Below are 144179 nucleotides of genomic sequence, written 5' to 3' on the forward strand. Positions count from 1 at the left end.
GTCACGGGCAGATGAGGGGCAGCATTAGTCGCACTGCTATTACCACCCAGTCACGGGCAGACGAGGGGCAGCATTAGTCGCACTGCTATTACCACCCAGTCACGGGCAGATGAGGGGCAGCATTAGTCGCACTGCTATTACCACCCAGTCACGGGCAGATGAGGGGCAGCATTAGTCGCACTGCTATTACACCCAGTCACGGGTAGATGAGGGGCAGCATTAGTCGCACTGCTATAACCACCCAGTCACGGGTAGATGAGGGGCAGCATTAGTCGCACTGCTATTACCACCCAGTCACGGGCAGATGAGGGGCAGCATTAGTCGCACTGCTATTACCACCCAGTCACGGGCAGACGAGGGGCAGCATTAGTCGCACTGCTATTACCACCCAGTCACGGGTAGATGAGGGGCAGCATTAGTCGCACTGCTATTACCACCCTGTCACGGGTAGATGAGGGGCAGCATTAGTCGCACTGCTATTACACCCAGTCACGGGTAGATGAGGGGCAGCATTAGTCGCACTGCTATTACACCCAGTCACGGGTAGATGAGGCGCAGCATTAGTCGCAGTGCTATTACACCCAGTCACGGGTAGATGAGGGGCAGCATTAGTCGCACTGCTATTACCACCCAGTCACGGGTAGATGAGGGGCAGCATTAGTCGCACTGCTATTACCACCCAGTCACGGGTAGATGAGGGGCAGCATTAGTCGCACTGCTATTACACCCAGTCACGGGCAGATGAGGGGCAGCATTAGTCGCACTGCTATTACACCCAGTCACGGGCAGATGAGGGGCAGCATTAGTCGCACTGCTATTACCACCCAGTCACGGGTAGATGAGGGGCAGCATTAGTCGCACTGCTATTACACCCAGTCACGGGCAGATGAGGGGCAGCATTAGTCGCACTGCTATTACACCCAGTCACGGGCAGATGAGGGGCAGCATTAGTCGCACTGCTATTACCACCCAGTCACGGGTAGATGAGGGGCAGCATTAGTCGCAGTGCTATTACCACCCAGTCACGGGCAGATGAGGCGCAGCATTAGTCGCACTGCTATTACACCCAGTCACGGGCAGATGAGGCGCAGCATTAGTCGCACTGCTATTACCACCCAGTCACGGGCAGATGAGGGGCAGCATTAGTCGCACTGCTATTACCACCCAGTCACGGGCAGACGAGGGGCAGCATTAGTCGCACTGCTATTACCACCCAGTCACGGGCAGATGAGGGGCAGCATTAGTCGCACTGCTATTACACCCAGTCACGGGCAGATGAGGGGCAGCATTAGTCGCACTGCTATTACACCCAGTCACGGGCAGATGAGGGGCAGCATTAGTCGCACTGCTATTACCACCCAGTCACGGGTAGATGAGGGGCAGCATTAGTCGCACTGCTATTACCACCCAGTCACGGGCAGACGAGGGGCAGCATTAGTCGCACTGCTATTACACCCAGTCACGGGTAGATGAGGGGCAGCATTAGTCGCACTGCTATTACACCCAGAAACGGGTAGATGAGGGGCAGCATTAGTCGCACTGCTATTACCACCCTGTCACGGGTAGATGAGGGGCAGCATTAGTCGCACTGCTATTACACCCAGTCACGGGTAGATGAGGGGTAGCATTAGTCGCACTGCTATTACACCCAGTCACGGGTAGATGAGGCGCAGCATTAGTCGCAGTGCTATTACACCCAGTCACGGGTAGATGAGGGGCAGCATTAGTCGCACTGCTATTACCACCCAGTCACGGGTAGATGAGGGGCAGCATTAGTCGCACTGCTATTACCACCCAGTCACGGGTAGATGAGGGGCAGCATTAGTCGCACTGCTATTACACCCAGTCACGGGCAGATGAGGGGCAGCATTAGTCGCACTGCTATTACACCCAGTCACGGGCAGATGAGGGGCAGCATTAGTCGCACTGCTATTACCACCCAGTCACGGGTAGATGAGGGGCAGCATTAGTCGCACTGCTATTACACCCAGTCACGGGCAGATGAGGGGCAGCATTAGTCGCACTGCTATTACACCCAGTCACGGGCAGATGAGGGGCAGCATTAGTCGCACTGCTATTACCACCCAGTCACGGGTAGATGAGGGGCAGCATTAGTCGCAGTGCTATTACCACCCAGTCACGGGCAGATGAGGCGCAGCATTAGTCGCACTGCTATTACACCCAGTCACGGGTAGATGAGGGGCAGCATTAGTCGCACTGCTATTACCACCCAGTCACGGGCAGATGAGGGGCAGCATTAGTCGCACTGCTATTACCACCCAGTCACGGGTAGATGAGGGGCAGCATTAGTCGCACTGCTATTACCACCCAGTCACGGGTAGATGAGGGGCAGCATTAGTCGCACTGCTATTACACCCAGTCATGGGCAGACGAGGGTCAGCATTAGTCGCACTGCTATTACCACCCAGTCACGGGCAGATGAGGGGCAGCATTAGTCGCACTGCTATTACACCCAGTCACGGGCAGACGAGGCGCAGCATTAGTCGCACTGCTATTACACCCAGTCACGGGCAGATGAGGGGCAGCATTAGTCGCACTGCTATTACACCCTGTGTAACTGGAAACTGTCCATTTACGGCCAGAAGGGCCCGCTGTCCACAGACTAGATGCTACATATATAAAGGTCAAAGATTCTGAACGTAAACTACAACTTCCATGACGCTTTGTGCGGGGCGTAACTGTGCAATGCTGATTTGTGAAGCCAACCTAACCTAACAGCTGATCCCCTTCACCTCGCCTATTGGTTAAGAGCGCTGTCAGTCTTACATCTAGGCCTGTTATTGGTTCACATGGCCTTGCCTTTTCCTCCTCACGTTGCCAGGTAGCCGTAGTATTAAGTTTGTAAGCCTAGGGGTATTCCTGAACAACAATGCGCGCCGTTTACGTAGCGTAGTCTTTGGACTGGATGATTCCAGTACGGTGATTACGTAGGTGGAGGGTGCTTTGCTCTGAGAGACACCCGGAGAGGTAAACACGGGTAACTGGGCTGTCAGCGGCCTGCTGGCTGGTGAATGCACGTACATGGCTAGGGCACTATGCACACACAGTGGGTGCGGTAAGCACTGAGCCAGGGTGCGAAGTGCATAGGCTGGGGGCTTTGGAAGTGAGCTTTACACGTAGTGGAAATGCGCTGCTGAAACTTCTGGCTGCGGCTCTGGCATAGGGCAGCTAGGGCAGCGTTTACTAATGGTCAGGCTCCTTCCCAAACTTAGGTGCTGGGCTGCCACATTCCTCTAGATGTTTAGCAATTACTGATAAGTAAGTACACCCCGCAGCAGTCTGCTGCTCCAGGCGCAGTCATCTATACGTATCATGTGTACATTAGTCGGGTTTACGACCAGAGGGCATCTGCGGACAGCTCCGCCATGGTCAGCCACGTATAGCTCTGGAATATTCTATTAAAGATGGCCTAGTGTCATTTGAAGACCTCCTCCACTTGGCATCATTCCTTCTGATCCTCGAACAGTCTTTCCTTCTGTGCCCCTCTGTCCCAAAGCTACGCCCTCCGGTAACGACTGGGCGGATACCGCGGAACTTTTCTGTGGGCGTGTGCTGTTTGTCCTCTGATGCTGGCCAATCAGAACAAGGCCGCACCCACAGAGCGGTACTGGTATCCATGCGCCTATTTAGTTGGCGGAAAAGTCTGCACTGGATGGCATCATTTGGGAATGGAGGGGTCAAGAACAAAAGGAAAACCTGGTGGAAGAGCACCAATTGGAGAAGGTACCCAGGTTAAATGGAACAACAGTGGCAGGTTACTGCTATATGTGAGCACGGTGATTGAGCCATACTTGGATGGTGTGTTATGGAATCCTTTTTAATGTAAATCTTTTTTTTCTATTTTGCAGGCATATGTAATGATAATGGCAGTGGTACAATTTCAGTCTTTGGAGTCGTGAGCGCTGGATGTGACCTTGATGATGGATAGAACCAACATTGCTCAGGATCTCATCCTCAGGCAGATTGGGGTATGTTGTGTATTGTTGGAAAATATAAAAGAGACTAGCTTTATTTTAATGGGCTTTATCTGGTTAGGGGTATGTTCACACTGAATTTTTTTTACGTGGAATTTGATCTGCTTCATAATTCACATTTGAAAAATGCTCAGTGATAACATATTCTAAGGCACTCACTCTTTACAGCTAAGCCTGAATAGAAGGTCTGCAGGCTGATTCCATGTATTTTTATATACCTAATGATTTCTCAACTAAAGAGTAAAGCCCGCCATTTAGACTCTTAGGCCGGCGTCACACTAGAGAGTTTTACGGACGTATGAGAGGTGCAAAATCTACGCATTGCACACGGACCAATGATTCTCTATGGGGCAGCTCCTATCTGCCGTAAATTTCACAGCCGTATTTTACGGGCGTAGAAAAATCGCAGCATGCTGCGTTTGTCAGCGTATTGCACAAAGTCTATGGGGGCGAGAAAAATACGGATTACACACAGACCAACAGTGTGACTTGCGGTGTTCTATAGAAAAGCCGGCAATTTAGCGCGGTGTACAGTAAAATCACACTGACAGGTTAGAATAGAATAAAAGTGTAAATATATATATATATATATTACAGAGCTAGATAGCAATTGAATTACTGGCTTTTAAGCTATCTCGTTCCCAAACCCGACAGGTTATTGCCCCTCCCCTGGCTAAAAACATCTGCCCCCAGCCACCCCAGAAAAGGCACATCTGTACGGATACCATACGGATGACACACGGATAATTTTTAGAGAAAAAGAGAAAGAAAAAAAACGCATCCTCGCGTTGAATACGGGTCACTGTTCAGGAACTTTTCTGCGTATTACACCTGTAAAAAATGGACCGTATTTCCCTACGCTAAGTGTGATGCCGGCCTTAAAGGGAATGTGTCAGCAGGATTCCCCCCTCCCCTTCAAACTGTTTATATGTGCATGTATGCCTTTTAAAAAGAGGTTTAGCAATACCTTTACATGGCCTCTCCTCAGTTACTGAGAAGTCAGCATTTTACTTGATGTGCAAAAGAGGTTGAATTGCTTTTGACATACGGAAGTTCTCCCAGAGCCTCTGTCACTCCAGCTCTATTTTATGCTCACAGCTTGTTACCTTCTGCTTTGTGATTTCAAGCAAATGAGCTGTCTCTCAAGCAGAAGGAGGCGACACTGGGCAGGGAATGCAGCCGGAGTGACAGGACCTGGAAAAGTCTATGGACATGCCGAAAGCACCACCGCTTCACTGGCATATCCATTCGAGCGCTGATTTCTCAGAAACAGACTGGTCAGGTACAGATATTACTGAACTTGTCTTTAAAAGATCTACATGAGCATAAATACATAAAAAAAATACATAAATGTTTAGTTACTCTTTAATGGGAACCTGGAAGCTGTAAAAATGCTACAGATTAATAATGTGCTGGTAAATCGCTTTTAAATCATGTTATGCTTGTATACTGGAGCAGTGGCTACAGGCAGAACATGCAGTTATATCTTTCCTATATAAACATACCAGAACTGGTGATATACAATGACCATATTCACAAGGAATACTCTTAAAGAGCAATGTAATATACATAAGAAAAGAAAAAACCCTACAATTCCCAAATGTAACTAATCATAATCAAAAATAACTTTTGCCATGGAAACCGTCTGAAAAATATATCTGTCACGATAATGTATAAAATGGAACCAGAAACTCATGGGCTACTTGCACAATGAACAAGTCTGTAGGAACCTGTTCACACACCACCAAGAAACTTGAAGACACAAAAAGAGCACAGCGAGGTCAAAAATACTCTGTTGTAAAAAAAAAATCACAGTAATAAGCAAGTGCTAGTCAAAAGATGGAAAAAACAGGGTATTTAGTTGATACTTTTTTTGCAAAAAAATTTATACTAAGCTTCTCCACCAATCGCCAAGGTATACCCTTATAGAGCAGTCCTATCTAATGTATATAATCCATATCTGATGTATTTAAAACCTGATCATATTACAGTCATGAATATGCGGCTCCACCAACCATATGGGTGGAGCCGCATATTCATTACTGTAATGGATGGCCCCACGTGACCGCTCATACAGGAGAAGTTGCGGCGAGGACAGGACACTGCGAGGGAGCCGGGTGAGTATTTTAATAACAGCGAGCGGGCGCACAGGGGGTGGGTACAGGGATCTTTATTTTAAACACGAGAAACAAACAAAAAAAAAGATTTTTCATATCTTCTCTACAGCAAACGTTGCTGCAGAGAAGATATGAATGGCAGCTTCAGCACCAGATTCAGGGGACAGCGCTTATCTCTAGCGCTGTCTCCTGCACGCTCCGTGTGGTACCCAGTCAGCACACGAGCGGCACACGTGTGCCACACTGATGTGCCACAGAAACGCACGGGCACACAGACACGGATAATTCCGGTACCGATTTTTCCGGTACCGGAATTATCTGGACGTGTGAGACTGCCCTAAGTGTTAACAATATAAAAAAGCCTAGACAAAACAAATAATCATCTCCCCTTCCCTCTTTCCTCCCCCCCTGACCTCTGCTGAGCTGCTTCTCAACCTCAAATCTGTCCAAATAAAACAAGAACAGCCACTCTCATTCTCCCACCTGCTCTGTCTCTCTCTGCTTCTCCTCACTGCTGGCTACAGATCTCCCAATCCTGGACCCCCACAGCTCATACCTCCCACTACTACCCCCTTCTCCAGCTCCCTATCTAATATGAACTACCGCAATCTTTCCAACATAAAACCCGTGCCCCTGACGTCCACCCACCTGCTCCCTCTCATGTTTATTTATATCCGTCTTTTTGATCGCATGTTATTCCACTTTTTCTTCGGCGGTATGATGATAAAGCATTGTTTTTTGCCTCGTTTCTTATTTTTTTTTTTTTATGCTGTTCACTCAAGAGGTTAACTAGTGGGACAGTTTTATAAATCAGGTCGTTACGGACTCGGCGATACCAAATATGTGTACTTTTATTGTTTGTTTGTTTTTTTATTTACATAAATTGATTTATTGGAAAAATATTTTTATTTTGTTTCTTTGAGGATTTTTTTAAATTTTTATTTACACTTTCTGCTTTTTTATTTTATTTTATTTTTTTACTTTATAACATTGTCCCAGGGTGGGACATCACTATATTACATCAGATTGCTGATCTGACACTTTGCACAGCACTGTGTCAGATCAGCGATCTGACAGGCAGTGAAGGAGGCTTGCTGGCGCCTGTTCTCATCAGGCGCTCGCAAGCCACCTCACTGCAGGACCCGGAAGGACCTCCATGGATATTTTGGATCCGGGGGTCTCCATGGAGACCATGAGAATAACGCGATCACATTGCGTTATTCTCATGGAAGCGCGCAGGGAGCCCCCGTCCCTGCGTAATGCCCCTCTGTCGCTGTCACTTCTGACAGCGGCATCAGAGGGGTTAAATGCCCACGATCAGTGCTAGAACCGATTGTGGGCGTTGCTGCGGGGTGTCAGCTGTCACATACAGCTGACACCAGCACCCGATCACCGCGGCGCTCAGCGTGAGACTGCGGTAATCGCGCCACCATACTAGTACTGCTCCGGGCAGAAATGCAGTTTCCGCAGAGCAGTACTAGTACAGTGGAGGTTGGGAAGGGGTTAAAAACATCAGTGAAATATTTTACCTCGCAAAATGAATCCACTGTGATCCCCTGCTGTAATGTCAGTATTGTCTTTTGCTTCCTCTCCTGCCCAGGAGATGTGGTATGCTCCGTACACGGTCAGACACAGTCAATTTTTAAAATTAACTTTCGTTCGTGGGAAAACCCCTTTAATGTGACTGGCTTCCTTTGCCTGTAGACATGTCGCGCATCTGCCGCCGGGATTAGCTGAATGATTCACTGCACTTGCGTGTAATTCATGCAGGCGCAGTATATCAGACCGACGCCATCTTTGTGCAGACAGAGAGCGGCGGTCACATTAAAACTGTACATGCGCTCCTCATGTACAAAGAAGGCGGCGGTCAGTGAATCATTAGGATGATCCCGTCGGCGGCGTGTTCGCGACGGTGTGCCGCTGGTGGTACCGCGCAAGAGGCTGTGTGTGTGTGTGTGGTGCAATGATGTTCCGCTGGTGGTACCGCACAATAGGTTGGTACCAGAAGCAGTTTCCATATCGAGACATCCATCACTTGGGTGTCCCAATATGGCGGTCGGTGAACTTCCTCTGCTTGGAATTCTGGGATACGGTGACATCTGGATAGAACAGGAAATGAAAACATTACAAGGCAATTATATAAATAGATATGGGTTGCATCCTAGTGCCAGATTCTGACCCAGTAGGTAACAGGTTCTGACACAATGTGTGCATTTGAAAATGTTTTTATTTGTTTTATCTAGGTTTTTGTATTTCCATTGCAATAACTATTCATATTGTTAAAATTTAGGAAGTACCACACTTTTCAAATTGGTTATGTAACAATATTCATAAACCTTCCAATATTGTTGCCCAACTAATGGCAATTTACTGTACATTTTTTATTTTTTTAACAACAGTGATAATTTTCCCTTTGGATTGGCTAAGGGTACAGAAGTTTGCCACCATAGGAAGATATTTGGCATGCTGGCTTTTCCCACAGGCAAACTTGGGCAATGTAATAAACCGAAAACAATCACTCACAATAAGGATACCAATTGGAATAATAACCACAGCAAATATAACCATGAATAGAGATCAGAAAAAAGCAAGGAAATAAAGATATATTGCAGTATCAAAAATAATAACTTTAATAAACCTTACAACATTCATAGTACATACACTGTGAAAAGTCAGCTTAAAGTATATATTAAAAACTGCGGGTCGCACTACTGTCGTAACCCTGGCACGGCATAGAGGATATCTCAAGGTAGGCATTAAATTTACCTGAAGGTAAGTATGTACACAAATCGAAAAAAGAAGTAAGCGTATATTTCCTCAGTTTGTCTATAATGTGTAAGATTGCTCTCACTAAGTGTATTGGGGGACACTCGCTTGGCACGGGATTGACGTAGTCAGGCACTATTTTTCATACAAAACAGTCCAAACGGTTTATTAAAGTGTCATAAACCGGGTTGTGCACAGTTCATATTATACATTTCATAGAACACAATAGGCACCAACTGGTGATCTTAACTTGCAGCTTTATCTTGTACACTTCTTATGCGGCTTTGTCTCACAAACACTAAACATGTTGGACCTCTCACTCCGGCCAGCTACCATGGGTGTCTGTACGCCGAACAGTTCAGCAACGTCCCTAGTCATATAGCGCATATGACGTTGGGTCGCAGTCTCTAAACACGCTGAACCTTACTCCGTTCAGTTGCCGTGGGAGACCACACAGTTCATTGACTAACACAACCACCAACAGTCAATGGTACCTTATGGGAGCTCCTGCTCCACCTGTTGACTCCTCGTCAGTCCTCTCACTTGGGAAAGCTGCCTCACAGGGATCACCAAATTGACTGGGCGGCATACCTAAGTCAGTCCAGACCCAACGAAGGACGCTAGCTTCCCCAACACAGACCATCCAGAAACACAGTTACTGTGCGCTATTCAGGGATCCGGTCCTACTCCCAGGACCTCCCAACACACCAGCATGTGCTCTTCAGGAAACCTACTCCCAGGAAATCCAACACAGGAACATGTGACCCACACCCTGGTCACATTATATACCCTTAACCACTCCTCTGGGTGGGAGTGTTAGTGTGTGGCTAGTTTGTCCCGCCCGTCTCACACAACTAGCCTAGTAAGTCTCCCTTACAACTACACAAACACTTGTGGGACTACAGGTCCCAGAACAACAACATTACATCAGACTTACCACGCAGACTCCCTTTGCGACACATATCGGCCATTCACAATACTGTCGGACTTTATCACATTACCACAGTCATGCCTGCGATTGCGATGCATTCTCATGGCCTCAATGCACCGCTGTGCGCATACTGGGGAGACCATGCAGCGCCCCCTACCTGTTACAGGGGTCACTGCATCACAAATGGTAAATAACTAAAACACCATGTGTCAGGTTACAGATCAGATTGTCGCAGCTATATAATAACTGGAACACCACATAACTATGGCCAATGTCTGTCCAAAGCTTGTATCAATAATAATAATGAGCACTCAATATTTCTAATGGGATATATCAATATAGACAGAAAGCTTTAAAGGGACACTGTACCCTGGATTTGGAGGGAACAATCTTCAGCCATGGAGGCGGGGTTTTGGGGTTTTTGATTCACCCTTTCCTTACCCGCTAGCTGCATGCTGGCTGCAATATTGGATTGAAGTTCATTCTCTGTCCTCCATAGTACATGCCTGCACAAGGCAAGATTGCACCTTGTGCAGGCATGTACTACGGAGGACAGAGAATGAACTTCAATCCATTATTGCAGCCAGCATGCAGCCAGCGGGTAAGGAAAGGGTGAATCAAAAACCCCAAAACCCCGCCTCCATGGCTGAAGATTGTTCCCTCCAAATCCAGGTGACAGTGTCCCTTTAACACTGTATGTAAATAACATCTACAACAATGAAGACAGATTAGCTACCTACAAACCCTGGGATTAAAGCAGTGCAATAATTAAAAAATATATCATAGGGACAGCGTGTCTGTCTAATTTAAAGCTTTCAAACCATGTAATTGCAGGAGCAGCACCATGGCTGCAAAATATCAAGATGCATGTAAAGAAGCTGCGGAGACACCATCACGTGTTTCTCGACGCAAGCAGTGAATAGCCAGGCCTTTCCCCGGGAAGGAACAACCACGGGAAGGGCAGCATCCTATGAAGGAAAGCCACCTATGCCAAGCATGGTATCCATCCACAGACAGCTGTTTCGGGGTTTTTGCCCCTCATCAGTGTGGAGTAGGAATCTGGCTATTAGGAGCAGTGCCTGGTAAAAAGGCTATAAAGGCACAGATGATTGGCCTCGGGGAGACCAAAACATCCAACACCGCGGAGGTGTCTCCGCGGTGTTGGATGTTTTGGTCTCCCCGAGGCCAATCATCTGTGCCTTTATAGCCTTTTTACCAGGCACTGCTCCTAATAGCCAGATTCCTACTCCACACTTATGAGGGGCAAAAACCCCGAAACAGCTGTCTGTGGATGGATACCATGCTTGGCATAGGTGGCTTTCCTTCATAGGATGCTGCCCTTCCCGTGGTTGTTCCTTCCCGGGGAAAGGCCTGGCTATTCACTGCTTTCGTCGAGAAACACGTGATGGTGTCTCCGCAGCTTCTTTACATGCATCTGCATATTTCCCATAAGGGATGGGGGCAGTGTTCTGGAATCACTGCGTTGAGAAACACGTGATGGTGTCTCCGCGGTGTTGGATGTTTTGGTCTCCCCGAGGCCAATCATCTGTGCCTTTATATGCAAAATATCAAGAGTCACAGTATGTCAGTATGAATAGAAAGAGCCATGGTTGCATATGACTATTCCCTATAGAAAGCTACCTGCACCTGCAGTCCCTCACAAGCAGATTGATATAGTCATGTATGTTTTAAGCTTCCTACACAAAGTATAATAAACATGAATGTAAAGAGCCAAACATAACACAGGAAGATAAAGTGCAAGTGGTGCTAATTCGGAGTGGTCAATACCTGAGGTCTTATTGTGAACTGATTCTGTACAGGGACCAACACAGCAAGGAATGTAGCACCTGAACTTGGGCAATGAGTCTATATCTTATAGTTGAATCTAGGAAAACCCAGGGCAATGAGAGGTCATTCAAGTTTTCTGGAAATATTGCATTTGTAGAGCTGCCACTTCTGCTTCTGTCCTATTTGTGTTGTTTTTTTTGTGTTTATGAAGATAATATGTTGATTTCAATCTTATTTTGTTAATATGCCTCAGAAGCAGTTGTGACTGCACATATGGTTTCCTTTTAGGAACGACAAGCTAGAAGTTTTCATAGACACCATCATGTAACTGATCCACTTATTCGTCGCTTAGGACTAGAAGCAGAGCTTCAGGTACAGTATATGCAGAAAAATGTTCAATATCAAACTTAATTAGGGAATAGGTTCAAGTAAATACTTTTTAACAACCGTGTTTTTTTTCATAGGGCCACTCTGGTTGTGTAAATTGTCTTGAATGGAACGAAAAGGGAGAGTGAGTATGGTTTTTGTGCTGGTATGTTTTCTACATACTGCGTTTTCCTGAAAATAAGACCTACCCCAAAAATAAGCCTTAGCGTGATTTTTCAGTCGGTTTTTTTTTTTTTTTTTTTTTTTTTTTTGGCTTATGCTTAAAATATAAGCCCTATTTACAGTGAGGGCTGGTGATAAGGTGAAATGGGCAATTTTCCATGGCCCATACTCTCTTAGGGGTACTCAGCGTTTCTACTCCAAGGTTAAGAATGCTTAAGGACCTTTGGTGACATCATGGGCATGTCACCAAATGTCTTTTAACTGCGGGAGTCTAGAGGAACTGCAAAGGAAATAAGTTGGTATGTACCGTATGTGCAGTGTGTGCGTATGTATATGCAGTGTGTGTTTATATACATGTGTGTGTATTTGTGTATATGCAGTGTGTGTTTGTATATGTGTTTGTGTAAATGCTGTATGTGCGTATGTATATGCAGTTTGTGTAAGTGCTGCATGTGTGTATGTACAGTACAGACCAAAAGTTTGAACACACCTCATTTAAAGATTTTTCTGTATTTTCATGACTATGAAAATTGTACATTCACACTGAAGGCATCAAAACTATGAATAAACACATGTGGAATTATATACTTAATAAAAAAGTGTTAAACAACTGAAAATATGTCTTATATTCTAGGTTCTTCAAAGTAGCCACCTTTTGCTTTGATGACTGCTTTGCACACTCTTGGCATTCTCTTGATGAGCTTCAAGAGGTAGTCACCGGGAATGGTTTTCACTTCACAGGTGTGCCCTGTCAGGTTTAATAAGTGTGATTTCTTGCCTTATAAATGGTGTTGGGACCTTCAGTTGTGTTGTGCAGAAGTCTGGTGGATACACAGCTGATAGTCCTACTGAATAGACTGTTAGAGTTTGTATTATGGCAAGAAAAAAGCAGCTAAGTAAAGAAAAACGAGTGGCCACCATTACTTTAAGAAATGAAGGTTAGTCAGTCCGAAAAATTGGGCAAACTTTGAAAGTGTCCCCAAGTGCAGTGGCAAAAACCATCAAGCTCTACAAAGAAACTGGCTCACATGAAGACCGCCCCAGGAAAGGAAGACCAAGAGTCCCCTCTGCTTCTGAGGATAAGTTTATCCGAGTCACCAGCATCAGAAATCGCAGGTTAACAGCAGCTCAGATTAGAGACCAGGTCAATGCCACACAGAGTTCTAGCAGCAGACACATCTCTACAACAACTGTTAAGAGGAGACTTTGTGCAGCAGGCCTTCATGGTAAAATAGCTGCTAGGAAACCACTGCTAAGGACAGGCAACAAGCAGAAGAGACTTGTTTGGGCTAAAGAACACAAGGAATGGACATTAGACCAGTGGAAATCTGTGCTTTGGTTTGATGAGTCCAAATTTGAGATCTTTGGTTCCAACCACCGGATGAACGGATGGACTCTACATGCCTGGTTCCCACCGTGTAGCTTGAATGAGGAAGTGTGATGGTGTGGGGGTGCTTTGCTTTTGACACTGTTGTGGATTTATTCAAAATTGAAGGCATACTGAACCAGCATGGCTACCACAGCATCTTGCAGCGGCATGCTATTCCATCCGGTTTGCGTTTAGTTGGACCATCATTTATGTTTCAACAGGACAATGACCCCAAACACACCTCCAGGCTGTGTAAGGGCTATTTGACCAAGAAGGAGAGTGATCGGGTGCTACGCCAGATGACCTGGCCGCCACAGTCACCAGACCTGAACCCAATCGAGATGGTTTGGGGTGAGCTGGACTGCAGAGAGAATGCAAAAGGGCCAACAAGTGCTAAGCATCTCAGGGAACTCCTTCAAGATTGTTGGAAGACCATTCCTGGTGACTACCTCTTGAAGCTCATCAAGAGAATGCCAAGAGTGTGCAGAGCAGTCATCAAAGCAAAGGGTGGCTGCTTTGAAGAACCTAGAGTATAAGACATAATATCAGTTGTTTCACACTTTTTTGTTACGTATATAATTACACACGTGTTAATTCATAGATTTAATGCCTTCAGTGTGAATGTACAATTTTCATAGTCCTGAAAATACAGAAAAATCTTTAAATGAGAAGGTGTGTCCAAACTTTTGGTCTGTACTGTATATGCAGTGTGTGTTTATATACGTGTGAATTTGTGTATGTGCAGCGTGTTTGTATATACAGCTCTGGCAAAAATTAAGAGACCACTGCACAGTTTTATAAAAATCCGCTTCTCTACATGTCTGAGAGCCATTCCATTTCAGTGTCAGTTGAATTCCAACCAGAGTACACCTCATTCTGCTAAATGTGCTTCTGATTAGGTGATCACCTGAACCAAATCTTATTTAATGAAGGAAAGTATAAATAACACTGCGGCGGTGTTCACAATCCTCTTGCAATAGGACAAGCTGGCAAAACAAGTGTAGTAATATCCCAAAAGTAATAGGAATGAAAAAATAACTTTGAACCATGCCAAAGGAGTTGAAAAGGAAAGTCTTGAGTGAGGAAAAGGGCTAAATTCTGGCTTTACTAGCAGAGGGACACAGTGAGTGTCATGTTGCCTCCATCCTTAAAATTTCTAAGACGGCAGTCCATTACAACAAGGTCAAGCAGCAGACATTGGGGACAACAAAGCTACAGACCGGCAGAGGGAGAAAATGACTCTCCACTGACCGGGATGACCGTCATCTTATTTGAATGTCACTCAGCAACCGCAGGATGACATCAGTGACCTACAAAAGGAATGGCAACTGGGGTGAAGTGCACGGCAAGAACAGTTCGTAACAGGCTCCTAGAGGCAGGGCTCAAGTCATGTAAAGCTAAAAAAAAGCCTTTCATCAGTGAGAAGCAAACGAGAGCCTGGCTCAAGTTTGCCCAAGACCATAAGGATTGGACCATAGAGGACTGGAGTAAGGTAATCTCTGATGAGTCTAATTTTCAGCTTTGCCCAACAACTGGTCATCTAATGGTTAGAAAGAGACATGGAGAGGCGTACAAGCCACACTGTCTTGCACCCACTCTGAAATTTGGTGGAGGATCGGTGATGATCTGGGGATGCTTCAGCAAGGCTGGAATTGGGCAGGTTAATCTTTGCGAAGAACGTATGAATCAAGCTGCATACAAGGTTATCCTGGAAAAACAGTTGAGGACTGGTTTTTCCAACTGGACAATGCACCATGCCACACAGCCAGGTCAATCAAGGTGTGGATAAAGGACCACATCAAATCCCTGTCATGGGCAGCCAAATCTCCAGACCTGAACCCTATTGAAAACTTCTGGAATGTAATCAAGAGGATGATAGATAGTCACAAGCCATCAAACAAAGAAGAACTGCCTACATTTTTGTACCAGGAGTGGCATAAAGTCACCCTAAAGCAGTGTGAAAGACTTATGGAAAGCATGCCAAGACGCATGAAAGCTGTGATTAAAAATCATGGTTATTCCACAAAATATTGATTTCGGAACTCTTCCTGAGTTAAAACATTAGTTTTGTTGTTTCTAAATGATTATGACCTTTTTTGTTTTCCATCATTTGTGGTCTGCAAGCAATGCATTTTTTTGTTATTTTGACCATTTCTCATTTTCAGAAAATAAATACAAAATTTATTGCTTGGAACTTCGGAGACATATTGTCAGTAGTTTATAGAATAAAAGAACAATTTACATTTTACTCAAAAATATACCTATAAAGAGAAAAATCAGGCAAACTGAAAATTTTGCAGTGGTCTCTTAATTTTTGCCAGAGCTGTATATGCAGTACAGCGTGTAAGTACAGTATATGAAGTGGGTGTTTATATATACATGTGTATGTGCAGCGTGTGTGTATGTATATGCAGTGTGCATTTGTGTATGTACAGCGTGTGTGCAAATATATCAGTGTGTGTGTGTGTGTGTGTGTATATATATATATATATATATATATATATATATATATATATTGTGTTTGTGTGTATATTTGTATGTGCAGCGTGTGTGTTTTATATACATTTGTGTATGTACAGCGTGTGTGTGTGTATATATGCAGTGTGTGTTTATATACTTGTGTATTTGTGTATGTACAACGTTGTGTATGTATATGCAGTGTGTGTTTATATACATTTGTGTGTATGTGCAGCGTGTGTGTGTGTATGTAGATCAGGGGTGGATTAAGGGTAGCCAGGGCCCTGGGCTGTTCAGACATTGTGGGTCCCCCCGGTCATGTGACAGGGGTCATGTGAAGGTGGTCATGATATACCTGAACCAGATTATTCAAGAAAAATGGCCGGGCTCTACTCTACTGTAACCTATTAAATATTTGTTAAAATATGCAATACAATTTAGGTATACTTTGATTTATTTTTCAATTTTTAAAATTACCAATATCACATACAGGGAACAAATACCACCGCACCATGACCAGACCACAAATTACAACCACAGTGATCGAATAATATCACATACAAGGAACAAATACCACCGCACCATGTCTAGACCACATATTACCACCACTTGGTGACCAAATAGCACATACAAGGGACAAATACCGCAACACCATTTCCAGACCACATATTACCACCACATAGTGACTGAATACTACAATACTGATCAGTAATAAAAAAACAAACAAAAAAAAACACAATACTATCACCATAAGTGCCAGTATTCACAGGAGATCTGTACTTAGTATGCAGTGTCTGTGTAGAGGTAATACAGAGATCGCTGGTGGTATTATACACAGGAGCTCTGTATATAATGTATAGGTAATACAGTGATCACTGGTGACATTGTACACAGGACCTCTGTATATAGTATACAGTGTATAGTGTCAGTGTATAGGTAACACTGACTCACCATTGACATTTCTAGGTGAAGTCCTTCATCTTTCATCCAGCACAGACCGCCATCATTTCTTCCAGCCAGGACTCTTTTCTGCAGGAAATAACACAGTTATCTTGAGCTCCGCTTGCAGAAAACATTACTTAATTTTTCACAACTTCTACATTACACCACATGAAGAAAAAGAGGCGACATAGTGTCATTCTACACAGTAGCAGGACCGCCCCCCCCATTTAAAACAGTATACTCAAAAAATAAAATAAATACATCACTGCAGTAATAATATCCCTTAATTAGCCCCTATGGTAATAATAATATCCCCCATCCTGGCCCCGTGTATCTCATTCCTGGCTCCAGCCATATGTTCTCCCATCCTGCCCTCATGAGTATCCATTCTACCCCATATGACCTCCCCATCCTGCCCCATCTGTCTCCATCGTATCCATCCTGCCCCATGATCCAATCCTGCCCCATGTCTTTCATTCTGCCCCGTGTCTCCAATCATGCCCCGTATCTACATTCTGCCCATGCCTCCAGTCCTGCCCCCAGTGTGTCCAGCAATCTGCCCCAGTGTGTCCAGCATATTACCCCCAGTGTGTCCAGCAATCTGACAAAGTATGTCCAGCATATTGCCCCAGTGTCCAGCAATCTGCCCCAGTGTGTCCAGCATTGCTCCCAGACAGTGTGTCTAGCAATCTGCCCCAGTGTCTGACTCCAGCATATTGCCCCCAGTGTGTCCAGCAATCTGCCCTAGTGTGTCCAGCATTGCTCCCAGACAGTGTGTCTAGCAATCTGCCCCAGTGTCTGACTCCAGCATATTGCCCCCAGTGTGTCCAGCAATCTGCCCCAGTGTGTCCAGCATTGCCCCCAGACAGTGTGTCCAGCAATCTACCCAAGTGTGTCCAGCAATCTGCCCCAGTGTGTCCAGCAATCTGCCCCAGTGTGTCCAGCAATCTGCCCCAGTGTGTCCAGCATTGCCCCAGTGTCTCCAGCATTGCCCCAGTGTGTCCAGCAATCATCTGCCCCAGTGTGTCCTCCAGCATTGCCCCCAGTAATCTGCCCCAGTGTCTCCAGCATTGCCCCAGTGTCTCCAGCAATCATCTGCCCCAGTGTGTCCTCCAGCATTGCCCCCAGTGTGTCCAGCAATCTGCCCCAGTGTGTCCAGCATTGCCCCAGTGTCACCAGCAATCATCTGCCCCAGTGTGTCCTCCAGCATTGCCCCCAGTGTGTCCAGCAATCTGCCCCAGTGTGTCCAGCAATCTGCCCCAGTGTGTCCAGCATTGCCCCAGTGTCTCCAGCATTGCCCCAGTGTGTCCAGCAATCATCTGCCCTAGTGTGTCCTCCAGCATTGCCCCCAGTGTGTCCAGCAATCTGCCCCAGTGTCTCCAGCATTGCCCCAGTCAGTGTGTCCAGCATTGCCCCAGTCAGTGTGTCCAGCAATCTGCCCCAGTGTGTCCACCGTTAGGTTATCAAAAAACAAAAAAAAGCAAACCGATTTCTCCTCACCTGACCAGCGCTCCAGGCGGCGAGCTCCCTACAGTAGCGCGCACTCGCCAGCGACTGACAATAACGTCAGACGCCGGCGACATGTGCGCTGTGCCTGCGGCCGATTTCAGCTGCCAGCCTCCAATTGGCTGGTGACTGTTGTTGTTAACTATTGACGTGCGGGCGCATGCCTGCACGTCAATAGGAAACCGCCGCAGCGCCGGTAGGGGGCCAGTGAGCAGATGAGACGGGGCCCGATGCTACCGCCCAGATTGGCCCTCTTATAATCTGCCCCTGATGTAGAAGCTGTGTATTTGTGTATGTACAGCGTGTGTCTAAGTATATCCGTGTATGCAGTGTGTGTATTTGTGTATGTATAACGTTGTGTATGTATATGCAGTGTGTATTTGTGTGTAGTGTGTGTTTATATACGTGTGTATTTGTGTGATGACATGATTACATTTGAATTAATGTTTTTTTTTTTTGTTAAAAAATAAATGTGGATTGTTGTTTATGGGGAAAAATAAGATATCCCCTGAAAATAAGCCTTAACCATCTTTCAGAGCAAAAAATAATATAAGACCCTGACATATTTTCGGGGAAACACGGTAGTGGGTGGTGTTTCATTAATATCCATTAACTGGAATACTTTTTCTTTAAATATAATTAGGCTGGGTTCAGACCATGTCTGAGTCTGTTCTTGACTCTGCAGGTGCTTCAGACAGAAACCTGTGCCGGAATCAGGAATGAGGTCTCAGACATGATCTAAATTCGTGTGTCTATATTTTTTAAGGTGTTGTTTTTTTTTTGGTAGGCAAAAGATTAACTGTAATTTTATAAAACCTATGCTATAGTGTCATGGCAAAAGTTTGATCTTTAGGGTTGCAAGGCTTCATGCAGTTTGGTGACCACTGTGTCCCGGCATTTGTCAGCGCTCCTTGGCTGTGTATAGAGTGCCTAATATACATCTCTTTGTACAAAACATATTCGTCTATCCCAGCAAGAGTTTTATAAAATAAGTGACCATCTAAATATGGATATTTCAACCTTGGACATATTTGTGCTGTGTGAATAAGTGAAAAATCAGGTCACCCCTGAAGTGTAATTCCAGTCCAGGATAGGAGCACAGGAATCCTGCTGCTGCACAGCACTCGGCCCCAGTGACCAGTGTTCAAGAAATTTATTGTTCGAAGCGCGTATGGTTCTTGTTATACATCACCCCCTATTTTATACTTGCAATATTGTCTGAGACGTCCTAATTGATGTTGTACCATTTTAAACAGAATTCTTCCAAATAAAGCCGAATGAAAGATTTTTATCAACACCCTGGTATGTGAGCTGGATCCATTTTCACGCTGTTCATATTTGTGCTGTACCTGTCTTTGGTGCCCACACAATGTGAGTTGGCTGCTTAATTCAGGTGAAGAGTATCTGGAGAACTGACTGTACACTTGTGGCCAAAAGTATTGACACCCCTGCAATTCTGTCAGATAATACTCAGTTTCTTCCTGAAAATGATTGCAATCACAAATTATTTGGTATTATTATCTTCATTTAATTTGTCTTAAATGAAAAAACACAAAAGAGAATGAAGCAAAAAGCAAAACATTGATCATTTCACACAAAACTCCCAAAATGGGCCAGACAAAAGTATTGGTACCCTCAGCCTAATACTTGGTTGCACAACCTGTAGCCAAAATAACTGCGACCAACCGCTTCCGGTAACCATCAATGAGTTTCTTACAATGCTCTGCTCGAATTTTAGACCATTCTTCTTTGGCAAACTGCTCCAGGTCCCTGATATTTGAAGGGCGCCTTCTCCAAACTGCCATTTTTAGATCTCTCCACAGGTGTTCTATGGGATTCAGGTCTGGACTCATTGCTGGCCACCTTAGAAGTCTCCAGTGCTTTCTCTCAAACCATTTTCTAGTGCCTTTTGAAGTGTGTTTTGGGTCATCGTCCTGCTGGAAGACCCATGACCTCTGAGGGAGATCCAGCTTTCTCACACTGGGCCTTACATTATGCTGCAAAATTTCTTGGTAGTCTTCAGACTTCATAATGCCATGCACACGGTCAAGCAGTCCAGTGCCAGAGGCAGCAAAGCAACCCCAAAACATCAGGGAACCTCCGCCATGTTTGACTGTAGGGACTGTGTTCTTTTCTTTGAATGCCTCTTTTTTTTCTCCTGTAAACTCTATGTGAATGCCTTTGCCCAAAAAGCTCTAATTTTGTCTCATCTGACCAGAGAACATTTTTCCAAAACGTTTTGGGCTTTTTCAGGTAAGTTTTGGCAAACTCCAGCCTGGCTTTTTTATGTCTTGGGGTAAGAAGTGCGGTCTCCCTGGGTCTCCTACCATACAGTCCCTTTTCATTCAGACACCGACGGATAGTACGGGTTGACACTGTTGTACCCTTGGACTGCAGGGCAGCTTGAACTTGTTTGGATTTTAGACACAAAAGAGAATAGTAAAACCAAAAACACTCAGTTTGAAAAAATGTTGCAGTAATCCGCAAGTGCTAGTAAAAGATGTAAAAAACAGGGTATTTGGTTGATACGTTTTTTGCAAAAAATGTATACTAAGCTGCTCTACCAATCTTCACGGTATACCCTTATCAGAGCAGTCCTAACTAATGTATGCAATCCCTATCTGATGTATTTAAAAACCTGATCATCTGTATATAACCTGTGTGAACAGGGTTCAGAGAGGAAAAATCCATGTGTGCATACAGGGTAGAACAGCTTTTGTGCAGATAGCCCAAGAGGAGTGGTGGAACTCCCCAGTCTTGTAGACACAAGAGAACAATTATGGAAACAGGAACACATGGGCTACTTGCACAGTGAACAAGTCTGTATGATCATGTTCACACACCACCAAGAAACCTGAAGACACAAAAGAGAATAGTAAAACTGTTTAACTCCATATCAGCATGGGTTTATGAGAAATCGCTCCTGTCAAACCAATCTAATCAGTTTTTATGAAGAGGTAAGCTATAGACTGGACCACGGTGAGTCATTGGACGTGGTATATCTCGATTTTTCCAAAGCGTTTGATACCGTGCCGCACAAGAGGTTGGTACACAAAATGAGAATGCTTGGTCTGGGGGAAAATGTGTGTAAATGGGTTAGTAACTGGCTTAGTGATAGAAAGCAGAGGGTGGTTATAAATGGTATAGTCTCTAACTGGGTCGCTGTGACCAGTGGGGTACCGCAGGGGTCAGTATTGGGACCTGTTCTCTTCAACATATTCATTAATGATCTGGTAGAAGGTTTACACAGTAAAATATCGATATTTGCAGATGATACAAAACTATGTAAAGCAGTTAATACAAGAGAAGATAGTATTCTGCTACAGATGGATCTGGATAAGTTGGAAACTTGGGCTGAAAGGTGGCAGATGAGGTTTAACAATGATAAATGTAAGGTTATACACATGGGAAGAGGGAATCAATATCACCATTACACACTGAACGGGAAACCACTGGGTAAATCTGACAGGGAGAAGGACTTGGGGATCCTAGTTAATGATAAACTTACCTGGAGCAGCCAGTGCCAGGCAGCAGCTGCCAAGGCAAACAGGATCATGGGGTGCATTAAAAGAGGTCTGGATACACATGATGAGAGCATTATACTGCCTCTGTACAAATCCCTAGTTAGACCGCACATGGAGTACTGTGTCCAGTTTTGGGCACCGGTGCTCAGGAAGGATATAATGGAACTAGAGAGAGTACAAAGGAGGGCAACAAAATTAATAAAGGGGATGGGAGAACTACAATACCCAGATAGATTAGCGAAATTAGGATTATTTAGTCTAGAAAAAAGATGACTGAGGGGCGATCTAATAACCATGTATAAGTATATAAGGGGACAATACAAATATCTCGCTGAGGATCTGTTTATACCAAGGAAGGTGACGGGCACAAGGGGGCATTCTTTGCGTCTGGAGGAGAGAAGGTTTTTCCACCAACATAGAAGAGGATTCTTTACTGTTAGGGCAGTGAGAATCTGGAATTGCTTGCCTGAGGAGGTGGTGATGGCGAACTCAGTCGAGGGGTTCAAGAGAGGCCTGGATGTCTTCCTGGAGCAGAACAATATTGTATCATACAATTATTAGGTTCTGTAGAAGGACGTAGATCTGGGTATTTATTATGATGGAATATAGGCTGAACTGGATGGACAAATGTCTTTTTTCGGCCTTACTAACTATGTTACTATGTTACTAAAACCAAAAACACTCAGTTTGAAAAAATGTTGCAGTAATCCGCAAGTGCTAGTAAAAGATGTAAAAAACGGTATTTGGTTGATACGTTTTTTGCAAAAAATGTATACCAAGCTGCTCTACCAATCTTCACGGTATACCCTTATCAGAGCAGTCCTAACTAATGTATGCAATCCCTATCTGATGTATTTAAAAACCTGATCATCTGTATATAACCTGTGTGAACAGGGTTCAGAGAGGAAAAATCCATGTGTGCATACAGGGTAGAACAGCTTTTGTGCAGATAGCCCAAGAGGAGTGGTGGAACTCCCCAGTCTTGTAGACACAAGAGAACAATTATGGAAACAGGAACACATGGGCTACTTGCACAGTGAACAAGTCTGTATGATCATGTTCACACACCACCAAGAAACCTGAAGACACAAAAGAGAATAGTAAAACCAAAAACACTCAGTTTGAAAAAATGTTGCAGTAATCCGCAAGTGCTAGTAAAAGATGTAAAAAACAGGGTATTTGGTTGATACGTTTTTTGCAAAAAATGTATACTAAGCTGCTCTACCAATCTTCACGGTATACCCTTATCAGAGCACAAAAGCTGTTCTACCCTGTATGCACACATGGATTTTTCCTCTCTGAACCCTGTTCACACAGGTTATATACAGATGATCAGGTTTTTAAATACATCAGATAGGGATTGCATACATTAGTTAGGACTGCTCTGATAAGGGTATACCGTGAAGATTGGTAGAGCAGCTTAGTATACATTTTTTGCAAAAAACGTATCAACCAAATACCCTGTTTTTTACATCTTTTACTAGCACATACAGACTTGTTCACTGTGCAAGTAGCCCATGTGTTCCTGTTTCCATAATTGTTTGGATTTTAGTTGAGGTTCTTTATCCCACATCAGCACAATCTTGCGTTGAAATCTCTTGTCAATTTTTCTTTTCCGTCCACATCTAGGGAGGTTAGCCACCGTGCCATGGGCTTTAAACTTCTTGATGACACTGCGCACGGTAGACACAGGAACATTCAGGTCTTTGGAGATGGACTTGTAGCCTTGAGATTGCTCATGCTTCCTCACAATTTGGTTTCTCAAGTCCTCAGACAGTTCTTTGGTCTTCTTTTCTCCATGCTCAATGTGGTACAGAGCTAACATAGAAAAAACTCAGAAAAAATACATACCATGATACGGCCTACCCAAAACCCTGTCTGATGACAAATGCACACATAGCAGGATGCAGCAAGCCTCCACTGATAAAGGCTAGGAGCGGCACAGGTGCAAACTACTTTTTGGAATAAGCAATGAAATAGGGCGCACTACCAAAATATAAACCTAATGTAAAAAATATATCCATAAATACGGGGTGCAAGCGAGTGAGAAAACGACTAAATTTAATCAGCAGAAAGAAAAGTATCACTCCAGTTATGCACACCACGTATAAAAAATGAAAACATAATGTAGGAGAAAACACAAGATTTTATTGACACACAACATAATAAAACATACTTTAAAAACAGAAAGGCAAGGCCCTGTCCATAACACTCAGTAAATACAGAGTACAATGATATATATAACCCATAATAAGCATAGTGATAACCAATGCTATAAGCCTGCCTGTACCCTAGGACTAGATGCAGACCATACGTGGCCAGCTCACAGGACAAACTAACCAACTAAGGCGGATGTATACAAAATCCTAAGTGGCCAGTAAACACCCAAATAGTGCATTTAGCCCGGACGGCTCATGGGACAAAAATATCTACCCTAAGCCAGTCAGGCAACAGGATCCCAAAATAACAGTGGGAAAAAAAAAGGAAAAAACCTCAGAGCACTAAAAGAAGGGGTTACCCAAGTGGTGACCAGAACGGAGTCCGTGGGCAGCCAGGCAAGCAAGCAGGACAGGGACCAGAGCAGCCCCACGTGTATCGCCCTTCAAGAGAGGGCTTCGTCTTCCCCTGACGATACTTTTCTTTCTGCTGGTTAAACAGGTGCAAACTACTTGATAAAAACATTCACCCCATCCAACCATTGCAGGGTTTGGCTGCCTAGTAGAAAAAATGTACATTGATATAACTCACATAGGATGCCAGTCACACTGATAGGTGTGGTGCACAGTGTCTGGTATGCAACCTATTAATGACGCCCCTTGTATTAACAGGCGGGCTGCCCAGCACTATAATATGCAGAACACAGTGACAGACGCCCCAGAAAAACCCAGCCAACATAAAGAGGCCTGGCCACATCCTGCAAAAAAGGATATGATATAGTGCAAAAAAATGCATGTGTATGATAAACACATACTCTATGAGGTATTGGTTTAATATTTTGGCCAAAATAAAGTAAGCCCGCAACCCAACGTCAAGGGTCCCCATAATATTGCGGGTCCTACCACTAATATCAAAAAACAGCTAACATAAAAAAACTCATGGCAAGAAATCCCACTTATTAAACCTGACAGGGCACACCAGTGAAGTGAAAACCATTCCCGGTGACTACCCCTTGAAACTCATCAAGAGAATGCCAATAGTGTGCAAAGCAGTCATCAAAGCAAAAGGTGACTACTTTGAAGTACCTAGAATATAAGACATAATTTCAGTTAACACTTTTTTGTTAAGTATATAATTCCACATGTGTTAATTCATAGTTTTGATGTCTTCAGTGTGAATGTACAATTTTCATAGTCATTAAAATACAGAAAAATCTTTAAATGAGAAGGTGTATTCAAACTTTAGGTCTGTACTGTATGTGTCCCATAGACCACCTGTTCTCTCTATATGGTGGTGACTTATACTCTGAGCTACATATACAGAAATAGCTTTTTGTAATGTCAGCGAGAGGCAATGTGCTCAGTACAGAATTGAGAATAAGAATAATTCAATTAATATTTAAGTGTGCACGTCTATATAATGCTGGATTGTAATAAATGTCGATCTGACCTCTTCCTCTATTTAATAAGCTTCTTCTCTTCTTCCCTGTCTTCTGCCCAGTTTGCTGGCATCTGGCTCAGATGACCAGCATATGATGCTGTGGGATCCTTTTCGACACAAGAAATTGTTGTCAATGCACACAGGTCACACGGCCAACATCTTTTCCGTGAAGGTGAGCAGCATGCAATGAATTCTTAGTGGCGGGTGTCTGTGTCTAAGTATGTATGGAAGTGGTTAATATGGCCACTTGCACGCACATCTACATCTAATCATAGTGAGATATCTGAGATATACAAGATCTGATAATTCAGCACTTCTTTCCGGCACAAAATTTTTTGTAATCTGGATTTTCACAAGCTGTGAAGCAGTACAGTAAATGTAGAAACGTTTCTGATTAATAAACACACCATTCTCTATGTCCACTCAATAACCAGGATTAAATGAATATCATTGCACAGAATTTGTCTATATTCTCTCTTTCTCTTCTCTATCAGTTCCTTCCACACACTGGAGATCGCATCTTGATTACTGGAGCAGCAGATGCCAAGGTTCATGTTCATGATGTTAACTCAAAGGAAACACTCCATGTTTTTTCTGAACATACTAACCGCGTGAAACGAGTTGCCACTGCCCCAATGTGGCCGAACACTTTCTGGAGTGCAGCAGAGGATGGCTTGATCCGGTAAGAAACCTCTGCTGGGATGGGAGATTATAACGATATTTATTGTGACTAGATGGTCATATGTGTGTTGTCTTTTTCAGGCAGTATGACTTAAGAGAGAGCAGCACCCACTCTGATGTCTTGGTAGATTTAACAGAATACTGTGGCCAATTGGTGGAAGCAAAATGTGTAAGCATCAGCCCCCAGGACAATAACTGCTTGGCGGTAGGAGCCAGTGGGCCTTTTGTGAGACTGTATGATATCCGCATGATCCATAGTCATCGGTGAGTGATTGCTGGTTAGGAATGGTAGTTTTTCAGAGTTTTGCTCCTGGCAGGGAAACATACATTACCTTTCCTGTATTCTTAACTACAGGAAGAATCTCCAGCAGACGCAATCTGGGCTTCACACTTTTTGTTCAAGACAGAGACCAATTCCAGAAGGAGCAGCACAGTATTATGTGGCAGGTGAGATTCTATTTCTCTGAGGTCTGCAAAAATGCTAAAACAGCCACTGATTGCCAAAATAAAGGGGCTTTAATCAGTTTCTGCCAACCTAACTGGGGAGTGACAGAAAACTAGCCTGTAATCACCCAAATGCACTCCTACTGATTTATTCCAAGATTACACCAGCAAAGAGAGCTGAAGAGCACATCAAAAGTTGTCCCAAAATAACAACAAAATGTATTTCATGATTTCAAAATATACATTTCATTAACAAAATGAGGCTTTTGGTGGCGGTCGAACTGCTAGCATCCTCACCATTGCCAACATGAGTTTCCACTATCTACCACTCCGTGTGAGTGGGATGAAGAAAAACAAAGAGCAGACCACATATGGGCATGTTATATCAGAGAAGTACAGTCATGGCCAAAATTTTTGAGAATGACACCAAAATTATATTTTCACATGATCTGCTGCCCTCTGGTTTTTATTAGTGTTTGTCTGATGTTTGTATCACATACAGAAATATAATTGCAATCATATTATGAGTTCCAATAGGTTATATTGACAGTTAGAGTGTGTTAATGCAGCAAGTCAATATTTGCAGTGTTGACCCTTCTTCTTCAAGACCTCTGCAATTCTCCCTGGCATGCTCTCAATCAACTTCTGGACCATTCTTGCATAATCAATGCTTGCATTTTGCCAGAATTTGTTGGTTTTTGTTTGTCCACCCGTCTCTTGATGATTGACCACAAGTTCTCAATGGGATTAAGATCTGGGGAGTTTCCAGGCCATGGACCCAAAATCTCTATGTTTTGTTCCATGAGCCATTTAGTTATCACCTTTGCTTTATGGCAAGGTGCTCCATCATGCTGGAAAAGGCATTGTTGGGCGCCAAACTGCTCTTGGACGGTTGGGAGAAGTTGCTCTTGGAGGACATTCTGGTACCATTCTTTATTCATGGCTGTGTTTTTAGGCAAGACTGTGAAAGAGCCGATTCCCTTGGCTGAGAAGCAACCCCACACATGAATGGTTTCAGGATGCTTTACAGTTGGCATGAGACAAGACTGGTGGTAGCACTCACCTCTTCTTCTCCGAATAAGCTGTTTTCCAGATGTCCCAAACAATCAAAAAGGGGATTCATCAGAGAAAATGACTTTGCCCCAGTCCTCAGCAGTCCACTCCCTGTACCTTTTGCAGAATATCAGTTGGTCCCTGATGTTTTTTCTGGAGAGAAGTGGCTTCTTTGCTGCCCTCCTTGAAACCAGGCCTTGCTCAAAGAGTCTCCGCCTCACAGTGCATGCAGAAGCACTCACACCAGCCTGCTGCCATTCCTGAGCATGCTCGGCACTGCTGGTAGTCCGATCCCGCAGCTGAAACAGTTTTAAGATTCGGTCCTGGCGCTTGCTGGTCTTTCTTGGGTGCCCTGGAGCCTTTTTGACAACAATGGAAGCTCTCTCCTTGAAGTTATTATTATTATTATTATACATTTTTATAGCGCCATTTATTCCATGGCGCTTTACATGTGAATACGGGGCAAATATAGACAAATACATTAAACATGAGCAGATAACAAGGCACACGAGTACATAAGGAGGGAGGACCCTGCCCGCGAGGGCTCACAGTCTGCAGGGGGTGGGTGAGGATACACTAGGAGAGGGAAGAGCTGGCTGTACGGCTGTTCAGTAGGTTGAGTTCTTGATGATGCGATAGATTGTTGACTGAGGTGCAATCTTTGTAGCTGCGATACTCTTCCCTGTTAGGCCATTTTTGTGCAGTGCAATGATGGCTGCACGTGTTTCTTTAGAGATAACCATGGTTAACTGAAGAGAAACAATGATACCAAACACCAGCCTCCTTTTAAAGTGTCCAGTGATGTCATTCTTACTTTATCATGACTGATTGATCGCCAGCCCTGTCCTCATCAACACCCACACCTGTGTTAATGGATCAATCACTAAAACGATGTTAGCTGCTCCTTTTAAGGCAGGACTGCAATGATGTTGAAATGTGTTTTGGGGGTTAATGTTCATTTTCTGGGCAAATATTGACTTTGCAAGTACAGTAATTGCTTTTAAGCTGATCACTCTGACATTCAGGAGTATATGCAAATTGCCATTAGAAAAAATGAAGCAGTAGACTTTGGAAAAATTAATATTTGTCTCATTCTCAAAATTTTTGTCCATGACTGTACAGTAATCGCTGTGGAAGCTTGACTGACTCTCCACTTCCTTCTATCTTTCTTGTCGGCTCACTTTTATGGAACATCTGACATGAGACCCACATTCTTGTAATTGGCGGTTAAAGGGAAGGTGCAGCGATTTTTATTTTTGTATTAATATTGATTATATCAGTTATTTTTTTTATACAAAATGAATTGTTGTCTTTTCACATGTATTTATTTTTTTGCAGCTGCTGGGGGCTGATATTGTCATTTGCTGCAGTGGAAGTGTCCAAGTACGACACTTGCATACAGCAAATATGTCAGCCGCCTACAATGTGTCTGCCTAAGCTGTGACCTGGGCTGTGAACATGATATCTATTAATATCATGTATGACACAGGCTGCTGAGTCATGTATCTAATCCAGTTTCACATGATATGATTAGATACAAAACTGTCACATGATAGGATTAGATACACAGGCTGTCACACGTAATAGAATTAAATACAAAGACTGTGTCGCACATGACAGGATTAGATACACAGACTGTATCACATATAAAAGTCTGCTGAGCCATGTATCTAATCCTATCATGTAATACAGTCCACATAGCCATGTGTCTAATTCTGACATGTGAAGAAGAAGGATTGGATCTTGGATTTCACCATGCCCGATCCTTTCTTCTCAGTGAAGATTGGCTACTGCCAGACTCTGTCCTCATTGAGCCCACATACTTGTAATGTGTGTGAGGCAGGGCTCAGCCGTCCTATAGTGCTCCGTCTTATTCTTTATGGTAGATGCTATTATCAGGGTGCAGCTTTTTATGTGGGCTGTAATAATTCCTGCTTGGACATATTGTAGGTGGAGCCACTATTTCTAAGTTTTGAGGTTTGGAGTCTGTGTCTTTAAAGACTAATTTTTTATCATTTCCCAAATGCACGATTTGCTGCTGTCCTTTGTCTTCACCGGTATGTCCTCACTGATGAGGTATCTGTGTGATTATGTCTGCAGGCCACCTTCCAGTCAAACTGCCTGATTACAATAACCGATTGCGTGTTTTGGTGGCAACATATGTAACTTTCAGTCCAGATGGCACTGAGCTGCTTGTCAACATGGGAGGAGAGCAGGTAAGTTTAGTCATGTTGGTTTTTTTATGCCATTTTCGGAATGTGTTTTCAACAAAGGTTTTTCACCTGTAAATAATGTTTGTTGGTTTGCACACTACTTCATTACTACAACCTACAAATGTCACATATCTTTTGCTTCCTCCCCTGCCAAGGAGATGTGGTTTGACCAGACCATGTACCTGAACGGTCAGACATACACTCTGCTGTCTCATTATAGTGAATGGATCCCTCGGGGGATTCATCTGTCACTTCACTCAGAGATTTAGATGGAAACCCCAAAGTAAGTGTTCCAACGTAGAGCGCTAGATAAATGTGATCCCAAACGTTATGTAACATGTTCCCAATAAAAGCTTCAACTCAATCCACAAAAAAAGTCCCCACTCAGGTCCGTCATCTGTTAACAGAAATATAGGGGGCTTCCACGTTACTGGTAGCACAAAGGCTCTGGAAAAGCGAAATGGCTCCTCTCCCCCCCAAAATATATTCAGCAAATTCTGCACTCCCAAATCCAAATGCCCCCCCCCTCCTAAATGCCTAAACCACATATAGCATCCACATATTTGACATTTCTGAAGTGATGAGCCCACCTAACTTACGGGTGCGTGTCTCCAGAAACATGAGCTGGGCATAATGTACTGGTGACTGCACCGTAGTGGTTACTACAATGGCAGTTTGCAATTTTCACTCTGCAGCATCCACTGCTGCCTGTTTCTGGAAATCGCACATGGAGTCAAAATCCTCACTACATCTGTAGATACATTCCCAAAGGGATAGAATTTGCAATATGGGGTCAGTAGAAGGGGAATTCTGCTCTTCTGGCAATTAGGGGCTCTGTATATGGAGTCTGCAAACTATTCTAGGAAAATCTGTGCTCCAAGAGGCAAATAGTGCTGTGTCCCTCCGGAGTATCTCCGCATGGCTAAGTAGTACTGTACAGCCATATATGGGTTATTGCCACGTTCAGTAGAAATTGTGGGACACCTGTTGGTACCATTTTTACCCACTTGTGTGAGAACGTAAAATTTGGGGCGAAAACAACATTTTGTTGGTAAAAATGTAGTTACTTTTTCCTCACTGTACAATGGTATACAATTCTGAGACACACTCATGGTGTCAATATAATCAATGCACCCCTAGATGAATTCGTTGAGAGGTGTAGTTTGTAACATGGGGTCACTTATGGGGGTTCTGCTGTTCTGGCAACTCAGGGACTCTCCTAGTGGGTCATGGCACCCGAAAACCATAACAGTAAAATAACAGTAAAATCTGCACAATACTATGGCATTCCTTCCCTTGTAAGCTTTGCACTGTGCCTGAAAAATATTTCCCGACTTCATGTAGGGTACTGGCACTTTCGGAAAAAAAATGTACCTCAGTTTGTTGTAAAACAATTTCTAATTAGCACTTAGAAAAATTTAAAATTTGGGGCTAAAACAACATTTTAGTGGTAAAGTTGTAATTTGTTCTTTCTTCACCGCTCAATGGTATAAAATTCAGTGAGGCACATGTGGTGTCAATATGATCACTACACCCCTAGATGAATTCATTGGGGAGTGTAGTTTGTAAAATAAGTTAATTTATGGGGGGGGGTTCTGTTGTTCTGGCATCTCAGGTGCTCTGCCAACGTGACATGGCACCCTCAAACCATTCCAGCCTCAAAGGTGTATTCCCCCACATATGGGGGATCAGCACACTCAGGAGAAAATGCACAACAAATTTTATGGTACAATTTCTCCCTTTACCCTTGTGAAAATAAAAAAATTGGGGCTAAAATAACAATTTTTGTGGGGAAAATGTGATTTATTTTTTATTTGTTTATTTATTACTGCTAAACAGTATAAACTTCTGTAAAGCAAAAGGGGTTCAAGGTGCTCACCACACATCTATATACATTCCTTGAGGGGTCTAGTTTCCAAAATGGGGTCACTTGTTGGGGATTTCCATTGTTTAGGAACATCTGGGGCTCTCCGAATGGGACATGGCGTCCGCTAATGATTCCAGCAAATTTTACATTTAAAAAATAATAATAATAATAATAATTTTTATTTATATAGCGCCAACATATTCCGTAGCACTTTACAATTAAGCGGGGACATGTACAGACAATAAATTCAGTACAAGTTAAGACAATTTAAACAGTGACATTAGGGGTGCGGTCCCTGCTCGCAAGCTTACAATCTACAAGGAAATGGGGGGAGACAATAGGTGAAAAGTGATTATTTCAGGTCTGGCAATTATAATAAATAGGGATTTTCATATAAAGCTGCATGATTCAGTCATCAGCCCGTGTGTTTAAGTGCAATAGTCAAGTATCAAGTGCAGTTATCATGTGTATGGAGGTTGTGGAGACAGATGAATAGTAGGGTGCAGATTCACATGCAGATAATATTTGGAAGGAGGGAACAGGACAAAGTTAGTTTACTGAGTAGTTGATGTGGTAGGCTTGTTTGAAGAGATGGGTTTTTAAAGCGCGCTTGAATAGTTTGGTGCTAGGTATCAGTCTGATCGTCTGGGGAAGTGCATTCCAGAGGGCTGGCGCAGCACGAGAGAAGTCTTGGAGACGGAGATGCGAGGTTCGGATTACGGGGGTTGTTAGTCTTAGGTCATTTGTACAACGGAGGGCACGTGTTTGGCGATAGACAAAGATGAGAGAGGAGATATAAGGCGGTGCAGAACTGTGGAGAGCTTTGTGGGTGAGAGATGTAATGACTGGCACAAGATGGAGGCATCGGTGAAACGGCTGGACAGAAATATGACCCTGGCTGCCACATTCAAGATGGATTGGAAAGGAGAAAATTTGGTAAGAGGGAGACCGAAGAGAGTTGCAGTAGTCCAGACGAGAATGAATTATAAGAGCGACAGTCAAAGTCAAATGATGCTCCTTTCTTTCCAAGCCCTTCATGCGCCCAAACATTAAAACCTACAAGAGAAAAAAATAAGCAAAAACCCTGATGTTACTAAGTAAAAAAGCAAAAGTGCATTTAAATAACAAAGTTTGTAGTAATACAGTTTTTTGATCAAAAAATAGCACAAAAGCCATCCCACTGCCTCAAGGTAACTCTGATAGGGACAGTCCTACACTGTCTAATATTAAAACCTTACCATGTGTCAATGTTGACCTCAGTGTGAATAAGGGCAGACAATAGGACTGGGCCCAACCAGTGAAATACCAGACTGGGGAAGCCTTATATAATGTCTCTAGATCAGAAACGGGGAGGCCACACCCTGGCCCAAACAGTAGTTTTCTCCCACATATGGGGTATCAACATGCTCAGGAGAAATTGCACTTCAAAGTTTGAGGTCCATTTTTTACTGTTACCCTTGTGAAAATAAAAAAAATTGGGTCTAAAGTAAAAAAAATTTTGGTGAATAAAGTTAAATGTTAATTTTTTTTTTCCTCACATTCCAAAAATTCCTGTGAAGCACCTGAAGGATTAATAAACTTCTTGAAAGTGATTTTGAGCAACTTGCAGTTTTTAGAATGGTGTCAATTTTGGGTATTTTCTATCATATAGAGCCCTCAAAGTCACTTCAAATGTGAGGTGGTCCCTAAAAAAAAATGGTTATGTAAATTTTGTTGGAAGAAGGAGAAATGGCTGGTCAACTCTCTGATTTAAGGGCATAAGAATTCAAAGTTTGAAAATTGCTAAATTTTCCAAATTTTCACCAAATTTTTGTTTTTTTAAAATAAACGCAAGTAATATCGAACAAATTTTACCACTATCATGTAGTACAATATGTTTTGAAAAAACATTCTCAGAATCGGTGGGATTCGTTGAAGCGTTCCAGAGTTATTACCTCATAAAGTGACAGTGGTCAGAATTGTAAACCTTGGCTCGGTCATTAATGTGCAAACCACCTTGGGGGGTAAAGAGATTAATGAGTTGATGAAGGAGGTGCTTGGTAAATACTCTGGATCTAATATTATACAAGGGAATACGTATGTGTCCAAAACTGCAAGGGAAGGCAGGTGAGTCTTGCAACATGAGTAATAAATGCCCCATTTGCACAGTTTGACTATGGCTGTTAAATTACCTCCCTCAGCTACATATAAGTCCATTCAGGGCTGTATTTGCCACTAGGCACATGAGGGCACGTGCCTCAGGCGCAAGGATGCAGGGATTGGCACCTGAGCAGGGTTGTTTTTTTTTTTTAAAGTCCGGTCAACCACCCACTCACCTTAGCTGTCGGAATCGCCTTTCTTCCACCCATAATGAGTGCCCACTGGTCCTTAGACGGAATAAGTTATGCCTTATGTACTGACCACATACAGTGGGTACTGAAAGTATTCAGACCCCTTTAAATTTTTCAGTCTTTGTTTCATTGCAGCCATTTGTTAAATTCAAAAAAGTTAATTTCCAGTTCACCACCTGACAGCACCATTGGAGGACGTCCTTCTTACCCTCAGTGGGACAAGAACAGCAAACGGTTAAAAGGATACTCCCCTTACCACCCACCAGTGTTTTTCCTGTCCCACTGTGGATAGGAAAGGCAAGCGTGTCCTCCGACGGTGCTGTGCAGATGGTGGTGATCAGGGGGCCCAGCCTTTCCCTTCCCCACTGCAAGACATCTGCTGCTGATGGGGGGTCCCTCAGTCTCCCAAGTGTAGCGCTGCTCCTGGGGTCAGGTCTGCTTCCTCTGCGCCGGGGGCTCTCGGTCCGGGCGCCAGTCTGCTGGGCTGTGTGCAGCGGCTGCTTCCAGCCGTGGCGGCCGCGTCACTTCCGGATCGGATGTCTGCCGGCGGGCAGATCCCAACGGCAGCGCCGGCCTCAGGAGAGGCCTTTCAGCACAGTCACGCCGCGTGGGACGCGTTGAGGAGGGCAGGATTAACCAGGTAAAGGCATATAAAAGGGGGGAATGGGGCTGTATATGCTGCCGGCCATCCTGATAGGGAGCACCCGGCTAATGTACTTTCCTTATGGAAGACACAGGCAGACCTGAGGGCCCAGAACAAACACAGGGGCACGTGAGTAGGCTACTCAAAGCCATACCACAATGCCACTTCCTAATCCCCTATTTATTCGGAGGTAATAATAGGATCTCTGTGTGTTATAGGGAGAGCCTCCAACCCCTGCAACTGAAAAGAAAAAATCTTGGAAAAATAAATGTCCCATTTGTGCAGCTAGATTACTAGAGAACTGGCGGAAGCCGCTTTGCAAGTCGTGCACGTCTAAAATCGTCGGCTAAGAGCAGACTTCATTATTAACCAACATGAGAGCAATGATACGTCAGGAGGTTCAGGCATCCATCTCGAGTCTGAATCTTCCCCAGACCAGCCAGACAGAACCGCAAACATCGCGGAAAAGACCGAGGGAGTCCAGCCCATCTTCTGATGAAGAAAATTCTGGAGACTCGGATCAGGAAGAAAGAGAAGACTCAATAGGAAGAGGAAAGAAATATCTCTTCTCGGCAGCAGATACGGATGAACTCCTGCATGCAGTACATTACACAAAGCAGTGACAGGACACTCCAGAGGAAATCTCGATTCAGGATAAGATGTTTGGCGGTCTGCATGCTCAGGTCAATAGAGTTTTTCCGGTTAATAATCACATCCATTCCATGATCTTGGAAGAATGGCAGGAAGCAGAGAAGAGGCTAGTGGTGCCTAGAGACTTTAGACTCCGTTTGCCTTTTAATCCAGAGGATATAAAGGTTTGGGATGAAGTTCCCAAGATAGATGTGCCATTGGCTAAAGTGGCGAAGAAGATGGCGATTCCATTTGAGGACTCCTCCGCGCTGAAGGAACCAATGGATCGCAAGGCAGATGGACTGCTTAGGAGAACTTAGGAATCCTCAGCAGCAATAATACGGGCCAATATATCAGCAACCTCTGTAGCCCGGTCCATGCATCTATGGATGGACGATTTGGAGGAACATCTCAAGGCTAAAACCTCCAGAGATGTCATCCTCAAATCCTTACCATTACTAAAGCTCACAACAGGATTCATGGCGGACGCTTCAGCGGAGTCTGTGATTCGCCGCCAGAAGCGAGTCTTTGTCCAATGCAGCCAGAAGAGCTATCTGGCTAAAAACTTAGGGGATATTCAATCAAAGAATAAACTTTATGGGATCCCGTTCTCAGGGGGTAAAGTGTTTGGGCCTATTCTAGACGACATATTAGAAAAAGCCTCAGACAAAAAGAAAGGTTTCCCTGAGGAAAATACGAAAAAATACCAGCCCTTTGGTAGGTCCCGACCTAGTCAGAAGACAGACTACAGGGGGAAGGGGAAAACTGGGAGATGGTCTTATCTCAAAGGTGTAAAAGGTAGAGACTCCATGTTCCCGGGTCCTAGTTTAGGGAAACCAAATAACTGACATCAGAGTGGGAGGTCAGTTACACAAATTTCTAGGGGGTTGGCAGAATATATCCAAAAATCCAAAAATTCTTCAGGTGATTAACCAGGGTTACAAGCTAGAGTTCACCAGCCTTCCTCCGGAAAGGTTCATAGTAACCAGATCCTATCCCCTCTTAAACTCCCCTATGTTGCCAGACTTCCAGGAGTTATTAAAAGTAGAGGCAATTGTCCCAGTACCCATCCTAGAGTGAGGCAAGGGCCATTATTCAAACCTCTTTTCAATAAAAAAAAACCATCGGGAGACTCCCGGACAATTATAAATCTCAAACCCCTGAACAGGTCGATAAGATACAGGAGATTGAGCATGGAGTCTATAAAGTCCACAATACCTCTGATAGACAAAGACATGGTGATGTTCACCTTAAATCTAAAGAGTGCATACTACCATGTCCCAATCCACGCTTCCTACTAGAAATTCCTGAGATTCGCTCTGATAAACAGAGGAGTAGTTTATCATTTTTAATTCAGGTGCCCCCCCTTTGGCCTAGCTTCAAACCCCAGGATATTTACCAAACTGATGTCAGAGGTAGTAGCCTACTTAAGAAATCAGGGTATTTCCATAGTACCATACCTGGACGACTTTTTAATAATGGCGAGAGCCGAGAAACTTCTCAGGATCTATTGCAGTTTCACATTCTCCATTCTACAAGAGCTGGAGTGGATTGTGAATTAGGAGAAATCAAACCTGGTTCCACATTCCAGAATACAATTTTTGGGGGGTCATATTAGATTCCCACACCAGAACATCTTTTCTGCCAGAAGAAAGGTGACGTTAATCGAGAGCGTACACCGGTTCAGAGGGAACCATTCCTCTATAAGAGAGGCAATGAGGATTCTAAGCTTAATGACGGCCTGTATTCCCCGTGTGAAGTGGAGTCAATTTCACTCACGGAGTTTACAGAAGGAGATTCTGAAAACTTGGAACATAAGGCAATGTTCTCTGGAAAAGAAGATGACTCTCCTTCAGGAATGAAATCACTAACCTGGTGGACCATCCCGAAGAACATGAAGGTGCGAGTTCCATGGATCCTTTATCCCTGTGTCACTGTTACCACGGACGCCAGTCAGTACGGATGGGGCGGACATATAGGAAAGAGATACTACCAGGGGAAGTGGAGTCCAGAGATGACAACCAAATCATCGAATTTCAGAGAACTTTATGCGATTTGGAAAGTGCTTTACCAGGCCCAGTCACAGGTCAGAGACAGACACGTAATCATACTGTCAGACAATGTGACAGCAGTGGTGTTTCTAAGGCATCAGGGAGGCCCGAGACATCCATCTCTACAGCAACTAGCAGACCAGATTTTCAGATGGGCAGAAAAATCCGTCAGATCCATCTCGGCGGTTCACCTGGAAGGTGCCAAAAATCAGGTGGCAGATTTTTTTAGCAGAACACCAATAGATCCCAGAGAGTGGGAGTTAACCCCTTCCCGACCTTTGACGCACCGTATGCGTCATGAAAACCTGTGCCATTCCGACCTGTGATGCAGCATATGCGTCATGGCCGGATTGGGCTCCTGCAGGCCGATTGAAAGGGTTAACTGTAATTTCACCCGGCCTGCAGGGACAGGGGGAGTGGTACTTTAGCCCAGTGGCTTCACCCCCCCGTGGCTACGATCGCTATGATTGGCTGTTGAAAGTGAAACTGCTAATCAGAGCGATTTGTAATATTTCACCTAAAAAACTGGTGAAATATTACAATCCAGCCATGGCCGATGCTGCAATATCATCGGCCATGGCTGGAAACACTGATGTGCACCCACCCCACCCCACCGATCGCCCCCCCCAGCCCTCCGATCTGTGGTCCGCTCCCCTCCGTCCTGTGCTCCGCTCCCCCGTCTTCCTGTCCGCTCCCCCTGTGCTCCAATCCCACCCCCCGTGCTCTAAACCAACCCCCCCTGCACTCCGATACACCCCCCCCCCCGCACTCCGATCCACCGCCCCCCATGTTCCGATCCACCCCCCCCCCATGCTCCGATCCACCCCCCGTGCTCCTCCCCCCACGCCATCATACTTACTGAGCCTCCCGGGGTCCGTCCGTCTTCTTTCCTGGGCGCCGCCATCTTCCAAAATGGGCGCATGCCCAGTGCGCCCGACGAATCGGCCGGCAGATTCGTTCCAATGTGAATTTTGATCACTGTGATAAAACCTCACAGTGATCAAAATAAAAAAAAAGACAGTAAATGAACCCCCCCCCCCCCCTTTGTCACCCTCATAGGTAGGGACAATAATAAAATAAAGATTTTTTTTTTTCCACTAAGGTTGGAGTTAGAACTAGGGTTAGGGTTAGGGTACGGTATGTGCACACGTATTCTGCTCCTCTGCGGATTTTTCCGCAGCGGATTTGATAAATCCGCAGTGCTAAACCGCTGTGGATTTATCACGGATTTACTGCGGTTTTTCTGCGCATTTCACTGCGGTTTTACAACTGCGATTTTCTATTGGAGCAGTTGTAAAACCGCTGCGGAATCCGCAGAAAGAAGTGACATGCTGCGGAATGTAAACCGCTGCGTTTCCGTGCAGTTTTTCCGCAGCATGTGTACAGCGATTTTTGTTTCCCATAGGTTTACATTGAACTGTAAACTCATGGGAAACTGCTGCGGATCCGCAGCGTTTTCCGCAGCGTGTGCACATACCTTTAGAATTAGGCCATGTGCACACGGTGCGGATTTGGCTGCGGATCCGCAGCAGTGTTCCATCAGGTTTACAGTACCATGTAAACATATGGAAAACCAAATCCGCTTTGCCCATGGTACGGAAAATACCACGCGGAAACGCTGCGTTGTATTTTCCGCAGCATGTCAATTCTTTGTGCGGATTCCGCAGCGTTTTACACCTGTTCCTCAATAGGAATCCGCAGGTGAAATCCGCACAAAAAACACTGGCAATCCGTGGTAAATCCACAGGTAAAACGCAGTGCCTTTTACCCGCGGATTTTTCAAAAATGGTGCTGAAAAATCTCACACGAATCCGCAACGTGGGCACATAGCCTTAGGGTTGGGTTGGAATTAGGGTTGTGGTTAGGGTTAGGGGTGTGTTGGGGTTAGGGTTGTGGTTAGGGGTGTGTTGGGGTTAGGGTTGTGATTAGGGTTATGGCTACAGTTGGGATAAGGGTTAGGGGTGTGTTGGAGGTAGAATTGAGGGGTTTCCACTGTTTAGGCACATCAGGGGGTCTCCAAACGCAACATGGCGCCACCATTGATTCCAGCCAATCTTGTATTCAAAAAGTCAAATAGTGCTCCCTCACTTCCGAGCCCCGACGTGTGCCCAAACAGTGGTTTACCCCCACATATAGGGTACCAGCATACTCAGGACAAACTGCGCAACAATTATTGGGGTCCAATTTCTCTTGTTACCCTTGAGAAAATAAAAAATTGCTTGCTAAAACATCATTTTTGAGGAAAGAAAAATGATTTTTTATTTTCACGGCTCTGCGTTGTAAACGTCTGTGAAGCACTTGGGGGTTCAAAGTGCTCACCACATATCTAGATAAGTTCCTTTCAGGGTCTAGTTTACAAAATGGGGTCAATTTTGGGGGGTTTCTACTGTTTAGGCACACCAGGGGCTCTGCAAACGCAACGTGACGTCCACAGACCATTCCATCAAAGTCTGCATTTCAAAACGTCACTACTTTATTTCCGAGCCCCGGCATGTGCCCAAACAGTAGTTTACCCCCACATATGGGGTATCAGCGTACTCAGGAGAAACTGGACAACTTTTGGGGTCAAATTTCTCCTGTTACCCTTGGGAAAATAAAAAATTGCCGGCTAAAAAATCGAAAAAAGAAATTTTTTTTTTTATTTTCATGGCTCTGCTTTATAAACTTCTGTGAAGCACTTGAGGGTTCAAAGTGCTCACCACACATCTAGATTAGTTCCTTTGGGGGTCTAGTTTCCAAAATGGGGTCATTTGTGGGGGATCTCCAATGCTTAGGCACACAGGGGCTCTCCAAACGCGACATGGTGTCCGCTAACAATTGGAGCTAATTTTCCATTCAAAAAATTCAAAAGGCGCGCCTTCCCTTCCGAGCCTTACCATGTGCCCAAACAGTGGTTTACCCCCACATGTGAGGTATCGGTGTACTCAGGAGAAATTGCCCAACAAATTTTAGGATCCATTTTATCCTGTTGCCCATGTGAAAATGAAAAAATTGAGGCTAAAAGAATTTTTTTGTGAAAAAAAAAAAAGTACTTTTTCATTTTTACAGATCAATTTGTGAAGCACCTGGGGGTTTAAAGTCCTCACTATGCATCTAGATAAGTTCCTTGGGGCGTCTAGTTTCCAAAATGGGGTCACTTGTGGGGGAGCTCCAATTTTTAGGCACACGGGGGCTCTCCAAACGTGACATGGTGTCCGCTAAAGAGTGCAGCCAATTTTTCATTCAAAAAGTCAAATGGCGCTCCTTCCCTTCCAAGCCCTGCCGTGCGCCCAAACAGTGGATTACCCCCACATATGAGGTATCAGTGTACTCAGGACAAATTGGACAACAACTTTCGTGGTTCAGTTTCTCCTTTTACCATTGGGAAAATAAAAAATTGTTGCTAAAAGATCATTTTTGTGACTAAAAAGTTAAATGTTCATTTTTTCCTTCCATGTTGCTTCTGCTGCTGTGAAGCACCTGAAGGGTTAATAAACTTCTTGAATGTGGTTTTGTGCACCTTGAGGGGTGCAGTTTTTAGAATGGTGTCACTTTTGGGTATTTTCAGCCATATAGACCCCTCAAACTGACTTCAAATGTGAGGTGGTCCCTAAAAAAATGGTTTTGTAAATTTCGTTGTAAAAATGAGAAATCGCTGGTCAAATTTTAACCCTTATAACTTCCTAGCAAAAAAAAATTTTGTTTCCAAAATTGTGCTGATGTAAAGTAGACATGTGGGAAATGTTATTTATTAACTATTTTGTGTCACATAACTCTCTGGTTTAACAGAATAAAAATTCAAAATGTGAAAATTGCGAAATTTTCAAAATTTTCGCCAAATTTCCATTTTTATCACAAATAAACACAGAATTTATTGACCTAAATTTACCACTAACATGAAGCCCAATATGTCACGAAAAAACAGTCTCAGAACCGCTAGGATCCATTGAAGCGTTCCTGAGTTATTACCTCATAAAGGGACACTGGTCAGAATTGCAAAAAACGGCCAGGTCATTAAGGTCAAAATAGGGTGGGTCATGATGAGGTTAAACCCAGAAGTGTTCAGCAGCCTATGCCAGCAGTGGGGAACGCCTCGAGTGGATCTCTTTGCCACCAGGTCAAATGCAAAGACCAGAACATTTTTCCCTCTCAATCCCCTAGAGGGAGCAGCGGGGTTCGACGCTCTATCTCAACCTCGGGGAGAAGGTTTTCTGTACGCTTTTCCACCTCTTCCACTGATCCCGAGAACACTCAGGAAGATACGGGATGAGGGAGCAACAGTAATCTTGGTGGTTCCCTTTTGGCCAAGAAGAAGCTGGTTCTCCCTAATTTCCAGAATGACGACAGAAAGACCTATGCTTCTACTGAAGAGACAGGACCTACTGTACCAAGGTTCGGTGTTCCACAGCAACCCAGACTCACTCCAGCTATCTGCTTGGATCCTGAAAGCCTGACCCTAAGATCTAGAGACCTGTCAGAGGATGTGATCACCACGCTCCAAGCAAGCAGGAAGCCGGTGATCTCAGCGATCTATAATCTGAAGATCTGAAAGCGATTTTGTTCCTTTTTAGGGGAACTCCCAGTAGATACTTCAAATCCGGACATTCCTAGGATACTTGACTTTCTACAACTAGGTTTTAAAAAAGGCCTCCGGCCTAGTACTTTGCGGCCCTTAGTGTCTTCTTTGACTCCTCTTTGGCCTCCCATCCTTGGATAGCAAGGTTCTCTAGAGCCACACAGAGAATGAGACCTCTTGTGAGGAAATCGTCTCCACCCTGGGACCTAAATTTAGTCCTCAATGCCTTGTGTAGATCCCCATACCTGTTACCAGAGAACATGGATATAGCCAATCTCTCTTTTAAAACAGTCTTTTTGGTGGCAATCACTTCAGCTAAGCGATTAGGGGAAATGCAGGCTTTATCCATACAGGACCCATACCTTCAGATTTTTGATGACAGAATAGTCTTAAGACTTAACCCGGCCTTTCTCCCCAAAGTGGTTTCATCTACAAACATGAACCAAGAAGTAATCCTTCCCTCTTTCTGCCAACATCCTAGAAACGCAAAAGAGGGGGTCTATCATAACTTGGACGTTAGAGAGATAGTTTTAAAATATCTAAGGGCGACTGAAGGTTGGAGACGAGACACGAACCTGTTCATACAGTACGGGGGACCAAATAAAGGTTGTAAATCGGCAAAGTCAGCCATTGGACGGTGGATTAAAACTACTGTAGACCTAGCGTATAAAGCCCAAGGGAAGGATCCCCCAGACATCCTTAGAGCCCATTCAACCCTAGCTATAGCTACGTCATGGGCAGAAAAGGGGGGAGCTTCAGCAGAGCAAATCTGTAGGGCTGCTACTTGGACCATTCTTTTTACTTTTGCCAGACACTATATGCTAGATGTCTCATCAGAGCACTTAGCTTTTGGTAGGAAAGTATTGCATGCAGTAATCCCACCCTAAGATTACCATTCTTTGGTATTCCTCCAATGGTGTTGTCTGGTGGTGAACTGGAAAACGGTAATTAGACCTACCGGTAATTGTATTTCCAGGAATCCATCCTGACAGCACTACTAGTTCCCTCCAACTGCAAGATTGTATTATATACTAATGTGATGTAACATTGGTATAGAAATTGTTAATAAACTCTCTTTTTTGCATGTATCTAACGCATCGCTAACGTATGCCATTTTTGGCATGCGTTAGCGATGTCCCGTTAATTTCTGACGGACCTCGAACGCTGCTTTCAGCGTCCGAGGTCCGTTTCTCGCTAGCGCAGATCGGGCGTCTGCGCTAGCGGGATCGCTAAACGCAATCCCTTTTTGTACATTGCGTTAGCGCATTCCGTTAGCGTATGCGCTAAACGGATTGCACTAACGCAATGTGAACCTAGCCTTAGAGGACGTCCTCCAATGGTACTGTCAGGATGGATTCCTGGAAATACAATTACCGGTAGGTCTAATTACCGGTTTTTTTTTTTTTCACATTAATGTACACTCTGCACTCCATCTTGTCTGAAAAAAAGCAGAAATGTAGAAATTTTTGCAAATTTATTAAAAAGGAAAGACTGAAATATCATTTGGTCAAAAGTATTCAGACCCTTTTGCTCAGTATTGAGTAGAAGCACCCTTTTGAGCTAGTACAGCCATGAGTCTTCTTGGGAATGATGCAACAAGTTATTCACACCTAGATTTGGGGATCCTCTGTCATTCTTCCTTGCAGATCCTCTCCAGTTCCGTCAGTTTGGATGAAGAACGTTGGTGGACAGCAATTTCAGGTCTCTCCAGAGATGCTCAATTGGGTTTAGGTCAGTGCTCCGGCTGGGCCAGTCAAGAATGGTCACAGAGTTGTTCTGAAGCCACTCCTTTGTTATTTTAGCTGTGTGATTAGGGTCATTGTCTTGTTGGAAGGTGAACCTTCAGCCAAGTCTAAGATTTTCATTCAGGATATCGCTGTACTTGGCTGCATTCACGTTTCCTTCAATGACTAGTCGTCCTGTCCCTGCAGCTGAAAAACACCCCCATAGCATGATGCTGCCACCACCAATGTTTCACTGTTAGGATTGTACTGGGCAGGTGATGAGCAGTAGATGAGCCAGTAGATAGAAAAATATTTAGAATTTAGAGTCCACTGAGAACACTCAATTCTAAATATTTTGGTTTTCTCCACAAATACCGCTTAGAATTATCACCCAAAAGGTCTATCTTCGTCTCATCAGACCAGAGAATTTTATTTCTCATAGTCTGGGAGTCCTTCATGTGTTTTTTTTTTTTTGTTTTTGTTTTTTTTAGCAAACTGTATAAAGGCTTTCATATGTCTTGCACTGAGAAGAGGCTTCCTTCGGGCCACTCTGCCATAAAGGCCCTACTGGTGGAGGGTTGCAGTGATAATCTAGTAACCTTGTAATAATCTAGTTGCCCGCCTTTGAACTGACTCTAATTTCTGAATGTCTTTTTTAAATGTGGAACCCAAAACAGGATCCCATATTCTCGATGTGGTCTCACAAGTGATTTATAGAGGGGTAACAATACGTTGGGATCGCGGAATTTTACCTCTCTTTTTATACACCCTAAAATCTTATTTGCTTTTGCGACTGCTGCTTGACATTGAGTACTGCTGCTCTGCTTACTTGTAACCAGAATACCCAGTCATTCCCCTGCTCTGTAGTCCCACGTATGCTCCCATTTAATGTATATGCAGCAATAAGATTACTTCGTCCCAGGTGCATTATTCTACATTTATCTACATTAAGCCTCATTTGCCAAGTGTTTGCCCATTCAGTCATCTTCTCAAGATCGTTTTGCAAAATTGTAATGTCAAGGTCAGATTTTAGTATCCTACATACAACTCCTGGCAAAAATTATGGAATCACCGGCCTTGGAGGATGTTCATTCAGTTGTTTAATTTTGTAGTAAAAAAGCAGATCACCGACATGGCATAAAACTAAAGTCATTTCAAATGGCAACTTTGTCTTTAAGAAACACTAAAAGAAATCAAGAACAAAAAATGTGGTAGTCAGTAATGGTTACTTTTTTTTAACCAAGTGTAGGGAAAAAATTATGGAATCACTTAATTCTGAGGAGAAAATTATGGAATCATGAAAAACAAACAAACAAAAAACACTCCAAAGCATCACTAGTATTTTGTTGCACCACGTCTCGCTTTTATAACAGCTTGCAGTCTCTGAGGCATGGACTTGAAGAGTACTGTTTGACACTCATTATCAATCTAGCTCTAAGGGTACCGTCGCACTATACGATTTACCTACGATCACGACCAGCGATATGACCTGGCCGTGATCGTAGGTAAATCGTAGTGTGGTCGCTGGGGAGCTGTCACACAGACAGCTCTCCAGCGACCAACGATGCCGAGCTCCCTGGGTAACCAGGGTAAACATCGGGTAACTAAGCGCAGGACCGCCCTTAGTTACCCGATGTTTACCCTGGTTACAAGCGTTAAACTAAAAAAAAAACAAACAGCACATACTTACATCTGGTGTCCGTCACGTCCCTTGCCGTCTCTGCTTTCCGCACTGTGACTGCCAGCCGTAAAGTGAAAGTGAAAGCACAGCCGCTGTGCTCTGCTTTCACTTTACGGCCGGCAGTCACAGTGCGGGAAGCAGACAGCAAGGGACCTGACGGACACCAGAATGTAAGTATGTGCTGTTTGTTTTTTTTTTAGTTTAACGCTTGTAACCAGGGTAAACATCGGGTAACTAAGCGCGGTCCTGCGCTTAGTTACCCGATGTTTACCCTGGTTACAAGCGAACGCATCGCTGGATCGCATCGCTAGATCGGTGTCACACACACCGATCTAGCGATGACAGCGGGAGATCCAGCGATGAAAGAATGTTCCAAACGATCTGCTACGACGTACGATTCTCAGCAGGATCCCTGATCGCTGCTGCGTGTCAGACACAGCGATATCGTAACGATATCGCTGGAACGTCACGAATCGTACCGTCGTAGCGATCGAAATGTTATAGTGTGACGGTACCCTAACTTTCTCTGATTGCTGTTGCCAGATAAGCTTTGCAGGATGGAGCCTTGTCATGGACCATTTTCTTCAACTTACACCAAAGATTTTCAGTTGGATTGAGACTATTTGCAGGCCACAACATTGACCTAATGTGTCTCTTTACAAGGAATATTTGCACAGTTTTTGCTCTATGGCAGGATGCATTATCATCTTGAAAAATGATTTCATCATACCCAAACATCCTTTCAATTGATGGGATAAGAAAAGTGTTCAAAATATCAACATAACCTTGTGCATTTATTGAAGACTAAGTGGTGGCCCGATTCTAACGCATAGGGTATTCTAGAATATGTATAGTAGTATATAGCACAGCCCACGTAGTATATAACTCAGGCCACGTAGTATATTGCCCAGCCACGTAGTATATAGCACAGCCACATAGTGGATTGCCCAGCCACGTAGTATATAGCACAGCCACGTAGTATATTGCCCAGCCACGTAGTATATAGCACAGCCACATAGTGTATTGCACAGCCACGTAGTATATAGCATAGCCACGTAGTATATAGCACAGCCACATAGTGTATTGCCCAGCCACGTAGTATATAGCACAGCCACATAGTGTATTGCCCAGCCACCTAGTATATAGCACAGCCACGCAGTATATAGCACAGCCACATAGTGTATATAGCACAGCCATGTAGTATATAGCACAGCCCACGTTGTATATAGCACAGCCCACGTTGTATATAGCACAGCCCACGTTGTATATAGCACAGCCCACGTTGTATATAGCACAGCCCACGTAGTATATCACACAGCCCACGTAGTATATAGGAATGTGGGCACCATATCCATGATTAAAAAAGAATTCAAATAAAAAATAGTTATATACTCCCCTTCCGGCGGCCCCCGGATCCAGCCCAGGCATTTAGTGATGCTCCTCGCGACGCTCCGGTCCCAAGAATGCATTGCGACAATAACACGTGGTGATACAGCGGTCTCGCCAGACCGCTACGTCATCATCTTGAGAGACCGCTACGCATTGTCCGATCATTGCGCAATGCATTCTTGGGACCGGAGCGTTGCGAGGAGCGGGAAAGGCGCCGGAACGTGAGAATGTAATGATTTTTTATTTTTTTAATTATTTCCAACATTAGATCTTTATAGGCACCAATAGTAAAAAGTTTGAGGGATTTCCGTTACAGACAAACAGGTGGAAGTACCCCTAAGACATGGAAAGAGAGAGAGATGTAATGACAGCCATCTCCCCAATGCATTTACCTGACATGCAGCCCCATATCAATGACTGTGGAAATTTGCATGTTCTCCTCAGGCAGTCATCTTTATAAATCTTATTGGAACGGCACCAAAGAAAAATTCCAGCATCATCACCTTGCCCAATGCAGATTCGCGATTTATCACTGACTATGACTTTCATCCAGTCATCCACAGTCCACGATTGCTTTTCCTTAGCCCATTGTAACCTTGTTTTTTTTCTGTTTAGGTGTTAATGATGGGTTTCGTTTAGCTTTTCTTTATGTACATCCCATTTCCTTTAGGCGGTTGCTTACAGTTCTGTCACAGGCGTTGACTCTAGTTTCCACCCATTTGTTCCTCATTTGTTTTTTTGTGCATTTCCTGTTTTTGAGACACTTTGCTTTAAGTTTTCAGTCTTGACGCTTTGATATCGTCCTTGGTCTACCAGTATGTTTGCCTTTAACAACCTTCCCATGTATTTGGTCCAGATTTTAGACACAGCCGATTGTGAACAACCAACAACTTTTGCAGTTTGATAATCCTCTCCTTTGTTTCAATTGACATCTCTCGTGTTGGAGCCATGATTCATATCAGTCCACTTGGTGCAACAGCCCTCCAAGGTGTGATAACTCCTTTTTAGATGCAGACTAACGAGCAGATCTAATTTGATGCAGGTGTTATTTTTGGGTATGAAAATTTACAGGGTGATTCCATAATTTTTTTCCTCAGAATTGAGTTATACCATAATTTTTCCCCTATGCTTGGTTAAAAAAAGTAACCATTACTGACTTCCACATTTTTGATTTCTTTTAGTGTTTCTTAAAGCCAGAAAGTTGCCATTTGAAATTACCTTAGTTTTGTGCCATTTCTGTGATCTGCTTTATTTCTACAAAATTAAACAACTGAATGAACAGCCTCCAAGGCCGATGATTCCATAACTTTTGCCAGGGGTTGTAGTTTGATGTCATTAGCAAAGACTGACACTTCACTCTCAATTCCATCCAAAAGGTCATTAACCCCTTTCTGACATCGGACGTACTATCCCGTCGAGGTGGGGTGGGCCCCCATAACCACGGACGGGATAGTACGTCCAGCGCGATCGGCGGCGCTCACGGGGGGAGCGCGGCCGATCGCGGCCGGGTGTCAGCTGCCTATCGCAGCTGACATCCGGCACTATGTGCCAGGAGCGGTCACGGACCGCTCCCGGCACATTAACCCCCGGCACACCGCGATCAAACATGATCGCGATGTGCCGGCGGTACAGGGAAGCATCGCGCAGGGAGGGGGCTCCCTGCGGGCTTCCCTGAGCCCCCCGCAGCAACGCGATGTGATCGCGTTGCTGCGAGGGTCTTACCTCCCTCCCTGCTTGTTCCAGGCCCGGATCCAAGATGGCCGCGGATCCGGGTCCTGCAGGGAGGGAGGTGGCTTCACAGAGCCTGCTCAGAGCAGGCACTGTGAAGCAGCCTGCACTGCTCTCAGATCGGTGATCTGACAGAGTGCTGTGCACACTGTCAGATCACCGATCTGTGATGTCCCCCCCTGGGACAATGTAAAAAAGTTACAAAAAAAAATTTCAAAATGTGTAAAAAAAAAAAAAAAAAAAAGAAAGAAATATTCCTAAATAATGAAAAAACAATATATATATTATTCCCCTAAATACATTTCTTTATCTAAATAAAAAAAAAACAATAAAAGTACACATATTTAGTATCGCCGCGTCCGTAACGGCCCGACCTATAAAACTGGCCCACTAGTTAACCCTTCAGTAAACACCGTAAGAAAAAAAAAAAAAAAACGAGGCAAAAAACAACGCTTTATTATCATACCGCTGAACAAAAAGTGGAATAACACGCGATCAAAAAGACAGATATCAATAACCATGATACCGCTGAAAGCGTCATCTTGTCCCGCAAAAAACGAGCCGCCATACAGCATCATCAGCAAAAAAATAAAAAAGTTATAGTCCTGAGAATAAAGCGATGTAAAAATAATTATTTTTTCTATAAAATAGTTTTTATCGTATAAAAGCGCCAAAACATAAAAAAATGATATAAATGAGGTGTCGCTGTAATCGTACTGACCCGAAGAATAAAACTGATTTATCAATTTTACCAAACGCGGAACGGTATAAACGCCTCCCCCAAAAGAAATTCATGAATAACTGGTTTTTGGTCATTCTGCCTCACAAAAATCGGAATAAAAAGCGATCAAAAAATGTAACGTGCCTGAAAATGATACCAATAAAAACGTCAACTCGTCCCGCAAAAAACAAGACCTCACATGACTCTGTGAACCAAAATATGGAAAAATTATAGCTCTCAAAATGTGGTAACGCAAAAAATATTTTTTGCAATAAAAAGCGTCTTTCAGTGTGTGGCGGCTGCCAATCATAAAAATCCGCTAAAAAACCCGCTATAAAAGTAAATCAAACCCCCCTTCATCACCCCCTTAGTTAGGGAAAAATTAAAAAAATGTATTTATTTCCATTAGGGCTAGGGTTAGGGCTAGGGTTAAGGTTAGGGCTAGGGTTAGGGTTAGGGCTAGGGTTAGGGCTACAGTTAGGGTGGGGCTAAAGTTACGGTTAGGGTTTAGATTACATTTACAGTTGGGGTTAGGGGTGTGTCAGGGTTAGAGGTGTGGTTAGGGTTACTGTTGGGATTAGGGTTAGGGGTGTGTTTGGATTAGGGTTTCAGTTATAATTGGGGGGTTTCCACTGTTTAGGCACATCAGGGGCTCTCCAAACGCGACATGGCGTCCGATCTCAATTCCAGCCAATTCTGCGTTGAAAAAGTAAAACAGTGCTTCTTCCCTTCCGAGCTCTTCCGTGTGCCCAAACAGGGGTTTACCCCAACATATGGGGTATCCGTGTACTCAGGACAAATAGGACAACAACTTTTGGGGTCCAATTTCTCCTGTTACCCTCGGGAAAATACAAAACTGGGGGCTAAAAAATAATTTTTGTGGGAAAAATTTTTGTTTTATTTTTACGGCTCTCCATTATAAACTTCTGTGAAGCCCTAGGTGGGTCAAAGTGCTCACGACACATGTAGATAAGTTCCTTAGGGGTCTACTTTCCAAAATGGTGTCACTTGTGGGGGGTTTCTACTGTTTAGGTACATTAGGGGCTCTGCAAACGCAATGTGACACCTGCAGACTATTCCATCTAAGTCTGCATTCAAATGTCACTCCTTCCCTTCCGAACCCTCCCATGCGCCCAAACAGTGGTTCCACCCACATATGGGGTATCAGCGCACTCAGGACAAATTGGACAACAAATTTTGGGGTCCAATTTCTCCTGTTATGCTTGGGAAAATACAAAACTGGGGGCAAAAATATAATTTTTGTGGGAAAAATTTTTTGTTTTATTTTTACGGCTCTGCATTATAAACTTCTGTGAAGCACTTGGTGGGTCAAAGTGCTCACCACACCTCTAGATAAGTTCCTTAGGGGGTCTACTTTCCAAAATGGTGTCACTTGTGGGGGTTTCAATGTTTAGGCACATCAGGGGCTCTCCAAACGCAACATGGCGTCCCATCTCAATTCCTGTCAATTTTGCATTGAAAAGTCAAATGGCGCTCCTTCCCTTCCGAGATCTCCCATCCGCCCAAACAGTGGTTTACCCCCACATATGGGGTATCAGCGTACTCAGGACAAATTATACAACAACTTTTGGGGTCCAATTTCTTCTCTTACCCTTGGGAAAATAAAAAATTGGGGGCGGAAAGTTAATTTTTGTGAAAAAATATGATTTTTATTTTTACGGTTCTACATTATAAACTTCTGTGAAGCACTTGGTGGGTCAAAGTGCTCACCACACCTCTAGATAAGTTCCTTAGGGGGTCTACTTTCCAAAATGGTGTCACTTGTGGGGGCTTCAATGTTTAGGCACATCAGGGGCTCTCCAAACGAAACATGGCGTCCCATCTCAATTCCAGTCAATTTTGCATTGAAAAGTCAAATGGCGCTCCTTCGCTTCCGAGCTCTGCCATGCGCCCAAACAGTGGTTTACCCCCACATGTGGGGTATTGTCGTACTCAGGACAAATTGTACAACAATGTTTGGGGTCCATTTTCTCCTGTTACCTTTGGTAAAATAAAACAAATTGGAGCTGACTTAAATTTTTTGTGAAAAAAAGTTAAATGTTCATTTTTATTTAAACATTCAAAAAATTCCTGTGAAGCACCAGAAGGGTTAATAAACTTCTTGAATATGGTTTTGAGCACCTTCAGGGGTGTAGTTTTTAGAATGGTGTCACACTTGGGTATTTTCTATCATATAGACCCCTCAAAATGACTTCAAATGAGATGTGGTCCCTAAAAAAAAAATGGTGTTGTAGAAATGAGAAATTGCTGGTCAACTTTTAACCCTTATAACTCCCTAACAAAAAAAAAATTTTGGTTCCAAAATTGTGCTGATGTAAAGTAGACATGTGGGAAATGTTACTTATTAAGTATTTTGTGTGACATATCTCTGTGATTTAATTGCATAAAAATTCAAAGTTGGAAAATTGCGAAATTTTCATAATTTTCGCCAAATTTCCGTTTTTTACACAAATAAACGCAGGTACTATCAAAGAATTTTTACCATTGTCATGAAGTACAATATGTCACGAGAAAACAATGTCAGAATCACTGGGATCCGTTGAAGCGTTCCAGAGTTATAACCTCACAAAGGGACAGTGGTCAGAATTGTAAAAATTGGCCCGGTCATTAACGTGCAAACCACCCTTGGGGGTAAAGGGGTTAATAAAGAGGTAAAAAAGAATCGGTCCTAGTACAGATCCCTGCAGTACCCCACTGCTGACTATATCCCATCTAGAGAACGTACCATTTATGACAACTCTGTTTCCTGTCATTTAGCCAATTCCTTACCCCCATCTACATATAGTTTCCCCAAGCCCCTGCTTCTGTAGCTTCAGTATAAGGCTGTTATGTGGTACACTAGCTATTGAATTGCCTATTCATATACTCCTGTATTAGGCGTCCTATTTTGCATTGTCATTTTTTATCAATTGTTATTATTTTGCTCTTTGACCGTTTTCCTGTATTTTTAATAATAAAGTATTGTTCTTGGACTATATGATCGGTTTCTTCCTTCTTCAGTTTTATGTAATCTTCCGATTGTCCACTTGATATCACTTCTGTCCGGCTTCTTGGTTGCAGGGTCTCTAATTTAGTTTATATTGTTATCCAATATTTATTTATGATACCCTCACCAATATTTTGCATTTCCCTTGTCCCCCTTCTTGCATATATACTCGAGTATGAGCCGAGGCACCTAATTTTGCCACAAAAACTGGGAAAAACGTAATGACTCGAGTATAAGCCTAGGGTGGGAAATGCAGCAGCTACTGATAAATTTAAAAAATAAAAATAGATACCAATAAAAGTAAAATTAATTGAGTGGGTTAAATGTTTTTGAATATCCCTATTGAATCAGGAGCCCCATAAAAGAACCTGAAGACTGACCTCTTCTGACAAGCCTACAACCTCCAGTGATCCTTAGTGGGCTGAACCGCCACACGAGCAGCTCTTACTCTCTCCTAGTGTATCCTCACCCATCCTCTGACTGTGAGCCCTCTCGGGCAGGGTCCTCTCTCCTTCTGTACTTGTTTGTGCCTTGTTGTGCTCATGTTTTTTGTGCTTGTCTATATTTGCCTCTTTCACTTGTAAAGCGCTATGGAATAAATGGCGCTATATAAATGTATAATAATAAGATGAACAAAATACAAAATACACTCCATATAATGCTCCATAAAGTTCACGATGGACCCCATAAGATGCTCCATACAAAAATATGCCACATAAAGGTTAATGACGGCCCCATAAGATGCTCCATTTTAAAATATACCCCATATAACTTTGCTCAAAGGTTAATAATGGCCCCATAAGATGCTCCATACAAAAATATGCCCCATATAATGCCCCATATAATGCTGCACAAAGGTAATGATGGCCCCATAAGATGCTCTATACAAAAATATGCCCCATATAATGCTGCACAGAGGTTAATGATGGCCCCATAAGATGCTCCATATTAAAATATGCCCCATATAATGCTGCACAAAGGTTAACCCCTTCATGACCCAGCCTATTTTGTGTTGTGAATTCTGTGGCTGAATTCACTCCTGTGGTCACAAGTGGTACTGCAGCTTCTGGGCTTCCTCCCTCAGGTGTTCTGGTGAGCTCGTTGGCTGCCTTGTTATTTAACTCCACCTGATTCTGTCTTCCTTGCTCCTTGTCAATGTTCCAGTGTTGGATCTGAGCTTCTGGATCTTTCCTGTGGCCTGCTGCTCTGCTTAGATAAGTGCTTCTTTGCTTTTGTTGCTGTTTTTTCTGTCCAGCTTGTCTATTCGTTTTAGCTGGAAGCTCTGAGACGCAAAGGGTGTACCGCCGTGCCGTTAGTTCGGCACGGTGGGTCTTTTTGCCCCCTTTGCGTGGTTTTTTGCTTTAGGGTTTTTTGTAGACTGCAAAGTTCTCTTTGCTATCCTCGCTCTATCTAGAATATCGGGCCTCACTTTGCTGAATCTATTTCATCCCTACGTTTGTCTTTTCATCTTGCTAACAGTCATTATATGTGGGGGGCTGCCTTTTCCTTTGGGGTATTTTTCTGAGGCAAGTCAGGCTTGTATTTCTATCTTCAGGCTAGTCAGTTCCTCAGGCTGTGCCGAGTTGCATAGGTAGTGTCAGGCGCAATCCACAGCTGCCTTTAGTTGTGTTTAGGATAGGTTCAGGTATTGCGGTCTACAGAGATTCCACGTCTCAGAGCTCGTTCTATTGTTTTTGGGTTATTGTCAGATCACTGTATGTGCTCTGATTGCTGGCACACTGTGTTACTGGATTGCCTTCATAACAATTTTGTCCCTTTATGTTAGGTAATAACTCAGGAACGCTTCAACGGATCCTAGCGGTTCTGAAATTGATTTTTCGTGACATATTGGGCTTCATGTTAGTGGTAAATTTAGGTCGATAATTTTTGCGTTTATTTGTGAAAAAAAAATTGAAATTTGGCTAAAATTTCGCTATTTTCAAATTTTGAAATTTTATTCTGTTAAACGAGAGAGTTATGTGACACAAAATAGTTAATAAATAACATTACCCACATGTCTACTTTACATCAGCACAATCTTGGAAACAACGTTTTTTTTTTGTTAGGAAGTTATAAGGGTTAAAATTTTACCAGCGATTTCTCATTTTTACTACGAAATTTACAAAACCATTTTTTAGGCACCACATTTGAAGTCAGTTTGAGGGGTCCATATGGCTGAAAATACCCAAAAGTGACACCATTCTAAAAACTGTACCCCTCAAGGTACTCAAAACCACATTCAAAAAGTTTATTAACCCTTCAGGTGCTTCACAGCAGCAGAAGCAACAGGGAAGGAAAAAATGAACATTTAACTTTTTAGTCACAAAAATGATCTTTTAGTAACAATTTTTTTATTTTCCCAAGGGTAAAAACAGAAACTGGACCCCAAAAGTTATTTTACAATTTGTCCTGAGTATGCCGATACCCTACATGTGGGGGGGAACCACTGTTTGGGCGCACGACAGGGCTCGGAAGGGATGGAGCGCCGTTTGACTTTTTCAATGAAAATTTGGCTCCAATCGTTAGCGGACACCATGTCGCGTTTGGAGAGCCCCTGTGTGCCTAAACATTGGAGCTCCCCCACAAGTTACCCCATTTTGGAAACTAGACCCCCAAGGAACTTATGTAGATGCATAGTGAGCACTTTGAACCCCCAGGTGCTTCACAAATTGATCCGTAAAAATGAAAAAGTACTTTTTTTTCACAAAAAATTTCTTTTAGCCTCAATTTTTTCATTTTCACATGGGCAACAGGATAAAATGGATCCTAAAATGTGTTGGGCAATTTCTCCTGAGTACGTCGATACCTCATATGTGGTCACAAACCAGTGATTTTGCACACGGCAAGGATCGGAAGGGAAGGAGTGCCCTTTGACTTTTGAATGAAAAATTAGCTCCAATCGTTAGCGGACACCATGTCGCGTTTGGAGAGCCCATGTGTGCCTAAACATTGGAGCTCCCCCACATGTGACCCCATTTTGGAAACTTGACCTCCCATGGAACTAATCTAGATGTGCGGTTACCACTTTAAACCCCCAAATGCTTCACAGAAGTTTATAACGCAGAGCTAGGAAAATAAAAAATCATTTTTCTTTCCTCAAAAATTATTTTTTAGCCTGCAATTTTTTATTTTCACAAGAGTAACAGGAGAAATTGGACCCCAAAAGTTGTTGTCCAGTTTGTCCTGGGTACGCTGATACCCCATATGTGGGGCGGAACCACTGTTTGGGCACACGTCGGGGCTCAGAAGGGAAGTAGTGACGTTTTGAAATGCAGACTTTGATGGAATGGTCTGCGGGCATCATGTTACGTTTGCAGAGCCCCTGATGTGCCTAAACAGTAGAAACCCCCCCCCCACAAGTGACCCCTTTTTGGAAACTAGGCCACCAGGCATGCAACTATCTTTTTGGCTCCCCTTTCATTTTTTTAAGGTGGTCACACAGCTCTGTCTGCACCTTTTGGGCTGTGCTATTTTTCAGCCATGATTGCTGCTTCTTTATTTTGTGGCTGTGATCTTGTAGTCCTCTCTATGCCTCTGTGTTGATTTGGCCTATATATTGTTCTGGCCTTTTTGCTTCCCCTACTATGGACATTTAGCATTAGCCACAGGGTTTCTTTCACCTAGTGAATATTTTATTTGGCTGAACTTGGCTTATGCTTTGATAACTTTGGGGACGCCCATACGTTATCAGGATCTGTGTGGTTACTTCCTTATTTTCACAAGTGCTCGGCCATTATATATTTGATTGTATTTGTATTTATGCATATTAGTGTATGAGCATTTTTTCTACATCTTTGGCTGTGACTTGTAGGTATATCATCATTCAAGGTATATGGTGTGTTTGTTTTTTGATCCTTATGGGACATGTTTTTAACCCCTTCATGACCCAGCCTATTTTGACCTTAAAGACCTTGCCGTTTTTTGCAATTCTGACCAGTGTCCCTTTATGAGGTAATAACTCAGGAACGCTTCAACGGATCCTAGCGGTTCTGAGATTGTTTTTTCGTGACATATTGGGCTTCATGTTAGTGGTAAATTTAGGTCAATAAATTCTGCGTTTATTTGTGTTAAAATGGAAATTTGGCGAAAATTTTGAAAATTTTGCAATTTTCACATTTTGAATTTTTATTCTGTTAAACCAGAGAGATATGTGACACAAAATAGTTAATAAATAACATTTCCCACATGTTTACTTTACATCAGCACAATTTTGGAAACAAAATTTTTTTTTGTTAGGAAGTTATAAGGGTTAAAATTTGACCAGCGATTTGTCATTTTTACAACGAAATTTACAAAACCATTTTTTTTAGGGACCACCTCACATTTGAAGTCAGTTTGAGGGGTCTATATGGCTGAAAATACCCAAAAGTGACACCATTCTAAAAACTGCACCCCTCAAGGTACTCAAAACCACATTCAAGAAGTTTATTAACCCTTCAGGTGCTTCACAGCAGCAGAAGCAACATGGAAGGAAAAAATGAACATTTAACTTTTTAGTCACAAAAATTATCTTTTAGCAACAATTTTTTTATTTTCCCAATGGTAAAAGGAGAAACTGAACCACGAAAGTTGTTGTCCAATTTGTCCTGAGTACGCTGATACCTCATATGTGGGGGTAAACCACTGTTTGGGCGCACGGCAGGGCTTGGAAGGGAAGGAGCGCCATTTGACTTTTTGAATCAAAAATTGGCTCCACTCTTTAGCGGACACCATGTCACGTTTGGAAAGCCCCCGTGTGCCTAAAAATTGAAGCTCCCCCACAAGTGACCCCATTTTGGAAACTAGACATCCCAAGGAACTTATCTAGATGCATAGTGAACACTTTGAACCCCCAGGTGCTTCACAAATTGATCCGTAAAAATGAAAAAGTACTTTTTTTTCACAAAAAAATTCTTTTAGCCTCAATTTTTTCATTTTCACATGGGCAACAGGATAAAATGGATCCTAAAATGTGTTGGGCAATTTCTCCTGAGTACACCAATACCTCACATGTGGGGGTAAACCACTGTTTGGGCACATGGTAAGGCTCGGAAGGGAAGGAGCGCCATTTGACTTTTTGAATGGAAAATTAGCTCCAATTGTTAGCGGACACCATGTCGCATTTGGAGAGCCCCTGTGTGCCTAAACATTGGAGCTCCCCCACAAGTGACTCCATTTTGGAAACTAGACCCCCCAAGGAACTTATCTAGATGCATATTGAGCACTTTAAACCCCCAGGTGCTTCACAGAAGTTTATAACGCAGAGCCATGAAAATAAAAAATAATTTTTCTTTCCTCAAAAATGATTTTTTAGCCTGGAATTTCCTATTTTGCCAAGGATAATAGGAGAAATTGGACCCCAAATATTGTTGTCCAGTTTGTCCTGAGTATGCTGATACCCCATATGTGGGGGTAAACCACTGTTTGGGCGCACGGCAGGGCTCGGAAGGGATGGCACGCCATTTGGCTTTTTAAATGGAAAATTAGCTCCAATCATTAGCGGACACCATGTCACGTTTGGAGAGCCCCTGTGTGCCTAAACATTGGAGATCCCCCAGAAATGACACCATTTTGGAAACTAGACCCCCAAAGGAACTAATCTAGATGTGTGGTGAGGACTTTGAACCCCCAAGTGCTTCACAGAAGTTTATAACGCAGAGCCATGAAAAAAAAAAAAAAAATTATTTTCTCAAAAATGATCTTTTAGCCTGCAATTTTTTATTTTCCCAAGGGTAACAGGAGAAATTTGACCCCAAAAGTTGTTTTCCAGTTTCTCCTGAGTACGCTGATACCCCATATGTGGGGGTAAATCACTGTTTGGGCACATGCCGGGGCTCGGAAGTGAAGTAGTGACGTTTTGAAATGCAGACTTTGATGGAATGCTTTGTGGGCGTCACGTTGCGTTTGCAGAGCCCCTGATGTGGCTTAACAGTAGAAACCCCCCACAAGTGACCCCATTTTGGAAACTAGACCCCCAAAGGAACTTATCTAGATGTGTGGTGAGCACTTTGAACCCCCAAGTGCTTCATAGAAGTTTATAATGCAGAGCCGTAAAAATAATAAATACGTTTTCTTTCCTCAAAAATAATTATTTAGCCCAGAATTTTTTATTTTCCCAAGGGTTACAGAAGAAATTGGACCCCAAAAGTTGTTGTCCAGTTTCTCCTGAGTACGCTGATACCCCATATGAGGGGGTAAACCACTGTTTGGGCACATGCCGAGGCTCGGAAGTGAAGTAGTGACGTTTTGAAATGCAGACTTTGATGGAATGCTCTGTGGGCGTCACGTTGCGTTTGCAGAGCCCCTGATGTGGCTTAACAGTAGAAACCCCCCACAAGTGACCCCATTTTGGAAACTAGACCCCGAAAGGAACTTATCTAGATGTGTGGTGAGCACTTTGAACCCCCAAGCGCTTCATAGAAGTTTATAATGCAGAGCCGTGAAAATAATAAATACGTTTTCTTTCCTCAAAAATAATTATTTAGCCCAGAATTTTTTATTTTCCCAAGGGTTACAGGAGAAATTGGACCCCAAAAGTTGTTGTCCAGTTTCTCCTGAATACGCTGATACCCCATGAGTGGGGGTAAACCACTGTTTGGGCACACGTCGGGGCTCAGAAGGGAAGTAGTGACTTTTGAAATGCAGACTTTGATGGAATGGTCTACGGGTGTCACGTTGCGTTTGCAGAGCCCCTGGTGTGCCTAAACAGTAGAACCCCCCCACAAGTGACCCCATTTTAGAAACTAGACCCCCCAAGGAACTTATCTAGATATGCGGTGAGCACTTTGAACCCCCAAGTGCTTCACAGACGTTTACAACGCAGAGCCGTGAAAATAAAAAATCATTTTTCTTTCCTCAAAAATTATGTTTTAGCAAGCATTTTTTTAGATTCACAAGGGTAACAGGAGAAATTGGACCCCAGTAATTGTTGCGCAGTTTGTCCTGAGTATGCTGGTACTCCATATGTGGGGGTAAACCACTGTTTGGGCACACGTCGGGGCTCGGAAGTGAGGGAGCACCATTTGACTTTTTGAATACGAGATTGGCTGGAATCAATGGTGGCGCCATGTTGCGTTTGGAGACCCCTGATGTGCCTAAACAGTGGTAACCCCTCAATTCTACCTCCAACACTAACCCCAACACACCCCTAACCCTAATCCCAACTGTAGCCATAACCCTAATCACACCCCTAACCACAACCCTAACCCCAACACACCCCTAACCCTAACCACAACCCTAATTCCAACCCTAACCCTAAGGCTATGTGCCCACGTTGCGGATTCGTGTGAGATATTTCCGCACCATTTTTGAAAAATCCGCGGGTAAAAGGCACTGCGTTTTACCTGCGGATTTTCCGCGGATTTCCAGTGTTTTTTGTGCGGATTTCACCTGCGGATTCCTATTGAGGAACAGGTGTAAAACGCTGCGGAATCCGCACAAAGAATTGACATGCTGCGGAAAATACAACGCAGCGTTTCCGCGCGGTATTTTCCGCACCATGGGCACAGCGGATTTGGTTTTTCATATGTTTACATGGTACTGTAAACCTGATGGAACACTGCTGCGAATCCGCAGCCAAATCCGCACCGTGTGCACATAGCCTAATTCTAAAGGTATGTGCACACGCTGCGGAAAACGCTGCGGATCCGCAGCAGTTTCCCATGAGTTTACAGTTCAATGTAAACCTATGGGAAACAAAAATCGCTGTACACATGCTGCGGAAAAACTGCACGGAAACGCAGCGGTTTACATTCCGCAGCATGTCACTTCTTTTGTGCGGATTCCGCAGCGGTTTTACAACTGCTCCAATAGAAAATCGCAGTTGTAAAACCGCAGTGAAATGCGCAGAAAAAAACGCGGTAAATCCGCCATAAATCCGCAGCGGTTTAGCACTGCGGATTTATCAAATCCGCAGCGGAAAAATCCGCAGAGGACCAGAATACGTGTGCACATACCGAAACCCTAACCCTAGCCCTAACCCTACCCCTAGCCCTAACCCTAGCCCTACCCCTAACCCTACCCCTACCCCTAGCCCTAACCCTAACCCTAACCCTAACCCTAACCCTACCCCTAACCCTAACCCTATTCTAACATTAGTGGAAAAAAAAATTTCTTTATTTTTTTATTGTCCCTACCTATGGGGGTGACAAAGGGGAGGGTTCATTTATTATTTTTTTTATTTTGATCACTGAGATAGATTATATCTCAGTGATCAAAATGCACTTTGGAACGAATCTGCCGGCCGGCAGATTCGGCGGGCGCACTGCACATGCGCCCGCCATTTTGGAAGATGGCGGCGCCCAGGGAGAAGACGGACGGGACCCCGGCTGGATCGGTAAGTATGATGGGGTGGGGGGGGACCACGAGGGGGGGATCGGAGCACGGGGGGGGAATCGGAGCGCGGGAGGAGTGGAACGGAGCACGGGGGGGCTGGAATGGAGCACGGGGGGGCTGGAATGGAGCACGGGGGGGTGGAACGGAGTACGGGGGGGTGGATCGGAGTGCAGGGGGGGTGATTGGAGCACGGGGGGAGCGGACAAGAGCACGGGGGGGAGCGGAGCACTGGACGGAGGGGAGCCAGAGCAGTGTACCGGCCAGATCGGGGGGCTGCGGGGGCGATCGGTGGGGTGGGGTGGGGGCACATTAGTATTTCCAGCCATGGCCGATGATATTTCAGCATCGGCCATGGCTGGATTGTAATATTTCACCCGTTATAATAGGTGAAATATTACAAATCGCTCTGATTGGCAGTTTCACTTTCAACAGCCAATCAGAGCGATCGTAGCCACGAGGGGGTGAAGCCACCCCCCCTGGGCTAAACTACCACTCCCCCTGTCCCTGCAGATCGGGTGAAATGGGAGTTAACCCTTTCACCCGGCCTGCAGGGACGCGATCTTTCCATGACGCCGCATAGGCGTCATGGGTCGGATTGGCACCGACTTTCATGACGCCTACGTGGCGTCATGGGTCGGGAAGGGGTTAATGGTTTTATATTTTGTATTGCTGTGTGTCTTATAATAAAGTTGTTACTCTTTTGATACATAGGTGTGCACACATTTATGCAGTGTCTTTTTCTTCTTTGGTTCAGTACAACGCAGAGCCGTGAAAATAAAAAAAATCATTTTTCTTTCCTCAAAAATTATATTTTAGCCTGCAATTTTTTATTTTCACAAGAGTAACAGGAGAAATTGGACCCCAATAGTTGTTGCCCAGTTTGTCCTGAGTACGCTGGTACCCCATATGTGGGGGTAAACCACTGTTTGGGCGTACGTCAGGGCTCGGAAGGGAGGGAGCACTATTTGACTTTTTGAACGCAAGATTGGCTGGATTGGCTGGAATCAATAGTGGCGCCATGTTGTATTTGGAGACCCGTGATGTGCCTAAACAGTGGAAATCCCTCAATTCTAACTCCCAACTGTAGCCATAACCCTAATCACAACCCTTAACCCAACATAGCCCTAACCACAACCCCAATCCCAGCCCTAATCCTAACCCTAATCCCAATCCTAACCCTAATCCCAACCCTATCAACAACTTTAACACCAACACACCCCTAACCCTAACCACAAGCTTAATCTTAACCCTATTTCCAACCCTAGCCCGAATTCCAACCCTAACCCTAAGGCTATGTGCCCATGTTGTGGATTCATGTGAGATTTTTCCGCACGATTTTTGAAAAATCCGCAGGTAAAAGGCACTGCGTTTTACCTGCGGATTTACAGCGGATTTCCAGTGTTTTTTTGTGCGGATTTCACCTGCGGATTCCTATTGAGGAACAGGTGTAAAACGCTGCGGAATCCGCACAAAGAATTGACTTGCTGCGGAAAATACAACACAGCGTTTTCGCGCGGTATTTTCCGCACCATGGGCACAGCGGATCTGGTTTTCCATAGGTTTACATGGTACTGTAAACCTGATGGAAAACTGCAGCCAATTCGCTGCGGATCCGCGGCCAATCCGCTGCGGATCTGCAGCCAAATCCGCACCGTGTGCACATAGCCTAATTCTAACCCTAACCCTAGTTCTAATCCTAGCCCTAACCCTAGTTCTAACCCTAACCCTAGTGGAAAAAAGAAAAATATATATTTTCTTTATTTTATTATTGTCCCTACCTATGGGGGTGATAAAGGGGGGGTTTATTTACTATTTTTTATTTTGATCACTGTGTGTTTTATCACAGTGATCAAATTGTACCTGGAATGAATCGGCCGGCTGGCCGATTCGGCGGGAGCACTGTGCATGCGCCTGCTATTTTGGAAGATGGCGGCGCCCATGGAGAAGACGGACGGACACAGGGAGGCTCGGTAAGTATGGGGGAGATGGGATCGGAGCACGGGGGGAGCGGACAGGAGGACGGGGAGCAGACAGGACGACGGAGGGGAGCGGAGCACAGGACGGAGGACTGGAGAGATCGGTGGGGGGGGGGGGGCAGATCAGGGTTTACAGCCACATGGCCGATGATATTGCAGCATCGGACATGGCTGGATTGTAATATTTCACCAGTTTTCATAGGTGAAATATTACAAATCGCTCTGATTGGCTGTTGAAAGGGAAACTGCTAATCAGAGCCATCGTAGCCACGGGGGGGGGGGGGGGGGGGGGGGGAGGGGGTAGTTGTGAATCCAACCCCCCTGGGCTGAAGTACCACTCCCCCTGTCCCTGGAGATCGGGTAAAATTGGAGTTAACCCTTTCACCCGATCTGCAGGGACGCGATCCCTCCACATAGGCGTCACAGGTTGGATTGACAACGACTTTCATGACTCCTACGTGGCGTCACAGGTCGGCAAGGGGTTAATGATGGCCCCATAAGATGCACCATAAAAAAATATGCTCCATATAATGCTGTTGCTGTGATTAAAAAAAAAAAAAAGACATACTCACCTCTCGTCGCTGCCCGCTGATCCTCAGCGTCGACAGCTCTCTGCAGTGACTGTTCAGGCAGAGGGCACACACTAACCACATCATCGCGCCCTCTGACCTGAATGTCACAGCCAGTGGACATGCCAGGAATACACAGTGCGTTGGTGGAACGGGGGCAGGTGAATATCGCATGGCTCACCCTCCCCAGTCCTACTTACCCTCCTGGCGCTGCATATCAGTCCCTGCATTTCGGGCGCCGGCATCTCTCTTCCTGTCTTCCTTCCTGTGCGTTCAGTGATACCGCTCATTAAAGTAATGAATATGACCGCTCAGCACAGGAAGGAAGATAGGAAGAGAGATGTCGGGGCCCGAGATGCAGGGACTGATATGCAGCGATGGCACCAAGAGGGTGAGTATGATGTCTTCTGCTCCCCCAACCTCCCTCCCCTGCCGGCAATGACTTGTGTATAAGCTGAGAAGGGCGTTTTCAGCACAAAAAAATGTGTGAAAAATCTCAGCTTATACACTAGTATATACGGTAATTAACTCAGGTGGTGCACTTTGATTTTTGCCTTGTTGAATGATCCCTGGAACAGTTAGTTCATTGGTTAACATGGATGAAAAGTCCTGTTTAATATCTCAGCCTTATTTTTGTCCTCTATCATTAGCTTATTATTATCATCATCTTTTAATGGGTCTATGCCATGTGTCTGATATGTGAGTAGTATGTGTGCTACATGTGTCTGATATGTGAGTGGTTTTGTCATGATCCATTGTTGGATTCGTGGCAGCTCTAGTTCCACTATTATTTAAATGTAGCTTTTTTTCCCTTTCAGGCCAGCAGGGGTTAATGTCAGTTTTTCTTGCTAGCAGCTTGGTGCAGCTGCTGAGTTGCTAGGTCAGCTGATGTGGTTGTGACCACTCCCACCATCCTTTAAATGGTCACCTGATGCATCATCTGACTGTTGGTGATAGAGTTATTCTATGGAGACTAGCCTTGCTGTTGCAGCTCTCTGGTGTCAGCACTGTCTCAGCTACTTCTGGAGTTTGGTGACCTTTTTCCATGTCCTCTGTAGCGTGGAGCTTGGCAGCAGCACCTGGAGCTAAGTTTTGTGTTTCTACTTTGTCTCGTGCTTGTCACTACCCTCTGTGTTTGTACCATTTGCAGTGGTGAGGCTAGCGCCCTTGCCGGCCAGTTCACTAGCCAGGGCTGTGTGAGGTAACAGTGAGGGGCGAGGTTCGTGACAGTGGTGGGGGGAAGGACCCGCTTAGGGCATTAGGGGAGTGCAGGGACAGGCTCAAGCTGTAGCTCAGGACATGTCCCATCCCTCATTCCCTATTTTTAGGGCCTTCCTCTCCCCTTTACCATCCCATTGAGGGTGTGTTTTGCCGTCCGCAGACCGACCCCCAGTGAGATCGTGACAGGTGTGTATGCACCATATATCTGATATGTGCGTAGTATATATGCACCATATGTCTGATATGTGAGTGGTATGATACATATGTATGATATGTAAGTGGTGTGCTACATGTGTCTGATATGTAAGTGGTGCGTGTCTGATTTGTGACCGGTGTGTGCACTCTGCTCACAAATCAATCTCATAGTATGCGTGCTACATGTGTGATATGTGAGCGATGTATGTGCTACATGTGTCTGATACGTAAGCGATGTGTGTGCTACATGTGTCTGATATGTGAGTGGTGTGTGTGCTACATGTGTCTGATATGTGAGTGGTGTGTGTGCTACATGTGTTTGGTATGTGAGTGGTGTATGCAGGCTTGGACTGGCCTACAGGAAAGCAGGAGAAACCTCCGGTGGGCCCCTGTGCAAGAGTGGGCCACCACCCTCTTATATGAGCAGTACTTGGCACTTTATACTTGAATCACTATATACAGACAAAGGCAGCATCTTATTCAGTTAACAATCTACTAAGTGCATTGTTGTATAAATTTGTGATTGAGGATAATGTCACATTTGCATTTGGCTGAAAAGTGGGGCCCTGGAGTTGGTCACTGGTGAGCCCTTGGCATCCCAGTCCAACATTGGCTCCATGTGTCTGATGTGTGAGTGCTCTGTAACCAATGCACCACCACCTTGGCCAGTTATTAGCTTCAGTTGCCTTTACGGTTAGAAGAGGATGTATGGAGACGTGAGTGGGCCATGGACAGAACTGAAGGAGTGGCATTGAATTGGTGAGGTGAGTATGGTTTATCATTTTAGAGCTGCTGTATGCATTTTATGTCTTTTTTTAAATTCAGATGTGCAATTCCTTTAGTGTGAAAGAGTGATGTGACTTGCCATGCAGTAAGATAGTAATTTGCCGGCATCTTTTTGTATAATGCATACTGCTCTACTATAGAATAGTAACACTGAAGAATAAGGACTGAGATACTGTTTACCATGTTGTGGCAAGGACTGCTACTATACAGTGACCCTCCATTATGAAAATAAATGAATAATTCTAATTATTCAAACAAGCAGAAAAAGAGGAATACAGTAGTTCAGAGTCTGCGCTGCCCAAGTTGCAAATGTGTGGTCATGCAAAAGTTTAAAGCATGAATGCGGTTTATTGTCTTTGAAGGTTTCCAAACCTTTTCATCAGGAGCAAACCACAATGATGGCTGTCGTTGTGGTTTGATCCTGATGAAGAGCTTTGGAAACCTTGAAACACGTTGACACAATAAACCGCATTCATGCTTTAAACTTGTGTGTTACTACACCTTTGCACCTTGGGCAGCGCGGACTCTGAACCACCACCACCAGTATATGTATTGTCTCCAATAAAGCTTGTTAATTTTTATACAAACTTCCATTTGTTCTCCGGATTAATATGTTCATCCCATGGGAGTATATGTGATGGTTGGGTGACTGATAGTTGTCACCATAATGAATCTGGAAATTTGTCTGAACCACCACCGTATTCCCCTTTTACTGCATGGCATTTTATTGGTGGCCCAGCAGCAGCCTTTACATGCGTTAATTGGTGAGCGTTATTACACTATTTGCGCTTTCTGTCACTCCAGCTTTAATTTTTTTGAATTATTCAAACAAGGCATTCATTTTTCCCTTTCCCATGACAGCACCGTACATTGAGAGATGGTATCTGCCCCCAGGAACAGGAAACCTGTAGCAGAGATAAAAGAAGGGGGCGGCACCTCTCTCCTCAGTTTTTAGTTTCCAGGTCCTGCAGGTGGATGCCTGTGGTTGAAATACCTCCAGAGGGATCCCGCTCTGATGTTTCCGGTCCGGAGGCCGAGGTCCACGGGGGGGGATGCAGCTGGACACGGTGGTGCGCGTCTGTAATCCCGGTCATGGGGAGCTGTCTGTGCCGCACTCGTCCCCTTACTGGACTCCCCAGCGGCCGCTCTTGTCAGGAGGCTTGGCCGGTGTGTAGGCGTGCCCATCACGACACTGGCACCGACTGAATGGGTGACGACTTCCGGTCACGCCGGAAGTGACATCACATTCCGGAGTGAGAGGGTGTGCTGGACGCTTCCGGATGGGAGTTGTTCCAGGAGCGCGCACACTGCTCCAGTCATAAAAAACAAAGCTGCGCACAGAACCAGCGGTGAGCAGCCTCAAGCATGCGGAACCTGCTGCAGATGGAAGCGCACCAGTGGAGGACCCACAGCCTGTCGTGGTATTCATGAGTTCGGTGGGTGAGTGCCTTTGTAAGGCGAAACACACCAGTACTGGTGGCCCTATAATCATGTTTATATTTTAGGGTAAAAAAGCCACAACCAAACAGAAGAATAGGGTGTGTGCGTTATGCAGGATAACCCTCCCTAAGACATACGAAAAACGGATCTGTCGGCCATGTATTGATAGAACAGTAGCCGTCAGTATACCTCTAAAAAAAAAAAACAAATTTCTGATGTAGACTCAGAGGAAAAGCTGGGAGAATTAACCTCCTCCGAAATGTCAGAGCTAGACTCATCGGATGAGTAATGCGGCCACCCTTATTTTTTATCCGAGAATATTGGGGAATTGCTAAAATTGGTGAGGTCCACTATGGGGGTTGAAACGCCCAAGGAACAACATACCGTACAAGATTCCATGTTTAGCAATTTGGAGGGAAAAAAAACGTAAAATTTTTCCCTTTCATGAAAACCTCCTAAATTGAATGAAAAGAAAATGGAAAAAACCCAACAAAAAGATGTCGGTACCACAGACACTAAAACGTAAATATCCGTTTGATGAAGAAGTCTGTGATAAATGGGAGAAAGCCACAAAACTAGATGCAGCCATCCCTAGCACCTCTAGAGGAATAGCTTTACCATTTGAGGATATGGGTGCATTAAAGGACCCCCTCGACAAGAAGGCTGATGCTTTCTTAAAGTCCGCTTGGGAGGCGTCGGCGTGGTCATTCAAGCCGGGGGTTGCCGCTACTTACACAGCTCATGCTATAGTTAAGTGGTTGGAGGAATTAAATTATCAAATTAAAAACAAATGCCCGAGAGAAAGACTGTTAGAGGCAATACCCTCACTACAGAAGGCTGCAGGTTTTCTAGCGGACTCCGTTCAATGTGCCGCGCGAGCATGCACCCTATCAAACTCAGGGCATAGGGCATTATGGCTAAAAACCTGGAACGCAGACTTCCAGTCAAAATTAAAACTTTGTGCAGTCCCTTGTGAAGGTCAATACCTTTTTAGGAAAGCATTAGACGAACTATTGGAAAAAGCGTTGGATAAAAAGAAACAGTTTCCACTCTCTCCCTTCTCTAAACGCTGTTGGGGTGATACTCGCTCATCCTTTCGAGGATCTGGAAATAGAGGTGGCCGGGGACGCTCTGATGATAGGTCCATGCGAGGCAGACCCTGGAGAAAAGATAGGAGATTCCTATTCAATAAACCTCCCCCTAGATCACACTCAAAGCAGCAATGACGCCAGGAATCCAGTGGGAGGAAGGCTCCGACATTTCTTCCATCAGTGGTTAGCGCTACCTTCCTCACAATGGATAACAAATTTATTATCCGAGGTCATGCGATTAAATTTCATCAGGTCACCACGGAGGGTTATTTTCACTCAAGTGTCCAAAAAAAATCAAGCCGCACTAGAGAAAGAAATTCAAATCCTCCTACAGAAAAAAGTACTAAAAAACGTACCGCATCAACAAGTAGGAGAAGGGTTCTACAGTACCCTTTTCCTTACACCAAAACCAGATGGCTCAATGAGAACGATATTCAACCTAAAATCGTTAAACCAGTATATCCGGGTGGAGAAGTTCAAAATGGAGACCCTAAAATCAGCAGTGAAGCTACTCAGTCCATGTTGTTACATGGTGGTAATAGACCTAACCGACTCATCCTACCATGTACCCATTTGCGAAGAACACCATCAGTATCTAAGATTGGTAGTGGAAATTGCTCAGGTTCCCACTCACCTACAATATCGGTGCCTTCCCTTCGGGGTCTCAGTAGCTCCCCGTATATTTACAAAAATAATCCCCGAAATAGCATCTTACATAAGTAAGGAAGATATACTGCTGGTACCCTATTTGGACGCCTTTCTTGTTGTAGCAGACGACAAACAAAAATGCGAAAAGGTGGCCACAAGGGTACTAGAAATAGTGACAAATTTGGGCTGGATAATCAACTTCAAAAAGTCAAGACTAAATCCAACCCAGATACAGGAATTCCTGGGGATCCAATTGGATTCAATCGAACAGAAATGCATTCTCCCAGACAGAAAAATTCACACCATCCTTCAAAAAATACGCCAGGTACAGCTGGGTCAGCCCATCTCTATAAAGATCAGCTGGGTCACTTCTAGGCGTCCTATCAGCTACAATTCTAGCAGTCCAGTGGGCACAAGCCCTTACAAGAGAGTTACAGTATCAGATCCTGTCCAAACAGTCAGTGGTTCCATGCAATCTGAATCGGAACATTCTCCCATCACTGCAGGTATAAGAATCATTAAAATGGTCGCTGAGCACTAAAAACCTAAAAAATGCTGTACCATGGTCGATTCAAAACCTGGTAGTACTAACTACATATGCAGGGCCATTAGGTTGGGGAGAGCACTTGCCAGATCTAGTTGTACAGAGTCCATGGGAACCCTCAATGAGAGCAACATCCTCCAACCTAAAGGAGTTAACAGCGGTGAGGCGAGCACTTCTTCATGTAGGAAGAGAAGTCCAAGGGAAGCACGTCACAATACTGTCCGACAACAGTACCACCATAGCGTACATAAAACGACAAGGAGGAACAAGATCAACATCCCTGATTTTGGAAGCCAAACAAATGTTCGAATGGGCAGAAAGCAACATTTTGTCCCTATCAGGAACACACTTAAAAGGAACAGAGAATCTTGTGGCGGACTTCTTAAGTCGTCATGTGTTACACCTGGGAGAGTGGTCCCTAAATCAAGACGTATTTGGTAAAATCTGTGCTATCTGGGGCATGCCAGAGATAGATTTATATGCCACAAGAAAGAACCGACAGGTAAACAGATTCTACTCCCTCAATCCAAGAGAACACCCGGAAGGAGTAGATGCACTGCTGCACCAATGGAAGTTTAATCTGGGATATGCATTTCCTCCAATTTCATTAATTCCGATAGTCCTAAAGAAGATTCGAGAGGACAAGGCGCGGATAATCCTTGTAGCACCCTTTTGGCCGAAAAGGGCATGGTTGACATGGTTCAGACGCATGTCTATCTCGGACCCATGGATCCTCCCGGACATCCCAAATCTCTTACACCAGGGCCCAGTGCTACATCCTCAAGTGCACAGATTTCATCTCTCCACCTGGAACTTGAAAGGGGACTGTTAAGGTACCGTCACACTAAGCGACACTGCAGCGATACCGACAACGATCCGGATCGCTGCAGCGTCGCTGTTTGGTCGCTGGAGAGCTGTCACACAGACCGCTCTCCAGCGACCAACGATGCCGGTAACCAGGGTAAACATCGGGTAACTAAGCGCAGGGCCGCGCTTAGTAACCCGATGTTTACCCTGGTTACCATCCTAAAAGTAAAAAAAACAAACAGTACATACTTACCTACAGCCGTCTGTCCTCCAGCGCTGTGCTCTGCACTCCTCCTGTACTGTCTGTGTGAGCACAGCGTCCGGAAAGCAGAGCGGTGACGTCACCGCTCTGCTTTCCGGCTGACCGACGCTCACAGTCAGTGCAGGAGGAGAGCAGAGCACAGCGCTGGAGGACAGACGGCTGTAGGTAAGTATGTAGTGTTTGTTTTTTTTACTTTTAGGATGGTAACCAGGGTAAACATCGGGTTACTAAGCGCGGCCCTGCGCTTAGTTACCCGATGTTTACCCTGGTTACCAGTGAAGACATCGCTGAATCGGTGTCACACACGCCGATTCAGCGATGTCTGCGGGGAGTCCAGCGACGAAATAAAGTTCTGGACTTTCTTCCCCGACCAGCGACAGCACAGCAGGGGCCTGATCGCTGCTGCCTGTCACACTGGGCGATATCGCTAGCGAGGACGCTGCAACGTCACGGATCGCTAGCGATATCGTCTAGTGTGACGGTACCTTTACTAGCAAAGGGTTTCTCAAACTCTTTGGTAGACACCTTGCTCACCAGCAGAAAGAATGTAACATCTGTCAAATACCAAAAGATATGGGAAAAATTCCTGGAATTCTCGGGACGGAAGTTGTCCAATACGAGCCAGAAAGTCCCAGTAAAAGAAATACTGGAATTCCTTCAAAAAGGGCTGGAAAGAGGGTTATCTACGAACACCCTAAAAGTACAAGTCTCTGCCCTGGGTGCATTGTTTGACCAAACACTTGCAGATCACCCCTGGGTCTATCGGTTCATCTGAGCTTTATTTGCAGCGAGACCCTCAAAATTATTACCTAAGGTGCCTCCCTGGGATCTAAATTTAGTCCTAGATGCCTTAACCTCTCCTCCTTTTGAGCCTCTTGCTTCTATCTCGGAAAAGACTTTAACTTTAAAAACAGTGCTCCTGGTTGCCCTAATGTCGGCTCGGCATATCTGCAAGCTGCAAGCTATTTCTGTAAATCCTCCATATACTACCTTTTTGGAGGACAGAGTGATCATAAAAACTGACCCGGCCTTCTTTCCAAAGGTCAATTCAAAATATCACAGGGACCAGGAAATAATTTTGCCCTCGTTTTGTGCAAATCTAAAATCCCGGGGAGAACAAGCTTTTCATTACCTTGATGTAAGACGTTGCCTACTCCAATACATAGAAATGTCAAATTCATGGCGACAGTCGGCAACCCTTTTTGTCACCTTCCAGGGGACAAACGGGTAAAAAAGTTTCAAAATCAACTTTTCAACGGTGGCTTCGTATGGCTATTGCACTGTCTTACTCTTCCTCAGGTCAGACTCCTCCCACTGGGTATAAGGGCTCACTCTACAAGGACCATAGCCACGTCCTGGGCTGAAAGGGCAAATGCGTCTGTAGAAAAGATTTGCAGAGCAGCAGTGTGGTCTTCACCCTCCGCTTTCTTCCGCCACTACAGGCTAGACCTAGGGCCCTCAAATGTATGATTCGGTAGGAAAGTGTTATCTGCTGTTGTCCCACCCTAGGATTCTATTATATTTCTTCCTCTCAATGTGCGGTGCTGTCATGGGGAAGGGAAAAAATGATAATTACTTACCGGTAATTTGATTTTCCAGAGCCATGACCGCACCGGATTAGTTCCCGCCCTAACTTGGTGATGGTTGTGTGATGCACAAAAAAAAAAAAAGAACCCCGTTAAACGTAAAAGAAGATGTATAAGAGTGACCTTGTTAAATAATATACAGGTGTACTAATTTGGCGGTTACCTTGCATACTCTGAAACAGAAACTGAGGAGAGAGGTGCGGCCCCCTTCTTTTATCTCTGCTACAGGTTTCCTGTTCCTGGGGGCGGATACCATCTCTCAATGTGCGGTGTTGTCATGGCTCTGAAAAATCAAATTACCAGTAAGTAATTATCATTTATCATTTTTCTGCAACATGTAGAAGTGGACTAACATGCAGTCAGCTGCCTGATTTCCTTCTTTAGAGCGTTTGAAATGACTTGAATCTCATTTTTTTTTTCTAGGTATACCTCTTTGACTTAACTTTTAAGCAAAAACCTTGTACATTCCTGCTACCCAAAGCTCATCAGACACCTGGAGGTAAATTTCTCTCCAAATTATCTTGTGAGTGATACATATTGTTATTATTGTTAGTAGTATTTTAGCCATTATGATTAGTTTACTTTTGTACAGTCACTTAATGTTACAATTACAATTTGTCTTACTACTTCTCGTCCAGAACTCCAGAATTTCAAGACCTCAACGAATGGAATTCATCTTTACAGTAATGGGATCCGAGTAAATGATACAAAGAATATAGCTGGGTAAGAAAAGATATACCTTTATATGAATACTAGTTGGCCCGTGCAAAATTTTTGCACATTGGTTGTCGGGGGCGCAAGCAATTTCAGGAAAATTAAGCTGGTCAAATGTAAATGTATTTAATGAGATGATGAACACAGAGAGGTATGTGTGTCACTGACATATCTACTATATAATCGTCTAATTCTGTCTGTTTGTCTGTAATGGAAATCCTGCGTCGCTCAATGGTCGCACCAGCAGCCCGCAACCAATCAGCGACAGGCGCAGTCCGGCTGTAGTTCAGTCACGTTTACTGAACAAGTTCTGTCAGTCACAGTGCCACGTAGCTCAGTCACGTTTACTGAACAAGTTCTGTCAGTCACAGTGCCACGTAGTTCAGTCACGTTTAGGCTGTGTGCACACATTGCGTTTTTTTTGCGGTTTTTCCCGATAAAAACGCTATAAAACCGCAAAAAAACGCATACAATAAGCATCTCATCATTTAGAATGAATTCCTCATTTTTGGTGCAGAAGATACGTTTTTTTCCGCAAACAAAAAGGCATCGCGGTAAAAAACGCAGCATGTTCAGTAATTTTGCGTTTTCTTGCGGATTTCCCACTACAAAATGCATTGGGAAGTGTCCGGGAAAAACCGCGGCAAAAACGCATTTTTTTTGCGGATTTCTTGCAGAAAATGTCCAGTTTTTCTCAGGAATTTTCTGCGAGAAATCCTGAACGTGTGCACATAGCCTTACTGAACAAGTTCTGTGAGTCACAATACGACATAGTTCACTCACGTTTACTGAACAAGTTCTGTCAGTCACAGTTCCACGTAGTTCAGTCACGTTTACTGAACACGTTCTGTCAGTCACAGTGCGACATAGTTCACTCACCTTTACTGAACACGTTCAGTCAGTCACAGTGCGACACAGTTCAGTCACGTTCACTGAACACGTTCTGTCAGTCAGAATATTCTAGAATACCTAATGTGTGTGTGTGTGTGTGTGTGTGTGTATATATATATATATATATATACACAGTGGGGCAAAAAAGTATTTAGTCAGTCAGCAATAGTGCAAGTTCCACCACTTAAAAAGATGAGAGGCGTCTGTAATTTACATCATAGGTAGACCTCAACTATGGGAGACAAACTGAGAAAAAAAAATCCAGAAAATCACATTGTCTGTTTTTTTAACATTTTATTTGCATATTATGGTGGTTAATAAGTATTTGGTCAGAAACAAAATTTCATCTCAATACTTTGTAATATATCCTTTGTTGGCAATGACAGAGGTCAAACGTTTTCTGTAAGTCTTCACAAGGTTGCCACACACTGTTGTTGGTATGTTGGCCCATTCCTCCATGCAGATCTCCTCTAGAGCAGTGATGTTTTTGGCTTTTCGCTTGGCAACACGGACTTTCAACTCACAAATATTTATGCCTATGGATCCATTATATGTCCATTTTGCAAGCCGGCGAGAAAATCTCACCATATGGATGTCACACGGATGCTTACATGTGAGAAAATCGCATCCTCGCATTGCACACGGATGACATACGGATCACTGTTCAGGGAACATTTCTGCGATAAAACTGAACTATTTTTTTATACGTTGTTTGTGACTCCAGCCTAAAGGAGATCCCCCAACATTAAACTTAATGGTATTTTACTTACTGATCAGAAGGCGTCTGATTGTCAGGACCTTGCAAAAGAACAGGGGCAGCAGCATTTTTTTCCCCGCCACAGCGGCACTGCCATCTTTCTGCAGTGTACGGAAGTGCAACACAGGCCTATGTATGTGAACAGAGCAGCCCCCTGTACAGCAGTGCCACTTTGACAGTAAAAATGATGAAGGAGAATTGACCCCATAACTGAGCGTACAGTATTTACACCATTGTACAACCTCTGGCAAAAATTATGGAATCACCGGCCTTGGATGATGTTCATTCAGTTGTTTAATTTTGTATAAATAAAGCAGATCACAGAAATGGCACAAAACTAAAGCCATTTCAAATGGCAACTTTCTGGCTTTAAGAAACACTAAAAGAAATCAAGAACAAAAAATGTGGTAGTCAGTAATGGTTACTTTTTTAACCAAGCATGGGGGGAAAATTATGGAATCACTCAATTCTAAGGAAAAAATTATGGAATTGCTCTGTAAATTTTCATACCCCAAAATAACACCTGCATGAGATTAAATCTGCTTGTTAGTCTGCATCCAAAAAGGAGTGATCACACCTTGGAGAGCTGTTGCACCAAGTGGACTGACATGAATCATGGCTCCAACACGAGAGATGTCAATTGAAACAAAGGAGAGGATTATCAAACTCTTAAAAGAGGGTAAATCATCACGCAATGTTGCAAAAGATGTTGGTTGTTTACAGTCAGCTGTGTCTAAAATCTGGACCAAATACAAACAACATGGGAAGGTTGTTAAAGGCAAACATACTGGTAGACCAAGGAAGACATCAAAGCGTCAAGACTGGAAACTTAAAGCAATATGTCTCCAAAACAGGAAATGCACAACAAAACAAACGAGGAGCGAATGGGTGGAAACTGGAGTCAGCGTCTATGACCGAACTGTAAGAAACCGCCTATAGAAAATGGGAATTACATACAGGAAAGCTAAACGAAAGCCATCATTAACACCTAAACAGAAAAAAAAACAAGGTTACAGTGGGCTAAGGAAAAGCAATCGTGGACTGTGGATAACTGGATGAAAGTCATATTCAGTGATGAATCGCTAATCTGCATTTGGCAAGGTGATGATGCTGGAACTTTTGTTTTGTGCCGTTCCAATGAGATTTATAAAGATAACTGCCTGAAGAGAACATGCAAATTTCCACAGTCATTGATGATATCGAGCTGCATGTCAGGTAAAGGCACTGGGGAGATGGCTGTCATTACGTCTTCAATAAATGCACAAGTTTCTGTTGATATTTTGGACACTTTTCTTATCCCATCAATTGAAAGGATGTTTGTGGATGATAAAATCATTTTCAAGATGATAATGCATCCTGCCATAGAGCAAAAACTGTGAAAACATTCCTTGAAAAAAGACGCATGAGGTCAATGTCATGGCGTGCAAATAGTCCGGATCTCAATCCAATTGAAAATCTTTGGTGGAAATTAAAGAAAATGGTCCATGACAAGGCTCCAACCTGCCAAGCTGATCTGGCAACAGCAATCTGAGAAACTTGGAGCCAGATTGATGAAGAGTACTGTTTGACACTCATTAAGTCCATGCCTCAGAGACTGCAAGCTGTAATAAAAGCCAGAGGTGGTGCAACAAAATACTAGTGATGTGTTAGAGTGTTTTTTGTGTTTGTTTGTTTTTCATGATTCCATAATTTTTTCCTCTGAATTGAGTGATTCCATAATTTTTCCCCTATGCTTGGTTAAAAAAGTAACCATTACTGACTGCTACATTTTTTGTTCTTGATTTCTTTTAGTGTTTCTTAAAGCCAGAAATTTGCCATTTGAAATTACTTTAGTTTTGTGCCGTGTCTGTGATCTGCTTTTTTTCTACAAAATTAAACAACTGAATGAACATCCTCCAAGGCCGGTGATTCCATAATTTTTGCCAGGGGTTGTATAATAATTGGAAATATCCCTTTAAAAAAAAAAGTTATATCTTCAGATTATTTTACCTTTTTTTCCCTTATGGTTGGATCCAGAGGTGACTCCAGATCACCAATAAGCTGCAACCTTAGAAGGAAGATAGACTTTTCAATGACTGTCCAATAATATGGAAAATCTGATGGTTCAGGACCTCTGGTCCCTTTTAGGCTGCATTTATTTATATCTTCAGTTTTAAAGCTGAAGTCGTAAACAGGTAAAGTTTTACTTTTTATTCTACTTCCACGTATGTAGCAAATACTTTATATGTACCTGCCTGAAATCAGCTGGGCAAGGAGTTCGGCATGCTGGAAAGCCCCCAAGACAAATGTTAGGATCTGTTTCAGCTTTATGATAGTATGCTTTGGGGTAGTGTTGTGCCACCTGCAGATCATTTTTCCTTACTGCAGATTTATGAAAATTAATGTTTAAAGTGTATTTTGTGATCATATCGTGGATGTGTGGTTTGTTCGGCTATTTTCTTGCTGGAGGGGGCAAGATTACCTTTCAAATGATGTATCATTTGTGTGTGTGGGTGCAGTATGAACGGCAATACAAAGTACCGTATATACTCGAGTATAAGCCGACCCGAGTATAAGCCGACCCGAGTATAAGCTGACCCCCCTAATTTTGCCACAAAAAACTGGGAAAACTTATTGACTCGAGTATAAGCCTAGGGTAGGAAATGCAGCAGCTACCCATGAATTTCAAAAATAAAAATAGATGCTGCATACCGTTCATTATGGCCCCATAGATGCTCCATATAAAGCTGTGCCATATAGAATGCTCTGCACCGTTCATTATGACCCCATAGATGCTCCATATAAAGCTGTGCCACATATAATGCTCTGCACCGTTCATTATGGCCCCATAGATGCTCCATATAAAACTGTGCCCCATATAGAATGCTCTGCACCGTTCATTATGGCCCCATAGATGCTCGTTATCAAGCTGTGCCATATAGAAGGCTGCTGCTGCAATAAAAAAAAAATCACATACTCTCCTCTCTTCGCTCAGGACCCTCGGCTGTTGTGAATTCTGCTCTTGGGCTCCCTCCGGTGGTTATGAGTGGTAGTGCTGCGGTAGTTGGATCGCAGCATTTATCAGATGTATCTATTTTTTGCAATTTGGGCTGGGCTATATAGCCTTGCTTGATCCTTTAGTCAGTGCCAGTTGTCCATTGTTTTTGGAGGATTCACATCCCTTCTGGTCTCTCCTGTTTGCTGTGCTTTTCTTCAAAGATAAGTCCTGGCTTTGTTTTTGCTGTCCACCTGCTGTGGACCTTATAGTTCTGTGCATTTTCATGTTTTTGTCTTGTCCAGCTTAGTCTGTGAAGGATTTTTTGCAGCCTAGCTATTTCTCTGGAGATGCAGATATACCATCCATGTCTTTAGTCAGATGTGGTGTTTTGTATTTTCTGTGGTGGATATTTTCTAGTGTTTTAATACTGACCGCATAGTACTCTGTTCTCTTCTTTCTTTTTAGCTAGTATGGCCTCCTATGCTAAATCCTGATTTCATTTCTGCGTATGTTATTTCCCTCTCCTCTCACAGTCAATATTTGTGGGGGGCTGTCTTTCCTTTGGGGATTTTCTCTGAGGCAAGATAGGTTTCCTGTCTCTGTCTTTAGGGGTAGTTATTTCTTAGGCTGTGTCGAGGGGTCTAGGGAGTGTTAGGTACCCCCCACGGCTACTTCTAGTTGCGCTGTTAAGGTCAGGGTTTGCGGTCAGTACAGGTTCCACCTTCTCCAGAGTACGTCTCATGCTGCTCCAAGGCCACCAGATCATAACCGTACAACTGGCCAACAATGAGTTAATTGCATCTCAAAAGAAGGGAGGAAAGGTTTTGAGCCATTAGCCTTAGCCTGTTTTGTCTTTTCCTCCCTCTTAATCTCTGGGTGGCTACGGAACCTAGTAATAACATGAGTGTTCAGGAGTTAGTTTCTCGTGTGGATCAGCTTGCCGCTAGGGTACAGGGTATTTCAGATTATATTGTTCAGTCTCCTGCCTCAGAACCTAGGATTCCCACTCCTGATTTATTCTTTGGTGACAGATCCAAATTTTTGAGTTTCAAAAATAACTGTAAACTGTTTTTTGCATTGAGACCCCGGTCTTCTGGTGATCCCATTCAGCACTTTAAAATCATCATATCCCTGCTGCGTGGTGACCCACAGGATTGGGCATTTTCCCTGGAAACTGGCAATCCTGCTTTGCTTAATGTTGATTCTTTCTTTCAAGCATTGGGGTTATTGTATGATGAGCCTAATTCTGTGGATCAAGCTGAGAAAATCTTGCTGGACCTGTGTCAAGGTCAAGAAGCGGCAGAATCGTATTGCCAGAAATTTAGAAAATGGTCTGTACTGACTAAATGGAATGAGGATGCCTTGGCGGCAATTTTCAGAAAGGGTCTTTCTGAATCCGTTAAAGATGTTATGGTGGGGTTCCCACGCCTTCTATGTCTCTGGCAATTCAGATTGATGGGCGCTTGCGCGAGCGCAGAGTTGTGCATACTGTGGCGTTGTCCTCTGAGCGGAGCCCTGAGCCTATGCAGTGTGATAGGATTTTGTCTAAAGCTGAACGTCAAAAATTCAGGCGTCAGAATAGGTTGTGTTTTTACTGCGGCGATTCTGCTCATATTATTTCTGATTGCCCTAAGCGTACAAAGAGAATCGCTAGTTCTGTTACCATCAGTACTGTACAACCTAAATTTCTGTTATCTGATCTGCTCATTATCATCATTTTCTGTTATGGCATTTGTGGATTCAGGCGCCGCTCTGAACTTAATGGACTTAGAATTTGCCAGACATTGTGGTTTCCCCTTGCAGCCTTTGCAGAACCCTATTCCTTTAAGGGGCATTGATGCTACACCGTTGGCTAAAAATAAACCTCAGTTTTGGACACAGCTGACCATGCGCATGGCGCCAGCCCATCAGGAAGATTGTCGTTTTCTGGTGTTGCATAATTTGCATGATGATATTGTGCTGGGTTTTCCATGGTTACAGCTACATAATCCGGTGTTAGATTGGAAATCTATGTCTGTGACTAGTAGGGGTTGTCAGGGGGTTCATGGTCACGTTCCTTTGATGTCAATTTCCTCTTCCCCCTCTTCTGAAATTCCTGAGTTTTTGTCAGATTTCCAGGATGTATTTGATGAGCCCAAATCCAGTTCCCTTCCACCACATAGGGACTGTGATTGTGCTATTGACTTGATTCCAGGTTGTAAGTTCCCTAAGAGCCGACTTTTCAACCTGTCTGTGCCAGAACATGCCGCCATGCGTAGCTATATTAAGGAATCTTTGGAGAAGGGGCATATTCGGCCATCTTCTTCACCATTGGGAGCAGTTTTTTTTTTTGTTGCCAAGAAGGATGGCTCCTTGAGACCCTGTATTGATTATCGCCTCTTGAATAAGATCACGGTCAAATTTCAATACCCGTTGCCTTTGCTTACTGATTTGTTTGCTAGGATTAAGGGGGCTTGCTGGTTTACTAAGATTGACCTTCGAGGGGCATATAATCTTATTCGTATTAAGCAGGGTGACGAATGGAAAACTGCATTTAATACGCCCGAAGGCCATTTTGAATACCTTGTGATGCCATTCGGACTCTCTAATGCTCCATCTGTGTTCCAATCCTTCATGCATGATATCTTTCGGAGTTATCTTGATAAGTTCATGGTTGTATATTTGGATGATATTTTGATTTTTTCCGATGATTGGGAGTCTCATGTGAAACAGGTCAGGATGGTATTTCAGATCCTCCGTAATAATGCTCTATTTGTGAAGGGGTCAAAGTGCCTCTTTGGAGTGCAGAAGGTTTCTTTTTTGGGCTTCATTTTTTCTCCCGCATCTATAGAAATGGATCCGGTTAAGGTTCAGGCCATTCATGATTGGATTCAGCCCACATCTGTGAAGAGCCTTCAGAAATTCTTGGGCTTTGCTAATTTTTATCGTTGTTTCATTGCCAACTTCTCCAGTGTGGTTCAACCTCTGACCGATTTGACGAAGAAAGGCGCTGATGTGACGAATTGGTCTTCTGCGGCTGTTTCTGCCTTTCAGGAGCTTAAACGCCGATTTACTTCTGCCCCTGTGTTGCGTCAGCCGGATGTTTCTCTTCCATTTCAGGTTGAGGTTGACGCGTCTGAGATTGGGGCAGGGGCCGTTTTGTCTCAGAGGAATTCTGATGGTTCCTTGATGAAACCGTGTGCCTTCTTTTCTCGGAAGTTTTCACCTGCGGAACACAATTATGATGTTGGCAATCGGGAGTTGTTGGCTATGAAGTGGGCATTTGAGGAGTGGCGACATTGGCTTGAGGGGGCCAAGCACCGTATTGTGGTCCTGACCGATCATAAGAATCTGATTTACCTCGAGTCTGCCAAACGGCTGAATCCTAGACAGGCTCGATGGTCCCTGTTTTTCTCCCGTTTTGATTTTGTGGTCTCGTACATTCCTGGTACTAAGAATGTTAAGGCGGATGCCCTCTCTAGGAGTTTTTTTCCTGATTCCCCTGGGGTTCTTGAGCCGGTCGGCATTCTGAAGGAAGGGGTGATTCTCTCTGCCATCTCCCCTGATTTACGACGGGTTCTTCAGGAGTTTCAGGCTGATAAACCTGACCGCTGTCCAGTGGGGAAACTGTTTGTTCCTGATAGATGGACTAGTAAAGTGATTTCTGAGGTTCATTGTTCTGTGTTGGCTGGCCATCCTGGGATTTTTGGTACCAGAGATTTGGTTGGTAGGTCCTTTTGGTGGCCTTCTTTGTCGCGGGATGTGCGTTCTTTTGTGCAGTCCTGTGGGATTTGTGCGCGGGCTAAGCCTTGCTGTTCCAGCGCTAGTGGGTTGCTTTTGCCTTTGCCGGTCCCTGAGAGACCTTGGACGCATATTTCTATGGATTTTATTTCAGATCTTCCGATTTCCCAGAGGATGTCGGTTATCTGGGTGGTTTGTGACCGGTTTTCTAAGATGGTTCATTTGGTACCTTTGCCTAAATTGCCTTCCTCTTCTGATTTTGGTTCCGTTGTTTTTTCAGCATGTGGTTCGTTTGCATGGCATTCCGGAGAATATTGTGTCCGATAGAGGTTCCCAGTTTGTTTCTAGGTTTTGGCGGGCCTTTTGTGCTAGGCTGGGCATTGATTTGTCTTTTTCTTCCGCATTTCATCCTCAGACAAATGGCCAGACCGAGCGAACTAATCAGACTTTGGAAACTTATTTGAGATGCTTTGTGTCTGCTGATCAGGATGATTGGGTGGCTTTTGTTGCCATTGGCCGAGTTTGCCCTTAATAATTGGGCTAGTTCTGCTACCTTGGTTTCGCCTTTTCTTTTGTAATTTTGGTTTTCATCCTCGTTTTTCTTCAGGGCAGGTTGAGCCTTCTGATTGTCCTGGTGTGGATTCTGTGGTTGACAGGCTGCATCAGATTTGGGCTCATGTGGTGGACAATTTGGTGTTGTCTCATTAGGAGGCTCAACGTTTTGCTAACCGTCGTCGGTGTTTTGGTTCCAGGCTTCGGGTTGGGGATTTGGTCTGGTTGTCTTCCCGTCATGTTCCTATGAAGGTTTCTTCCCCTAAGTTCAAGCCTCGGTTTATTGGTCCTTATAGGATTTCTGAGATTATCAATCCAGTGTCTTTTCGTTTGGCCCTTCCAGCCTCTCTTTCCATCCATAATGTGTTCCATAGATCTTTGTTGCGGAAGTATGTAGTGCCCGTTGTTCCCTCTGTTGATCCTCCGGCCCCGGTGTTGATTGATGGGGAGTTGGAGTATGTGGTTGAGAAGATTTTGGATTCTCGTTTTTCGAGGCGGAGGCTTCAGTATCTGGTCAAATGGAAGGGTTATGGCCAGGAGGATAATTCTTGGGTTGTTGCCTCCGATGTTCATGCTGACATGGTTTGGTTTGTGCCTTTCATTTGGCTCGTCCTGATCGGCCTGGGGGCTCTGGTGAGGGTTCGGTGACCCCTCCTCAAGGATGGGGGGGTACTGTTGTGAATTCTGCTCTTGGGCTCCCTCCGGTGGTTATGAGTGGTAGTGCTACGGTAGTTGGATCGCAGCATTTATCAGGTGTATCTATTTTTTGCAATTTGGGCTGGGCTATATAGCCTTGCTTGATCCTTTAGTCAGTGCCAGTTGTCCATTGTTTTTGGAGGATTCACATCCCTTCTGGTCTCTCCTGTTTGCTGTGCTTTTCTTCAAAGATAAGTCCTGGCTTTGTTTTTGCTGTCCACCTGCTGTGGACCTTATAGTTCTGTGCATTTTCATGTTTTTGTCTTGTCCAGCTTAGTCTGTGAAGGATTTTTTGCAGCCTAGCTATTTCTCTGGAGATGCAGATATACCATCTATGTCTTTAGTCAGATGTGGTGTTTTGTATTTTCTGTGGTGGATATTTTCTAGTGTTTTAATACTGACCGCATAGTACTCTGTTCTCTTCTTTCTTTTTAGCTAGTATGGCCTCCTATGCTAAATCCTGATTTCATTTCTGCGTATGTTATTTCCCTCTCCTCTCACAGTCAATATTTGTGGGGAGCTGTCTTTCCTTTGGGGATTTTCTCTGAGGCAAGATAGGTTTCCTGTTTCTGTCTTTAGGGGTAGTTATTTCTTAGGCTGTGTCGAGGGGTCTAGGGAGTGTTAGGTACCCCCCACGGCTACTTCTAGTTGCGCTGTTAAGTTCAGGGTTTGCGGTCAGTACAGGTTCCACCTTCTCCAGAGTACGTCTCATGCTGCTCCAAGGCCACCAGATCATAACACTCGGCGCTTTCAATATTTACCTGCTCCTCGTGCGGCTCCGTCTCCAGCACTGACGCTCAGCAGAGGGCGCACACTGACTACGTCACTGCGCCCTCTAACCTGAGCGTCACTGCCAGAGGACGCTGGAGACGGAGCCGCACCGGAACGAGGAGCAGGTAAATATCGCGCAGCGCTCCCCTCCCCGTATACTTACCTGCTCCGGCGCGGTCCCTGCAGTCCCTGCTTCTCCCGGCGCTGCATCTTCCTGCTGTATTGAGTGGTCACAGTTACCGTTCATTTTCAGTCATGAATATGCGGCTCCACCTCTATGGGAGGTGGAGCCGCATATTCATTTCTGTAATGAGCGGTACCATGTGACCGCTCAATACAGGAAGAAGATTCAGCTAACAATAAAATGTCTACTGGTAACTGAGGAAGAGGGAGTAGGTCACAAAAATTGGCATATAAGGGGTTGACTTATATAAAGCCCCTCTGCTGTATGGTATTGTAGAATTTACAATAGCTATCATATACTGTAGCTATATATACCTATACATGTAATATGTATAATCTGGCATTGCATTATACTTATATTTCTCTGCTGTATCTGTGCATTATGAATCGTGGTATGTGTTAAAGGGGGGGCGCAATGAGACTCTTTTGCCCGGGGCCCTCAAAAACCTGGAGCCGACCCTGCGTGGGTGGCAGATTGATTAGAGTCATGCCCTGGTTGTTACATACAGCCATTACCTGCCGAGTATGGGGCAAGCTCACCCCATCAGCCTGCTCCATACCCCCGCTATGGACTTGTGCCGTACATGTAGGGCAGATGTTGGTAAGTGGTTAAGCATAAAACTTTCTCCACCAGTAGTAGCAACAACTGCAAGTAAACACCTTCTGCAAGTTCCGATCAATCGTTCACACTTAAGGTCATGAAAGTTTAGTCTGCTCTCATTTATAGACCTTGTGAATTTATGACTACTGTAGGTCACATAATTCAGGGCTATAGAGCAATACATTTTAAGACATCTGTAAGATTCCTTGTATAGCGGCGATATCTCATGTCTGGCAGTCAGAATCTCTCTTTTTTTATTTATTTGGGAGTGGTGAGGTGGGTGGGTGGAAAATCCCCTCCATGCTCTCATGTTAATCATTAAAAGAGCCTAAAGTTTTTCTGTGTATATTTTTAATACAGTTATTTTGATATTCATATAAACTACTGTTATTGAACGATTATCATTATTATTTTTTGGGGGTGGGGTTGGTGAGGGTTAATTGGAGATCACATTGCATGTGTACACATTCTACCAATCATTGGGGGGGTATACATATACAGCATTCTGTGGGAAGTACACCATTGAATATTTTGTTCTATGAGACAAAAAATATCCCATCTTGTTTGACAAACCTTTTCCTGCAATTTAGCCATTTTCAACAGCACTTTTTGCTTTTGCTTCAATATGTTATTGTATGTGTTCATATATTGTACCCTTTTAAATTACCCATGCTTTCTATAGATTCAGAATTGTTTTACTGACTTTGTACTAGGTCAACAAATGAGCTTCCACCCTATCTGGAAAAGGTGAAACAGAAAGCTAATGATGCATTTGCTCAGCAGCAATGGAGCCAGGCTATTGAACTTTACAGCCAAGCTATGCAGAGGGCACCTCGCAGCGCCATGTTGTTTGGAAATCGTGCTGCCGCATACATGAAGCGGAAGTGGTGAGAAGACTAGATTCTGGTATTGAGCCATTAGATGGACGCAGAGTTTTATCTGATGCTTTGTCTCACTTTGTGTTACAATGCTAGGGATGGAGATCACTATGATGCATTGAGAGACTGCTTGCAAGCACTGGCACTAAACCCAGCCCATTTGAAAGCACACTTTCGTCTGGCACGATGCCTGTTTGAGTTGCGCTATGTTTCTGAAGCGCTGGATTGTTTGGAGGAATTTAAGACAAAGTTTCCAGAACAAGCCCAAAGCAGTGCATGTGATGCTCTTGACAGGGACATAAGGGTTGCCTTATTCTCCAAAAATGAAAACCGTAAGTCGGACCTGTATTATCTGTAAAAGTGCTGGTACTGCGCTTATTGATTTCAGTTTCATAGGAACCGTTTCATAGTTTTAAAATTGAAAGGAGATACAAGTCCATCAAATTCCACCTACAACATTATTAGCTGTGCATACCCATAACTGAACATTTCACTGCAAAAACACTTTTGTGGTATATTACCCTTGCTCAGCTAGATCCTAGTACACACAAGTAGCGATTGAGAAATGTCAGCTTCTAGAAACGTTCACTAACCTTTTTTCCCTAAAAAAAAAAAAAAAAAAAAAGAATAAACTAGAATCATGTGGTAAGTAGTAGACAAGAGAGGAGGGGGATGCAGCTGCAGTTTCATTCTCTGTGTTTGTGATACTGAGTTACAGTTCCTACAAAGGCGCCTTTAGGGCATGCTGGACGAGAAGGGACAACTAAACACACAGGATAGACACAATTGTTTTCATATTTAACATAAATCTACAGCTTCCTGACTATGCAAAATACATTTGTCTTCCATAGTGACTTACTTCAAGCAGTTATTGGCCCCCTTTTTCCCCACACATTTAGAGCACCTACTAATGATAAGCTCGATCAGACATGCTTGATTTCTTTGGACATTGTCCACTGGAGTTGTTGTCAAATGACAGATGTGCCACCTATCAATAGAAGCTCTTGCCAGGTTACAGATAAAGGCCGAAGCCAAGTTCTCCGACCAACCATGAATAAGTCATTCAGAAAATGTCTGTCTGAATCTCTTGTATGGCTTGCTATAGTAACGAACATTCAACGGGTTAAGCCAGGAATGATTTATTCTTATGTGTATATCCCTGACAGAGGATGATAAAAAGGCAGCCTCTGTTCGCCTACGATCTGGGGACAGGAAGGATTCTCTTTCAGAAGATGAGCTGCTGCTTAGAGAAAGAAGCTTGGATTATAAACATAGGTATTGTGGTCATTGTAACACTACAACAGACATAAAGGAAGCCAGTTTCATGGGAAGGTAAGATAATTTGTTTGCTTTTCCATCTCTGCATGAAGCAATAATATTAACTCTACTACATACATGGTTATTTGTCTGGTGTCTTTTTAAGCAAAATTTTATATATATTTTTTTATATATATTAACCTTTTTCCCAGTAATGCACAGTACATAGTAAGCGGCTCAGATGACGGCTCATTCTTTATCTGGGAGAAGGAGACTCGTGCTCTCGTCAGGGTCCTTCAAGGAGATGAGTCAATTGTTAACTGTCTACAACCGCATCCAAGCTACTGCTTCCTGGCCACAAGTGGCATTGACCCTGTTGTGAGACTATGGAGCCCACGTTCTGAGGTTTGAAAGCAATTTAATATGTATGGGAGAATGTACTTTTTAATGTGCTGTAAAGTTTTCTGCTTTAATAGAGCAATTGTTTGGTTGAAATTTTTTTTTCCTAAAATCATTGATTTTTCTACATACGTGGTATTGAATATGATCAATTATTGGCATCAATTACCCCCTGCTATAGTATTAAGATCATCTTTAGGGTGTTCTAAAGAAGGAGGTATTGGTTATGGGGGGTTTCCGTAAATGTTGCATTACTGGTGGCTCTGAAAAATAAAGTCTAAATTGTTCAATTAAACGCACAGTATATACATCACACCAGTGTAAATGCCAACAAGCACATTACACCAGAGACCATTTTTATGTCATTTTCATATAAACAAAAAGGTCTGGCATAGAAACCAGTATTTCATTAGAGCCCAGAGCACATGGAATAAATACACATCACATGTATATATTTGAGGTTTATGTGGAGCTATATACTAGCTTAATTATAAAGTGCTGCTATATACTGAATGTTGGTGATATGGCAATAAAATTATTATTATTAAGAGGAGATAATGATATAGAAAAAATCTGAGTTTAATTCAGCTCATTTAGAAGAAGAAATAACCTGAATAAAATGGGGATTAAGACCCCATAAAGTGAATCTAGCCCCAGTACCTATATCACTCCTTTAAAGTAGACAATCCGAAGATTGTAAAAGGATTATCACAGTAGTTATGGCCACCTCCATATAACTTTGTGACCAACCATTTTTTTTCCTCCAAAAGATGCATGAAATCTCTCATTTGCAATTAAAACTTTAATGAAAGCAGAGACTTACAAAGAAATTGCATTCTAAAAATAACAGAACATGGTATGGTAAGGAAAAAAAATGTATGTTTTCATCTGCAAGAGGACGTGCTTACTAAAATGCTGAAATAGGGGACTTGTAACATCTAGTCTTCACCTTCAAATTTTCCAAACTATGCACACACAACATAGTCTGTAAAAATAGGACCAATCATATACAGTGGGGCAAAAAAGTATTTAGTCAGTCAGCAATAGTGCAAGTTCCACCACTTAAAAAGATGAGAGGCGTCATCATAGGTAGACCTCAACTATGGGAGACAAACTGAGAAAAAAAAATCCGGAAAATCACATTGTCTGTTTTTTTAACAATTTATTTGCATATTATGGTGGAAAATAAGTATTTGGCCAGAAACAAAATTTCATCTCAATACTTTGTAATATATCCTTTGTTGGCCATGACAGAGGTCAAACGTTTTCTGTAAGTCTTCACAAGGTTGCCACACACTGTTGTTGGTATGTTGGCCCATTCCTCCATGCAGATCTCCTCTAGAGCAGTGATGTTTTTGGCTTTTCGCTTGGCAACACGGACTTTCAACTCCCTCCAAAGGTTTTCTATAGGGTTGAGATCTGGAGACTGGCTAGGCCACTCCAGGACCTTGAAATGCTTCTTACGAAGCCACTCCTTCGTTGCCCTGGCAGTGTGCTTTGGATCATTGTCATGTTGAAAGACCCAGCCACGTTTCATCTTCAATGCCCTTGCTGATGGAAGGAGGTTTGCACTCAAAATCTCACGATACATGGCCCCATTCATTCTTTCATGTACCCGGATCAGTCGTCCTGGCCCCTTTGCAGAGAAACAGCCCCAAAGCATGATGTTTCCACCACCATGCTTTACAGTAGGTATGGTGTTTGATGGATGCAACTCAGTATTCTTTTTCCTCCAAACACGACAAGTTGTGTTTCTACCAAACCGTTCCAGTTTGGTTTCATCAGACCATAGGACATTCTCCCAAAACTCCTCTGGATCATCCAAATGCTCTCTAGCAAACTTCAGACGGGCCCGGACATGTACTGGCTTAAGCAGTGGGACACGTCTGGCACTGCAGGATCTGAGTCCATGGTGGCGTAGTGTGTTACTTATGGTAGGCCTTGTTACATTGGTCCCAGCTCTCTGCAGTTCATTCACTAGGTCCCCCCGCGTGGTTCTGGGATTTTTGTTCACCGTTCTTGTGATCATTCTGACCCCACGGGGTGGGATTTTGCATGGAGCCCCAGATCGAGGGAGATTATCAGTGGTCTTGTATGTCTTCCATTTTCTAATTATTGCTCCCACTGTTGATTTCTTCACTCCAAGCTGGTTGGCTATTGCAGATTCAGTCTTCCCAGCCTGGTGCAGGGCTACAATTTTGTTTCTGGTGTCCTTTGACAGCTCTTTGGTCTTCACCATAGTGGAGTTTGGAGTCAGACTGTTTGAGGGTGTGCACAGGTGTCTTTTTATACTGATAACAAGTTTAAACAGGTGCCATTACTACAGGTAATGAGTGGAGGAAAGAGGAGACTCTTAAAGAAGAAGTTACAGGTCTGTGAGAGCCAGAAATCTTGATTGTTTGTTTCTGACCAAATACTTATTTTCCACCATAATATGCAAATAAATTGTTAAAAAAACAGACAATGTGATTTTCTGGATTTTTTTTTCTCAGTTTGCCTCCCATAGTTGAGGTCTACCTATGATGTAAATTACAGACGCCTCTCATCTTTTTAAGTGGTGGAACTTGCACTATTGCTGACTGACTAAATACTTTTTTGCCCCACTGTATGCTCATATTTTGTATGTAACTAGTTGGAAATGATGATTCATGCCTACAATTACTGCTTGGAAATCTATTTCCCAATGAACTCCAGTTATCATCGTTATGGTTAACTAAGTAGTGATAGGGGTTCCGACTCCCAGGATACAGTTACAGACAGTATTGTGATGTGAGAAATGTTCATACTGTAACTCTGAGAGACATTGATGGTCTCGGACTGCAATCATGCAGGACACCATCATTCAGCACTGCGGAACTTGGAGCTCTTTTAATACAACTTCTTGAAATGATTCTGAGCGATGGGTTTCTAAAGCCCTGAACTTTTACTTACAGATCCACTGGCTAAAAAATGTCCTTCCGCGGAAAGATTCAAGTCCATTTGTATAATATTTGGACTCATTCATGGTAGTTGTACACTTTGTGCACATCTCCTCACCTTAAATTACTTTGTAAAGAACCACCTCACTGGGTCAACTTGGTTTTTTAAAAATGCTCACTTTTTTCCTAGAATACTTCTTATGCATACGAAAGAGCTCTGATTTTTTTTTTCCATGTTAAATGTATTATGTTTTTTTTTTTTAATGTAATGAAATGTTAAGTGTACTTTACTCAAAGAAACATTCTCTTTACTTGCAGACTGAAGGGCCTGACAAACGAGTGGTACAAGACATGGAGAGTGCTTGTCAAGCTAACCAAAGAAGAATGAATGCTGACCCCCTGGAAGTAATGCTTCTGAACATGGGTTACAGAATTACAGGACTTAGCGGAGGAGGTGCAGCATCAGGTGTTGGAGGTTCAGATGATGAGGATTCTACAGAGGGACAAGTGCAGTGCCGGACCAGCTAACCTTTACAGGAGGGATGTGTGTGGGATTAGGGTTGTACACACCTTTATAAAAGACAAGCTTGACCATATTTTAATGGCCGCTCGTCTTGCTTTGAAAAAAATCTGTATAGACCAATACCTCATAATGACAATGATAGGAAAGGTGGAGTCCTTCCACATCAACACCACCACTGAATATAACCTCTTAACTAACAATCGTGCCACCCCTAAGCTCCTAAAATTTGGATGCTCCTAAAATTTGATCTCTGCCCAAAGCATTCTGTTATTTTAACAAGGATTGTCGTAATTGATTTGACACAAAAAAAAGGTAATAGTACCTATGTGTGCTATTTTTCTGGATACCTTGCATTTTGTTTGAAGTTTTACAAGTTGGACTGAACCTACATCATTTGAAGAGCTACTATGAATGCTTGAGGCAGCTAACAGAGATTGCAGAGATTGCTATAATCTAGACTATCGAGTGGTGCCTAGGATATTTGACCTTTGAGCTTGTCTATCAAAATGAATTAAGGTTACACACAGTGGTGTGGTAGGCCTTGCTGACTTTGTTTAAGACTGTGTTTCTAGATTTTACCATCTCAAAGCAGTCTGTAAGTGTTATACCTAGTTTTGACTAATGTGAAGACCTTGGTTGATGGTCTACAATGTTGTCTAGACCAAACTAGTTGGTTTATTACTATAGGTTCATAATAATGCTGTTCTACATTTGCAATCTCACAACCAGTGGAAGAGTTTTCTGCTTCCAGTACCATTGCTTCCTGACTTTTGACTTTTCTAATCGGAAAAGCTGTCTTTGACTTGTCAGTGACCTTTGCTCAATTTGTATTCGATGGACATCTACAAATAAAAAAGTTCTTTATTTCTGAGCAGATGTGATTGGTTTCTAAATCCTTTTTCTGCCTGCATACTGAAAACTGAATTTATGGAATCAAACCTTTACCACTTTTAACAACTCTATCGAACAGCCAAACATATGATCACCAAGTGATCCCTTCCACTAGTAAACATGAGACCAATAGAGCACAAGGAAGGTGCAAATATGTAAAAAGATATACATTTATTAAACAAACAAATAAAGACATATATACTCAAAATATTAAAGATTATAAATACATTAACATATCATTGCCCTAAATAAAGTGGTGGAACAAGATAGGCTGCATACAAGCAAAAAACCGATAGGGCTCACTACTACATTGGGATAGATACTACAATGGCTAAAGATAGAATGAATAAATGCCAGGCATACACCTGGAACTGACTTAACCCCTTAGTGACCGAGCCAAATTTTTGAAATCTGACCAGTGTCACTTTATGTGGTAATAACTCTGCAACGCTTCAACAAATCCCAGTGATTTTGAGATTGTTTTTTCGTGACACATTATACTTTATGATAATGGTAAATTTTGTTCAACATTTTTTGTGTTTATTTATAAAAAATATCAAAAATTTTATTAAAATGTTAAAAAATTAGCAATTTTCTAAATTTGAATGATTATCCCTTTAATCCAGATAGTCATACAACAGCAAACCATTCATAAATAACATTTCCCACATGTCTGCTTTATATCAGCACCATTTGTAAAATGTTATTTTATTTTGTTAGCATTTTAGGAGGTTTAAAAATGTACCAACAATTTTTCATTTTTTCAAAAAAATTTATTTTTTTAGGGACTTATCCATGTTTGAAGTGACTTTAGGGGTCCCATATATTGGGAAACCCACAAACGTGATACCATTTTAAAAACAGCACCCCTAAACATATTGAAAACTGCTGTCAGGTAGCTTATTAACCCTTCAGGTGCTTTACAGGAATTAATGCAAAGTGGTATGACAGAAATGAAAATGTGTATTTTTACCACCTAAATGTTGCTAACTTCTAAACAGATTACTACAGCCGTCAGACTCTAAGGCCGCTATTTGGTCATGAATTGCCATGGCAAACATCAGGACAACAAAATCATGATCTGAGGGCACCAATTGTGACAAAGAAGAAGCCCCCATACACTGTTAACCATTTATAATGATATAGTCACTATTGACAGCAGCATCTAAGGGGTTAAACAGATTTGGACGGTGCAAATACTGATCGTGGCTGGTACAGCAAGTTGTCAGCTATAGTGTACAACCGACAGATGCTGGATTGTCATCTGTATGGGGAGGCTATTCTCTTATATCTCAGGTCAGTTAAAAGACGTATTGGCGGTCATTAAGGGGTTAAATAATTAAGAGGTAACACACCTAACCACTATCTATAGAATAACAAGTGTCAAACCGCAGTGTCCCAAGGAGACACTGGAGATAATATATAGAGGCACAGATATATATATATATATATGGCGACCCAGATGATAGTAATGTGCGGTCCTAATGAGCTGCCTATTCCAAGATGTAGTCAGGCCGGTGTAAACGCCAAAGCTCAGCGGTGCCCATAATGAACATATACATATGTAAAGGTAGAGCACACCATAATAGGCTCATGTGTTACCTGTAGTCATTGTGTGTCCCCGAGTAGTGGTCCCAATAGCACACCTGACGAAACTGCGGATGCAGTGAAACGCGCGTCGAGGTGCGCTATTGGGACCACTACTCGGGGACACACAATGACTACAGGTAACACATGAGCCTATTATGGTGTGCTCTACCTTTACATATGTATATGTTCATTATGGGCACCGCTGAGCTTTGGCGTTTACAGCGGCCTGACTACATCTTGGAATAGGCAGCTCATTAGGACCACACATTACTATCATCTGGGTCGCCTTATACAGTGGGGCAAAAAAGTATTTAGTCAGTCAGCAATAGTGCAAGTTCCACCACTTAAAAAGATGAGAGGCGTCTGTAATTTACATCATAGGTAGACCTCAACTATGCGAGGCAAACTGAGAAAAAAAAATCCAGAAAATCACATTGTCTGTTTTTTTAACATTTTATTTGCATATTATGGTGGAAAATAAGTATTTGGTCAGAAACAAAATTTCATCTCCATACTTTGTAATATATCCTTTGTTGGCAATGACAGAGGTCAAACGTTTTCTGTAAGTCTTCACAAGGTTGCCACACACTCTTGTTGGTATGTTGGCCCATTCCTCCATGCAGATCTCCTCTAGAGCAGTGATGTTTTTGGCTTTTCACTTGGCAACACGGACTTTCAACTCCCTCCAAAGGTTTTCTATAGGGTTGAGATCTGGAGACTGGCTAGGCCACTCCAGGACCTTGAAATGCTTCTTACGAAGCCACTCCTTCGTTGCCCTGGTGGTGTGCTTTGGATCATTGTCATGTTGAAAGACCCAGCCACGTTTCATCTTCAATGCCCTTGCTGATGGAAGGAGGTTTGCACTCAAAATCTCACGATACATGGCCCCATTCATTCTTTCATGTACCCGGATCAGTCGTCCTGGCCCCTTGGCAGAGAAACAGCCCCAAAGCATGATGTTTCCACCACCATGCTTTACAGTAGGTATGGTGTTTGATGGATGCAACTCAGTATTCTTTTTCCTCCAAACACGACAAGTTGTGTTTCTACCAAACAGTTCCAGTTTGGTTTCATCAGACCATAGGACATTCTCCCAAAACTCCTCTGGATCATCCAAATTCTCTCCAGCAAACTTCAGACGGGCCCGGACATGTACTGGCTTAAGCAGTGGGACACGTCTGGCACTGCAGGATCTGAGTCCATGGTGGCGTAGTGTGTTACTTATGGTAGGCCTTGTTACATTGGTCCCAGCTCTCTGCAGTTCATTCATTAGGTCCCCCCGCGTGGTTCTGGGATTTTTGCTCACCGTTCTTGTGATCATTCTGACCCCACGGGGTGGGATTTTGCGTGGAGCCCCAGATCGAGGGAGATTATCAGTGGTCTTGTATGTCTTCCATTTTCTAATTATTGCTCCCACTGTTGATTTCTTCACTCCAAGCTGGTTGGCTATTGCAGATTCAGTCTTGCCAGCCTGGTGCAGGGCTACAATTTTGTTTCTGGTGTCCTTTGACAGCTCTTTGGTCTTCACCATAGTGGAGTTTGGAGTCAGACTGTTTGAGGGTGTGCACAGGTGTCTTTTTATACTGATAACAAGTTTAAACAGGTGCCATTACTACAGGTAATGAGTGCAGGAAAGAGGAGACTCTTAAAGAAGAAGTTACAGGTCTGTGAGAGCCAGAAATCTTGATTGTTTGTTTCTGACCAAATACTTATTTTCCACCATAATATGCAAATAAATTGTTAAAAAAACAGACAATGTGATTTTCTGGATTTTTTTTTCTCAGTTTGTCTCCCATAGTTGAGGTCTACCTATGATGTAAATTACAGACGCCTCTCATCTTTTTAAGTGGTGGAACTTGCACTATTGCTGACTGACTAAATACTTTTTTGCCCCACTGTATATACAGGTCCTTCTCAAAAAATTAGCATATAGTGTTAAATTTCATTATTTACCATAATGTAATGATTACAATTAAACTTTCATATATTATAGATTCATTATCCACCAACTGAAATTTGTCAGGTCTTTTATTCTTTTAATACTGATGATTTTGGCATACAACTCCTGATAACCCAAAAAACCTGTCTCAATAAATTAGCATATCAAGAAAAGGTTCTCTAAACGACCTATTACCCTAATCTTCTGAATCAACTAATTAACTCTAAACACATGCAAAAGATACCTGAGGCTTTTATAAACTCCCTGCCTGGTTCATTACTCAAAACCCCCATCATGGGTAAGACTAGCGACCTGACAGATGTCAAGAAGGCCATCATTGACACCCTCAAGCAAGAGGGTAAGACCCAGAAAGAAATTTCTCAACAAATAGGCTGTTCCCAGAGTGCTGTATCAAGGCACCTCAATTGGTAAGTCTGTTGGAAGGAAACAATGTGGCAGAAAACGCTGTACAACGAGAAGAGGAGACAGGACCCTGAGGAAGATTGTGGAGAAGGACCGATTCCAGACCTTGGGGAACCTGAGGAAGCAGTGGACTGAGTCTGGTGTGGAAACATCCAGAGCCACCGTGCACAGGCGTGTGCAGGAAATGGGCTACAGGTGCCGCATTCCCCAGGTAAAGCCACTTTTGAACCATAAACAGCGGCAGAGGCGCCTGACCTGGGCTACAGAGAAGCAGCACTGGACTGTTGCTAAGTGGTCCCAAGTACTTTTTTCTGATGAAAGCAAATTTTGCATGTCATTCGGAAATCAAGGCGCCAGAGTCTGGAGGAAGACTGGGGAGAAGGAAATGCCAAAATGCCTGAAGTCCAGTGTCAAGTACCCACAGTCAGTGATGGTGTGGGGTGCCATGTCAGCTGCTGGTGTTGGTCCACTGTGTTTCATCAAGGGCAGGGTCAATGCAGCTAGCTATCAGGAGATTTTGGAGCACTTCATGCTTCCATCGGCTGAAATGCTTTATGGAGATGAAGATTTCATTTTTCAGCACGACCTGGCACCTGCTCACAGTGCCAAAACCACTGGTAAATGGTTTACTGACCATGGTATTACTGTGCTCAATTGGCCTGCCAACTCTCCTGACCTGAACCCCATAGAGAATCTGTGGGATATTGTGAAGAGAAAGTTGAGAGACGCAAGACCCAACACTCTGGATGAGCTTAAGGCCGCTATTGAAGCATCCTGGGCCTCCATAACATCTCAGCAGTGTCACAGGCTGATTGCCTCCATGCCACGCCGCATTGAAGCAGTCATTTCTGCCAAAGGATTCCCGACCAAGTATTGAGTGCATAACTGAACATTATTATTTGATGTTTTTTTTGTTTGTTATTAAAAAACACTTTTATTTGATTGGATGGGTGAAATATGCTAATTTTTTGAGACAGGTTTTTTGGGTTATCAGGAGTTGTATGCCAAAATCATCAGTATTAAAACAATAAAAGACCTGACAAATTTCAGTTGGTGGATAATGAATCTATAATATATGAAAGTTTAATTGTAATCATTACATTATGGTAAATAATGAAATTTAACACTATATGCTAATTTTTTGAGAAGGACCTGTATATATCTCTGTGCCTCTATATATTATCTCCAGTGTCTCTTTGGGACACTGCGGTTTGACACTTGTTATTCTATAGATAGTGGTTAGGTGTGTTTCCTCTTAATTATTTAAGTCAGTTCCAGGTGTATGCCTGGCATTTATTCATTCTATCTTTAGCCATTGTAGTATCTATCCCAATGTAGTAGTGAGCCCTATCGTTTTTTTGCTTGTATGCAGCCTATCTTGTTCCACCCCTTTACCACTTTTAAGACTGAAAACTACTCGATAAAAAGCAGCATGTCAGGAAAAATCTGTTGGGTTATGTGCACACATTAAGTATTTGCATCAGAAATGTCTGCATCTCCTGGCAGGAAAACCACTGCGCAAAATAGGTGTGTTTTATTACATGCGTTTTTATTCCCGATTTTTTTTTTTTTTTTTTTATTTATTTATTTATTTTTTTTTCCCACCACTCATTAGTATTTATTTATTTATTTTACTCACTCATACAGCGCTTTACATACACCATCATCACTGCTCCCATTGGGGCTCACAATCTAGATTACCTATCAGTATGTTTTTGAAGTGTGGGAGGAAACCCATGCAAATACGAGAACATACAAACTCCTTGCCAATGTTGTTCTTGGTACGATTTGAACCCAGGTCCCCATGGCTGCAAGGCTACACTGCTAACCACTAAGCCACCGTGCTGCCTGTTGCATGGGTGAATTCTGCAGCAATAACTCTGAAATAATTGACATGCTGCAGATTGAAATCTGCTACAAATCTGCATGTAAAAAGTAAGCAATGCAGACATGAGACTTTACTGGCATGAGGCTTCAGTACAAATCTGCACAGAAAATAATGCAATAAAAACAACAAAACTGCAATGTGTGGACAGTATCTTAGTGTGTAAGCTAGCTTGCTCTCTGACACAATACCTTATGGTATAAATTATAAAGGCTCTATTTATTCCATGGTCTACTGTTCTTCACTTTAAGGCTGTTGTCACACGTGCGAATGCAATGCAAGAAATTTGCTTGAGTCTCTCGCATCAATACCCAGCACTGCCGCCGGCATTCAGGAGCGGAGCGTTCAGCTGCATAGAAATACATTCATCCGCACACTCAAGTCCCGAGTTCCGGCGGCAGTGCCGGGTATTGATGCGCGAGTTTCTCGCATTGTACTCGCAAGTGTGACACCGGCCTAAGAGAACGCTCCACCTGATTTTTGATGTCTGATCAGACATGGATATGTTATTGCAGCTATGCATGTTTCCTCTGCAAAAATCTGAAAATGCTGCAACGTTTCAGAAACAAACATACAGTACTTTGAAAAGTGTGCTGAGGACTATGTGTTTTGATTGAATAGTCCGAGGCAGGTCCCTGGAATCTTCCCTTCCCTTGCTGTGTATAGGCCTTCTCCTATACACACGTGGTCAAATTGGTATCCCTCATTTAATTACAGAAAAACCCACAATGGTCATAGAAATAACTTGAATCTGACAAAAGTAATCATAAATAAAAGATCTATGAAAATGAACAAATGAAAGTCAGACATTGCTTTTCAACCATGCTTCCACAGATTTTGGACTTCATGGGAGACGACCAAGGAGGACACCATTGTTGAAAAAAAAAATATAAAAAAGCCAGACTGGAATTTGCCAAACTACATGTTGACAAACCACAAAGCCTCTGGGAGAATGTCCTATGGATAGATGAGACAAAAATGGAACTTTTTGGCAAGGCAAATAAGCTCTATGTTCACAAATGGAAAAATGAAGCATATCAAGACAAAAACATTGTCCCTACTGTGAAACATGGAGGAGGCTTTGTTATGTTCTGGGACTGCTTTGCTGCATCTGGCAAAGGGTGTCTAGAATCTGTGCAAGGTACAATGAAATCTCAAGACTATCAAGGGATTCTAGAAAGAAATGTGCTGCCCACTGTCAGAAAGCTTAGTCTCAGTCGTAGGTCATGAGTCGTGCAACAGGATAGACCCAAAATACACAGCTACAAACACCCAAGAATGGCTAAGAGGAAAACATTGGACTATTCTGAAGTGGCCCTCTGTGAGCCCTAGCAAAATTGCATAAATTGCTTAGCACAGCCATTGGGGGAGGATCCGATAGTAGGTTCCCAAACCTTAAGTTATAGTGTGTGTGTGTGTACTTGGCACACTCCAGTGGATGTGATGAAAGGAAATTAAATATAAAAAATAAGAAAATATAAACAATGCAGATGACAAGCAAAAAACGAGAGTATATACAAGGTGTTGCATAGTTATACATATAGGTCATGGTCCATGTGGGATAGTAACACAGTGAGGTTTTCAACAAAAATTGACCCTTAAAGATATTCAGAGGAGAACATAATGAGTACCAGACGGCGGTAAAGAGATGTTGTGGCATACCTAATAAAAGTAGTAGATTGGTGTGGAGCAACAATTGGTGTGGAGCACTGTAAAGGTTGATAATCTGTGGTAAAAAGAGAGTGTCCATGAGGTGGGAAACAGTGATTATTGTGCCGGTGTGCACATGGACGTGCAAGGACTCCTATCAAAATAAGAGAAGATGAGCTGGAGATCAGGAGCCAATTAATAGGCATATCTAAAGTAAATAGACGCAATGGGTAAGCATTGTATTGGCGCTATAATCTAGAGGCCAAAAGTGCAAAAACTTACCAAGTAATTGAGAGTGAGGATGTGACCATCAACGCGGCAACCACCGCAAGTCTGGAGGGTGATCATGGCGTGTCCGGAGTCTCTATAAGTAGATGACAGAGTGCACGCGCTAGTGCTGTAGCCAGAAATCAGGAGCCACTAACCGGAAGTGACGCGTGCATGTCACTGGCTGGAACTGGTGGCGTTGTCCGTTCCACCTGTGAGGCAGGAGGATGTGCGTTCCAGAGAGCGTATATTTGCGTGTCACCAGTTTAGAGGTTGAGGAGGAGCGTTTGTGAAGGAATCTGTGGATCCATGGTGAAGTTGTGATATGGGAGAGATGAGGTGCGGAGAACATACAATAGAGACTGCCCTGCAAAATGAGAAAATATGTATGAGAGACTAAAAAATAACAATAAAGCTTGCATCGAGTAATGCATAGAAAGACAAGAAAATATCATACATGGGCAAGCAAATATCTATGTTTACATAAGTGATTGCAAATCATAATCTGTTAAGTCCTTTGGGAGCCAGGGTATTTAACTCATGGATCCAGAACGCTTTCCTTCGTTTCAGTATTGTGATACGGTCCCCCCCTCTGCGGGGAGGTGAAACATGTTCAGTTATTTGAAACCTTAGCTGTGACAGGTTGTGGCCTCTGGAAATAAAGTGATGTGGGATGGGAGTAGTAGATGGTGGATTTATGCTTCGAGAATCTTTGAGTCTTTGATTGGATGGATAGTCTCACTCACATACAGAAGACCACAGGGGCACTTAATCAAGTATATTACGAAATTCGAGTCACAGGTCAAAGAATTTTTTATGTTATTCTGCTTGCCTGTATGTGGGTAATAGATGGTATCCCCTTTGAGAACATTATTGCACTGATTGCAGTTGAGACAGGGGAATGTGCCCATTTTGAGGTTGCGCAGGAAACGTTGTGTGGTGGTGGATGTACGATTAGGGCCGATGTCGGCTCTGACTAATGTGTCACATATATTCCGTGCTCGTCTGAAGCATGGTTAAAAAGGATTTTTTAAGTCTTCAACGGTGGGGTGAGCTGTCTGTAAAATGTGCCAATATTTACACATAGTTCTGTGGATGATATAGGCTGAGGGATGATAATGATATACGAATGGAATGTGATGACTTGTGGTATTGTTGCCTACTGATGGGATAATTGGTTGTGTTAAAGGTGTGTGGGGGATAACCCCTGGGGAGGAATTTTGATTGCATTTCCCCAATTCTTTGTTGTTGTAACAGGGGGCTGGAGACTATTCTGGTAACTCTTTTCATTTGTGAATTAGGTATAGAGTTTTTCATTCTGGTAGGATGAAAGCTGTCATAGTGTAGCTAACTGTCCGGTCTGTGGCTTTTGAGTATAAATCATTTGATAGATCACCTAGGTGATCATTAATTACCAGAGTATCCAGAACACTAGTCTGGTTTGGGTCGTTCGTCATAGTGAAATCTAGTCCTGGCCAGGAGGTTTTGAAAAAGAGGAAGAAATTTTCTAGGGATGGAAGGTCACCATGCCAAATACAGAAGATATCGTCTATGTATCTTTTCCACGCTATGACATGGGTACGTAAAAGGTCTTTGTGTAAATGAGGGTGTCCTCATAGTGAGCCATATAGGCATTTGCATAAGGGGGCGCAACATTTGAGCCCATGGCTGTGCCTTTTGTTTGGAGATAATATGTATCTTCAAATAGAAAAAAGTTCCTAGTGAGCACAATAGAGAGAAGGTCACAACACAGATCAAAGAGGGTAGGGTCCATGTTGGAAGAGGATAGGCGGAAACGAGGATGGTGGTGGCTGGTATAGAGCTGATGCTGCGAATAGTGGTAAGGAATGCTCCTGTGTCAAGGAGAAACGATGTTGTGTTCTTAATCAATGGTGTTAGAATTTTCTCTAGGTATATAGAGATGGGATCTAGAATCGAATCAGATGATGCCACTATGGCATGGTGTTTATTTGTCAAAAATTCACATGTTTTGGTATCGAGTACACCTATAGTTTGGAATTTTACTAGTGTCTTCTGAATAAGGGTCTGAGTGTAACCTGTAGGATTGTATGGCAGTTTAGTATAGGTAGTGGTGTCATCAAGTTGTCGATGTACCTCTGCCTTGTAGAGTGTTTTATCCATCACTACGACGGTACCTCCTTTGTCTGCTGGCTTAATTATAATATCTTTATCTTGTTCAAGATCAAGAACATCGAGAGTCAAGTCTCAACCACTGCTTCAATGGAGGAATTCAACTCCCTCAAAACCAAAATAGACACCAACATCACCCAACACCGTTGAGACACTGAACAAAAGAAGAGGGTGAAATTTCAGAGAGACTTAGAAGACTACGAACTTGATAGAGTGTACAGAGGGCGGGACAGATCTACATCCAAAAAATTCTTCACGAGGCAGGGCTACCTATCCTCTACGGACTTCACCACATCCGACACAGACCTGGAGAGGCCAGAAAGAAATTCCAACCCTGGGCGTTTTTAGGCAGATAGAGGTGACCATCAAAAAGAAGAGGACTAGACAGGGCATCCGCAGGCCACAGAAACATGGACTCAGTACAGGTGACACGTTCTCAGGTAAGAATTCCCGGGTAGTAAACATTTCCTCCAAATCCTTAGGCATAGCAGAATACGTTCTACAAAAAGACCTGTCCTTCAGTCCAAGCTACAGAAATGACACTTTTAAGCTGGACATGGATCTACAATGATTCTACAGATCTTTACGGTTGAAACTACATTTTGCAGACAAAGACACGAATGTCACTACAATGATACAAACCACTTATCCTGCAGGCCTCACCGCAGCTGCCTATGCCTACGTAATAAAAGCACCTATAGGCCACCACCGGGCTCACATGCCTTAAGGTACCGTCACACTAGACAATATCGTTAGCGATCCGTGACGTTGCAGCGTCCTGGCTAGCGATATTGTCCAGTGTGACAGGCAGCAGCGATCAGGCCCCTGCTGTGATATCGCTGGTCGGGGAAGAAAGTCCAGAACTTTGTTTCGTCGCTGGATCTCCCGCTGACATCGCTGAATCGGCGTGTGTGATGCCGATTCAGCGATGTCTTCGCTGGTAACCAGGGTAAACATCGGGTTACTAAGCGCAGGGCCGCGCTTAGTAACCCGATGTTTACCCTGGTTACCATCGTTAAAGTAAAAAAAACAACCACTACATACTTACCTACCGCTGTCTGTCCCCGGCGCTCTGCTTCTCTGCACTCCTCCTGCACTGGCTGTGAGCACAGCGGCCGGAAAGCAGAGCGGTGACGTCACCGCTCTGCTTTCCGGCTGCCCGGCGCTCACAGCCAGAGCAGAGAAGCACAGCGCCGGGGACAGACAGCGGTAGGTAAGTATGTAGTGGTTGTTTTTTTTACTTTAACGATGGTAACCAGGGTAAACATCGGGTTACTAAGTGCGGCCCTGCGCTTAGTAACCCGATGTTTACCCTGGTTACCGGCATCGTTGGTCGCTGGAGAGCGGTCTGTGTGACAGCTCTCCAGCGACCAAACAGCGACGCTGCAGCGATCCGGATCGTTGTCGGTATCGCTGCAGCGTCGCTTAGTGTGACGGTACCTTTAGAAACCTTTATGAACTTTGTAGACACCTCATTCTCAAAGCTACGCAATGATATAGATAGAGGGAAACTACATTATCCCTCTAACCTCTCTGTATCTGAATGCCAGGCACTTAGATCATTACAACAGGATAAAGATATTATCATTTTAAGCCAGCAGACAAAGGAGGTGCCATCGTAGTGATGGATAAAACACTCTACAAGGCAAATGGTACACCAACAACTTGATGACACCACTACCTATACTAAACTGCCAGGCAATCCTTCAGGTTACACTCAGACCCTTATTCAGAAGACACTAGTAAAATTCCCAACTATAGGTATACTCGATAACAAAACGTGAATTTTTGACAAATAAAGACCCCATGACACCGGTCTTCTATATTCTCCCCAAAATACATAAAAACCTACAGCACCCACCAGGCAGATCCATAGTGGCATCATCTGATTCGATTTTAGCTCCAATCTCTATATACCTAGAGAAAATTCTAACACCTTTGATTAAGAACACAACATCGTTTCTTGACACAGGAGCATTCCTTACCACCATTCGCAGCATCAGCTGTTATGACCTGGTGGTTAAGAGGCCACCCTGAGATGACCTGGTGGCTAAAACGCAACATGGAACGAGCTCTGAGAAGGTGGTATCTCTACTGACCGCAGTCCCTAATCCTAACAACACAACTAGATATAGCCGTGGGATGTTCCTGACACTCCCTAGACATCTTGTCACAGCCTCAGATATAACTACCCCTAAAGAAGGAAATAGAAAGCTATCTTGCCTCAGAGAAACCCCCAAAGGGAAAGACAGCCCCCCACAAATATTGACTGTGAAAGGAGAGGGAAATGACGAACACAGAAATGAAATTAGATTTCAGCAAAGGGAGGCCAAAACTAAACTAGATAGACAGAGAGCAAAGGATACTGTGCGGTCAGTATTAAAAACTACAAAATCCACGCAGAGTTTACTCCACACCGACTCACGGTGTGGAGGGGCAAATCTGCTTTCCCAGAGCTTCCAGCTAGCCTGAATAAGACATAGTGACAAGCTGGACAAAAGAGACAAAATGCAAAGCAATAGAGTCCAAGCAAATGGACAAACAAAACTAGCAAAACTTATCTTTTGCAGACAAGGATTGGCCATATGAGAAATCCAAGGGAAGAATCAAATCCAACCAAGAACATTGACAGCAGGCATGGACTAAGGCCCAGAGCAGGTTTAAATAACAAACCCAGGCAAGGCAATTAGTGAAGGCAGCTGCCACAGCTACCTAACGGAGCAGCAGTTCCACTTGAAACCACCAGAGGGAGCCCAAGGGCAGAACTCGCAAAAATACCATTAGCAACCACAGGAGGGAGCTCCAGAACGGAACTCACAACAGTACCCCCCCTTGAGGAGGGGTCACCGAACCCTCACCAGAGCTCCCAGGCCGATCAGGACAAGCCAAATGGAAAGCATGAACCAAATCGGGAGCATGAACATCGGAGGCAACAACCCAAGAATTATCCTCCTGGCCATAACCCTTCCACTTGACCAGATACTGAAACTTCCGCCTCGAAAAACGAGAATCCAAAATCTTCTCCACCACATATTCCAATTCCCCCTCAACCAACACCGGAGCAGGAGGATCCACGGAGGGAACCATAGGTACCACATATCTCCGCAACAAGGATCTATGGAACACATTATAAATGGAAAAGGAAGCTGGAAGGGCCAAACGAAAAGACACTGGATTGATAATTTCAGAAATCTTATAAGGCCCAATAAAGCAAGGCTTGAACTTAGTGGAAGAAACCTTCATAGGAACATGACGAGAAGACAACCAGACCAAATCCCCAACACGAAGCCGGGGACCAACACACCGACGACAGTTAGCAAAACGCTGAGCCTTCTCCTGAGACAACGTCAAATTGTCCACCACATGAGTCCAAATTTGCTGCAACCTGTCCACCACGGAATCCACACCAGGACAGTCAGAAGGCTCAAGCTGCCCTGAAGAAAAACGAGGATGAAAACCAAAGTTACAAAAAAAAGGCGAAACCAAGGTAGCCGAACTAGCCCGATTATTAAGGGCAAACTCGGCCAACGGCAAAAAGGTCACCCAATCATCCTGATCAGCAGACACGAAGCATCTCAAATAGGTTTCCAAGGTCTGATTGGTTCGCTCCGTTTGGCCTTTGTCTGAGGATGGAATGCAGAAGAAAAAGAAAAATCAATGCCCATTCTAGCACAAAAGGACCGCCAAAACCTAGAAACGAACTGGGAACCTCTGTCAGACACAATATTCTCCGGAATACAATGCAAACGAACCACATGCTGAAAAAATAATGGAACCAAATCAGAAGAGGAAGGCAACTTAGGCAACGGCACCAAATGGACCATCTTAGAAAACCGGTCACAAACCACCCAGATGACAGACATCTTCTGAGAAACAGGAAGATCAGAAATAAAATCCATGGAAATATGCGTCCAGGGCCTCTCAGGAATAGGCAAAGGCAAAAGCAACCCGCTGGCACGGGAACAGCAAGGCTTAGCCCGAGCACAGGTCCCACAGGACTGCACAAACGAACGCACATCCCTCGACAAGGAAGGCCACCAAAAGGACCTAGCCACCAAATCTCTGGTACCGAAAATCCCAGGGTGACCAGCCAACACCGAACAATGCACCTCAGAAATCACCCTACTGGTCCATCTATCAGGAACAAACAATTTCCCCACAGGACAGCGGTCAGGTTTATCAGCCTGAAACTCCTGAAGTACCCGCCGTAAATCAGGGGAGATGGCAGAATGAATCACCCCCTCCTTGAGGATCCCAGCCGGCTCAAGAACTCCTGGAGAATCAGGCAAAAAACTCCTAGAAAGGGCATCAGCCTTCACATTCTTAGATCCAGGAATATACGAGACCACAAAATCAAAACGTGAGAAAAACAAAGACCACCGAGCCTGTCTAGGATTCAACCGCTTAGCAGACTCGAGGTAAATCAGATTCTTGTGATCAGTCAAGACCACCACGCGATGCTTGGCTCCCTCAAGCCAATGTCGCCACTCCTCAAATGCCCACTTCATAGCCAACAACTCCCGATTGCCGACATCATAATTACGCTCAGAAGACGAAAATTTTCTGGAGAAGAAGGCACAAGGTTTCATCAAAGAGCCATCAGAATTTCTCTGAGACAAAACGGCCCCTGCCCCAATCTCAGAAGCATCAACCTCAACCTGAAAAGGGAGAGAAACATCCGACGCAACACAGGGGCAGAAGTAAAACGACGTTTAAGCTCCTGAAAGGCCTCAACAGCCGCAGAGGACCAATTCACCACATCAGCGCCCTTCCTCGTCAAATCGGTCAGAGGCTTCACCACACTAGAAAAATTAGCAATAAAGCGACGATAAAAATTGGCAAAGCCCAAAAATTTCTGAAGGCTCTTTACAGATGTAGGTTGAGTCCAATCATGAATGGCCTGGACTTTGACAGGGTCCATTTCAATAGCCGAGGGAGAAAAAATGAAACCCAAAAAAGAAACCCTCTGAACTCCAAAGAGGCACTTAGACCCCTTCACAAACAACGCATTAGTACGAAGGACCTGAAACACCATCCTAACCTGCTTCACATGAGACTCCCAATCATTGGAGAAAACCAAAATATCATCCAAATACACAATCATAAATTTATCCAGATAATTCCGGAAGATATCATGCATAAAGGACTGAAATACCGATGGAGCATTAGAGAGCCCGAATGGCATTACAAGATATTCAAAATGGCCTTCAGGCGTATTAAATGCTGTTTTCCATTCATCACCTTGTTTAATATGCACAAGATTATACGCCCCTCAGAGGTCGATTTTAGTAAACCAACTAGCACCTTTAATCCGAGCAAACAAATCAGATAGCAAAGGTAACGGATACTGGAATTTGACAGTGATCTTATTGAGAAGGCGATAATCTATACAGGGTCTCAAGGAGCCATCCTTCTTGGCAACAAAAAAAAATCCCGCTCCCAACGGTGACGAAGACGGGCGAATATGCCCTTTCTCCAAGGACTCCTTTACATAACTCCGCATAGCGGCATGCTCTGGCACAGACAGATTGAAAAGTCGGCCCTTAGGGAACTTACAGCCAGGAATCAAATTAATGGCACAATCGCAGTCCCTATGAGGAGGCAGGGAACTGGACTTGGGCTCATCAAATACATCCTGGAAATCCGACAAAAACTCAGGAACTTCAGAAGAAGGGGACGAGGAAATGGACATCAAAGGAATATCACTATGTATCCCCTGACAACCCCAACTAGTCACAGACATAGATCTCCAATCCAGCACTGGATTATGTTCCTGTAACCATGGAAAACCCAGCACAACAACATCATGCAAATTATGCAACACCAAAAAACTAATATTTTCCTGATGTGCTGGATCCATGCACATGGTTAACTGTGTCCAGTACTGAGGTTTATTCTTGGCCAATGGCGTAGCATCAATCCCCCTCAAGGGAATAGGACTCTGCAAAGGTTCCAAGGAAAAAACCACAGCGCTTGGCAAATTCAAAGTCCATTAAGTTCAGGGCAGCGCCAGAATCCACAAATGCCATAACAGAAAAGGACGACAATGAGCAAATCAGGGTAACAGACAAAAGAAATTTAGGCTGCACAGTACTAATGGTAACAGACCTAGGGACCCTCCTAGTACGCTTAGGGCAGTCAGAAATAGCATGAGCTGAATCACCACAGTAAAAACACAGGCCATTCTGACGTCTGAATTTCTGCCTTTCTGCTCTAGTCAAAATCCTATCACATTGCATAGGCTCAGGACTTTGCTCAGAGGACACTGCCATATGGTGCACCGCCTTGCGCTCACGCAAGCGCCGATCAATCTGAATAGCTAGAGACATAGATTCGCCCAAACTGGTAGGCGTAGGAAAGCCCACCATAACATCTTTAAGGGTTTCAGAAAGACCTTTTCTGAAAATAGCAGCCAGCGCCTCTTCATTCCATTTAGTGAGCACAGACCATTTTCTAAATTTCTGGCAATATAACTCTGCCGCTTCCTGACCCTGACACAGGGCCAACAGTGTTTTCTCAGCATGCTCTACAGAGTTAGGTTCGTCATACAACAATCCGAGCACCTGAAAGAATGCATCTACATTCAATAATGCCGGATTCCCTGTTTCAAGAGCAAATGCCCAGTCTTGAGGATCACCACGCAGTAAGGATATGATGCTTTTCACTTGCTGAATGGGATCACCAGAAGAACGGGGTTTCAAAGCAAAAAACAATTTGCAGCTATTTTTAAAGTTCAAAAACTTGGATCTGTCCCCAAAAAACAAATCAGGAGTAGGAATTCTTGGCTCTAGAGCCGGAGTCTGAACAATATAATCTTGGATACTCTGGACTCTGGCAGCAAGTTGATCCACACGAGAAAACAAACCCTGAACCTCCATACCAGAGCATATATCCAGCACCACCCAGATATCAAGAGGAAAAAGAAGACAGAACAGAGCACAGAAAAAAAATGGTTCAGAACTCTTCTTTTTTCCTCCTTTTGAGATGCATTCAATTCATTCTTGGCCTGCTGTACTGTTATGACCTGGTGGTTAAGAGGCCACCCTGAGATGACCTGGTGGCTAAAACGCAATATGGAACGAGCTCTGAGAAGGTGGTATCTCTACTGACCGCAGTCCCTAATCCTAACAACACAACTAGAAATAGCCGTGGGATGTTCCTGACTGTTGTGAATTCTGTGGCAGAGCTCCCTCCTGTGGTCACAAGTGGTACTTCGGCTGATTCTCTCTGTGAGCTTCCGTTGGTGGAGGAAAGTGGTACTGCGGCTTCTGAGTTTCCTTCCTCAGGTGATGTGGTGAAGTCGTTAGGTGCTGCTCTATTTAACTCCACCTAGTGCTTTGATCCTGGCCTCCAGTCAATGTTCTAGTATTGGACCTGTTTCCTCCTGGATCGTTCCTGTGGCCTGCTGCTCTGCATAGCCAAGTTCCGCTTTGCTATTTTGTTTGCTGTTTTTTTCTGTCCAGCTTGTCTATTTATTTTTTCCTGCTTGCTGGAAGCTCTGGGACGCAGAGGGTGTACCTCCGTGCCGTTAGTTCGGTACGGAGGGTCTTTTTGCCCCCTTTGCATGGTTTTTGTAGGGTTTTGTGTTGACCGCAAAGTTACCTTTCCTATCCTCGCTCTGTTCAGAAAGTCGGGCCTCACTTTGCTAAATCTATTTCATCTCTACGTTTGTCTTTTCATCTTAACTCACAGTCATTATATGTGGGGGCTGCCTTTTCCTTTGGGGTATTTCTCTGAGACAAGGTAGGCTTATTTTCTATCTTCAGGCTAGCTAGTTTCTCAGGCTGTGCCGAGTTGCATAGGGAGCGTTAGGCGCAATCCACGGCTGCCTCTAGTGTGGTTGGAGAGGATTAGGGATTGCGGTCAGCAGAGTTCCCACGTCTCAGAGCTCGTTCTATGTTTTTGGGTTATTGTCAGGTCACTGTATGTGCTCTGACCTCTATGTCCATTGTGGTACTGAATTACCTATCATAACAGTACTGGAGGCCCCAAGTACTAATGATTCTCAATAGAGGGAAAAAAGAAGTTCTGAGACCATTTTTTTTTCTCTGCACTGTGTTTTGCCTTTTTTTTCCCCTAGACATTTGGGTGGTTCAGGACACAGGTGTAGCGATGGACATTAAAGGTCTGTCTTCATGTGTGGATCAGCTCACGGCAAGAGTACAAAATATTCAAGACTTTGTGGTTCAGAATTCTATGTTAGAACCGAGAATTCCTATTCCTGATTTGTTTTTTGGAGATAGAACTAAATTTCTGAGTTTCAAAAATAATTGTAAACTATTTCTGGCTTTGAAACCTCGCTCCTCTGGTGACCCAGTTCAACAAGTTAGGATCATTATTTCTTTTTTACGTGGCGACCCTCAGGACTGGGCATTTTCTCTTGCGTCAGGAGATCCTGCATTAAGTAATATCGATGCGTTTTTCCTGGCGCTCGGATTGCTGTACGATGAACCTAATTCAGTGGATCAGGCAGAGAAAAATTTGCTGGCCCTGTGTCAGGGTCAGGATGAGATAGAGGTATATTGTCAGAAATTTAGAAAGTGGTCCGTACTCACTCAATGGAATGAAGGTGCGCTCGCAGCTATTTTCAGAAAAGGTCTCTCTGAAACCCTTAAGGATGTCATGGTGGGATTTCCTATGCCTGCTGGTCTGAATGAGTCTATGTCTTTGGCCATTCAGATCGGTCGACGCTTGCGTGAGCGTAAATCTGTGCACCATTTGGCGGTGTTGAACGGCAAGAACACAGACGTCTGAATGGGCTCTGTTTCTACTGTGGTGATTCCACTCATGCTACCTCTGATTGTCCTAAGCGCACTAAGCGGTTCGCTAGGTCTGCCACCATTGGTACGGTACAGTCAAAATTTCTTCTGTCCGTTACCTTGATCTGCTCTTTGTCATCGTATTCTGTCATGGCATTTGTGGATTCAGGCGCTGCCCTGAATTTGATGGACTTGGAGTATGCTAGGCGTTGTGGGTTTTTCTTGGAGCCCTTTCAGTGTCCTATTCCATTGAGAGGAATTGATGCTACGCCTTTGGCCAAGAATAAGCCTCAGTACTGGACCCAGCTGACCATGTGCATGGCTCCTGCACATCAGGAGGTTATTCGCTTTCTGGTGTTGCATAATCTGCATGATGTGGTCGTGTTGGGGTTGCCATGGCTACAAGTCCATAATCCAGTATTAGATTGGAAATCCATGTCTGTGTCCAGCTGGGGTTGTCAGGGGGTACATGGTGATGTCCCATTTCTGACTATTTCGTCATCCACCCCTTCTGAGGTTCCAGAGTTCTTGTCTGATAACCGGGATGTATTTGATGAGCCCAAGTCCGATACCCTACCTCCGCATAGGGATTGTGATTGTGCTATCGATTTGATTCCTGGTAGTAAATTCCCAAAAGGTCGACTGTTTAATTTATCTGTGCCTGAGCACGCCGCTATGCGGAGTTACGTGAAGGAGTCCTTGGAGAAGGGGCATATTCGCCTGTCATCGTCGCCATTAGGAGCAGGGTTCTTTTTTGTAGCCAAGAAGGATGGTTCACTGAGACCTTGTATAGATTACCGCCTTCTAAATAAGATCACGGTTAAATTTCAGTACCCCTTGCCGTTGTTATCTGATTTGTTTGCTCGGATTAAGGGGGCTAGTTGGTTCACCAAGATAGATCTTCGTGGTGCGTATAATCTTGTGCGTATTAAGCGAGGCGATGAATGGAAAACTGCATTTAATACGCCCGAGGGCCATTTTGAGTATCTAGTAATGCCATTCGGACTTGCCAATGCTCCATCAGTGTTTCAGTCCTTTATGCATGACATCTTCCGAGAGTACCTGGATAAATTCCTGATTGTGTACTTGGATGACATTTTGATCTTCTCGGATGATTGGGAGTCTCATGTGAAGCAGGTCAGAACGGTGTTTCAGGTCCTGCGTGTTAATTCTTTGTTTGTGAAAGGATCAAAGTGTCTCTTTGGTGTTCAGAAGGTTTCATTTTTGGGGTTCATCTTTTCCCCTTCTACTATCGAGATGGACCCTGTTAAGGTCCAAGCCATCCATGATTGGACTCAGCCGACATCTCTGAAAAGTCTGCAAAAGTTCCTGGGCTTTGCTAATTTTTATCGTTGCTTCATCTGCAATTTTTCTAGTATTGCTAAACCATTGACCGATTTGACCAAGAAGGGTGCTGATGTGGTCAATTGGTCTTCTGCTGCTGTGGAAGCTTTTCAAGAGTTGAAGCGTCGTTTTTCTTCTGCCCCTGTGTTGTGTCAACCAGATGTTTTGCTTCCGTTCCAGGTCGAGGTTGATGCTTCTGAGATTGGAGCAGGGGCTGTTTTGTCGCAGAGAAGTTCTGATTGCTCGGTGATGAAACCATGCGCCTTCTTTTCCAGGAAGTTTTCGCCTGCTGAGCGAAATTATGATGTGGGCAATCGAGAGTTGCTGGCCATGAAGTGGGCATTCGAGGAGTGGCGTCATTGGCTTGAAGGAGCTAAGCATCGCGTGGTGGTCTTGACTGATCATAAGAACTTGACTTATCTCGAGTCTGCCAAGCGGTTGAATCCTAGACAGGCTCGTTGGTCGCTGTTTTTTGCGCGTTTTGACTTTGTGATTTCGTACCTTCCGGGCTCTAAAAATGTGAAGGCGGATGCTCTGTCTAGGAGTTTTGTGCCCGACTCTCCGGGTTTATCTGAGCAGGCGGGTATCCTCAAAGAGGGAGTAATTGTGTCTGCCATCTCCCCTGATTTGCGGCAGGTGCTGCAAAAATTTCAGGCTAATAAACCTGATCATTGCCCAGCGGAGAAACTGTTTGTCCCTGATAGGTGGACGAATAAAGTTATCTCTGAGGTTCATTGTTCGGTGTTGGCTGGTCATCCTGGAATCTTTGGTACCAGAGAGTTAGTGGCTAGATCCTTTTGTTGGCCATCTCTTTCGTGGGATGTGCGTTCTTTTGTGCAGTCCTGTGGGATTTGTGCTCGGGCTAAGCCCTGCTGTTCTCGTGCCAGTGGGTTGCTTTTGCCCTTGCCGGTCCCGAAGAGGCCTTGGACACATATCTCTATGGATTTTATTTCAGATCTTCCCGTCTCTCAAAAGATGTCAGTCATTTGGGTGGTCTGTGATCGCTTCTCTAAGATGGTCCATTTGGTACCCTTGTCTAAATTACCTTCCTCCTCTGATTTGGTGCCATTGTTCTTCCAGCATGTGGTTCGTTTACATGGCATTCTAGAGAATATCGTTTCTGACAGAGGTTCCCAGTTTGTTTCGAGGTTTTGGCGAGCCTTTTGTGGTAGGATGGGTATTGACTTGTCTTTTTCCTCGGCTTTCCATCCTCAGACTAATGGCCAGACCGAACGAACCAATCAGACCTTGGAAACATATCTGAGATGCTTTGTTTCTGCTGATCAGGATGACTGGGTGTCCTTTTTGCATTTGGCTGAGTTCGCCCTTAATAATAGGGCCAGCTCGGCTACCTTGGTTTCGCCGTTTTTCTGCAACTCTGGGTTTCATCCTCGTTTCTCTTCAGGGCAGGTTGAGTCTTCGGACTGTCCTGGTGTGGATACTGTGGTGGACAGGTTGCAGCAGATTTGGACTCATGTAGTGGACAATTTGACCTTGTCCCAGGAGAAGGCTCAACGTTTCGCTAATCGCAGATGCTGTGTGGGTCCCCGACTTCGTGTTGGGGATTTGGTTTGGTTATCTTCTCGTCATATTCCTATGAAGGTTTCCTCTCCTAAGTTTAAACCTCGTTTCATTGGTCCGTATAGGATTTCTGAGGTTCTTAATCCTGTGTCTTTTCGTCTGACCCTTCCAGATTCTTTTTCCATACATAACGTATTCCATAGGTCATTGTTGCGGAGATACGTGGCACCTATGTTTCCATCAGTTGATCCTCCTGCCCCGGTTTTGGTGGAGGGGGAGTTGGAGTATATTGTGGAGAAGATTTTGGATTCTCGTGTTTCAAGACGGAAACTCCAGTATCTGGTTAAGTGGAAGGGTTATGCTCAGGAAGATAATTCCTGGGTCTTTGCCTCTGATGTCCATGCTCCCGATCTTGTTCGTGCCTTTCATATGGCTCATCCTGGTCGTCCTGGGGGCTCTGGTGAGGGTTCGGTGACCCCTCCTCAAGGGGGGGTACTGTTGTGAATTCTGTGGCAGAGCTCCCTCCTGTGGTCACAAGTGGTACTTCGGCTGATTCTCTCTGTGAGCTTCCGTTGGTGGAGGAAAGTGGTACTGCGGCTTCTGAGTTTCCTTCCTCAGGTGATGTGGTGAAGTCGTTAGGTGCTGCTCTATTTAACTCCACCTAGTGCTTTGATCCTGGCCTCCAGTCAATGTTCTAGTATTGGACCTGTTTCCTCCTGGATCGTTCCTGTGGCCTGCTGCTCTGCATAGCTAAGTTCCGCTTTGCTATTTTGTTTGCTGTTTTTTTCTGTCCAGCTTGTCTATTTGTTTTTTCCTGCTTGCTGGAAGCTCTGGGACGCAGAGGGTGTACCTCCGTGCCGTTAGTTCGGTACGGAGGGTCTTTTTGCCCCCTTTGCGTGGTTTTTGTAGGGTTTTGTGTTGACCGCAAAGTTACCTTTCCTATCCTCGCTCTGTTCAGAAAGTCGGGCCTCACTTTGCTAAATCTATTTCATCTCTACGTTTGTCTTTTCATCTTAACTCACAGTCATTATATGTGGGGGCTGCCTTTTCCTTTGGGGTATTTCTCTGAGACAAGGTAGGCTTATTTTCTATCTTCAGGCTAGCTAGTTTCTCAAGCTGTGCCGAGTTGCATAGGGAGCGTTAGGCGCAATCCACGGCTGCCTCTAGTGTGGTTGGAGAGGATTAGGGATTGCGGTCAGCAGAGTTCCCACGTCTCAGAGCTCGTTCTATGTTTTTGGGATATTGTCAGGTCACTGTATGTGCTCTGACCTCTATGTCCATTGTGGTACTGAATTACCTATCATAACACCTGACACTCCCTAGACACCTCGTCACAGCTTCAGATATAACTACCTCTAAAGAAGGAAATAGAAAGCTATCTTGCCTCAGAGAAACCCCCAAAGGGAAAGACAGCCCCCCACAAATATTGACTGTGAAAGGAGAGGGAAATGACGAACACAGAAATGAAATTAGATTTCAGCAAAGGGAGGCCAAAACTAAACTAGATAGACAGAGAGCAAAGGATACTGTGCGGTCAGTATTAAAAACTACAAAATCCACGCAGAGTTTACAAAAATGAACTCCACACCGACTCACGGTGTGGAGGGGCAAATCTGCTTTCCCAGAGCTTCCAGCTAGCCTGAATAAGACATAGTGACAAGCTGGACAAAAGAGACAAAATGCAAAGCAATAGAGTCCAAGCAAATGGACAAACAAAACTAGCAAAACTTATCTTTTGCAGACAAGGACTGGCCATATGAGAAATCCAAGGGAAGAATCAAATCCAACCAAGAATATTGACAGCAGGCATGGACTAAGGCCCAGAGCAGGTTTAAATAACAAACCCAGGCAAGGCGATTATTGAAGGCAGCTGCCACAGCTACCTAACGGAGCAGCAGTTCCACTTGAAACCACCAGAGGGAGCCCAAGGGCAGAACTCGCAAAAATACCATTAGCAACCACAGGAGGGAGCTCCAGAACGGAACTCACAACAATCAGCCCTATACCATCCGCCACCATCCTCATTTCCTTTGATGTTAAGGACCTATATACGTCCATACCCCACACTAACGGCATAGAATCCACCCGTCGCCTCCTATCCTCTTGCAACATGCACTCTACCCTCATTGATCTGTGTTGTGACCTTCTCTCAATTGTGCTCACTAGGAACTTTTTTCTATTTGAAGATACATATTATCTCCAAACAAAACGAACAGCCATGGGCTCAAATGTCGAGCCCCCATACGCAAATGCCTATATGGCTCACTACGAGGACAAACTCATTTACACAAACGACCTTTTCCGCACCCATGTCATAGACGAAATCTTCTGTATTTGGCATGTTGACCTTCCATCCCTAGAAAATGTCTTCCTCTTTCTCAAAACCTCCTGGCTAGGACTAGATTTCACTATGACGCACGACCCAAACTAGATTAGTTTTCTGGATAATGTAACAAATTGAAACGGAGGCACAGAAGTTGAAGTTCACATTCATTTTTATTAAGGTTTAACATGGAACCTCTGGGCTATGGTCCGGGGGGCTCGGAAGGGGGCATGACTACATGAGTCCCAGACACCCGTGGTAAGTCCCCTCGAACAGGGTCAGAATGGTATGCCTGGGAGACACGGGTGCTACCTCCAGTTAGACCCCGGACTCGTGGTAGCTGTCCCAGTGGGACAAACGGACAAGCAGGGTTAGCGGGAGAAGTGGAGCTAACCAGGTGGAACCGGGTGTACAGGTAAAAGCTGGTTCCAGCGGTACTGACGTCCAGAGATGAGGATGGCAGATTGGCGGGAGGAGACAGAAATGGCGTAGACAGAGCAAACGTCGTCCAAGATAGCCGGGTAACTGATAGCTGATGATCTGTGGAAACAGAGAGTATTAGCAGATCACTGGCAGAGCACTGGCAGAGAACTTTCAGAAACTGAAGTACATGCTGACAGGAACCGGAAGAAGCAACCATAGATACTTGTTGCTCCGGCGCCCTCCCTATGGTGGAGGAGCTATAAATAGCATTGAACAACATGCCATTGGCCAGAAGCATATTTTTAAAAAATGCGCACTGTCTCTTTAAGAGACCGGGAGTGAGCGGGCTTGGCCTAAGCACTCTGCCTGAGAACCTGCTGCCAGGAAGCAGGAGAGGAAGGAGAGGCAGAATCTGCATCCTGACAGCGTGGAGCCAGCACAGAGCGGGAGTCCCGACGGGGACCCCGCAAAGGTACAGAGACCAGATCAGATGAAACAGATACTCTGGTAATTAAGGATCACCTAGGTAATCTATCTACTGATTTATATTCGAAACCCACAGACCAGAACATTTTGCTACACTATGACAGCTTTCATCCTACCAGAATGAAAAACTCTATACCTAATTCACAAATGAAAATAGTTACCAGAATAGTCTCAAGCCCCCTGTTACAACAACAAAGAATTGGGAAATGCAATCCAAATTCCTCTCCAGGGGTTATCCCCCACACTCCTTGAACACAACCAATGATCCCATCAGTAGGCAACACAATACCACGAGTCATCACATTCCATTCGTACATCATTATCATCCCTCAGGCTATATCATCCACAGAACTATGTGTAAATATTGGTACATTTTACAGACAGCTCACCCCACCGTTGAAGACTTCAAAAATCCTTTTTTACCATCCTTCAGACGAGCACAGAATATACGTGACACATTAGTCAGAGCCAACATCGGCCCTACTCGGACATCCACCACACAACGTTTCCTACGCAACCCCAAAATGGGCACATTCCCCTGCCTCAACTGCAATCAGTGCAACAATGTTCTCAAAGGGAATACCATTTATTACCCACATACAGGCAAGCGGTATAACATCAAAGAATTTTTTACCTGTGACTCGAATTTTGTAATATACTTGATTAAGTGCCCCTGTGGTCTTCTGTATGTGGGTGAGACCACCCAATCAATCAAAGACAGAATCTCGAAGCATAAATCCACCATCAGGTGCAAGAATCTACTACTATCCATCCCACATCACTTTATCTCCCGAGGCCACTGCCTGTCACAGCTAAGGCTTCAAGTAATTGAACACGTTTCACCTCCCTGCAGAGGGGGAGACCGTATCACAATACTTAAAGGAAGAGAAGCGTTTTGGATCCATGAGTTAAATACCCTGGCTCCCAAAGGACTTAACAGATTATGATTTGCGGTCATTTATTTAAACATAGATATTTGCTTGCCTCTGTATGATATTTTCTTGTGTCTTTCTATGCATTACTCGTTGCAAGCTTTAGGCTATATTCACACTTTGCGGATTTTGCTGCGGATCCGCAGCGGATTTGACCGCTGCGGATCCGCAGCAGTTTCCCATGAGTTTACATTTCAATGTAAACCTATGGGAAACAAAAAACGCTGTGCACATGCTGCAGAAAAATCCGCGCGGAAACGCTGCGGATTACATTCCGCAGCATGTCACTTCTTTTCTGCGGATTTTCAGCTTCTCCAATAGAAAACTGCAGTTGAAAATCCGCAGAAGAAAACGCAGTAAAAACCGCGATAAATCCGCAGTAAAAACCGCGATGGGTTTTCACTGCGGATTTTGCAATTCCACTGCGGAAAAATCCGCAGTGGAATCTGCAAAGTGTGCACATAGCCTTATTGTTATTTTTTAGTCTCTCATATACAGTGGGGCAAAAAAGTATTTAGTCAGTCAGCAATAGTGCAAGTTCCACCACTTAAAAAGATGAGAGGCGTCTGTAATTTACATCATAGGTAGACCTCAACTATGGGAGACAAACTGAGAAAAAAAAATCCAGAAAATCACATTGTCTGTTTTTTTAACAATTTATTTGCATATTATGGTGGAAAATAAGTATTTGGTCAGAAACAAACAATCAAGATTTCTGGCTCTCACAGACCTGTAACTTCTTCTTTAAGAGTCTCCTCTTTCCTCCACTCATTACCTGTAGTAATGGCACCTGTTTAAACTTGTTATCAGTATAAAAAGACACCTGTGCACACCCTCAAACAGTCTGACTCCAAACTCCACTATGGTGAAGACCAAAGAGCTGTCAAAGGACACCAGAAACAAAATTGTAGCCCTGCACCAGGCTGGGAAGACTGAATCTGCAATAGCCAACCAGCTTGGAGTGAAGAAATCAACAGTGGGAGCAATAATTAGAAAATGGAAGACATACAAGACCACTGATAATCTCCCTCGATCTGGGGCTCCACGCAAAATCCCACCCCGTGGGGTCAGAATGATCACAAGAACGGTGAGCAAAAATCCCAGAACCACGCGGGGGGACCTAGTGAATGAACTGCAGAGAGCTAGGACCAATTTAACAAGGCCTACCATAAGTAACACACTACGCCACCATGGACTCAGATCCTGCAGTGCCAGACGTGTCCCACTGCTTAAGCCAGTACATGTCCGGGCCCGTCTGAAGTTTGCTAGAGAGCATTTGGATGATCCAGAGGAGTTTTGGGAGAATGTCCTATGGTCTGATGAAACCAAACTGGAACTGTTTGGTAGAAACACAACTTGTCGTGTTTGGAGGAAAAAGAATACTGAGTTGCATCCATCAAACACCATACCTACTGTAAAGCATGGTGGTGGAAACATCATGCTTTGGGGCTGTTTCTCTGCAAAGGGGCCAGGACGACTGATGCGGGTACATGAAAGAATGAATGGGGCCATGTATCGTGAGATTTTGAGTGCAAACCTCCTTCCATCAGCAAGGGCATTGAAGATGAAACGTGGCTGGGTCTTTCAACATGACAATGATCCAAAGCACACCGCCAGGGCAACGAAGGAGTGGCTTCGTAAGAAGCATTTCAAGGTCCTGGAGTGGCCTAGCCAGTCTCCAGATCTCAACCCTATAGAAAACCTTTGGAGGAAGTTGAAAGTCCGTGCTGCCAAGCGAAAAGCCAAAAACATCACTGCTCTAGAGGAGATCTGCATGGAGGAATGGGCCAACATACCAACAACAGTGTGTGGCAACCTTGTGAAGACTTACAGAAAACGTTTGACCTCTGTCATTGCCAACAAAGGATATATTACAAAGTATTGAGATGAAATTTTGTTTCTGACCAAATACTTATTTTCCACCATAATATGCAAATAAATTGTTAAAAAAAACAGACAATGTGATTTTCTGGATTTTTGTTTCTCAGTTTGTCTCCCATAGTTGAGGTCTACCTATGATGTAAATTACAGACGCCTCTCATCTTTTTAAGTGGTGGAACTTGCACTATTGCTGACTGACTAAATACTTTTTTGCCCCACTGTATTTTCTCTTTTTGCAGAGCCATCTCTATTGAATGATCTCCGTACCTCATCTCTCCTATATCACAACTTCACCATGGATCCACAGATTCCTTTACAAACGCTCCCCTTCAACCTCTTAACCGGTTACACGCAAATATACGCTCCCTCTGAAACGCACATCCTCCTGCCTCACAGGTGGAACGCACAACGCCGCCAGTGACATGCATGCGTCACTTCCGGTTAGCGACTCCTGATTTCTGGCTACAGCACTAGCGTGCGCAATCTGCCATCTACAGGTCCTTCTCAAAAAATTAGCATATAGTGTTAAATTTCATTATTTACCATAATGTAATGATTACAATTAAACTTTCATATATTATAGATTCATTATCCACCAACTGAAATTTGTCAGGTCTTTTATTGTTTTAATACTGATGATTTTGGCATACAACTCCTGATAATCCAAAAAACCTGTCTCAATAAATTAGCATATCAAGAAAAGGTTCTCTAAACGACCTATTACCCTAATCTTCTGAATCAACTAATTAACTCTAAACACATGCAAAAGATACCTGAGGCTTTTATAAACTCCCTGCCTGGTTCATTACTCAAAACCCCCATCATGGGTAAGACTAGCGACCTGACAGATGTCAAGAAGGCCATCATTGACACCCTCAAGCAAGAGGGTAAGACCCAGAAAGAAATTTCTCAACAAATAGGCTGTTCCCAGAGTGCTGTATCAAGGCACCTCAATGGTAAGTCTGTTGGAAGGAAACAATGTGGCAGAAAACGCTGTACAACGAGAAGAGGAGACCGGACCCTGAGGAAGATTGTGGAGAAGGACCGATTCCAGACCTTGGGGAACCTGAGGAAGCAGTGGACTGAGTCTGGTGTGGAAACATCCAGAGCCACCGTGCACAGGCGTGTGCAGGAAATGGGCTACAGGTGCCGCATTCCCCAGGTAAAGCCACTTTTGAGCTACAGAGAAGCAGCACTGGACTGTTGCTAAGTGGTCCCAAGTACTTTTTTCTGATGAAAGCAAATGTTGCATGTCATTCGGAAATCAAGGTGCCAGAGTCTGGAGGAAGACTGGGGAGAAGGAAATGCCAAAATGCCTGAAGTCCAGTGTCAAGTACCGACAGTCAGTGATGGTGTGGGGTGCCATGTCAGCTGCTGGTGTTGGTCCACTGTGTTTCATCAAGGGCAGGGTCAATGCAGCTAGCTATCAGGAGATTTTGGAGCACTTCATGCTTCCATCGGCTGAAATGCTTTATGGAGATGAAGATTTCATTTTTCAGCACGACCTGGCACCTGCTCACAGTGCCAAAACCACTGGTAAATGGTTTACTGACCATGGTATTACTGTGCTCAATTGGCCTGCCAACTCTCCTGACCTGAACCCCATAGAGAATCTGTGGGATATTGTGAAGAGAAAGTTGAGAGACGCAAGACCCAACACTCTGGATGAGCGTAAGGCCGCTATTGAAGCATCCTGGGCCTCCATAACATCTCAGCAGTGTCACAGGCTGATTGCCTCCATGCCACGCCGCATTGAAGCAGTCATTTCTGCCAAAGGATTCCCGACCAAGTATTGAGTGCATAACTGAACATTATTATTTGTTGGTTTTTTTGTTTGTTATTAAAAAACACTTTTATTTGATTGGATGGGTGAAATATGCTAATTTATTGAGACAGGTTTTTTGGGTTATCAGGAGTTGTATGCCAAAATCATCAGTATTAAAACAATAAAAGACCTGACAAATTTCAGTTGGTGGATAATGAATCTATAATATATGAAAGTTTAATTGTAATCATTACATTATGGTAAATAATGAAATTTAACACTATATGCTAATTTTTTGAGAAGGACCTGTACTTATAGAGACTCCGGACACGCCATGATCACCCTCCAGACTTGCGGTGGATGCCGCATCGATGGTCACTTCCCCACTCTCAATTACTTGGTAAGTTTTTGCACTTTTGGCCTCTAGATTATAGCGCCAATACAATGCTTACCCATTGCGTCTATCTACTTTAGATTTGCCTATTAATTGGCTCCTGATCTCCAGCTCATATTATCTTATTTTGATAGGTGTCCTTGCACGTCCATGTGCACACCGGCACAATAATCACTGTTTCCCACCTCATGGGCACTCTCTTTTTACCACAGATTATCAACCTTTACAGTGCTCCACACCAATTGTTGCTCCACACCAATCTACTACTTTTATTAGGTATGCCACAACATCTCTTTACCGCCGTCTGGTACTCATGATGTTCTCCTGTGAATATCTTTAAGGGTCAATTTTTGTTGAAAACCTCACTGTGTTACTATCCCACATGGACCATGACCTATATGTATAACTATGCAACACCTTGTATATACAGTACTTTCGTTTTTTACTTGTTATCTGCATTGTTTATATTTTATTTTGTAGGACACTAATGAAGGTCTCCATAGACCGAAATGTTTGTACTTGTGACTACTGTATGTATTTAACATATTAAATTTCCTTCTATAAGCCCTGACCTAAATCATCTTGAGCATCTTTGGAAAGAGCTGAAATATGCCATCTGGAAAAGGCAACCTTCAAACATGAGACAACTGGAGCAGTTTGCTCTTGAGGAGTGGGCCAAAATACCTGTCGAGAGGTGCAGAAGTCTCATTCACAGTTACAGGAATCGTTTGATTGCAGCGATTGCCTCAAAATGTTGCGCAACAAAATATTAAGTTAAGGGTACCATCATTTCTGTCCAGGCCTATTTCATGAGTTTTATTTTTTAAATTCTGTGGAAGCATGGTTGAAAAGCAATGTCTGATTTTTTTGTATAAATCATTTTTATTGAACACAGCAATAAAGAATAAAGGTAAACAATACAAACTGGAAAATCTGTGCAATGATAGGCAGTAATTACAAGTCAAACAAGAGGAGCATTGTTACAGCATTTAAGACTTATAATTTAACTTTCTGATTGATACTGCTATTGGCTGTCCTGAGATTATGAGGTAATAACAATAGAAAACAGCCGGGATAGTTGGTAACCGTTGATAGGTTCCTTTGTATTCATTTACTATACAAACATATACACATATACATATATATATATATATATATATATATATATATATATATATATATATATATACATATACACATATATATACACATACACGTACACACACACATACATATAATCAAACTGGATATAGGGAGGACAAACATAGAAAGTCAGAGAGGGGAAAGAAAGGAGGGTAGGGAGAAAAAGAGAGGGATGGAAGAGGGTGTGGGAAATTCAGGGAAGGAGTGTGGCTGCCTCCGCACCCCAGCGGACAGAACGCATGTCAAGAAATGGCCCGGACGTACACGAAAATAAGCTATATAATGTGTCGGGTTCTGGAAACCCAGAGATCTAGTTCAGGAGTTTCCCTAAAAGCGATCCAGGGGGCCCATACGTTGTAGATTTTTTCTGCGTTACCTGGTGACTGGTTTATCAGCTGCTCCATTCTATAAATGTTATTAAGTTCTGCCACAAATTCTGGACGGGAAGGAAATTTTTCTTGTTTCCAAAACCGAGGGATCAGATTTCTGACTGCGGTAAGAAAGTGTCTGAGGATACCCCTCTTGAACCTAGATATTGACAAGTCGCATAAAGATAACAATGCTATACTTGGTGAAGGTTGGATCTGTGTGATAGACAGCTTATTATGAAGTTCAAAGACGGCCAACCACAAATCCTTTATGGGGGGCAGTCCCACCAGATATGCATGTAAGACCCTATTGCCTTTAAGCATCTCCAACAGGTGTCAGGAGTCGTGGGGAACACCGCATGCACCATGGCGGGGCATCTGTACCATCTTGCTAGAATCTTATAGCTCCTCTCCTGTGATACCGCGCATAATGACGATCTAGACGAGAAGAGAAGAATTTTTCCCCTGTCTTCAGATGACAAGGGCCTTCCCAGATCGTCCTCCCATTTCGAGAAAAACAATGGCCAACCCTGCAGTGGAGCCCTCCCCTCTTGGAAGATTTTATATAGCAGCGAGACAGTATGATCCGGGGGATTTGCTGATATGCAAAGCATCTCAAAGGGAGTTAGCGGCCTGCTGATATTGGCTTGTTTAGATATTGAGTGGATATAACTTTTTAGTTGTTCATAGAAGAACCAATCAACAGAGTGAGATTCCTCCTCTGGGAATAATTCCCGAAGGGACTTCATCCCAGTTTCTTTTAAGTAGTCGTGGATGATGGGTTTGGAATCTTTTCTCTTATGTAGAAATGTCTCTCTATTCAGTCCCGCCGGAAAAGCAGAATTGTCATAGATTGGAATTAAGGGACCCGGGAGAGTTGTGATCTGAAGGTCCTTGTTTCGGTTTTTAATAAGCTGCAATATGTTTCGCGTGAGGAAGGGTATGTAGGTGCCTGGTCCTAGCCCCCTGCCTCCTGTCCAAAGAACAACTTGGGAGTCGCATCCATTAAGATCGTTTTCTAGGTTTACCCACTTTTTGTTGTTTTTACTGTGATAAAGGTCCAGGATACAAGTTCCCATTGATGCATAACTATAAATCGCAAGATCCGGGAGGCCCAATCCACCCGTCAGTTTAGATCTACTTAATGTTGTATATGAAATACGGGCCCGATTATGAGACCAAATAAAACGAGTGATTATTTGTTTGAGGCGGGAAAAGAAGGAAGCTGGTAGGTATAGGGGGATTGTTTGGAAAAAATATAAGAGGCGAGGCAGGAGGTCCATCTTAACTGCGTTGATCCTACCCAACCAGGACAATTGGAGCTTGTGCCACTTCTCCAAGTCTGAGTTTGTTTTCCGTAGGGTTGGTGCAAGGTTGGTTTCAAACAGTTTAGACGTTTTGCTTGTTATTTTAATACCTAAATAAGTAAGGGAATCAAAGCACCATTTAAATGGGAAGGTCTTCCTTAATTGATCCACCAAAGGGTTTTGGAGTGAAATGTTTAGGATTTCTGATTTATGGGAATTCATTTTGAAGTTACTTAGGTGGCCGAATTTATGTAGCTCCGAAATGATGTTTGGTAGACTCGTGGAGGGGGACGTAATATATAGCAGGATGTCATCTGCAAAAAGTGCTAGCTTATGCTCTTCAGAACGTAGTTTTATACCATTAATTGATGGGTTGTTTCTCAAGGCCACAGCTAAATGTTCCATTGTTAGGATATATAGGAGGGGAGAGAGTGGGCACCCCTGCCTTGTACCGTTTCTGATCGGGAACATATCCGATAGTGTGCCGTTTACCTTGACCTGAGCACTAGGGGAAGAATACAGGGCGGAGATCCTACGCAGCATGTTTTCTTTTAGGCCAATTTCCTCTAGGGTCTGAGAAATAAATTCCCAATGGACCCGGTCAAAGGCTTTTTCAGCATCAATTGACATGATACACAGGGGGTCCCCCTCTCTGCCCGCTCTGTCAATTAGAGAGATAGTTCGGATTGTATTATCCCTCGCCTCTCGACCTGGAACGAAGCCCACTTGGTCCTGGTTTATTAGTTTTGGTAAAAGGGGACATAGTTTATTGGCTAACATTTTTGCATATATTTTAATATCTAGGTTTATTAAAGAGATCGGGCGGTAATTCTCGCACGTAGAAGGGTCCTTGCCCGGCTTAGGAAGAACTGTTATGTGAGCGATGAGTGCCTGTGTAGGGAACGAGCCCCCAAGAGAGACATAATTACAGGCCTTCAGAAGTATTGGACTAAGCAGTGTGTTGAATGACTTGTAAAAGCCTGCTGAGTACCCATCAGGGCCCGGGCTCTTGCCCTGTTTCAAGGCGCCAATGGTCTCAGATACCTCTTCCACTGAGAATTCCTTTTCAAGATCAAGTAGATCACCTTCAGGCAGAGTGGGTAATTTATGTTCCTGTAAATAGGATTTGATTTTATTACGGAGAGAATGTAGTGGAGCCTCTTTATAGTGACCCGCTATGTTATATAGAGATTTGTAGTATTCGCTGAAGTTGGAAAGAATATCTCTGGTATTAAAAACTTGCTTCCCCTCTTTGTTTTTAATAAAAGGAATGTAAGTATTGGGATTACGTTGATTAAGGGCTCTGGCCAAGAGTCTACCACTTTTATTGCCTAGCTGGTAAAAGCGGCTCTTGAATCTTTCTCTGAGGCATTTGGATTTTTGGTCTATAATAGTTAGCAGTTTTTGTCTGGCCGAGGAGAGCCTAGCAAATGTGCTGGCCTCAAGGTCTCGTTTATGTTTGTTTTCTAATTGGTGGATTTGTTCTGTTAAGCTAAGTATTTCCGCCGCTCTTTCTTTTTTTAACCTAGCGCCGTGGGAGATGAGGACGCCTCTTATTACACTTTTCAACGCCTCCCATTTTACAGTGGGGGACGTGGTGTCTTCCTCGTGGTCAGTCAGGAAATCTGTGATTGTTTGATCAATATTGGATTTACATATGGGATCTTGTAACAGGTTTTCATTCAGGCGCCAGGAGAAACCTGGTCTCGAGGCAGAATGAAGCGAGATTGTTAGGTAAATAGGAGCGTGATCTGACCACAGTATCGACCCCACGTCCGCCTTTACCTGCATGTCAAGCAACTTATGGGAAACGAAAAAGTAGTCTATTCTACTGTAAGTGTTATGTATTTTTGAGAAGAAGCTATAGTCCTTAGTTGTTGGGTTAATAACCCTCCAGACATCTACCAGTCTCATGCTGCGTAGCTGGGATCTTATTTTTTTAATAGAAGATGCAGGATATGAAGACTTACCCGAAGAGACATCCACCGCAGGGTTCATAGGAATATTAAAGTCGCCCCCAAGTATCACAGGAGAGGAACCAGCAAACTCCTCGAGACGTCTTTTGCATTCGGCTCCGAACTTCTGTTGCCCTTGGTTTGGGAAATATACGTTAGCAATTACAAGTTTATGTGCTGCCCATGTGATGAGTAGGAAAATATATCTGCCGTTTTTATCAATTTGTGAGTCTAAGATCTCAGGCACAAAGGATTTGTGGAAGGCTATTGAGACACCTTTTGACTTTGAAAATGGATTTGAGCAGTGATACCATTTGCAATGTCTGATTTTTATTTGTTGATTGTCATACATCTTTTATTTATTACTTTTGTCAGATTCAAGTTATTTCTGTGACCATTGTGGGTTTTTCTGTCATTAAACGAGGGGTACCAACAATTTAGGCCATAAGTGTACACACATTCATAGAGAGAAACTTATCAGTCATAGAGAACAGGGCAAGGAAGCTGGCAAGGAACTACCTTGGACTAGTCATCCAAGACACATAGCCCCAGCCCCATTTACAAAGTATGTTTTCTCTGAAACACAGAAGCATTTCAGAGTAGAAAATATGAGGCTGCAATAACGCAGCTATTATCTAATTCATGCTTTCTGTGGTTCTAGCAGCATGAATTGGTGAAAAGTTCCCGACAAGGAGAGTGTACCAGACATACTTACTGTAATTCTTAAAGGGAATGTGTCAGGTCCCCATAATGGTTTTAAGTCAACATTCATCAATACAGTAATGATGTGCCATCTTGTTCTTCCTATCTCCCCCAAAATAACTTTAATAACTCTCATTCATGCAAATTATGTTTCACTTTCCGGTGAGGCATTACTTTCCTAGAACAGTCCAGCTTCACAGTCGCTAATTACTCCAATTGGTAGATTCTAGATCTTTCCATACCTAAACGTACTGTGACAAAACACTCTGGGATCGCCTTTGCTGGGGTCAAAGGACACGTGGTTTGTGCATTGAATCTGAGGCGTACAGCAGGTTTCTAAGCAGGCTGACCTCAGGTCAGATTTATTAACGTGAAAGCAACACAAAAAACAAAACATAAAAATAAATCCTAGCCTGTCCGGCACTAACTAAACAAATACGTTGCTATCTCAACAACTGGGGGGCTTCTCCCACCCAGCTAACATCACACAATTCTTGAGCAGAGCTCTTCACTCACGTTTGTCTCACACAGGCAGGCAATCTGTGGGCCCCAGGCAGACACTGGAAACACCCAGCTGGTCATCTTTTATTCCTGCAATCATTAACCCATTAGCACTCTGAAGATACTGAGTGGCCTAATTCACATAGGACAAACACCTGGGCGAGATATATCTGCCTCCAACTACCACACCAGCATGAGTCTTACATATCCCCCCCCCTTGCTCAGACCACTCCGGTCGAGCAAGAACACTTTTGAAACAGTGCACTCGGGATAGGGCATCGGCGTTCCCCATCTGCACCCCAGGTCGGTGCTCCACCGTAAAAGAGTAAGCCTGCATTGCAAGGAACCACCGGGTTACCCGACTATTACGGTCCTTGTGGAGGTGCATCCACTTGAGAGGGGCATGGTCTGTGACCAGCCTAAACTTCCTACCAGCCAGGTAATACTTGAGGGAGTCGAGAGCCCATTTAATGGCTAGGCACTCTTTTTCAACCACCGCATACCTCTGCTCATGTACATTCAGTTTCCGACTGAGATAGAGGACCGGGTGTTCGACTCCGTCCCTCACCTGGGAAAGTACAGCTCCGACACCAGTATCAGAGGCATCAGTTTGTACCACAAACTCGCTGCTGAAATCAGGAGTCACTAGTACGGGCTGAGAGCACAAAGCCCGTTTCAGGCTGTGGAAGGCCTCTTCAGCAGCTGAGGTCCATTTTACCATGACGGAACCCTTCCCCTTGGTAAGATCCGTCAAGGGAGTAGCCATGGCTGCAAAATTGGGTATGAACCGGCGATAATAGCCGGCAATCCCCAGGAAAGCCTGCACTTGTTTCTTGTTCACTGGTTGTGGCCAGCCCTGAATTGCCTGTATTTTGTCGATCTGGGGTTTAACCACTCCTCGGCCAATCACGTAGCCCAAGTATCGGGCTTCTTCAAGCCCGATGTGGCATTTCTTGGGGTTTGCCGTTAAACCTGCATCTCGCAGGTCATCAATCACCGCTTGTACCTTCTGGAGATGAGTTTCCCAGTCCATGCTGTAAATTACGATGTCATCCAGGTAGGCAGAAGCGTACTGTCTGTGAGGCCTCAAGACTCGATCCATCAATCTCTGGAACGTTGCGGGAGCTCCGTGAAGTCCAAACGGCATATAGACATACTGGAACAGACCTTCCGGTGTAGCAAATGCCGTCTTCTCTCTGGCCGCCTCGGCCAGAGGAATCTGCCAGTACCCCTTTGTTAAATCCAGGGTCGTAATGTATCGGGCTTTACCAAGCCGGTCGATCAACTCATCGACCCGGGGCATAGGGTACGCATCAAATTTAGAAACTGCATTCAGTTTCCTAAAGTCATTACAAAACCGGATGGAGCCATCCGGTTTAGGTATCAACACAATTGGACTGGACCAGGCGCTGTGTGACTCCTCAATGACTCCTAAGTCCAACATTGCCATCACTTCCCGGGAGACGGCTTCACGGCGGGCTTCCGGAATCCGGTAGGGCTTCACATGAACAGTGACGCCAGGCTCTGTGACAATCTCATGTTTCACCAACTTAGTCCGGCCAGGTTTTTCGGAGAAAAACTGTCGGTTCTGTAACAAAAATTGCTTAACCTCAGATTTTTGTCGTTCTGAGAGAGTCTCAGCAACCTGCACCTCTGGTACAGTAGGTGAACAAACCGGACGGGGCAGATCCGCCGTTAGGGCAGAGCGGTCTTTCCAGGATTTTATCAGATTCACATGATAAATCTGTTCCGGTTTTCTCTTACCCGGCTGGTACACTTTATAGTTCACTTCACCAACTCTTTCTCGGACCTCAAATGGGCCCTGCCATTTCGCCAGGAATTTACTATCCACCGTAGGGATTAGGACCAACACCCTATCGCCGGGTGCAAATGTACGGACCTTAGCGCCTCTATCATAACTTTGCCTCTGGGCTCCCTGGGCCTGTAACATATGGTCCCTAACAATGGGCATGACAGCGGCAATACGATCCTGCATTTGTGTTACATGGTCGATCACCGTTTTAAAGGGAGTGACTTGACCTTCCCAGGTTTCTTTTGCGACGTCCAGCAGTCCCCGGGGACGACGGGCGTACAACAGTTCGAAAGGCGAAAACCCTGTGGAAGACTGGGGAACTTCCCTAATGGCAAACCGCAAATAGGGTAACAAGTAATCCCAGTTCTTCCCATCTTTGTCTATCGCCTTCCGGAGCATCTGTTTTAAGGTTTTGTTGAAGCGCTCAACCAGGCCATCTGTTTGAGGGTGATAGACAGACGTACGCAACGGGTCTATTTGTAAGAGCCTGCAGAGCTCCTTCATTACCCTCGACATAAAGGGAGTCCCCTGGTCGGTGAGTATCTGTTTTGGAATTCCCACCCGACTAAACACTTGTACCAATTCCTTGGCGATCGTCTTGGTAGCTGTGTTACGCAAAGGGACGGCTTCCGGGTAACGAGTGGCATAGTCCATGATGACGAGGATATGTTAGTGCCCACGTGCGGATCGGGGAAGGGGCCCAACCAAATCCATCCCAATTCTCTCAAAAGGGACCCCGATGATAGGAAGGGGTACCAAAGGGCTACGGAACTGAGATTTAGGGGCCGCGATTTGGCACTCTGGACAGGACTCACAATAGTTACGCACATCACAATGTATTCCAGGCCACACAAAACAATGCAATATCCTTTCTGTGGTTTTCTGTACCCCCAGATGCCCCCCCATTATATGTCCGTGGGCCAAATCCAGTACCTTCCGCCGATAAGGTTTGGGTACCACTAACCGTTGCACTGTGTCTTCCCCTTTTTTTTCTACCTGGTAGAGCAAATCATTTTCAAGAACCATATACGGGTACGCTAGCCTAGTGTCAGGTTCTACGGGTACCCCATCTATCATTTTTACATTTTTCCTAGCCGGAGTTAGGGTAGGATCTTTCATTTGCTCGCTGTGGAAGTCATCCACCTGGACTCCCAAATCTGGCAGGCAGGGTGCCGGATGGCTGTCTGCCTCCGCCTCTCGCTGAGGTTCCTCAGTTTCCTCTGTTTCCCCCGCCATGACGGAGAAGGGGTACTGAAGGTTAGATTCACCAACCTCCCCAGCAACATCTTCCTGTGGGGTCTCCTCTAGGGACTCGGGACCTCCAGATGGCATGGGAGAAGATTCACGGGTACAGCTACCGTGAAGGAGCAACTGATTCTCCCACAACTGCCAGAAATAGGGAAAATCCCTGCCCAGGATTACATCCTGTAACAATGCGGGGACGAGTCCCACTTTGTGCTGCACTGACCCATAGGGAGTAGAAATCCATATGACCGCTGTTAAGTACGAGCGGGTGTCACCATGCACACACGTCACAGAAAACTTGTCAGACGGACCAGACGGAAGTGCCACCAGACTAGCTTTCACCAGAGTCACCACATTTCCAGAGTCTAGTAATGCCACAACATTTTTCCCATCAACAGATAATTCACACAGGTGTTTCACTGTATCATTTTGACCCGCATTCACACTCACTAGCTGTGTAACCAAAGACATGCGTTTTCTAGAGTCTATAACGTCGCACTGCATGGGTTCAGCGGTAACAGGACAGTTCGCAGAAACATGACCCTTCTCATGGCAGCGGAAACACCTAACAGGTCCCCTACTGAGACCACCGTCCAATACTCTTGGTCTCGGAGTGCGAGCAGTCCCGGACTCCTCCCCCACAGTTTTAAGCGATTTTCCTTAACCTGTGGTCCCTGGAACAGTCTTACCGGTTCCACGAGGAGGAGGCACAGACCGGGGGGTTGGCGGTGTCGTCGGGAATTCCTTCTGCCACGGAATAACGCTCGACCAACTCCACAAGTTGATCCGCTGTTGTGGGATTTCCTTGGCTTACCCACCTTTTCAGCGCTGGGGGTAGTACTCTCAGGTACTTGTCCAGGACAACCCGCTGGATTATTTCGGGTATTGTCAGTACCTCGGGTTGCAGCCATTTCTTTGTCAAGTAGATCAGATCGAACATCTGAGACCGCGCCGGTTTATCTTGCTGGTATGTCCACTGATGTACCCTCTGTGCACGGACAGCCGTCGTCACACCCAGCCGGGCCAGGATCTCAGCTTTCAGCTTCTCAAAGTCCTGAGCGACCTCCGGGTCCAAATCATGGTAAGCTTTTTGGGCCTCGCCGGAGAGAAACGGGGCAATCAAATCGGCCCATCGTGCCTTCGGCCACTTCTCTCTCAATGCCGTCCGCTCAAACGTTGTCAGGTATGCCTCGACGTCATCTTCTGCAGTCAGCTTTTGCCAGTATCGACTCACATGGATCCTTCTGGACTCTGCTTCCGGGTCAGCGTCAGGCATGCTCACCAGGCGCTGCGCCACCTGTTGGAGAAGTTGGCGGTCTGCAACCGTCATGTCCAGTAACTCCTTCAGCTGTGCGGCCATCAAGCGATTAGCTTCGTGCTGTGCGGCAGTGGCCTGCTGCTGTACGGCAGTGGACTGTACTAAGGCTTTCACCACGTCTTCCATGCTGTCGCCTGTGCCACGGTATGCCCGCATTCTCCACCACAATGTGACAAAACACTCTGGGATCGCCTTTGCTGGGGTCAAAGGACACGTGGTTTGTGCATTGAATCTGAGGCGTACAGCAGGTTTCTAAGCAGGCTGACCTCAGGTCAGATTTATTAACATGAAAGCAACACAAAAAACAAAACATAAAAATAAATCCTAGCCTGTCCGGCACTAACTAAACAAATACGTTGCTATCTCAACAACTGGGGGGCTTCTCCCACCCAGCTAACATCACACAATTCTTGAGCAGAGCTCTTCACTCACGTTTGTCTCACACAGGCAGGCAATCTGTGGGCCCCAGGCAGACACTGGAAACACCCAGCTGGTCATCTTTTATTCCTGCAATCATTAACCCATTAGCACCCTGAAGATACTGAGTGGCCTAATTCACATAGGACAAACACCTGGGCGAGATATATCTGCCTCCAACTACCACACCAGCATGAGTCTTACAGTACCAAATTTGAAGTCACCGGCAGATCCAATTGACATGAATTTCATCAAGGCAACTAATAATGTGACCCTATGCACTTGTATACACTCCTGACAACGCGCTCTTCATGAAAAAAAACAGATGGTGTACTGGGGATCTCCTTCCAGACACTGATCAGCACATTAATGATCTCCTGGACAATTTGTGGTGCTACTTAGGCTACTTTCACACTAGCGTTTTCTGCAATCCGTCACAATGCGTCGTTTTGCAGAAAAAACGCATCCTGCAAAAGTGCTTGCAGGATGCGTTTTTTCCCCATAGACTTGTATTGACGACGCATTTGCCACACGTCGCATCCGTCGAGCGACGGATGCGTCGTGCTTTGGCAGACCGTCGGGAGCAAAAAACGCTACATGTAACGTTTTTTGCTCCTGACGGACCGCTTTTTCCGACCGCGCATGCGCGGCCGGAACTCCGCCCCCACCTCCCCGCACCTTACAATGGGGCAGCGGATGCGCCGGAGAAATGCATCCGCTGCCTCCATTGTGCAATGCGTTAAACGCTAGCATCGGAATCGGGGAGATTCCGACGCTAGTGTGAAAGAAGCCTTAGCGACAACAGATGCACTAAAACATAAGTCCTGATTCATCAAGACCAGCATTGGTCATACCAGTTTTAAACCCTTTCTGACATCGGATTTAATCCATCCATGTGCCCTGAGCCTATTTGACAATGGACGGAATATTACGTCTGAGCGATTGGGGGGGTGCATGTGTGGCTGAACGCCGCCGGGTCAGTGTTAACTGACTCTGACAGCTAACACCTGGCACTAGGTAGGTGCCAGGAGCGGTCACAGACCGATCCCGGCACTTTAACCCCCGAAATGCTGCGATCAAAAGCAATTGTAAAATGTTATAGCTCTCAGAATAAAGTGATGCAAAAATAATTATTTTTTCTGTAAAACAGTTTTTATTGTATTAAAGCAACAAAACATTAAAAAACTATATAAATGAGGTATCGCTGTAATCGTACTAACCCGATAAATAAAACTGCCTTATCAATTTTACCATACATGGAACGGCATAAACCCTCCCACTCAAAAAAAAAAAAAAAAAAAGAAATTCCTGAAGTGCTGGTTTTTGTTCGTTTTTCCTCACAAAAATCGGAAAGCCATCAAAAAATGTCATGTGCCCAAAAATGGTGCCAATAAAATGTCAACTTGTCCCGCAAAAAAAAGTCATAACATGAATCTGTGGGCCAAAATATGAAAAAATTTTAGTTTTCAAAATGTGGTGATGCAAAAACTATTTTTTGCAATAAAAATCGTCTTTTAGTTTGTGACAAAGCCAAACATAAAAACCCGATATAAATCTGGTTTGATGTAATAGCACCGACCCAAAGAATGAAATCGCCTAATCACTTATACTGCACAAGGAATGGCGTAAAGAATAAATAAAACCAATTCTTCACCTACTGTTCATTTTTTCATTCTGCCTCCCAAAGATCGCATTAAGGCTCTGCGCACATTTATCCTACGCTCTTCGTTGAGCGCTTACGTTGGAGTTTCTGTGTAAATTCCTGAAATACGTGATTCAGACGGAACCTCTGGCAGAAGATTCCCTATGATGAGGCAGATGGAGGCACTGTGGACGCCGTCTGGCCTGTGTGGACGCCGTCTGGCCTGTGATCCAGCAAGGGATTCCAAATGGTCTCTCTGAGGTTTCATTTGAATCACATCACAGATTTAGATGGAAACCCCAAAGTAAGTGCTCAGCGTAGAGCACCAGATAAATGTGATCCCAAACATTAAATTAAATAAAATGGTCCTAATAAAATCTTCAATCCACAAAAAAATCAAGCCCTCACTCAGGTGTGTTAACTGAAATATAGGGGGCTTCCACGTTACTGGTAGTACAAAGGCTCTGGAAAAGCTAAATGGCTCCTCGCCCACCAAAAAAATCAGCAAATTCTGTGCTCCCATATCCAAATGCCCCCTTCCCTTTTAAGCTTCACAGTGTACCTAAACCACACATAGCATCCATGTTTGGCATTTCTGAAGCAATGAGAGCCCTCCTAACTTACGGGTGCACGCCTCCAGAAGCGCGGTGTCACAGTTCCACCCCTCAGGGTGTCTGGGATGCAGTTACTGACAGCTCGGCTGTCCAATCCGGTACAGGGGCATGATGAAGCTGTCAGTACTTTGATGGACAGCATGGCCATCCAATCTGGTACAGGGGCTGAGCTGTCAGTGTGTTGATTGACAGCTCGACTATCCAATCTGTGACTGGGAGGCGTCGGCTGTCTTCAGTTGTTCACTGTCCGGGTGATTGCCATGCCTACTTAACTGAGCAGCTTCTCCCAGACCACTGCCAGTCGTACTTACAGCCTGTGAAGTTTGTGCTTTCCTGTGCCCAGAGTTCTGTATGCTTGATCTGTTGCCTGACCTTGGACTTCGTTCTGAGCATCTGCCTGTTTAATCCCTTCAGCCCTGGTCCGTTATCCTCCTGGTACTCTGACCTCGGAACGTTACCTGACTATGCTTTTGTCTCTTCCTTCTGTTTATGACATACCCTCCTGGCTTCTGTCCTTGGACTCATTGACCACTCTGATTCACGACTTGGCCGTGAAAAGTGACTAGCGTCACATTACATCTGGCCCATACGTTTTTTCTTTTCTGCCAGTATGTATCCTGTTTACACGGTTTGTGACCAGATGGGGAATCTGACGCAGTTGACTCAGGATCTGGTGAAGGATTGCCAGAGTCTGGAGTCATCGCAATATCAGTTGCAGGGTCAGATAAGTAACTTGATGAAACCCCCCCATAGCCCTCCACTGAGGGCAGTGGCTGTGACGTTCAATACCCTCTGATGTACAGTTGTTCTCTCCCGAACCTGTGATATCCCTCCCTGATAAATTTTCATCAGACAAAGACCAGTTTAGGGTATTTAGAAAGAGCTGTAAGTTATTTCTTACCCTGCGTCCCCGGTCATCAGGGGAGGAGTTTCAGCGGATGGAAATAATCATGTCCCTACTGTGAGGGGGTCCTCAGACCTAGGCATTTTCTTTGTCCCCACAAGACCCAGAACGGTTTTCTGTTGATTCCTTTTTTGACAGTTTAGGTCTGATATATGATGAACCCGACAGAATCCAGGTTGCTGAGGTTAATATCATGAATTTGGCACAGGGAGGGGGGGGGGGGGGGCGATGGTGTCGCACAGCTGACTACTGTACTGAGTTCTGGCAGTGGTCCACTGAAGTTCTATGGAACGATGCTGCTCTCAGGTGCCAGTTCCAAAGAGGCCTTATCGAGACACTCAAGGATGCTCTGGTCTTCCATGATGCCTCTTGCTCTTTGATGGAGGCCATGACTCAGGCCATACGAATGGACCACGGAATCTGTGAGAGACATGGTGAACAACAGGCTGCATGTTATACTTCCTCGGAGCAGGTCCATCTATCCAAGGTTAAAGTTGCCAGTCTTTGTGTTGCGGAGAGAAAACGGAGACAGGATCTCGGACTCTGTCTATACTGTTGTCTCTCTGGACATTTTCTTAAGAATTGCCCAACTTGTCTTTTAAGCTATGAAACCATTGTGAGATCATCTGGGTGACGGCCGAGGAGGTCACCCAGACTCCCAGGTACCTTTTCCTTCCTCTGATAAAGTACTGATAAATACAATGATTTCCTTCAAAAACCAGGTGTTATCAACATTGGCGTTCATTGACTGGGTCTGCTGCTAACTTTATTGATTTGGGACTGAAGTTATGCTTAGGGACAGTTATTTTGGAAAGACCCATTCAAGTCATCGCCCATGACAAGACGCACCGTTAGCTCACAATTTGGTCAAGAGAGCAACGTTGGATTTCACTCTCCAAGTGGGGGCACTCCACTATGAGTCCATCTCCTGTTTTGTGTTGGATAATTTACCTGCTGGATTGGTACTGGGGTTTCGATGGTTGCGGATTCACAATCCTGTTATTCATTGGTGTCGGAAGGAGATTGTGAAATAGAGCCCAAGTGTTACAAAAAGTGTCTAAAAAAAATGTACAAATATGCTCTGCTAGTCTGAACGGTCTTTCGGGGTACCTGAAGGACTTCGGAGATGTGCTCTCGGAAAAGGAGGTGAAGATATTACCTCCCCATCATCCCTATAATTGTGCTATTGATCTTATTCCTTGTGCCAAATTGCCAAAAGCTCGCCTTTACAATTTGTTCGGGGCCTGAACAGGCCGCCATGAAAGAATATGTTAACGAAAGTTTACAGAAGGTCATATCCATACTTCTTCCTCCTCTATAAGCTGCTGGATTTTTCCTTGTTAAAAAAAAAAAGATGGAGGTCTAGATCCTAGTCTTCATTTCCGAGAGCTAAACAAAATCATGGTTATCCAGAAGGGTAATTAGTGGGAAAACAGCATTTTTATCTTCTGGGGGTCTTTTTGAAAACCTTGTCATGCCTTTTGGATTATCTAATGCACCTGCTGTGTTTCCAAATATTATGAATGATATTTTCTCTGATTGTATTGGAAGATTTGCTGTGATTTACCTCGATGACATTTTAATTTTCCCGCCAGACTTGGAAGCTCACTAGGAACATGTCCGTGTTGTGTTACAGAGACCAAGGGAGAACTCTCTTTTGCTAAATTAGAGAATTTTTTTTTTCTGTTCAGGAAGTCTTTCCTGTGGTTTATTTTGTCAGCAGAAGGGTTTAAAATGGACCCTAAGAAGGTGATGGCCATAATTGATTGGTTTCAAACTAGTGATCTTAAGGCTTTGCAACATTTTCTGGGATTCCCCAACTGTTATACAAAATTTATCAAGGGGTTTTCAGGCTGCTAAACCACTTACCTTTCACATAAGGGGGCAAATCTCAAGGTTTGGTCGCCGGGTGCTATCAGGGCTTTTGAAAGATTAAACGAGTGTTTTATGTCAGCACCTATTCTGATCCAATCTGATCTTCAAGAACCGTTTATTGTGGAGGTGGATGCTTCAGATATTGGAGTGGGAGCAGTCTTATCACAAGGGCCCAAAACTCTGACTAACCCGTGTCCTTGTGCTTTTCTTTCTAAAAAAAATTTCATTGGCAGAGGGAAAGTATGATGTGGAGAATTGGGTGTTACTTGCTGTCAAATTGGCCTTTGAGGAGTGGAGGCATTTTTGGAGGGGGCGGTTTATCCAGTTACGGTGATCACGGATCACAAGAATTTAGCCTACATTAAATCGGCTAAAAGGTTAACTCCTAGACAGGCCAGATGGTACTTGCTTTCCTTTCGGTTTAATTTTTCTATTACATTCAGGCCAGGGTCTAAGAATGTGAAAGCTGATGCTTTATCTCATAGTCTATATTCCATTTCTCCTCCAGAACCTCCATCCTCCATTATTCCTCAGGGTATTGTGGTGTCTATAGTAACCTCAGAGCTGGAAGAGATTCGTAAAGGCCAATCGTTGGCTCCTTCCACTTCACCGGGGTCCAAATTATTTGTGCCTGTGTACATAATATTGCGGGTGTTTCAGGAATTTAATGATTCCATTTTAAGTGGTCATCCTGGGGTTACTGCCACAAGGAAAGCCTTTTCTAGCCTTTCCTAGACTTTTTTGGTGGCGGTCCATGCATAATGATATTAAACATTTTTTTATCTGCTTGTGAAGTCTGCGCACGCGCCAAAGTCAGTCAAAGCCAGCCTGCTGGGGAATTGGCTCCATTGTCTATTCCAGAAAGACCATGGACTCATTTGTCCATGGATTGCATTACTGATTTGCCTCTGTCTGATGGGAAAACTGTTATCTGGGTGGTAGTTGATCGATTTAGCAAACAAGCTCATTTTGTTCCTTTGTCAGGATTACCTAATGAAGAGACACTCTCCAGGTTGTTTATTTCTCCTATTGTAAGGTTACTTGGGATCGCTCTGAACATTGTGTCTGATAGGCTACGTTCACATTAGCGTTGCGCCGCTGTTGCGTCGGCGACGCAGCGGCGACGCAGCGGCGACGCGCCCCTATGTTTAACATAGGGGACGCGTGCGTTTTTTGGGTGGCGTTTTTCGCCACGTGCGTCGTTTCCGACGCTAGCGTCGGACGCAAGAAAATGCAACAAGTTGCATTTTCTGTGCGTCCGATTTTCGTCAAAAACGACGCACGCGTTTTTCCGTGCGTCGCGCGTTGCGTCGCCGACGCAGGGCGGCGCAACGCTAATGTGAACGTAGCCATAGGGGAGTACAATTTGTCTCTAAATTTAGGACAGCTTTTGCAGTAAACTAGGGATTGACTTGTCTTTTTCATCTGCCTATCACCCTGAAACCAATGGTCAGACTGAAAGGACAAATCAGTCTTTGGAACAAATTTTAAGGTGCTTTGGCAGCTCGACAGGAGGGCTGGTCTTTGGTTTTACCTCTAGCTGAGTTTACTTTCAACAGTCGAGCACATCAAGCTACTGGTACCTCACCATTCTTCTGTAATTATAGTTTTCATCCCCATTTTGGCGAATTTTCTAGGATTAGTTCTGAATGCCCTGGGGTGGAGGTCGCTGTACAGAGACTTGGGGATGTCTGGAGGGAGGTTCAGAAGAATAATGGGACTGCTCAGATTCGCCAAAAATGAAAGGCCAATAGGAGACGTTTCGTGGGTCCTGTTTTTAAGATTGGGGATAAGGTTTGGTTGTCGTCTAGGAACATTAAACTTAAAGTGCCGTCAGCGAAGTTGGGTCAAAAGTTTATTGGTCCATATGAGATCCTAGAGGTGGTAAATTCTGTGGCATTTAGATTAAAGGTTCTTTCATCCCTTCGCATCCCTAATGCATTCCATAAATCCCTATTAAAGGAGTATGTCCCTTCTGCATTGTCTTCCTCATCACCTCCACCTAGACAGTAGACAGTGGTCTGGAGTGTGAGGTTCAGAGGGTTGTGGATTCTTGGAGGGTCCATAATTCCCTCCAGTACCTCATCCCCTGGAGGGGATACGAACCAGAGGAGAGATCTTGGATCCCTGCTCGAGATGTTAATGCCAATCGGTTAGTCAGGGCCTTCTATCTAAAATTTCCTGGGAAGCCTGGGGGTCCGGTGGCCCTCTTAGAAGAAGGGGTACTGTCACGTTTCCACCCCTCAGGGTGTCTGGGATGCAGTTACTGACAGCTCGGCCGTCCAATCCAGTACAGGGGCGTGCTGAAGCTGTCAATACTTTGATGGACAGGATGGCCATCCAAACTGCTACAGGGGTGTGCTGGACTGTCAGTGTGTTCATTGACAGCTCAACTATCCAATTTGTGACAGGGAGGCGTCGGCTGTCTCCAAAGGGTTCACTATCCCGGGTGATTGCCATGCCTACTTAACTGAGAAGCTTTTCCCAGACCACTGCCAGATGTACTTTCAGCATGTGAAGTGTGTGTTTTCCTGTGCCTACAGTTCTGTATGCTTGATCTGTTGCCTGACCTTGGACTTCATTCTGACCATCCACCTGATTAATTCCTTCAGCTCTAATCCGTTATCCTCCCGATGCTGTGGCCTCGGAACATTACTTGACTACGCTTGTGCAATGCCCCAGAGTCCTGGTTCGTTGCAGTAATGTTACTCTTCCACCAGGGGAAGTGATGTTACGTCTGAGGGCAATGAAGGAGATCTGTCCAGGTATCACAACCACAAAACACACTTCACACTCCAGTCTGCCAGGGGGAGCCATGCTTCTATCGATTAGGGCACTCCTCACACTTAGGTAAAACTGGTGGTTTGGTTAGGAAGTGAGACAGAAGCTGACTGGAGGGAGAAGGAGATAGTCAGTGAGTCCCAACCAAGTTTGGCAGAGGCTGGTTGGAGTGGGTTCCAGCCAGCTCCAGACTGCGGCCTGTGGAAGACGAAGGTACACGGAGCTGTGCCTGCATCCCATGCGGCAGCATCCTCAGAAAGGACACAAAAGGAATTGTGTTGCAGTGAGTGAGCAATGAAGTCATAGCAAAAGGAGGGGAATATCAGAGGGAGACCAGCTAGTAGCAGGCTGCCTCCTTCTGAAGCGCACTGTTATGAAAGGCAATTCAGTATAACAATGGACATGGAGGTCAGAGCACATACAGTGATCTGACAATAACCCAAAATAACAGAACGAGCTCTGAGACGTGGGAACTCTGCAGACCGCAATCCCTAATCCTCTCCAAACACAACTAGAGGCAGCCGTGGATTGCGCCTAACGCTCCCTATGCAACTCGGCACAGCCTGAGAAACTAACTAGCCTGAAGATAGAAAAATAAGCCTACCTTGCCTCAGAGAAATACCCCAAAGGAAAAGGCAGCCCCCCACATATAGTGACTGTGAGTAAGATGAAAAGACAAACGTAGGGATGAAATAGATTCAGCAAAGTGAGGCCCGATATTCTAGACAGAACGAGGATAGGAAAGATAACTTTGCGGTCTACACAAAACCCTAAAGAAAACCACGCAAAGGGGCAAAAAGACCCTCCGTACCGAACTAACGGCACGGAGGTACACCCTTTGCGTCCCAGAGCTTCCAGCAAAACAAATAGACAAGCTGGACAGAAAAAATAGCAACAAATAGCAAAGAAGCACTTAGCTATGCAGAGCAGCAGGCCACAGTAATGATCCAGAGAAACACAAGTCCAACACTGGAACATTGACAGGAAGCATGAATCAAAGCATTAGGTGGGGTTAAGTAGAGAAGCACCTAACGACCTCACCAGATCACCTGAGGGAGGAAACTCAGAAGCAGCAGTACCAGTTTCCTCCACAAACGGAAGCTCCCAGAGAGAATCAGCCGAAGTACCACTTGTGACCACAGGAGGGAGCTCTGCCACAGAATTCACAACAGTACCCCCCCCTTGAGGAGGGGTCACCGAACCCTCACCAGAGCCCCCAGGCCGACCAGGATGAGCCACATGAAAGGCACGAACAAGATCGGGAGCATGGACATCAGAGGCAAAAACCCAGGAATTATCCTCCTGAGCATAACCCTTCCATTTAACCAGATACTGGAGTTTCCGTCTTGAAACACGAGAATCCAAAATCTTCTCCACAATATACTCCAATTCCCCCTCCACCAAAACCGGGGCAGGAGGGTCAACAGATGGAACCATAGGTGCCACGTATCTCCGCAACAATGACCTATGGAAGACGTTATGTCTGAAAAAAGAATCTGGGAGGGTCAGACGAAAAGACACAGGATTAATAACCTCAGAAATCCTATAAGGACCAATGAAACGAGGTTTAAACTTCGGAGAGGAAACCTTCATAGGAATATGACGAGAAGATAACCAAACCAGATCCCCAACACGAAGTCGGGGACCCACACGGCGTCTGCGATTAGCGAAACGTTGAGCCTTCTCCTGGGACAAGGTCAAATTGTCCACTACATGAGTCCAAATCTGCTGCAACCTGTCCACCACAGTATCCACACCAGGACAGTCCGAAGACTCAGCCTGTTCTGAAGAGAAACGAGGATGGAACCCAGAATTGCAGAAAAAATGGCGAAACCAAGGTAGCCGAGCTGGCCCGATTATTAAGGGCGAACTCAGCCAAAGGCAAAAAGGACACCCAGTCATCCTGATCGGCAGAAACAAAGCATCTCAGATAGGTTTCCAAGGTCTGATTGGTTCGTTCGGTCTGGCCATTAGTCTGAGGATGAAAAGCCGAGGAAAAAGACAAGTCAATGCCCATCCTACCACAAAAGGCTCGCCAAAACCTCGAAACAAACTGGGAACCTCTGTCAGAAACGATATTCTCTGGAATGCCATGCAAACGAACCACATGCTGGAAGAACAATGGCACCAAATCAGAGGAGGAAGGCAACTTGGACAAGGGTACCAGATGGACCATCTTAGAAAAGCGATCACAGACCACCCAAATGACTGACATCCTTTGAGAGACGGGAAGATCTGAAATAAAATCCATAGAGATATGTGTCCAAGGTCTCTTCGGGACCGGCAAGGGCAAAAGCAACCCACTGGCACGAGAACAGCAGGGCTTAGCCCGAGCACAAATCCCACAGGACTGCACAAAAGAATGCACATCCCGCGACAGAGATGGCCACCAAAAGGATCTAGCCACTAACTCTCTGGTACCAAAGATTTCAGGATGACCAGCCAACACCGAACAATGAACCTCAGAGATCACTTTATTTGTCCACCTATCCGGGACAAACAGTTTCTCCGCTGGACAACGATCAGGTTTATTAACCTGAAATTTTTGCAGCACCCGCCGCAAATCAGGGGAGATGGCAGACACAATTACTCCTTCCTTGAGGATACCCGCCGGCTCAGATAAACCCGGAGAGTCGGGCACAAAACTCCTAGACAGAGCTTCCGCCTTCACATTTTTAGAGCCCGGAAGGTACGAAATCACAAAGTCAAAACAGGCGAAAAACAGCGACCAACGAGCCTGTCTAGGATTCAAACGCTTAGCAGACTCGAGATAAGTCAGGTTCTTATGATCAGTCAATACCACCACGCGATGCTTAGCTCCTTCAAGCCAATGACACCACTCATCGAATGCCCACTTCATGGCCAGCAACTCTCGGTTGCCCACATCATAATTCCGCTCAGCAGGCGAAAACTTCCTGGAAAAAAAAGCGCACGGTTTCATCACTGAACAATCAGAACCTCTCTGCGACAAAACAGCCCCTGCTCCAATCTCAGAAGCATCAACCTCGACCTGGAACGGAAGAGAAACATCTGGTTGACACAACACAGGGGCAGAAGAAAAACGACGCTTCAACTCTTGAAAAGCTTCCACAGCAGCAGAAGACCAATTGACCAAATCAGCACCCTTCTTGGTCAAATCGGTCAATGGTTTGGCAATACTAGAAAAATTGCAGATGAAGCGACGATAAAAATTAGCAAAGCCCAGGAACTTTTGCAGACTTTTCAGAGATGTCGGCTGAGTCCAATCATGGATGGCTTGGACCTTAACAGGATCCATCTCGATAGTAGAAGGGGAAAAGATGAACCCCAAAAATGAAACCTTCTGCACACCAAAGAGACACTTTGATCCCTTCACAAACAAAGAATTAGCACGCAGGACCTGAAAAACCGTTCTGACCTGTTTCACATGAGACTCCCAATCATCCGAGAAGATCAAAATGTCATCCAAGTACACAATCAGGAATTTATCCAGGTACTCTCGGAAGATGTCATGCATAAAGGACTAAAACACTGATGGAGCATTGGCAAGTCCGAATGGCATCACTAGATACTCAAAATGACCCTCGGGCGTATTAAATGCAGTTTTCCATTCATCGCCTCGCCTGATTCGCACCAGATTATACGCACCACGAAGATCAATCTTGGTGAACCAACTAGCCCCCTTAATCCGAGCAAACAAATCAGACAACAAAGGCAAGGGGTACTGAAATTTAACAGTGATCTTATTAAGAAGGCGATAATCTATACAAGGTCTCAGCGAACCATCCTTTTTGGCTACAAAAAAGAACCCTGCTCCTAATGGCGACGATGACGGGCGAATATGCCCCTTCTCCAGGGATTCCTTCACATAACTGCGCATAGCGGTTTGCTCAGGCACGGATAAATTAAACAGTCGACCTTTTGGGAATTTACCACCAGGAATCAAATTGATAGCACAATCACAATCCCTATGCGGAGGTAGGGCATCGGACTTGGGCTCATCAAATACATCCCGGTAATCAGACAAGAACTCTGGAACCTCAGAAGGGGTGGATGACGAAATTGACAAAAATGGAACATCACCATGTACCCCCTGACAACCCCAGCTGGACACCGACATGGATTTCCAATCCAATACTGGATTATGGGCTTGTAGCCATGGCAACCCCAACACGACCACATCATGCAGATTATGCAATACCAGAAAGCGAATAACCTCCTGATGTGCAGGAGCCATGCACATGGTCAGCTGGGTCCAGTATTGAGGTTTCTTCTTGGCCAAAGGCGTAGCATCAATTCCTCTCAATGGAATAGGACCCTGCAAGGGCTCCAAGAAAAACCCACAACGCTTAGCATATTCCAAGTCCATCAAATTCAGAGCAGCGCCTGAATCCACAAACGCCATGACAGAATATGATGACAAAGAGCAGATCAAGGTAACGGACAGAAGAAATTTTGACTGTACCGTACCAATGGTGGCAGACCTAGCGAACCGCTTAGTGCGCTTAGGACAATCAGAGATAGCATGAGTGGAATCACCATAGTAGAAACACAGCCCATTCAGACGTCTGTGTTCTTGCCGTTCAACTCTGGTCAAAGTCCTATCGCACTGCATAGGCTCAGGTTTAAGCTCAGGTAATACCGCCAAATGGTGCACAGATTTACGCTCACGCAAGCGTCGACCGATCTGAATAGCCAAAGACATAGACTCATTCAAACCAGCAGGCATAGGAAATCCCACCATGACATCCTTAAGGGCTTCAGAGAGACCCTTTCTGAACATAGCTGCCAGCTCAGATTCATTCCATTGAGTGAGCACTGACCATTTTCTAAATTTCTGGCAATATACCTCTATCTCATCCTGACCCTGACAAAGAGCCAGCAAATTCTTTTCTGCCTGATCCACTGAATTAGGCTCATCGTACAGCAATCCGAGCGCCAGGAAAAACGCATTGATATTACTTAATGCAGGATCTCCTGGCGCAAGAGAAAATGCCCAGTCCTGAGGGTCGCCGCGCAAAAAAGAAATAATAATCAAAACCTGTTGAACTGGATCACCAGAGGAACGAGGTTTCAAGGCCAGAAATAACTTACAATTATTTTTGAAACTCAGAAACTTAGTTCTATCTCCAAAAAACAAATCAGGAATAGGAATTCTTGGTTCTAACATAGATTTCTGATCAATAGTGTCTTGAATCTTTTGTACTCTTGCCGAGAGCTGATCCACAAATGAAGACAGACTTCTAATGTCCATCGCTACACCTGTGTACTGAACCCCCCAAATGTCTAGGGGAAAAAAAAGACAAAACACAATGCCAAGAAAAAAAAATGGTCTCAGAACTTCTTTTTTCCCTCTATTGAGAATCATTAGTACTTTTGGCTTCCTGTACTGTTATGAAAGGCAATTCAGTATCACAATGGACATGGAGGTCAGAGCACATACAGTGATCTGACAATA

The 144179-nt window shown here is 44.2% G+C and overlaps 1 protein-coding gene across 4 annotated transcripts; it reads left to right on the forward strand.

Moving 5' to 3' along the window:
- Positions 1 to 2848: 2848 nt before the first annotated feature.
- On the forward strand, positions 2849 to 90407 carry WDTC1 (WD and tetratricopeptide repeats 1). Of its 4 annotated transcripts, none has more exons than XM_069756725.1 (16): positions 2849 to 2988; positions 3870 to 3989; positions 11886 to 11969; positions 12062 to 12108; positions 25602 to 25713; positions 26036 to 26223; positions 26304 to 26486; positions 26578 to 26669; positions 29820 to 29935; positions 72120 to 72195; positions 72335 to 72419; positions 84272 to 84445; positions 84533 to 84768; positions 85603 to 85768; positions 85906 to 86098; positions 89329 to 90407. In XM_069756725.1, exons 2-16 carry the CDS (start codon positions 3939 to 3941, stop codon positions 89536 to 89538), a joined length of 2013 nt encoding a protein of 670 aa, XP_069612826.1. In that variant the 5' UTR covers positions 2849 to 2988; positions 3870 to 3938; the 3' UTR covers positions 89539 to 90407. The 4 variants fall into 4 exon arrangements, with proteins under 4 accessions (XP_069612826.1, XP_069612828.1, XP_069612829.1 ...); XM_069756727.1 differs by having other exon boundaries at positions 2983 to 3744; XM_069756728.1 differs by lacking the exon at positions 2849 to 2988 and adding an exon at positions 3006 to 3279.
- The last annotated feature ends 53772 nt before the right edge of the window (positions 90408 to 144179 follow it).

Source organism: Ranitomeya imitator, chromosome 3 (genome assembly GCF_032444005.1).
Source record: "Ranitomeya imitator isolate aRanImi1 chromosome 3, aRanImi1.pri, whole genome shotgun sequence".
NCBI classification, from domain to species: domain Eukaryota; kingdom Metazoa; phylum Chordata; class Amphibia; order Anura; family Dendrobatidae; genus Ranitomeya; species Ranitomeya imitator.

What these genes read in the sequence shown, in the direction of transcription:
- WDTC1 (XM_069756725.1), top strand. Translation starts at nt 3,939, where the DNA reads ATGATGGATAGAACCAACATTGCTCAGGATCTCATCCTCAGGCAGATT. An exon ending in AGCTCATCAGACACCTGGAG is followed by an intron (nt 72,196 to 72,334) that starts GTAAATTTCTCT and finishes CTTCTCGTCCAG; the next exon opens with AACTCCAGAATTTCAAGACC. An exon ending in ATTCTCCAAAAATGAAAACC is followed by an intron (nt 84,769 to 85,602) that starts GTAAGTCGGACC and finishes TATCCCTGACAG; the next exon opens with AGGATGATAAAAAGGCAGCC.